Here is a 101,715-nt window from a genome sequence, read left to right as displayed (position 1 = left end):
ACAAGTGAAACAGCCACTTCAAATAAGAGTGATGACATCTGTCAAGCTGTCCTGCAGTGGCTCAAGAGCCTGGACACCAACCTCAGGACAGACTGTTAAGAGGCAACTTGGCTCTGAGTTCTATACTTAGATTTCATCAACCAAGTATCAAGTTGTACCCCTCAGTTATCATAATACCCTAACCAGGGAATCAAACAGTCGCTTGGGTACTCTGATCTTGACTCATAGACAATCTGGCCTTTGTGATAGTCCCTTTCACCAAACCAACCCACAATAATATTAAGGTTACTCCCAAAGGCCAGTCACTTACTCCAGGTCAATTGCACCTTAGATCTCACACCAAAAACAACTCTTGTAGCCAGTCCTATAACAAACTAACTAAAGATGTATTAACTAGGAAAAGGAAATGAGTTATTTACAATGTTAAATCAGGCAAACACACACACACACACAGCTTCAAAGGAGATAGATTTTGCTCATTATTACAGATGCTTCTATAAATCCTTTAGGCCAGCCCAGATAAACCCTGGGGCACTTTTGCTTATACCTAGAAAACCTTGCCCTCAGAGTCCAATCAGCTTAGAGATTCAGTTTCTCCTTGTCAGGGATTCTTATCCCCTTTCCCTCTTCTCTGAGCTGCCAACTTAGATGATGAGAGGTATTTACTTGCACATTTCTTCTTCTTAGGGGGAGAAGGGAGAGCAATCAAAATCTTTTGTCCTCTGATATTCCACAATAGTTTGTCTAGTGTCGATGGACCTTTTCTGTTGGGCAGGACCCAACACCTTTGGTTGGAAGCCAACATTTCACACTAATTTATGTCTTTCCAGTCTGATGATTTATACAGTTAGAGGCTTATAGGGCAAATGCTCAAATGTTACTGTACAATATAGGATACAGATGTTATAAGTGCAACTAACAAACATTCAATAAAGTCTAAACACTAAGCATATTTTTATAACTAATATTGTTTTAACAATACTAACACAAAGGTGAACCAGACTGGTTCCAGTTGTTATGTATCAGTGTTCATTTGAGGCATGGGGGACTTGGTATGAGCTGGCACCTATTTTGCCAGAATAACAAATATGAGAAAGATACAGGGGGAAGGAAAGATGAGCTGCTGTACAGACAAAACTGTATTTAAATTGTGTCTTATGCAAGGACCATCATATATTGTAGAAGTGTTTTATTTCTCCCACTTCCTCCATTAAGTAGTGTCTCAACATTTTCAAGCAGTCAACAAAAGTAGAGGATGTGGCAGACAATGGGTATGACTCTGATCCCACTAGTGCCAAGTGACAGTTTTACCACTGACTTCAATAGAAGCAGCATGGGTCTCATTTTTGGAAACAATGGAATGGCTCCACCACTTTGCTCAAACCGTTATCTCTTTTGAGCTCGTCCAAGATGCTGAATGAGATGTGATGCATAGAGAAGCAATGTGTGTAGAAAAGGATGCCAATTTTAGGGATTTTCATCTGCACATGCAAGTGACCCAATATGTTAAGGATGTAAAGGGTTCTAACAGCCTTTGACAAACTGGACTGGCTGTCTATCAAGTACTACACCAGTAACTGAGTATTTTTTTCCTGCATCTTGAGATACAATGCCATATATAGAACATTTAGGAGACACTTATGCATAAAAGTAATTACTGGATTATGATGTCCAGAGAATGTCAAATGGTTTAAAATCCTCCTGTTTGCTGCTTTACATTGGATCTGATGAGTCTGCGTCAGCTGTATGATGGAAACTATTTGGATAAGATGGATATTTTACAGCTACCTCTGAAATTCAGTGTTGCTCTCTGGTAAAAGGTCTTGGCTTTGCAAAGAGACAGTGAGGGAGGCAATGAAAGAGGAGGACTTGGAATTAGGACAAGAGAGTCAGAAGAATAGGTGACTACTGAATTTAGTGGTGGCAGTTTTACAAAAGGTATTTGCCAGTACTTCCCTCCTCCCTTGAGTAATCTGGCCTCCCAACCCACTTCTCTTGCTGATATGATCTACTGATGACTTCAGCTAGTCTCTCTTATAGAAACTATCAGGAACAATTGAAGAGGGTGCCTCTTTAATACAGAGATAATTAGAACAATTATCCATGGCTTGCATTTCTACCAATCCTGAAGTAGGTTGTTTTTTGGGGGGGGAGGGGGCGGGAGGGGGAGGGGAAGAAATGGAAGGGAGTTATTTGTTTGTTTGTTTAAATCCTACTCGTCCAGGAAGAAGGAAGTAACTCAAGATTCTTGGCACTACTTCAGTGGCTAAATGTGACTGGTATTGCTACAAATTGACAATGTACAGTTACCTATACTGATCACCTTTTTATAATGTCTCACTGCCTAAAGTTTGAAGAGGTCTGAACAATTCCAGAGTTAGGGGCAAGTGGTAAGATTCAGATCGAGGTTTCAGTTCCAAACTCGTGGAAAATGTGATTGGTATGCAATCAGATTTTGGTTTAGAACAAAGCCAAAAGATACACAAGTGAGGAAAATGTATGTTTAAGCTAATAGCCAGATAAGGTACTGTAAATGAAAACTTTCCAGTGAAACACCCAGTTGAATATGTTTAGGTGGCAGTGACTTCAGAGCCAGACTTCTCAAAACTGGTGACACACTCAGAATCAAGTTCTGCTTATATCATAAGCCTCGTTTAGCTATTTTTATCACTGTATTAATAGGAGGCAGTGTTGCCAAGTTTCATGATTTTGTCACGAGTCTGATGATAATTATTGTTTTTCTTAAAGCCTCATCTCCTGGAGTCAAGTGGATATGTAATGATTTTAATCTTTGTAAGTTTCTAGCCCTCATGGATGTGGAAAAACTTCAAAATGTGACCTCAGTGCATTCTAAAGGCTCAAAAAGAAGAAAGCAAATTAAAAGACCACCAAATATATTATTTTTATATAATCTCAATTTTAAAGCCAATCACATGATTTTTGTGAGCTTGACTCATGATTTTTTTAACATTTGGGGTTGGTAATACTGATTAGTTGGTTGAATAGCATCATCAGCTACAAAGTTTTGACTGTCCCATGATTTTGAAATCAAGAATATTCAGCCTGCCATTTGCAATAGTAGTTATCTGATTTGGAAATCAGACTTAGAAGATGTTCACTTAAGTCATCTGATTCCCCCAGGGAAACAGCGTTCCATAAAGTAGGAGGGAGGTGTTTGTCCTCACAGCCTGAAGCATTCAATGAACAAGCATTTACAGAAAGATACCTAGATTGCCTCCAAACCTTTGATTCATTAATATCAACAGTTCTGAATACAGCTGAATTGAAGTAAGATTTTGAAATAAGCCTAGTAGCTAAGATGAACATGAGGGCTCACCGCCCCCTCTTCCCCGACATATCTTTACTCCTCTGTAGAAATAAGATGTGCTCCAGTTCTTCCTTCCCCCTCCAGCCCCACAAGTTTCTTAGTCTGAGTTTCCTCAGATGAGTGATTGTAGTTCTATAGCGCACAGTAATAGTCACAATTCCAATAGTCCATGGGGGAAGAGGAAGTTATTGACTGTGTTTCAGCCAAGTGAAGTGTGGTTGCATTATGTTGCAGCTATAATAAAAAGACGTATAACCCTGGTAAGAAAGTGTCCGCAGAGAGGACTGCTGCAGGAAGGCCTACAAAATATACAAAGCAGCAAAGTAAGGACAGAGGGTTCTATGCTGGAGTGTCTGTGAAACCCTGCTTACCTGTTTGAAGGGGAGAGAGGAGTGGAGAGAGTTAAATAATATACTATATGGAGTTATAACTATCTCACAGAACTGGAAGGGACCCTGAGAGGTCATTGAGTCCAGCCCCCTGCCTTCACTAGCAGCAGCAAGTACTGATTTTGCCCCAGATCCCTAAGTGGTCCCCTCAATGATTGAACTCACAACCCTGGGTTTAGGAGGTCAATGCTCAAACCACTGAGCTATTCCTCCTTTCAAACAGAGGTGAAAGCTCTTTTTGGAGCACATGAGAGTGATGGATGGACTGACTAGCACTGGACTGCTCCACAAGAGTCCATGAGAACCCTTAGATTGACTATCCCGGGGGACTGTGACACTACTGCACAGTCAAGGGGAACGCCTAGATTGGTTGGCAACAGTATTGGAAGTACCATTTCTGTTAAAGCTGATAAGGCCTTTTGTTTGGTTTGTCAGATGTATGCACACCCTGATATTGCTGGTGGAAGTGGAGCGGATTTAAAACAACAAATTCTGGGTTTTGCAATTGGGTTTTGCCTGTTTCAAGGCAAAAAGGTTTAATCAAACATGAAAGCTGTTTAGTCCACTTGAATGCAATGGCTGAGTGGACTGCAGCAAGGAAGAGAGAAGCAACAGGTCATTTTTTGTCCATTTCTACATTTGTGACAATTGGGGTCCAGACACCTCAAAAGGGAGAACAGAGGATCTGAACCCTAAAGGCTATTCAATTGAATCAACTCGTGGTATACAATATTACTGTGTATAAGTACATTAAGTAAGGTCTCTTATGAAAGTGAAATCTGATGGTTATGATGAGATATGTATGCAAATTTTGATTATGAATTGATGTATTTAAAACTGTGCTCAGAAATTGGTGCTGCAACAGTCAGCTCCACCTTACTACAGGGAGGTGAAACAGGCCACCTCCCCAACCAGATGAGACTAGCTTCAAGTATCTAATATTGCACAACCTTGTTGGGGAGGATGGGGAGACAAATAGTGGGCCGTCAAAATTTAATGGGAAAACACTGAAACAAAAAAGAAAACCAGGAGTCAATATGCCAAGGAGGTAGGGGGAAAAAAAAGAGAGGGACTCTTTTAAAAGCAGGTTCTTCAACACCTATAAGAAATCCCTTATCTTGAGGGATAGAGCTCCAAAACTTGCTGTATTAGATCCAGCATACAAGAAATTTACTCATTTTAGGATTTAAAGTTTATTCATTTGCTTAGTAAGGTTACTGAATTATGAATTTGATTATAATATTGGTTTTATCATAACTTCTTTTCAGGTGTCACAATTTCTGACAGACAATTTTCAGGTGTCTCATCCCTCAAAGAGAAACAGGTGCTATTTAAAAACCTTGGCAAAAATTATCTAGTTTGCTGTCATAAATGAGTTGCCTCAGAGGAGATCAAGAGATCAAACTTCAAGGACTTAACACTCATTCTGAACAATTCATTAGGAATTTTCATCAAACTACAGAAGGTTACTCCAGGTCAAGATCCAAAACTCAAGAATGCTCTGAAAAAAGTATTTAAAAAAAATGCAAAGTTACACTTCTGCTAAATTCAGAATGAAATAATTGATGTGATGAAGATAGTTTTGAAAGTTATTGTTGAAGAGCCTCACAAAGATGGTGATGTAGTGTCACATTCAGGCAGAAGAACTTGACAAAAGATGCTATAGATGTAGAACATTTCTCCACTGTTTTATGCAACTCTGTTGATGGCAAAGCCAAGGAGAGGCTTATTGAAGTAACCCAGTTGCATGGCCTTACTTCTGAAGATATTACACAAGTTTTGAAAGACCTCCACAAACTCGGTCTTGACCCTCAAAATACGTTGTTGCTTTGATTGTGCCAAAGTTATGTCAGGGTACAAAGGAGGTATACAAGAGCTTTTGCAACAGAAATTAAGCAAATACCTTAAACACAAAACTTGAAACACCAATTACACCCGGTGGTTATTGATGTGTTTGAGAAGAACTCAATAGTGTTTGATATGTTCTTATATTGTAAGACTATGCAATTTCTATTTCCACAGGCATGAAGTGAGTGTGTTGTACGAAGGCTAGCACCTCCAAAGCTTAATAGAAACAGGACGGACTGGTCATCTGAAAATCTTCCACATTTATTGAGGATTATTTCAAAGAGATTCAGTATATTATATCAAAAACTTTGTGAATGGACCTGGCCATTGAAAGTTATGGAATCATACATTTTTTTTTCTTAGCTGCGATCATGAGAATTATTCTGAAAGTTATCCAGTGGGTAGTGAAGACATACTCCAAGTACATGAACTTTTGAAGGAAAGAACTACTGCCCCTCTTGTCATGCAGTCTTCCCCCATCCCCATCTCCCCCACATGGATGTCCTAGTTATAGGGCCAGCATTCAAATGTCTCTAAGTTACTTTGCAGTCAATTTCCCCAACTTCATATACACTTAGCCCTGGTCTATACTGTGAGTTTAGGTCAAATTTAGCAGTGTTAGATTGATTTAACCCTGGACCCGTTCACACAATGAAGCCATTTTTGTCGACATAAAGGGCTCTTAAAATCGATTTCTGTACTCCTCCCCAATGAGGGGATTAGTGTCGAAATCAACATCGCCAGGTCGCATTTGGGGTAGTGTGGATGCAATTTGATGGTATTGGCCTCTAGGAGCTATCCCAGAGTGCTTCATTGTGACCGCTCTGGACAGGACTCTCAACTCAGATGCACTGGCCAGGTAGACAAGAAAAAGCCCTGGGAACTTTTGAATTTCATTTCCTGTTTGGCCAGCATGGCGAGCTGATCAGCACGGGTGACCATGCAGTCCCAGATTTGCAAAAGAACTCCAGCATGGACCGAACGCTGTTTGGGGAGATGAATCCATGCTATCAGAACTCTGTTCTAAAAGACAAAATGCCAAAATATTTGAAAAAAAAAAAATCTAAGGGCATGAGGGACAGAGGCTACAACAGGGACCTGCAGCAGTGCTGCGTGAAAATTAAGGACCTCAGCTAAACCTGCCAAAGAGGCAAATGGCAGCTCCGGGTCAGAGCCCCAGACATGCCAGTTCTATGATGAGCTGCATGCAATTCTAGGGGAGGGGCCCCCACCACTACCCCACCCCTCTTCGTGGACACCTGCAAGGGGGGAGTCTCACACAACAGGGATGAGGAAGATGTGGAGGATAGAGGACATCACACAAGCAGAGAAACCATTCTCCCCAAACAGCCAGGAACTGTTTGTCACCCTGGAGCCAATACCCTCCCAACCCAGGCTCATAGACCATGAAGCCGGAGAAGGCACCTCTGGTGAGTGTACCTTTGTAAATTTAATGCATGGTTTAAAAGCAAGCATGTTTAATGATTAATTTGCGCTGAAGGCTTGGGATGCATTTGCGGCCAGTACAGCTCCTCCTTTAAAATGGCCAACCCAACGGGTGCATGGTATGCAACCATTCCCACATGTTATGAAGGTTGAAGAAGCCAAAAGACTGTGGCTTACCATGGCTGCCTGCAAGGCAAATTCTGTTGCCTGGCGCTGTGTGTGTGTGTGTGTGTGTGTGTGTGTGTGTGTGTGTGTGTGTGTGTGTGTGTGTGTGTGTGTGTGTGTGTGTGTGATATCTCTCACACCAAACCGGCAGGCCCTCAATATAAGAGGCAAAATGCAACCTTGTACCGAAAGCACGTTCTATGTAATGTTAAAAGCCCAGTTCACCATGAAAAAGTCTACCCATTGTTCTCTAAAATGTGTCTTTTTAAATACTACTCTCCCCCTTTTTCCCCCTCCTGCAGCTGCAAATGTTTCAATGCTCCCCGTATCATTTCCGTCCCAGAGGCTAGCGCAGATAAGAAGGCTGGGGGGGGACGGGGGGAGAAAACACACACACACACCACACTCGCAATGAAATGTTCTGAGCTCATGCAGTCCTCCCGCACTGAAAGAGCTCAGCAGAATGTGTGGAGGCAAATAATGTCAGAGCAGAAAATGAATGCGAGGACAGGAGGGATGAGTAAGATGAGAGGTGGTAGGAGCAAGAGGCGAGGTGGCGGCAGTGCGATAAGAGGAGACAGGATGCAATGCTGAAGCTACTGGGGGAATCAAACTGATATGCTCCGGTGTCTGGTGGAGCTGCAGGAAATGCAGCAGGAGCACAGACAGCCACTGCAGCCCTTGGGGAGGAGGGCAGGTGGTTACACAAGTTCCATAGCCTCCTCATCCAGACACCCAAGAACAAAGGGTGGGGGGTGGGAAAGAAGAGAGGGGGCTCCGGACACTCAAACACTCCACCCCAGAGGACTGCCCAAGCAACAGAAGGCTGGCATTCAATAATTTTTGAAGTGCAGTGTGGCCTTGTCCTTCCCTCATCCACCACCCTGCCCGATGCTTCCCTCCTCACCCACCCCTCCCAGGCTACCTTGGCAGTTATCCTGCTATTTGTGTGATGAATTAATAAATAATTCATGATTTTGAAACAATAATGACTTTATTGCCTCTGCAAGAGGTGATCAAAGGGGGGGGAGGGTAGTTGGCTTACAGGGAAGGAGAGTCAACCAAGGGGGTGGGTTTTCATCAAGGAGAAAAACAGAACTGTCACACCGTAGCCTGGACAGTCATGAAACTGGTTATCAAACCTTCTCTGATGCTCAGCACGCTCTGCTGCGCTCTTCTAATTGCCCTGGTGTCTGGCTGCGTGTAATCAGCGGCCAGGCGATTTGCCTCAACCTCCCACCCCACCATAAACATCTCCCCCTTAATCTCACAGTATAGTGGAACACACAGCAAGCAGTAATAACAATGGGAATATTGGTTTCGCTGAGGTCTAAGTCAGTAAACTGCACCAGTGACCCTTCAAATGTCCAAATGCACATTCTACCACCATTCTGCACTTGCTCAGCCTATAGCTGAACAGCTCCTTACTACTGTCCAAGGTGCCTGTGTACGGCTTCATGAGCCATGGCATTAAGGAGTAGGCTGGGTCCCCAAGGATAACTATAGGCATTTAAACATCCCCAACAGTTATTTTCTGGTCTGGGAAGTAAGTTCCTTCCTGCAGCTGTTCAAACAGACTAGAGTTCCTGAAGATGCGAGCGTCGTGTACCTTTCCCAGCCATCCCACATTGATGTCGGTGAAACATCCTTTGTAATTCACCAGTGCTTGCAGCACCATTGAAAAGTACCCCTTGCAGTTTATGTACTGTCTGCCAAGGTACTCCGGTGCCAAGATAGGGATATGGGTTCCATCTATCGCCCCACCACAGCTAGGGAATCCCATCGCAGCAAAGCCATCCACTATGAGCTGCACATTTCCCAGAATCACTACCCTTGAAAGCAGCAGCTCAGTGATTGCATTGGCTACTTGGATCACAGCAGCCCCAACAGTAGATTTACCCACTCCAAATTGATTATTGACTGACCGGTAGCTGTCTGGCATTGCAAAATTCCAGAGGGCTATCACCACTCACTTCTCAACTGTGAGGGCTGCTCTTATCTTGGTATTTCTACACTTCAGGGTAGGGAAAAGCAAGTCACAAAGTTCCATGAAAGTGCCCTTATGCATGCAAAAGTTTCACAGCTACTGGGAATCATCCCAGACCTGCAACACTATGTGGTCCCACCAGTCTGTGCTCGTTTCCTAGGCCCAGAATCAGTGTTCTGTGGCATGAACCTGCCCCTTTACCACCATGATGTCCAAATTGCCAGGGCTCAGGCTTTAAGAGACGTCTGTGTCCAAGTCCTCATCACTATTGTGATCACGTTGTCATTGCCTCCTCTCCTGCATTTGCAGGTTCTGGTTCTGCACATACTGCAGGATAATGCGCAAGGTGTTTATATGCTCACAACAGCAGCGGTGAGTTGAGCGGGCTCCATGCTTGCCATGTTATGGCTTCTGAAGAAGAGCAGGAAAGCAGAGTTGTTGCAGAATCGGTGAATGATGATGACTGCCACAAGAATAGCTATTCATACCGAATGACAAGAGGACCTGCCAGGTGGATTCATGGCACCAGGAGAGAAGAGTTGCAGTGGAAGTGGTGGAGGATGACGGTTAGCACTGTGCACACTTCCCGAGGACCCGGGAGCCCACGACAGACGACATGGAGAAATTCACTGTCGAGGCAATATCAGCAGAGCAGAGTTGCAGCAGAAGCGGTGTATGATGACGACGATGGTTTGCAGTCCTATTGCACCGTCTGCTGCCAGCAGCACCCAGGAAGCACCCAGGACACAACAGCAGCAGCATTGGTGAGCTGAGCAGGCTGCACGCTTGCCATGGTATGGCATCTGTGCAGAAAAAAGGCACAAAAATGATTGTCTGCCATGGAGGGAGGGGCAACTGACAACATGTACTCCAAAACCACCCGCAACAATGTTTTTGCCCTGTCAGGCACTAGGAGCTTAACCCAGAATTCCAATGGGCAGAGGAGACTGTGGGAACTGTGAGATAGCTACCCATAGTGCACCGCTCCATAAGTCGATTCTAGCCATGATAGTGAGGATGCACTCTGCCGACTTAATACGCTTAGTGTGGACATATGCAGTCGACTGTATAAAATCAATTTCTAAAAATTGACTTCTATAAAATTGACCTAATTTCATAGTGTAGACATACCCTTAGAATCATAGACGATCCTCCAATTTGTCTAGGTCACTCTGGACCCTATCCCTACACTCCAGCCTATCTACCTCTCGTCCCAGTTTAGTATCATCCACGAACTTGCTGAGGATGCAATCCATCCTATCATCCAGATCATTAATGAAGATGTTGAAAAAACTGGCCCCAAGAACAACCCCTGGGGCACTCTGCTTGATACTGGCTGCCAACTAGACATCGAGCCATAGACCACTATCTGTTGAGCCCGACAATCTAGCCAGCTTTCTATTCCTCTTATAGTCTATTCATCCAACCCATACTTATTTAACTTGCTGGAAAGATTAGAGTCGGAGACCGTATTAAAAGCTTTGCTAAAAAGTTTCTTTATTTTAAAGTATTTACCTCTGAGGCTCTCTGCAACAACATTCAGGGGCAAACTTGGGGGGAGAAGAGGGAGGATTGCCTGTTAAACGAAGAGAGCTATTTGATTGAGACAACTCTTACCTTGTCTTTTGAGACTCAATTCTAAAGGTTTGAAACATGAAAACATCCTCCTACCTTGTACCATGGCTACATAAAGTTAGTTAATTCAGTGACTAAGGGCTACTTACAGAAAGCAATGTATAGTGGGTGCATTTTCAAACTGGGAGAAACTTTAAATTTGTTATGGGTCTGCCTGTGGAAGTCCTCTAACCTAGTGTGTCCAGGCTCACAAGCAGTTTCTTATTTCAAAAGCCCCTTCCCTCCCACAACTGTTAAAAATGCTGAGCAACAGGGTGCCAAAATATGCACTTAAAACTCAAAGGTTTTGTACTCATTTCTTAAAATCCTGCACAGCACTTACATAAAAGTAGCTTGTTTTATTGCAATATTCTATTGTGAATTGTGGAGCATGCTTGTATCCATTTCCTCTCATCATTTGCAGGTTGTCTTTAAACTGTACATTCTTTGAGTTATGTGCCATATCTTCAGATGCTAGGTTCTGTAGGAAAACAATAGGTTCCTATTTCTGTGATATGGCAATACAAGTAATTAATATTTATAAACTATAGAGAGACAAGATGGGTGAGGTAATATCTTTTATTAGACCAACTTCTGTTGGTGAGAAATGTCCAATAAAAGATATTACCTCACCCACTTTTGTCTCTTTAATAACCTGGGATCCCTGCAGCTACAACTACACTGGATTTATAAACTTTAAACATTTATTAAATTATCAGGAGGTAGGAACTCAATTTTATAGAGTTAAGAACTGATTTTTTAAATTAAGCTTTCCAATTTCACTCATTAATCCTATTGATAATTCCCACTGTTCTTAAAGTGCTATGCTATCATTTTTATTAGGTCAAAATGTGCAGCACAATATTGTGATGGCTTAACTCAAGATCTTGAGGTCTTTTTCAAAGCTTAATTAAACCATAGAACAGGCTGGTTCTTGTGTGCTACTGTTCCAAGGTATTCAAAATGAAGTCAGAATCAAAATTGGAAGAGTTTCCATAGCAACAAGAAATAAAATTCTCTCATATCCATGTTTGAGTGTACCAAGCCTCTTCTCATCTCAAAAATTTTAGATGAGCTTCTGAAATTAACTGGCATAGAATCAGACTGCAAAGACTGAAGGGACTTATCACTGCCAAGGTAAAATTGTTCCCTATTGTACATTGCACTGGACAAAGCACAAGTAAATCTTGTATGTGCCATTTAATACAGACCTGTCAATATTTTCCTCTTGTATTAGGAAGCTGAAGAGTATCATCCAGATTTGCTAGGCACAAAAGATCAAGTGTATTAAAAGATAAATTCCACAAATATCGAAAATTTAATCCGAGTGAAGCCTGGCACATTACTATTATTGACAGAATCATAGAATATCATGGTTGGAAGGGACCTCAGGAGGTCATCTAGTCCAACCCCCTGCTCAAAGCAGGACCAATCCCCAACTAAATCATCCCAGCCAGGACTTTGTCAAGCCTGACCTTAAAAACCTCTAAGGAAGGAGATTCCACCAGCTCCCTAAGTAACCCATTCCAGTGCTTCACCATCCTCCTAGTGAAAAAGATTTTCCTAATATCCAACCTAAGCCTCCCCCACTGCAACTTGAGACCATTGCTCCTTGTTCTGTCATCTGCTATCACTGAGACCAGTCTAGATCCATCCTCTTTGGAACTCCCTTTCAGGTAGTTGAAAGCAGCTATCAAATTTCCACTCATTCTTCTCATCTGCAGACTAAACAATCCCAGTTCCCTCAGCCTCTCCTCATAAATCATGTGCTCCAGCCCCCTAATCATTTTTGTTGCTCTCCACTGGACTCTTTCCCCATCCTTCGTGTAGTGTGGGGCCCAAAACTGGACACAGTACTCCAGATGAGGCCTCACCAATGCTGAATAGAGGGAAATGATCATGTCCCTCGATCTGCTGGCAATGCCCCTACTTATACAGTCCAAAATGCCGTTCGCTTTCTTGGCAAGAAGGGCACACTGTTGACTCATATCCAGCTTCTCATCCGCTGTTACCTCTAGGTCCTTTTCTGTAGAACTGCTGTCTAGTCATTTGGTTCCTAGTCTGTAGCAATGCGTGGGATTCTTCTGTCCTAAGTGCAGGACTCTGCACTTGTCTTTGTTGAACCTCATCAGGTTTCTTTTTGCCCAATCCTCTAATTTGTCTAGGTCCCTCTGTATCCTATCCCTACACTCCAGTGTATCTACCACTCCTCCCAGTTTAGTGTCATCTGCAAACTTGAGATACTTCTCATTATGTATTGTACATGAACGCTCCAAATTAAAAAAAAATAACTACTGGAGGAATCCAGGAGTATCAGGTTTTTTCTTTTTACATTTTCCTTCTGTTTTAAGACTTCTCTCCTTTTGATTTATACTAAAGAAGTGATCAAAGAGTACCCTTGGAAAAAATCCTTAATATACCTTAAAATGAATAGACTGCTCAGCCTCACAGATCACAAGATTAGAAAATAATAAAAATCTCAACTCAGAATAATTTTGACCCAAATCCACTCCAGACTATAGTTCCATCCATCTCTTTATGATGGAAATACATGCTTATGCCTGTAACATTAGGCAATAACACCAAATTATATGTAAGGCCCATTATTATTATTATGTAATGCATGACGCTCCACTGCCCTAGCAAGAGCCAAGACTAACCACAAAATGTAAGGCTATGCAGCGCTGCTTTGGCAGCATAAAGCACTTTTAAACCCAATTTAGAGGGCCAATGAAAGATGCACCTAGAGCAGATGATGCTTCTGGTGCCATCAGGCTGACATAGTAATTCCTGCACCACCCCCACTTTCAGACACTACAAGAGAAAAATTGAACAAGGGTGAATAACATGCCCTGGCAACCCAGCCACGAGGTTTGAGGTCCAAGCCTTTGAGGTCCAGGGCAGTCTCTATAGCATAGAAGGGTATGCAGACTTTCGCTATGGCACTAGAAGAGATGCATATATCTTGTGGCTAGGGCTGGAGCCTGGGCTCTGAGGTCTATGTGGTAGGGGTGGGTTTCAGAGCCCAAGCTCCAGCCTGAGCCTGACCGTCTACACGGCTGTTTTTAGCACCATAAAGCAACCCTGAATCTGTAGGCCCAGGTTCTGAGACTTGCTGACCCAGGTTTTAAAACATCAGGGGACTACATTAGGACACAGCCAGCTTAGGGTCAGGAGACCGTAAAGGCTGCCTAAAGCCACTTTTGAACCCCAGCCTAGATTCCTGTGCATTCCTCAACACCAGCTGATGATTGGGCCACCTTCTTGGTTTTACATTCAGAAGTTTGTTAGCAAACTCATCAGATGTAGTTTTTACCACACCTGTCCACACCCATGTTTAAGAATGTCTGAGTTAAATCGGCATGCAACAGAATGATTGGTTGAAGGGGCCATCAAACACTTGCGATATCTTTGGAAAGCTATATTTAATGGGACACTGGCAGAGAGACCATAACTCCTCAGCTGCTCAAACTGTATCCAAACTCTTTGGTAATAAGAAGTGATTAGAGAGAAAGGTCCTCTTGTTTTACTGTCTCCTTTCTACTCTATTTCCTGTGGTATTTGAAGCAGCTAGTGTGACATACTCACTCATACACGGTACATCCCTCCCATTCTTTGGATGTCTCTTAGGAGACATTTCAAGGGATTTTTTTAAATGGAAATTGTAGAAGTAGTCACTAAAGAAACATGACTTACTTTTGAACTTAGCTTTATTTCTACTGAAAACAGTCACAGATGTTGCACTGCTTTTGGCTGAATGAGCGGTGTCACAAATTAAATATTTCATAGATGAACAAAGTCTGGTCTTCGATTTACAGATTAGGAAGGGTGCACTTCATTCATTGGTGAAGACTTACTGAGGGCAACAAAGAGCTTACCAAACACTAAAACCCACATTTAAAAATGAGCATATGATTTACTCCATAAAAAAAATAAGAGACAGACTTCCTTTGTTGAAGGGATCTCAATTTGCAAACATTTTTCAATATCCTTCCCTATCAGCCATTGTTTCTAATCTTCACATCACAAGTAAAACTAATGGACCTGATTCTTTTGTTATTTACACCAGAGATTTCATTAGCAATGGAGGTGCTCCTGGAAAATGCAAGCTGTAAGGGGGGGGGGGGGAGGGAATTAAGCACAATACTTATTAACATTAGTCCAGTGGAAAACTACTAGCAAGCTGCTCATAGTGCAGTGCTTTCATTATATAGGATGTGGCTAACAACCATTTTATTTTTCCTATCCTCCTGAGCAGGATGAAGTTGTATATCACTGATTCAGCTATAAGCCTGGAACAATGTGTCTGGCCAGCACACTTATGACAATTTTTTAAAAAGAAAAATAAAGGGTGTTTGCCAGGCTTAACCTAGACAAACATTAATAAAGTGTTGGGATGACTGTAGAGGCCCACAAGGGCTGGTTTGTTGGAGCCAAAAAAAAAGCTAGTGTGATTAGAGAGGCCCACAACAGCTGAACAAAGCAGCAAGAATGGTAAAGAAACTAGGCACTCTTGCAGCGTTAGCATGGACAAGCTTGAGATGAGAGTCAGGGAAACAAATAGGTCAGGAGAGATTTGGAAAGCTCACAGATTGAAGGGAAATTGAGAAGGCTGTGCATCAGGATGACAATTTTGCACATATATAGCAGATAAATGTTGGAAGCTTTACAAACTTAAGCTTAAGAATATTAAGGGGCTTTTTTGTCTCTCTCATGGCAAGGCAAACAGCTCACTGTCACTCTGTGCAGTAAGAATAAGATCACTGCAGTAATCAGTCTCCTACTGAAATCAGTACATTGCATTCACCTTTATAGGGCTTTGCATGTTCATGCTGAAACAACAGAGATTACTGCCTGAGTGCCTCACAATATTTTAAGCACATGAAGGTAAGGCGTTCCTCTGTGGTATTCAAAGTGCAGAAGATATCAGAACCAGTGCTGTTTCCTCAGTCTCCCCTCTATTTCTTATCTCTTGGCTTCTGAAGTCTCTGAACAGTTTCCTTTGACTCCTTAACAAATGCACTGGGGAGGGACCGTATTTGAGGAGCACACACTTTTCACCTGCACTCACAGCTCCTTGGGGCTTTCTAATGATAGCACACAGGGGAGTTTAGGAACAATATTGGGGCTGACTAGAAAAGGTGGTGGTGGTCATTTTTTAAAAAGAGATTTAACAAATACAAAGGAGAGAGTCTAATCTAGGTGGTAAAGTTTTGAAGATGGCAGATTTTACAGAAGGGATGTGTGTGTGGTGGGGGTGCAGGGTCGCTGTCATCCCTCCTCCCCCAATTTGCTGCTTGGCTTTACTGACCATGCTCAGTAACACTGCTGAAGCCAGCTGCCCTCAGTCCATGCCCCCACTATCAGCAGGCACTGGTCATCCCAGTCTGTTTAAACAAACAACTACAAGATCAAAATGCTGTAAGTTTTCATGTCTCTTACTAGCCCCTATTAAATGAGAATAAGTCAAAGTTACCCTAAATATTGGATTAGCAAACTTCATTTGCCCTTGAAAATAGAAAGAGAGATGAGGGAAAACCAAGTAGTATGCACTTCCAGAAAGAAAAAAAAGTAGTTCACTTCTTTAAAAAAAAAAAAAAAGCTTTGAAAAAAAGTTAGGTCTCAAAGAGACACAGAAGGCAGTTCTTGGTGACGTAGTAAATAAGCATATAATGATCTTTCTCTCGGTCTCTCTCTGTCATGCATGCATGGGCAGAGTTGAATTTTTTGTTTGTAAAATGCATGGGGGACAGCTTAAGTGTGCAAGGCTTTATGTTAACCATGTTCCACTCTCATCTGTTTCTTAAATAATAGAACATACCTTGGCTTTGCTCATAACAGAAAAATCTGCAAGCCTATGTTCTGTGTTACTGCAACTCCACCATCGCCACAGAGCAGTTGTCTAGCAGGGGACAGTCATGGTTCCAACAATATTGTCTAACATTCTTCTAAGCGTAAGACTCCCCGCACTCTCAAACCAGATGGAGAGAAAGGAAAAAACCTCTAACACATTAGAGACACTCGGAGAGAAAAGATATGAGGACTCATATGTAAGTAAGTCCCCATATCCCATGTACATTTTCCTAGTCTAGACTCTTCCTCTCTTCCCCACCCCCATCCCGGGATAGGAGCCCTTAGGAGCAAGAATCCTGGTTAATTGTAGATATTGGGGATAAAGGAGGAGCTTCCCAATCCACAGGAGCAGCTTTTGCCATGATCTTGATGAAAATATCGACCATTATCTAAGACTTTTGCTATTGTTTGATATATGTGTGCTAGATATTCTACTCTGGTATGCAAGTGCTCAATCTAGCTTCCATTAATCCAGATAATGCTTTCCAAACTGAAATGTGATGTTGCTTTAGAAACCTATCATGATTACAAAACAAAGCAATTCAAGACTAACTTGAGTAGTAGCTTGATAAAGTGTTTTCATGCCTCTGCCAGGAAGGATTATGATCCCCTATCTCCTCTTTCATGTGCACAGCATTGGTGCCAAAACCAATAGACAACCTACAAAATTTATTTGTTAAGTAAAGAAGCCATACATATTGGAAAGCGTTTAGTGAGGATTAGCATTGTTGTAGCTGGCCTCTTGTCTTTTTCCTCTACTGATTAACTCTTGTTCTTCTCAGGCTGTGACATTGCTTTAGAGTCTAATGAGGCATCAGCCTGAAGAGGGACAGACTTCTCCTTCTGAGTATCACCCTTCTTTGAACAGCTGCCTTTGTGGTGGTGATGTAAGGGGCATTAGAAGAACCAGAGACCTGAATAGTGTTTCTTTCATATATAAAAACCATGGAGTTCTGCAAGGATGGGTTTTCCAAAAGGAAGAAAAAGTTGCAGATACTGTTTGGCAAATTAACTGAGTAGATAGATTCTGTGCAGTTCTAATGGTGGAGATTAAAAGTTTAAAGATATACATTTATAGGAGAGGAGTTTCTATACAGTAATATTAATACAGTAAAAGATGAGTTAGCTTACAACTCCACAGAGAAGTTGTCACATTTTAAAGTCAAACACCACGATCTGTCATACAGAAAGTCCTTCAAAATTTAGTAGTTTAGTCACAGCCTTACTCAGAGTTTTGGTTGAATTCAGGTGAGGGAAATATGAACCCATAAAAAAAAAAATCACAAACAAGCATAAATTATAGCTAGTTACATCCCAAACTCTGATTGCCTATTGCAGCCATATTTACACACTAAAAGCTCAACCAGAAAAGCAGCCTTGACCAAACAGAGAATACATACTGAATACAACCCAAATTTACCATTTTCCCAGGTTTGGCTTGTTTCATAACAGAGCTAACCATAACAAAATATAAACCTTACCTTAAACTTGCTCCCCCATATTGTGGTGATGATTTCCCCCCCCTACTGCTTCCCTACAGCAAACCCCCTCCGATACAAGAGCCCCTCTTTTCCCTCCATTCTTCTATCCAGATTAGCACTAACAAGATCCACTTGTCAGCCTGACTCAGCAGTAATTACTCTTCACCTTTATGCAGACTTATGACACATGGGCTAAGGGTGACCTTAACAGAACAGCCTTTCATCCACCCCACCCCCAGGTTTTTAGAATCTGCAATCCTTTCACAATAGCATAGTCTGTGCCTTTCTCAACTGTGAGAACTATGGAGAAGTCATGTCACCTTTGTGTACCTCAGCTTACCTATCTGAAAAGTGAATCTAGTACTAGTTATGTATCTGGTAAGAAGATCATACAGTTTAATAATATTTGTAAATATTTTGAGTTTCTTGGATGAAAATAGTTTGCACATTAAATGGAAGGTATTATTATTGACACAGTTTAAAATATATACATTAATTTATTAGTAAATGTTTTGGATATTTTGAAAATAAGCACCTACACTGAGAAGTAAATAACATCCAGTACCTAATCTCTGTGACATATAAACTAATATACAGGGAGTTTACATGATAATTGATAATGTCAGGAAAAGCCTTCACTATTCTAGATTTAATAAGTAGAACATCCTAAATGCTACAGATGTTTTGATTCAGTTTTATTTTTACTCATTACACTTTTTTCTTTAAGGGTAAATTATATCACTCTAAATTGTATCAGTATGTTGCCTGATTATTATCTTCATTTTATTTCCCATATTTTGAATTTATATTCACAAATGAAATACCTTTTGCTTTCCCTGTTTAAGAAGCAAACACAATTCAGTGGACAAATGGTTAAACAGCAAAATCCACGTGATAATAAACACAGTGCTGATGCTGTAATAAAAATGAAGATGCTAAATGAAATCAGATTTTTTTTTATAATAAATTAGATTTAGACAGACAAACATTTCAGTGGAAAAGTTCAACAAGCACAGTGGATTTGCAGGTACTTAAGGGAGGAACTCAGGCAATAGATACTAAAAGGACTTACCTGAAAGGGAGGTTACAACACCTCTGCTCTCAGTGGCAGAGGGTACTTTGAAAAGTAGTGTTAGAGTGTTTACTCTTTGTAGTAGTCAGACCAGGGGAGAGACACAACCACCAGACACATAACTGACATTTCTGTCACCTAGCAAGATTTATATTTTAACACTGTAATCTGGATTATAGCCCCTAGGCTGTTTCTTGCATAGGTGTAAAGGGGAGGGACTGGCTACAGTTTCAGTTCTTGAGCTGTCCCAAAGGGATGTGAAATAAGCCCACACAGAGTTAATCAGCAGGCTTTCAACCTAGGATCTTCAAGCACCATAGAACAAGCCATTCTCACTCAAGCCCTTTGCTGGTTTGTCAGGCATGCACTGCTCCTTACAAGCACAAAATGGATGAGAAGGAAGTGGGGCCATGACCCCACCTCCTTCAGATGAGAGCACATTCTATAGCTTTTTGAGGCATGCAGCAACTGGCATGTTTCCCTTGTCTGTCCACTATGCCTCCCACTGGTGGTGTAGTGTGGTTGTTATGAAATCTATAGGTGACATTGTAATATGCTCTTAGCTCTTTTATTCTTCAGTTCACTTATCTGTCCAGGTATTATAACTGTCTCTACAATACACAGTAGGTTTTTTTCCTTTTCACTGTATCCAACAAACCCCTCACAATCTTTAACATATTTATCCTCACAACACCTCTGTGAGATAGGGAAGTCCTATTGTCACCTTTTTTACAGTTAGGAAACTGAGGCACAGAAAGGCTAATGGCTGTCTCCAGGTCACACAGGAAGTCTGGTAGAGCATGGAATTGAACCTAGGACCCCTAACTTAGTGCCCTAACTACTGGCTCATCTTGCTTGTCCTCTGGCTGGAGTTTACAGTGCTAGGTTTTGAATTGTAAAAAGTAGGGCTGTTAATCACAGCTAACTCAAAAATATTAACCGTGATTTATAAAATTAATCACAATTAATCGCAGTTTTAATTGCACTGTTCATAGAATCCCAATTTAAATTTATTAAATATTTTTGGATGCCTTGTGGGAGGAATTGTGCAGCCTGCATGATTAGGTGCCACACGTAAAACTCTGCAGGACTGAGCTCTGAACTTCACAAACAGTCTAACCAATACTGAGGCAAATAAGTTTTCCTTTACCAGTTAAGTGTCAGAGTTTCAGAACCAATTACGTTGTTACATGATAGATGTGCCTTCCAGGTCAGATCTTCAGCAATTAATTTAGCTTAAAGATTTATGGAAAACTCATTGCTGTTAATTACTTTAGTCTGATTCTGCTGCCACTGAAATCATTGTGCATTTTGCTATTGATTTCAGTGAGAGTAGGATCAAATCCTTTGTGAGTGATATATTTATCTGCTGCACTCTCTTGCATTATAATTTAGGACAATTTCTTGGTTTCTATAATTGTGTTTGGAGGAAATAGTCCGAGTGTTGGTTTCAGTGTTGGATAGATCTAAATTAAGTTATTGGATATAATTAAAAATAGTTCTCAGTAATCCCACACCCATACTCTTGTGTAAAAGGTACCTCAAAGAACTAGTCCCTTTGTCTTTACTTAGGCAAAGCTTGTATTGAGGCTAGTAGGAATTTGGGAGATGAAGAACTAAGTATAGACTTCAGGGTCAAGCCCATAGTGCTACAGTGCAGCATGGCATAAAAATAGATATTGGACCCAGTTCTCCTCTCATTTACTGTGGTATAAATCTAGACTGATTCCACAGATGTCAATTGATTGAAAACAGTTTCTATTTGAGGTGCTTATGGCCCCTTTATTGTAATATCTGAACACCTCACAATCTGTAATATATTTTATCCTCACAACCCCCGTGTGATGCAGGGACGTGCTATTATTGCCATTTTATGGATGGGGAATTGAGGCACAGACAGCTTAAGGGCCAGGGCCATCAATGTGTTTAGGAACCTAAGTCCCAGTTCTGGATACCACTGCAACACCCCAAATCCCCACTTGGCTGCCACCTAAACCTGTAGGTGCCTAAACTCTCTTCGTGCCTAAATTTTCAGGGTAAAAGTTCCCTTGGTTCCTACGTTTCTGTCTCTGAACATGTGTCCTGCTATGTCACTCTGTGCATCTAGATGCCCATCTCATGCCTAACCTCCCAGGTGAATGCTCTAACCACTGGGATGAAAGTTTTAAGGAAGGTAGTGGCACTGCCACTGTCACCACCACCAACACCTTCTCCTCTAGCTGTTTGGGTGGAGTGAGGAAGGTGCCTAACTTGTTCTCACAGGAAATGACTTGGACACCTCAGCCTCCTGACTTTAGGAGAAGGGCTCCCAGCTATGGATCACAAGCAGTGATAGGCGCCTCTCTGCAGCAGAGACTTAGATGGTGAACTTCATGAGAGGGGCAGGGCTTAGGATATGCCTTCATCAGCATCTCCCATTGGCTTGCTTAGGTGGCTCAAAGCCTAGCACACTGGCTTTTGTAGATAGCACTCCTAGGTGTCTAGCTCTTTTCATATCTTAGGGGCCTGACTCAGGCATTGTGAATCTCTCATTGCTGTTGCAATGATTTCCTAGGAGCCTAAAGGTTAGGCATTGCAGCACTTCAGTTCCTTTGTGGATCTGGACCTAAGTGACTTCCCCAAGGTCATGCTGGAAGTCAGTGGAGAAGCAGAGACTTGAACCCAGATCTCCTATATCCTAGATTAGTGCACTAATCACTGAACAGAGAGCACAATTTGATCCATTATATATATTGCATCCATGATTTCCTAAGTACTACATTGGGTCAATTCAGCAATTTATGCACAGCCCTGTCTAGCATTGCTTTAGCCCAGGGAGTACGTAGGAAGAGACCTTGGATTCCAGTTCCCATTTTTAAAACATATTTTTAATGATTTTTAAAAACACTCCTGTACCCCACCTGCCTTTAGCAGCATAACAACTTGCACATTTGTTTTAAAAAAATTGAAATGTCCTTTCTGTCTGCTACTTTGGCATGTTTAAAACACAAAAAACTTTTCCAGGGAGCAGAAGCTTCATTGTGTGATGTCCCGATTCCCACATTAAGACTTATCCATTTGTCCTACAAACAGAGGTGAAAATAAGCCAGTACGCCCCGGTACAGCCAGGGCCGGCTCCAGACCCCAGCGCGCCAAGCGCGCGCTTGGGGCGGCATTTTGCCGGGAGGGCAGCAGGCGGCTCCGGCGGACCTCCCACAGGCATGATTGCGGAGGGGCCGCTTCGGTGGACCGGCGACCAGCAGAGTGCCCCGCACTGCGCGCCACCCTGCTTGGGGTGGCGGAATTCCTAGAGCCACCCCTGGGTACACCGTACAGGCAAGAGCCAGTACACCATACTGGACCGGCTTCCTTAGGCAGCAATTTAAAGGGCCTGGGGCTCCCAGCAGCAGCTGCCAGAGCTCTGCTCAGAGCCCCCGGGGTAGCAGAGGTGGCTGAGACTCCCAGGGCTCCGGCGGCGATTTAAAGAGCCTGGAGCTCCACTGCAGTAGCAGTGGCTGGGAGCCCCTGGCCCTTTAAATCACCACAGGAGCCCCGCCACCGCTACTCCAGGGCTCTGGCAGCAGGGCTTAGGCGGCAATTTAAAAGGCCCAGGGTGGTAGTGGTGGCTGGAGCCCTGGACCCTTTAAATCGCCACCCGGGCCCCACTGCCAGAGCACTGGGGTAGTGGCAGCAGGGCTCTGGCAGCAATTTAAAGGGCCCTGGGCTCCAGCCGCCACTACCACCCCAGGCCCTTTAAATTGCCACCAGAGCCCAGCTGCCATAGCCGGCGGAGTTTTAAAGGGCCCAGGGCAGTAGTGGTGGCCGGAGTCCCGGGCTGTTTAAATCGCTGCCCGAGCCCCACTGCCAGAGCCCCGGGGTAGCGGCGGCAATTGGGACCCCCGGGGCTCCGTTGGCAATTTAAAGGGCCCGGGTCTCCGCTGTGGTAGTGGTGGCTGGGAGCCCCGGCCCTTTAAATCACCACTGGAGCCCCCGGCCACTGCTGCTACCCCGGGGCTCTAGCAGCAGGGCTTAGGCGGCGATTTAAAGGGCCCGGGGCTCTGCTGCAGTAGCGGCTGCCGGAACACCAGACCCTTTAAATGGTCCCCAAGCCCCAGGGCTTCCAGCCACCTCTGCAGCTGGTAGCTCTGGCAGTGATTTAAAGGGCCTGGGGATCCCAGCCACCACTATTGCAGCCGGAGCCCAGGGCCCTTTACATTTTGATTTAAAGGGCCCGGGGCTCTAAAGGCCCGCCTCATCCGGTTGAGGCCACACCCCTTCCGGTTGAGGCCCTTCCCCCTGCTCAGGACTCCGGAGTACCGGTAAGTCCTTCACCCCTGCCTACAAACCCTTTTATTCAGAGTTGATCAGCCATAAACTTTCATCCAGACTCAGCACCTGCTCACTAGAAGTTCCCGTTACTTTTAAAACTATGAGATTAGCCAAATCCTATGAGTGGTAGAGTTTTAAAATCTGGGAATTATCTATGTGCAGTGGTGAGACCATATCAAACAATGTCTCTTTATATTTTTGGGTTTTGACTTCCACTTCTGAATTTTTTTTGAGAGGTTGGCTGGCCAGTATAAGTTTTTCTGCCTGTCTCTTATATATATTGTATGTTACTATTCAGGATGGGTCAGAAAAAGTAATTGCTTTTGAATATTTTTGGTAAAAGAGCATTTTATGACAAAATTAAAACTCACACAACGTTCTAAGGAACAACTTTCACCATAACACACAAACCACTATGTGCACTCAATTTCCAAAACCTTGGTGCAGAAACCAGAAGGGACCTGAACATCAGGCAGACAGATCATTAAGACTGAAATCAAAACAGAGACAGCAAATTCACAACTAAGCAAACGTGTAATCACTCTGGCTATAAAATCATCTAGGAGACTGCCAAAACCATTGGCAGAAAAAATAGGAAAATGTAAGTAAACTAAAAGAGTCTCTGTTTAAAAAAGAAAAAGAAAAGCATGAAGGGGATAGCTCAGTGCAACATGCTTAGACTCCCTGGCACCATAGTAAGTTCAAATGTTGTTATGGCTGATTCAGCCCTTCAAACCATCATCATTTCGAGGTGGATTCACAGAGTGTCATGCAGTCTACTGTGTAAGGATTTTAAGATTCTTGTTTTCTCTTCATGGACACTAAAAATTCTGTCACTGTTTTGAGGTAGTAGCTTGTCTTTTGTCTGTGTCCAAAATTTCTACGATTGTGCAGCTTATAGCTGACTTCTGTTGTTATTCTGAGGGTTGGTTGCATTGGACTGGTGATGTAAGATGAAATTTAATGTATACATATTAAGCATTTTCATAATCATTATTCTATAACCCATCAATCAGAAAAATAATTCCTCATACAGAATGGTTTTTGCACAGAAGAAAATACAAGAAGGATTACTATGGTAGAAAAATCACACATAATACCTGAAAGTGAAAAAAGAACAGAGGCGCCCCACTCTCCAGGGAACAAGAAGATAAAAACAAGGTCACAAATTATCTTGTCACTTCAACTGATTCCTGGCAAACAATTTTTGATCTAATCCTCTCTTCTTCTTCAGGTGCAAACACCCATCTCAGGTCAACATCTTTCATGCCCTTGAAGGGGATGCACAATTAACAGCCATGTTGTTTGGAATAAAACACAATGGTTGAGTCAGAAATAAACAGAGCAAACAGTCATTAAAAAAAGTTAAAAGATGGCTCAAGAGATATCAAAATGTACAGAGAAAAAATACATGAGTGAAGGCAAGAAAAACTAAGGTAGTAAATTCAAAACCACCTAAGTGTCTTAGGAATCTACGTCCCAACACACAATTTTATCAGTCACCACTTTTCCTTTGTTCTGCACACACAAAGTAATAAGAGAATCTTCCCTCTGTAATGAAATCTAATCATTGTCAGGCAAATCAGATCCCCTTCAATATTCATTCTCCCATCACACAATCAGAAGCAAGCTATTACTTGTCCTATGGTATGTCAGCTTACTGCAAAACCATTATGCATAGCCTTCTGGAACTTGCACAGTTTATAAAGTCATATATACATTGTACTGAGTTTAGCCCCTTGACCAGTTACTGCTGTGAGTTTTATAAATATATGTCTCTCTTCATGACAGAAATGGTCATCATGGTTTGGTGTGGCATGAAGGCTTTATTGGCATAAATCTGAGATGGCCAGATGACTTTGCCAGCTGTGAGTAATATAGGTCACTCCAAATGAGTGCTAATAAAATCTTTATATTACTCACAGCTTGGAATCACTCTCTGACACATAACGTATTGAAAATATAATTTATAAATACTTTAGGGAGTTTTAGAAGATAATGGTCCACATCCCCTGGATCACCTGGGATGTGGTTTAATGAAAATCTGGGGTGAAGGGAGGTGAAATGATTTTCTTACCCTTTATTTGTGGCTACTCCATCTTAGGGCCAGTGCAAGCCTAAAGATTTATCCCAGCTGCTAACATCTGTTCCAGGAGCTGAGGATCTGTCACTTTCATTTATTTCATGTATTGGTTTTGTCACTAACATTAGGAAACATTATTTTGTTTTGTATTAAATATTGTTGTATTTAGCAATACAGTAGTTCAAAAGTGTCAGGTTCTCAGCTTCTGGAACAGATGTTACCAATGCACTGGGACTCCTACACTGATGGCTGGGAAGGGGATGTTATAGAAACTTTTATGGGGGACATACACTAAAGTAGGATCCCACAAGCACACACCAGAGGAACTCTGAGAGCTGGATCAACATAGTGAAATCCTGGCCTTTGATTTAAACAGAGGCAAGATTGCACACACTGTGTTTAAATTCACTTTTCTTCAGGGGATATCATGTCCATCCAAAAGCTGTGAAAGTTCTGGAGGGCAAGGGAGTCAGCTGAGCCTCTCCCCTGCTCCACTATTGGTGTCACCAACTGTTACAGGGAATCTCTGCCAGTTTGAAGGGCTACTCCATTCTTGGAAGCTCCTATTTATTTTCCATAGCTCATAAAACTGGGGAAAAGGGAAGGCAATGGGGGCTAGTTTTCCAGGAAAAAGTGTTTTTGTTTTGTTTTAACTTTTATAGAATACTTGCTGTTGTTTACAAAGGAGAGAAAAACAAACATATGCAGTGTTATCTGCTAAAAAAATATGGGGAAAAATGGAATTGTGTACGTTTTCTATTTAATATAGGCCAGCGGTCTGAAAGGTGGTTTGGAAGCAAATAAATATTTCTGAATAAGCCTCTTTTTGACTTACAATAATATGAGGAATTCAAATATAGCGGAGGGTTCAAAACAGAATACAAAACAGAAATGAAATCCCATGCAGAAATCCTGCATATGTGGGAAATATTTCTATTGTCCCTGATTGTGAATATGAATTAAGCAGAAACAAGACATCATGGACCAAACTCTGTTCTCACTTAAATCAGTGTAAATTAGAATAACTCCACAAAATTTAATGGCAATGATTTTGATTTATACCCATTTAACTGAGAGTAGAAAAATGACCCTCTGTTTTTCCTTCAGTTCATATTCTGCTAAGACTGTGAACATGTGAAATACTATCATTATTTTTTTCACCAGATAGTCACTTTAAGTAGGGCAAAGATATTGGAAAATGAAAACAGATAAAAATAGTGAACTTCTTATGCTGTTGGCATCAGTAAAAGGTAGCACCAGCCAAGAACAGCTATTCAGCAAGCACTATGTCTCTCTCTCTATTTTTTAAAGTCATGGTAGTTTTCTTTCTTTCTCCATCTTCAAAACCAAAATCTTTTTCATTTTTAAATAAGTGCCCACATTTAAAGTAATCTGTCTATATCCCAACAGGTTGAGTTAAGAATTATGATGAGTTATGATTAGCATAAATATTTTCATTCAACACATTGTTCATCTCCTTAACTCAACATACTGATGATTGCCCTATTTGACTATTACCATTATTAGATTTTCATGCAAACTCTACCTCTCTATAAGGTATATTCATGTGTAGCAGGCAGGGATATATCTGAGACAGCATAGTATTCATTTTAGGCCAATTCCTGTTCTGTTTATTAAAATGCATTGATCCACTGAAATAAATAAGAGTACATTTATGAATGAGGCAAATAGGGCTTTACACTAATGTTAGGATGGAGTGGAAATTCATTTAGTTTAAATATTATTAAAACAGTAGTTCACAAGTGACATTTATCTAAAGTACACTCCTGCTTATCCAAAAGGCCACAGGGATAAGCTGAAGTGCTATAACTAACACAGGGCTAAATGGGGGACAACTAGGATTTTCGTATAGAGTAAATTCAGATAATTGGAATTATACTATAATCAATGTATAGTTTCAGAAACTATACTAAGTGAACCAAATCCTCTGCTGGTGTAAATACGCAGAGCTCCACTGATGTCAATGGAACTTCTCCAATTTATGCCATAGGAGGATCTGGTCCAAAACAGGGAGGGGGATCCTATAATCCTTATTCCTGAAAATAATCCTTATTCACTTGAGTAGTCCCATTAAATTCAATGAAATTACTTTTGTGCGTAAGGATTAATCACAGAAATAATATTCATAGGATTGAGCTCTTGGTGATGAGTCTTTAAATAAAAGTTTGTAGTTGAATATAAAACTGTCCATAAGTTAAGAAACTGCAAGCTTTTCTTCTAAAAAAATCACCAAAATGACCACATAGTCCTACAAATCTGAATAAAAAAATAGTTTCACTAGTCGCTAGTCATAAGTATGAATGACAATTATAGCAGTAGACATATATCACAAGAATCCTTGGAGGAGGACTGAGAACAAGACACTCTTTGAAGTCCTGTGCACAATGAAAAGTCATGTAAATTTTAAAAGCAGGAAGCTACAAAATGTACTAGAATGAATAAAACCAAATGACTGCAACCTGTCTCATTTCATTTTGCTGCCCTGGTGGCAGATCTCTCTCACATCTATTTTCTTTAGAAGGATAATTCTTTTAGAAAGCATATGCAATAGTGAAGAATTACAACAATAAAACAACAGGATATATCCTATTTAGGAGAATGGTAAAGATGAAGAAATGAAATTGTGATTTATTTATTTTTCATCATGATGAGTAATAAGATCATGCCTCCATCAAGTCATAAAATAACTCATTTTCTCTCATGTCAATAATACAGATTTATTTAATGAATGCAATCATGTATCAGAAGTTCCAAGTGATTGTGTCAACTGGAACCTTGATTTGGTTGCTAGAATCCCCAGTAAAAATAAATGTGGAAATTTCTTGGTGACAAGTTAGTAATTTATTTATAGAATAGATATGAGGTCAGGGTTTTTTATTAGTTTTGTTTTAAGCAGGGGCGGCTCCAGGCACCAGCATGCCAAGGGCAGCAAGCCACGGGGGGCGCTCTGCCGGTCGCCGCGAGGGCGGCAGGCAGGTTGCCTTCGGTGGCATGCCTGCGGAGGGTCCGCTGGTCTCACGGCTTCAGCGGACCTCCTGCAGGCTGCTACCGAATCTGCGGGACCGGGGACCTCCTGCGGGCAAGTCGCCGAAGGCAGCCTGCATGCCGTGCTTGGGGTGGCAAAATACCTAGAGCTGCCCCTGGTTTTATAACTAAATTTATGTTCACTTTACTCAAACAAGTACTCCCATTGATATCCTGTTATATTTAGAAAATTCAGTACATAAATAACAAGGAAGTTCATATTAACTGGAGATCTTATTCCGCTGTTGGATATCCATGGACACTTTCAGATCTGGTTGCAGGATCTGAGCTTTAGAGAATGCACAATAATAATAATAATATAAAATAATAATAATAATATAAAAAAGCATCTTTGGTTTTATATACATTAGCTGGATTGCTAATAGAGATGGGAGACCCTCAAGTGGTCCAGAGTTAAGTGTAGATTCAGGTAAACTTCCAGAAGTTCAGGTACTTATCTGAACTATCAGTTTGATCTGCAAACTTACCAGGAAATCCTACTTCCATTGACTTCATTAAAGTTATTTTTACAATTTTCTCAAATCCATCAGGAAGAAAAAAACCTGTTCTTTTAGTAGGGGAAAATTATATAGTAAACATTATTTATTTTTATTATTTGTATCGGGAGTAGCACCTATAGGTTCCACCCTGGACGAGGGCCCCATTTTGCTAAGCACAGTATAAACACAGGGATAGTAAGAATGTAAGCCTTGAGGAGCTTACTGTCTAAATATCTGTAGAGGAGGTACCTGCTGCAAAGGACAAGCATAGTAAATACCTAAAATATCACGACACGAGGGTCAAAGGTAAATTTGAACAGCAAAATTTTCAAACCTAGGAGCCTAAGTTTTGGCTTTGGAATCCATATTTAGGTTCATAAAAATATGGTCTGATTTTCAGGGGTACTGATTAGATGTGGTCAAACACTGAGAAAATATTGCAAAAATTTCATCAACACTTTCTTCTAGTTTTTTGCACTGAAATTTGAAATCTTGACTATTTTTTGTTGTAATTTCAAACTTCAAAAAACTTGGAATAGCTCCAGCACTGAGCAACAGCAGCTCCCATTGATTTGAGTTCTAATAATAATATTCGCTCTGAAGGCTTTGAAACATCTCTTGTTTTACAGAGTTGGATCATCCTCTATACTAATTCTATGTACTCTTGTGATGCTGCACTGTAAGCATAGGCATTTTCCTGATAATATCCCCAAATAAAGCTGTTGTCTTCTCTCTAGTGCTCATTTGAAGAAAAAAAGCATGTCTGTTAAAATGATTTGACTGCAGTAGTGCAATTTATTTCCTATGTAAATTATGTTTTACAGAGTTTTGACACAAAAAATTAAACATTTAAGGCGGTTTCCAAGTGTTTTTGATTGGTTTAAGGTGAAATGTTAATCAGTTTTTAGTCTTTTATTCTGCAATATGTCCATTTCTGCAGAGCACATTTTTCCTCTATGTTGGATTTTTAAGTTACTAAACTGCCTCAGATATAATGAAATGTCTTAATTAGGCGTGTTAGAGTAGGCATTCAGGCACATTATTTTTCATTTGTATGAGCATTTCTACATTAGTGACAGATCTTCATTTCTGTGCTTATGTATCTGTTCTTTTATATAGGACCTCACTTGAATAAACTTAACTGGCCAGAATAATCTAATTATTTCAGGGAGTTTTTACTCTAGTCTGCTTCTCATATGTTCTGTGTCACCAGAGCATAGTTAATGGAAATATATCAGACCAAATCCTATTATCCTTACCCAGCCAAAACTTTCTATGGTAGGAGCTGTCCCATTATCTGTTCTCTATACATTATCTAGATAATGTTACATCTATTTTCCTTAAAATATTAATAAAATACTGGCTTTAAAATGTAAGTTAATTATCAGTTACCCTATTATTTTTATCAGTAACATAATACAAGGTAATGGCTAAATTAGTCTTGCAGTTAGTAAGCTTTGAAAAATTTAGATTAATGTTTTAGAGATGTACTCTTAAAGTACTAATTCCTGACTTCTGCACCCCCCCAATCATTTATATACTTTCCAGAAGAAACTGTAGCAAAGACCTAGCCCAATATTCATTCCCTTAATTTTAGGTATAATTTTAATATTGGATTTATGGTCAATATAACTATACGTTATATCAAACTAATCTCCATCGAAGAAACATAGGACAAGGTCCTGCAAGAGTTTTGTGTGTCTTCTGCAAGGTGCCCTTGACACCTATGGACTTCAGTGAGAATTGGGAACTCACCTCATCTCACAGGACAGGAAATACAGTGCAATCCATAAAGGTACCCAAGTGCCTAAGTTGCATTTTTAGGCATCAGTGAAATCCACAAAACTCACGCTTGGCTGCCGCCTAACCTTGTAGTGCCTAAACTCACTTGGTGCCTAAGTTTTTTCCTCTGGGAAGGTACACTGTTTATACAGGGGAGTCCTCAAACTGGAAATTAAAGTCAGGAGAAAAAGGGAAGTCTGTAAAATATTAATTTAATTAATGTTATTATAGAAACCAATGGTTTGACTTGCAACTGATCAAGGGAAATAAAAACCCTCTCACAAGGTTGTGTGTTTGAGGACTATGTTGGAATTGCAAGCTAGCACGTTAAGAGCACAGGAGTTTCCTGGTCCTGCTTTCAGGCCAGAGAGCGCTTTAGAGCAGTGTTTGGTCATCAGAATAAATCAATATGGAAAGAGGCTAGAAAAAGGTGGGATGAGTTGAACCTCTCTGCCTTAGGCAGTTTCCTTCTTTTTCTCTCTCAGTTTTGGGATTTTTGTGTATGAGTCTGAATTCTAAGAAATAAAGTAACGTTACATTGCAACCTTCCAGGAAAGACTATTTTGTGTTTCTATCTAGCTTCTGTGTGTGTATTCCATCAGCATAGCAGAAGTCTTCTTCCTTCATTTGTGGAACTACTTGAAATCTTGCATGTGTGAGCACTGCGACTGCAGTGGACTTGGGAGCAATGAGTACCCCCAGAATCAATTTTGAGTCTATGATTCCTACATCACTAGGTTTTTTTTTTCTTCAGGCTAAACAACAGCGGTAGCTTAATGAAGCAAATATTAAAGGTAACTGAATGTGCTACTAGATGCGTATTCTAGTTTTAATCTCTCCTTTGGGATCACACACTCAGAGTTTCTAGTTGTGTGGTAATTTCTTCTGACAGCTAGGCAGTGACTATCTCTTTCTCTTTCCACATGCAGGAACACTGCAGTAGCTCCTGACCATAAATCTGGCTACATGGTCTTTCTGTCAAATGAAAAGGAGATCTCAACATGATATGAAAACAAATATAATAAAAGACAGAGTTCTGTAGAATGGTATTTTCCAGCCAGGCAAGCCTATTCAGTACATAGGCATGCTATTGTTTGTTTGTTCAGGTTCTCCCCTTTATTTCTTAAGGAGACTGTAGGTACCAGGGTAAGATTTTGAAAAGGTGCCTAAGTCCCATTGATTGAAAAGTCAGTTAGCCACATTTAAAAATGTTACACTTCACAATGAGTAATTTGTGTATTGAATAGGATTTTGTGTGGAAACTATAGGACTGCAAAATTCAGATTTTAAGCGACAAGAGTTTTAAAGGATTTGGAAACACATCCTGTAAAATTCTTGTCTGTATCTAGGCCATTCTCAGAAAAAAACTCGCATAGGACTTCACATTGTTTTTACCTGTATAAAGACTGAAAATCATCTGCAGCACTGGGCCATTGAGGATGTTTGGAAATATTAGGAAGAAGTTTTTTACAAACATGGACTTACGACAAATTATTCTTTATGATTAAAGCTGCAACCAATAAGTCTGAGTTGAACAGGAAAATGATAAAGTAGCATTGAAAACATTCTGTGGCTCCATCTGAGTTGCACAGAACATTTGGTGCAGCTAATTAAAATCTTCCTATCTTGGGTGACATAGCAAATTAGCTCCCCATGTTCCTAAATTGTTACTCATGTTGATAAAGATCACCAGGTATCGTGCTGTCTGAGGCTCAGAGAAGTTGGGACAGATGTGGCCTATCTTTTACAATCTGGTGCCTTGTTCTTTACATCCCAGTTACTGCTGAATTTCAACCATGATTATATTGTAAGTCCTTTAATATAGCTCAGCTGGGCATCCAGCTCAAATGAATCTGGCAATGATATCAGAAATTGAATTGGGCAGGGCACATATTGTATACGAAAAATTATATTCTTAATGACACTTTAAAATATGCTTATTCCCATTCTGGGGCTGCATCCAGCCAAAGAACACTACTACTGCTCTCTTCAGATGTGTCCTTTGCTCCTGGGGGTAGGATTTGAGAATGAGGCATGTTTTTTGAGAATACCTCATATTAGGTTCAGCCACCAAAAAAAAAAAAGTTGTTATTCATATATGCTGAAACTCTATTTAAAATTTATACTCCTGAATTTAAAATATGCAGTTTTTCCCTCTAGGAGTCACTTTGAGAGGCTCCTGTTCTGATGTGTTTCTGTGTGTGTCCAGGCACAATGAGCATATGTTAAAGTGGCAAGTGCAAAGAGCTTTCTAAATGCAATCATTATCTTGAGGATTGAATTTAATACTCTACAGCTGCAATACTCTACAGCGGCTAATCTTTCTCTATAAGTCTCTCTCAATAAATTATCCTAAATCCCATAGTCTGCTCTCTAGAAAAGTAATCCCTTGAGGGAACATCAGAGTGGGAATGTGGGCTGGATGAAGAGCTACAATGCATGCTGGTATATTTTAAAGAGAAACACAAAGCAACCCTTGTTTTTTTCATGCCATCCCAGGGGGTTTATTCTCCAGAGTTCCAATCCATTTTGAACAAATCACTGCTGGTCTAATATTTAGCTTTACGTGGATGAATGCTGAAATTTCGTATAAAAGTTCATATGAGCTTTGGTTCACATTTTGATAGGACATTCATGCAAAAAAGCACCTTACTCACATTACCACTACTTAAGCCTCCTGTAAACTGTATGTTGCATCCCTAATTTACAGAGAGCACTGTGATATAAGCTCTGCAAAGGCTGTATGTTTCCCACATAAATATAAACTATTATTTGTTGCTTTTCAGTGAAATATTGATTCCTTGATTTTCACAAATTTTACTGAGAAACTTAAATTTCCCTTCCTGGGACTAAAAATATCACTGATTTGCACACACACGCACAAAAATTAAAAGCCAGATTCTCAGTTTTGTTTGGTGCCTGCCACAGTTCTGGGAGAGAAGAGGTGCCTATGTCACCACTGTGGCTCTTTGACCCTCAGGCCACCAGGTACTGGTCTAGTTCCAAAGAACAGTTGAGAGCACCCTCAGAACTAATATAAGTTGTTCTGACTGTAATAACCCCATGGGGCTATTCCTGCGGCTAGGGATCTCCAGCCACAGCAATACTAGAGCCATGCTCCCTTTCCCGTGGTTGCTCAACCTACGCAGGGCAGTCTACAGATAGATGGTTAATATGGCTTTAACACCAGTGACACAAAGCAGCCTTACTGAGGGCCACAATCTGGCCAAAATTCAACAATTAAAAGAGAGAGAGTAGAATTATTTGCATACAAAGGTCTGGAGGTGTATTTCACATATCTTAGTTTTCAATTAAATATCATTATATAAAGTACAATGTTATTTTTAATGTAATTACTTCTTTTGTTATTACATACTGTATACACAGTAGGCTTGACCCTGCTCCCAGTGAAGTTGATGGCAAACTACAATATACATCAGTGAGACCAGAATAAGGCTCAATAAGAAAAAAAAATCATTAAAGTGACCATTCATTCCAAATGTTCTTCAGATTAATTGAGCAGACAGAAAGCTACCAAATATCCTCATTTCCCTCCTTTGACTATTTGGCCTGGCTGTGAAAGAGAGCTATGAGCTGAAGACAGCTGAAGTCATTCAGAGAGGTGGGTGCTCCGCATTTTGCAAGACCAGGACCTGGGAGAATTGATGTTTGATTACTATGTTTCATTTTGTTTTATGTACTATAAAACATACAATGGCAAATGGACATAAGGCTGACACCTTGACTTAGTTGGAAAAGGGGAGTTTTCAAATAATCTTATAATGCAAAGTCATTATACCTATATTACGGGTCATTCAACCCCTTGAATCTGAAGCACTGAAACAAATTTGCTGTCACTGCTGAGATTCTTACGGACTCAGCAATTAGCTGTTGGTGTTACCTACTATTGTGGAAATAGGTCTTTTCACTTTGGAAAACAAGAGTGGAACTTCAAGACACATCTTGAAAAGCAATATTTTCAAAGATTAATTCTCAAAATATTTATCCCCTCCCCATTGGAGACAGTTTCTTTTAGAGAAAATAAAACAACTGAATTAGTTATCAGTAGGGAATTTGAATCAAACATATTCATTTTAGTTAACTGGGAAAACATCTTTTATGAGTTTTACAGCAACAGTTATAAGAAGTTCACATCAAGCTTAGAGGTACAATCCCCACTTTGTGTGGTTTGAAATAATTTCTATATCATATTTGTGGTGTGATTCTGGGCTATACTTATTAGAAAACAGGCTAAGCTGAATAGTAGACATGGGACCAAGTTTGTTCTTAAGTGGCTCTTTTTTTAAAAACCCACTGGTTTATCTAATACAAGAACTCCTCACTTAAAGTCGTCCTGGTTAACGTTGTTTTGATGTTAAGTTGCTGATCAATTAGGTAACACGCTCATTTAAAGTTGCAAAATGCTCCCCTCTAACCTCATTTGACAGCCGCCTGTTTTGTCCACTGCTTGCAGGAAGTGCAGCCCGTTTCAGCTGGCTGGTGGGTGGTTAGAACCAGGGTGGACCAGCAGCCCCCCTATCAGCTCACCCTATCAGCTCCCCACTTCCCTAAGTTCCCTGTGCAGCAGCTGTCCCTCCCCCCACTGCCATGTGCTGCTCCTGCCCTCTGCCTTGGAGCTGCTCCCAGAGACTCCTGCTTGCTGTACGGGGGGAGGATGGAACAGGGGGGCTAATGTCAGGGTGTCTCTCTCTCCCCCCTGCTCCTGCACCCCACTTACCCCATATTCCATAGAGTGGGCGGGGGACACATGATGGAGGGAGGGAGCTCCTAGGCAGTAGCTGCGGTCTCAGGGCTCAGCAAGCTGATTTAATTAACAAGGCAGTGTACTCAAGCTTGGGGTCAGCTACTTAAAGGGAAAATGCACATTTTTCTCTCACATACAGGGTGTGTGTCTGTCTGCCCTTCCTCCTTTCCTGCTGTCTTGCAGAGTATTGTGAGAGTTAACCCTTCAGGGCTTAGTCAATTGCTAGTTCTTTTAGCAGTAAAGCATTCCCTGGGAAATATCCCACCCTTTGACTCCTCCACTTCAACCAAGCTTCACAATCATCATCACAGTGTACCAGTATTAAATTGTTTGTTTAAAACTTATACTGTGTGTGTGTGTACATATATAGTCTTTTGTCTGGTGAAAAAAATTTCCCTGGAACCTAACCCCCTCATTTACATTAATTCTTATGGGGGAAATTGGATTCGCTTAACATCGTTTCGCTTAAAGTCGCATTTTTCAGGAACATAACTGCAACGTTAAGTGAGGAGTTCCTGTATACTGAAAAAGAAAGAAAGAAGTCATTAGCAAGAACCCACATTTCTGATCATAGTCTATCAACCATAGTATTTTTACTGTAAATTTTAGCTTATAAAGAAAGGGACGTTATGTAGGGACAAATCTGACACAGGGATGAGTAACTGCAATCACGGCAGATCCCCTAAAGTAGGCCCACTGATTATTACTTTCTGATCAGAGACAATTTTGCATAAAGACAACTCAACATTCACTTCATGCTTATGCATCCCCCAAGGCAGTCCATACACAGCAGTGAACTATGCCTCAAGGAAGAGAGGGTAGGTACAGGGAGGGTCTGGGCAGAGCTAGCTTTAGCATTGTTGGATGGACCTGCTGATGTGCTTTTCCTGAAAAGGGATGATTTCCTGAATTGAGGCCTAAATACTTTTTTTAGATTGGGGGTTTAGACAGCATGTCAGCAGGTGACTCTGTTCATTTTTTTCTGATAAATATACTTATTGGCATATTTCAGTAATTTCTTTGAATGATAGAAAAGCATTTTTCTAGAGATGTGACTCTGGTTGGTTATAATGTCCCTGAGTGGTGAGGTTACCCATTATATTAACAAGAATACAAGTGTAAATGGAATATATTTATATTGATGATACAGAAGGCAAGTGATAAATAGAAACAGATCTGTGAGGAAACCTAAGATATACTTTTAACTTCTTCTGCAGAGGATTTATCCATCTTTTGAGATTTCTCCAGAGGATTTATCTGTTTATAATTTAGAACTGAATATGTTTCACATATTTTCCTGTGATACTTTATGCTCTGTACCTTCTTGATTTATGTTATAGATCTGTTCATTCTTCCACTGAAACCAAATGGGAAAAGCAATTTGGCCTTTTAATTGCTTTAAGAAATAAAGTCCTTTAATTTTATTTGGAAAGGTGCAATAAAACTGAATGCAACACTTCACAATGATTCACCATACAGTCTAGTGGTTTTAACAGTAACATTGCTATAAGAGCAGAGTATCAAAGGATAATAAGTGTATTTTCTTTACACAGATATGAAATATGCTAATAGCTCACAGAAGTCTATTTTGAAATATTCCAATAAAATATTTTTTCTGTCCAGTGAAAGAGTGCTGGTGATGATTTTCAGATGATTGGAACTGAATTGGAAAAAGTTAACAAGGACTTTACTTAGAAATCCTGAAGCAACAGCTGAAAGTGCTCGGCCAATTTAGTGAACTACTGTATATACTGCTTCTGCCACTTCAAGTGAAGTGAATGTAACCCTGGTGGCTGATGGCAGCAAAAAGGGCTGGGTTCAATATATTTAAGGTCCCCCGTGACAAATAACTAAATCAGCTTGAGCTGAACACACCCTTCCTGGCTTTCCTTAATTAGCAGAACTTCTCCACTTGCAGCACTTTGTACAAACAAGGAAATCTTTATTAGAGGAAAGAGAATACAGTCATAATCTTGGGAAAACACAGTAGCAGAATACACACACACATATATATTCAAATAAAGAGTAAAATACTCCCTCTCCCAGAAACTTTGGCAGCAGTCTGTTTAACTCCTTTCCTGTCCCACAGGTCCAGTACCTGCACCAATTCAGTCATCTATTAAACCAACTCACAGTTTGGGTTAGCAAATACAGTAGTCCAAGTGTTTCTTTGCCAGTCTGTTTCCAGTCCCAAAAGAGCTGCTTTCCTGATTCAACCTAGTGATTTCACTCTATTAAGGGACTGTGTAGCTAGGACCTTAGTAGAATCCATTCAGATCTGTTGCTGTCCTCTGCACTATCCCTCACAACAAAGTCTCTGATCTGTGTTATTACCATGAAGTTCCCAGTGATAGGGAGCTAAGAGCACTTAGAACTCTTGAGACATCGTAACTGCTTGAAAATGAGCCTCTTACTACAGAATAAGAGCTCTTTCCTGATCTGTGAATCACTCAGAGCCCACTACCTCAAAACATTCACGTTCATGTATAGTTATGGTGACTTCCCAAGTGTCACTAGAGGAATTGTGAGTAGGTAGTCTATGCAAATAAAGATCCTGATGGTAGCATTTTCTCTTTTCACCAATAGAGGAGTGAGAGCTCTTTCCCCTCTGGAGGCTTCTGGCCATAGAGCTTACATGACTATATGTGAAGACACAATAAAACATAATATAATAGATGAATAAAACTGCTTTAAAAATTGATTTGTGAGCTTGACTTTAAATATTTTAAAATTCTTAGTGAGGTCACATCATCACATTTAACTGATGTACTATATACCAAGGCAGAATATGATCTAGTTATTAGATGGCATGGTGATGGGCATAACAGAAATCTGTAACACAGATCTGGAACACTTATTGTCCATGGCTGTTAATTAAACTATCAAGGTGAATAACATCCTTTCCCTAAACTTATATCTCTGAAGTGCTATAGTGAGAGCATCCACAAAAAAATGCTCATTTTGTCAGATTTGTCTCTCAAAAAAAAAAAAAAAACCAACAACAACCCAGAGGTTGATTAGAACTTTTTTATCTTTTTAACTAGCCCCCTGCCAATATAGGATTGCCCTCTATGGTATTTTCACAAGTGTTTTGTCCATATTTTTCAGTTCAGTTTTAAATTACTGTAGTAATGGCTCAGGCCTCTTTCACTATTCTTGAGAGACTAGCCCCCAATTGAATAGATGTCAATCTTGTAACGTTTTCCAGAAATTCTACATGTCTACATTTTTCTAGGCAGAGGTGCCCAGAAATGAGCACAGCATTTCCAGATTTGGAAGCTACAAAATAATAATTTCAGGAAACAGATACACTCAGTGCTTTCCATGAGGATTAGCAAACTTTACCAATAATAAAGATATTTTAATACTAAGTATACAGAGAGTATCAGTGCTTATACTGGGGAGTCAAGCAAGGAAGTTAGATGCATCATGTCAAATTCATCTGTGATTGAAAGTCATTGACTTCAGTAACAGTAATTGAAATCTGGTCCATAACCTTCACCTACAACATAAAAAGATGGGCTCAATCTTCATCATGTTAAGTTAACTGGGACAAGCATGATACTCACCTTTTCAGGGCACAAGGGATATGCATATTCATGGATTCCTAGTTTTTAAGGCCAGAAGAGTCCATTAGATCATCTAGTCTGACCTAGATAGGCCATTAAATTTCACCCAGTTGCCCTGTGTTGGGCTCAATAACTTGTGTTTGATTAAAGCAATACTTTCCACAATGGTATCCAGTCCTGATTTGAAGACATCAAGAGGTGGAGCATCCACAACATCCCTTGCTACTTCATTCCAGTAGCTAATCACCTTCACTGTCAAAAATGTGTGCCTAATTTCTAATACGAATTTGTCTGGCCTCAGCTTCCAGCCATTGGTTCTTGTTCTGCCTTTCTTCACTAGATGAAAGAGCCCATTACTATGTAGCATTTTTTCCCCTTGAAGGTAATACACTGTAATCAAGTCACCTTTGAATCATCTTTTTGATAAACTAAACAGATTGAGCTCTGTCAGTTTCTAATTTAAGGCATTTTCTGCAGGTCTCAAATAATTTTTGTGGCCCTTTTCTGCACTCTCTCCAGGTTTTCAACATTTATTTTAAAATATGGACACCAGAATTGTATGCAGTAGTCCACTATTGGTTTTACAAATACCATATACAGAAATAAAATCACCTCCCTACTCCTATACGCTATTCCCCTGTTTATACATTGAAGGACAGCATTTGGTCCTTTTGTCACAACATTGCACTTTCTCCCCTAGCATGGCCCACTCATGCACAACATTATAGGAAGCGATTAAAAAGCAAAGTGTGACATGGAACTGCTCTGAGGTAACACCTCATGGAATTTTACACTTAAATATGTCAAGAATGATTACAAAAGTAATTTTAGTTACTTACTTATGAGGTGGTTCCTCCTGGTTGAAGAACTGAAGAAATACTTCTGTTAATATTCTCCTTCATAAACATATAAGAAATAACTCCTAATTCCACCCCCACTCCCCTGACCCCACAACATACCTTTCAAGAGCCCTGGCATATAGGATATAATATATGAGATGGCAAAATTGATACAATTACTTCCATATTCATAGATTCAGAGGCCAGAAGGGACCATTATGGTCAGATGAATTATTGTAAATGTCTATTCTCATTAAGTCTTCCTAACCCCTCTCCACACCAGGAATGTTAGGTTTCTTTTATATTTTATATTAATAGCAAAACACCTTTGTTCTGAGTCAACTAGAGTTGCTACACACATAATATAACTGACACTAAACTACAATAGTAAAATTAAACCAACATCACTACATACCTACTATTCCACCCACAAACACAAACCTTAACACTGCCACACCTATTGAACACCTTAATATTTGTTAAGCTCAGTATGTTCCACTTAGTGTACTTATATACTGGTGTGTACATTTACATGCTGTTCATAAATATCATGTAAGAAAAACATCACATACACTGAGCCACATGACTTGAAATGATAATGGAAGCTCTGCTTTTTAGTTAAATAGCGTGGTTCCGCTTACTGACATGGCTTCTTATAAAATGAGGAGGAGGGAAGAACACATTCCTCACAGAGGATCTGAAGCAGCTTACGGGAAACCTCAGGAGAACACACCCCACATCCAAGAGAGCCAACAGTGGACAAAGATAGTTGTTCTGCCTCCCTTCCTAACAGATTCTGGGGCAACCTGGAGGAACCCTTCTCAAAGATGACTGGGCTGGAGGTAAATGAGGGCACTGTGAGGAAGCTGAGCAGGAAGATTACTGTGAATGTCCTCCCATTGCTTGCCTTGAGCCCTTTCCTGTGGACCTTTCATTTGCCACTGAGAGGAAACGGGGGTGTCTATCTATTCCGTCAGCCCCAGGACCTGTCTTTTGCCAGATTCTTTGCTGCCAAACACTCACATTGATCCATTCAGGCTTTTCATCCAAAAGTATCAGCCTATTGACTTCAGGCAGCCCCAGGGAATGGTGCGTCTCACCCTGGCCTATGCTGCTGATGTTCCCTGAATGAGTTGGTACTTGGAGCTATGAAAAGGAGGTGATCAGTCTGGTGCCAAAAGTGTCAATAGAAACAGAATAATAATTAATAAAGAACAATAGTAACCCTTTGCCCTACCCAACTCGCACATTTAAAAAAAGTGATGGGTAGTAAAACATGAGAGCAACTGCAAAACATCACAGTTATGAAGAACTCATTTAAGGTGAACATCAGTGTTAGGGTAAAGGGTTTTGGTGGGGGAACCTATCCTATGTGAGCCCTGAGAGAGGTACAGAAACCTATGCAATCTGACTGGAGCCACTACTTCTCACTACCTACTGATGGCTACTTAGAGCACCTTTGCAATCAATGGACATGATACCACCGAACTAAATGGGAGCAGGATTGATCCTATAGTGCCTCATAGCCCATGGTGACAATCCTTATGTAGAGTGGTGATCAAAAAGAGCTACAGTTCATGGACTTACAGGCCACACTCTTGCTTCTCTTCTCAACAGTCCTGCTGTAGACTTTAGCTGTATAGTGCACAGAATGATCCTGCATGCCAGAGATAGTTGCTGTAGAACTTGGCTGTGTCTTAAACAGAGTGATCCTGCATGCCAGGAATGTTGTTTCTATGTCTTGGGTCTTCACTAGCCACCCAGGGCCTACAGGATTTGGTCTGATAATATTATTCCATTGCAAATGAAGTATTTAGAAAAGAGTGTAATAAGATGTGAACCAATAAATAACTATACAAATTATTTACATTTTATTCCTGGAGGGGAACAGCAGTGGCTGGGTTGTTTGGGCTCTCAATTACAGTCCTGAAGCTTGTTACTTCAAATCTCAGTCGTTCTCCCATTGGAACACCACCTCCAATGTAGCTTGACATAGTGCTGGCTACATCACTCCGGTGTATACTGCTGGCCATGAAAATTGATTTGCCTTTACCCGATGAGCCCTGGGCTCAGAGGGGACTTTGGCTTTGACATTTTATTCTCTTTCTATAATTAAATGTCTTTGATGCAGGAGGATATGAAGAATATTTAAGTATTAAATAAGGGTGACAGAGGGAAATAAAACTGGAGGTAAATTCAATGGAAACATTTCTTGTGTCATATATGGAAAAACATAGAGTATGTATAATATTTTGGTGGTATTTATTGTTCTCTTCTTACAAGAACATAATATCCATTTCCCTTATTCCTGGGAGTCGTCCCACTAAAGCCTTATCTCAGTTGTGTTTAGCAAAGTGAAAACAGCTAGAATTGACATGAACTGAGCATAGCTCAGACTTATTCTATGTAGATTCCTTCTCCAACTCAGCCAGTACTCCTCATTCCTGACATGCATTTCAAATGCTCGATATCTCACTGATATTCATAAGACTATTCACCTGAGTAAGAGGTACAGGATCTGGCCCATACTGTAATTTCTATTAGCATTAACAAGGGTTGCATCAACTATGTCTTTTGTAGCAAGAGCAAATTAGACTCCCTTTCTCCTTGTGTTCTAACGTGTTTAAAGCAGTTTGACTTAAGTAATGAAGAACCTTATGGCCATAAAAGTTTCCAATGAAAATATTTAACCTCAAAAGGTACTGATTTATTTCTGCCTTTCACTCAAAGACTCACTTTAAGTGTTGGATTATCTGGGAGGAATTTTATTGCAAGAACATACACATCATCAGCCAGCTAATTAGACCTTTTCCTGCAAACCTGAAACTGAAAATTTCATAGGTTTTTATTTTCTATTTATTTATTTAAAGGAAATGCTTTGATAGTCTGCACACACAAGTTTTATAATGGACATTTTTGAACATTCTGAAACTTCAAAAGGAGTGTGTCCTATTTTAGACATTTATTATTTTTCAAATATCCATTAATGTGTGGAATACGAGTGTTGCAAAAAAAGAACAGCTTGTTTATTCTTCCAGATCTGTACAACCTGCTTTTCCCATTCCTACTGTGAACTCCTTTGAACACCATTTCCATTGGGTATGCCAACTTTTTATATTTTGTGAGCCAAAGCCTCCTAATTTCAAAGCCAGCTTGCATCACCATGCAAGTTCAATTTCTATTTTATACCTTAAGGATTACATTGATGAAATCTGATTCAGTTACCTTAGGGCTAAAAAGATTGAGGTTTTGATCAATGATCACTGTCAGCTTTAGCACACATTTACTTTAATCCTGCTAGAGTGTTGGAGACATTAGGATTGTTTTTGCTGTAGTTAATTCAGGGTTTTGGACTGGAAACAATCCCTTAATTTTAAACATAAAAGCTTATTCATGTCAGCTACATTTTTGGATCTATGAAAATTTCAATTAAATGTATAATATGTCATCTTTTCAGCTGTGCTTTGAGACATGGGCCATTCTGTGTAACTTTTATAAAGTAATTGCTTATGACTCAGTTAATTTTCAGTAAAACTACTTGCACACACACACACACACACCTGCCTTTGCATATACAAAATATAGGACACTGACCTTAGAAGTTATGCTAAATGACTACAGTGCAGGAAACAATAACAAATGTAGAAAAATGGGAAGACACCTGAAATGAGGTGACAAAGACTACAGGTTTTCTGTGCTACTCACATTCCAGCGCTCTCAAAATATTCATAGATGGTTGTGTTTTGTCCCCGCCCCACACAAACACACAAAAGCAATTGGAACTTTATAAAAGAAGAAACAAATACTGTATCTGGTAAGTTCTTGTCCTTAGGAAAGTGCAGGATAACTAAAATTATCTTGGGCTGTACATAGCTCAGATTTATTCTGTACAAAACACAGTCATTCCACCTTATCCCAGCTACCACTGAACTGCACCTCGGACCTCTCTAGAGTACAGACTTGAACATACCAAGTGGCAACAAATTGTGCAGCGGTTTGGTGATGTGAAGTAATGGCCTTTGTGGACTAGGAAAAAATCACCAATCTATTTTTTCACTTGAAATTTATGCCCCATTTGAGTCCAGCCCTCCAAAAGATAAGTGTATCTGTAAGCAGAGTCAGGATGAGATCTACCCTGACATCTGGTGGTACATTATGAGGAGTGGGCAAAGGAATTTTAGGAATGTGCATTTGCATTGGTAAACCCACTCCACTTAGCATAACACACAGCAGCATGGGATGGTTATTTTCACACTGTGGAATCCCCAATTTCTTTGTTATTGGGGCAGGAAGGAAAAAAAGGGGCTGCTACCTTAATTATGTGAATGAGGAACTATGAGACTGCTTTATGACAGAAATGACTCAACCTACATTAAATAGTACTTGCTAGACAAGGGACAGGGGTTCAAAAACCCAGTGAAGTGAGAGAGGCTGGGGACTGGTGTGTATACCTGATGGTATGGGCCCCTTTTGAGGGCCTGGAACACCAATTGCACTTCCTCCTCTCTCCACTGTTAAAGAGCAGAGCTAATTTTGAATCCTTTAGGAGTCCATCTAGAGGTTGCTGACCTGAATTCACGTTGGGCCATGTGGCAGTGGGGCTCTCCTACTACAAGTTGAAATCACTAAGAGCTGAAATCACTAAAAGAGCTAAGCTTACTAAGCTGAGATCACTGAGTGCTGTGTTAAGTAGTGGGAGAGCCTGAAGATCTATCACCAAGCAGCTGGCAGAGCGGAGCAGTCTGTAGCACGTTGGAGCAGCCCATGGAACAGTGAGCAGTGTGGAGCGGTTTGTGGGGGACGGCTGACGTGGTTCACGGGTCTGCTGGAGGAGCGGCACAGCTGGTGGAGTGGAGCCAGTCGTGGGGAAGGCTGCAGCAGAACTCCACGGAAGAGCGGGGCAGTCGGCCCTGGCCCACGTAAGGTGTCCCTAGCACGCTGTGTGTGCGACCCCCGCCCCATTTCCACCCAGGCTGGGGGGGGGGGTAAAACTCTGCAGATAAACTTTTGAACTCTGGGGTGGCACTGACCAGAGACTGAGACTTTTGGGTTGTTGGACTTTGGGGTGATTGGACTTAAGACCCTAAGGACAGTGCCAAATGTACTTGGAGGTGGGTTTTTGCTTATGGTTTGTGTATAGTCCTGTTTGTGGTGTCTCTCCAACGTGATGCCACATTGTTTCCCTCCTTTATTAAAAGGATTTTGCTACACTCAGACTTTGTGCTTGCGAGTGGGGAAGTATTGCCTCCTAGAGGCGCCCGGGGGGGTGGTAGGTAATTGTCCCAGGTCACTGGGTGGGGGCTCGAGCCGGTTTTGCATTGTGTTATTGAAATGGAACCCCTGGATACTGAACCCGGCCCTTGTTGCTGCCAACTCAGAGGGGCAGAATGGTTACATTTTTGGGGGCTCGTCCGGGATCCCTGGGTCAGTACCCCTCGCAAGCACCTGTTGAGTGTTCCACTGTATTGGGAAACAATTGTCTTTATATTTTGAGGGAATTACTGTTTGTATAATGGCTAATATGTCGGATTTGTTGGGCCCCAGTCCTGCAGCCCCTAGCTCAGGGGCGGCAGCCTCAGCCAATGATTGGGCACAAGCACTGAGGCATATATTGGAAAAGATTGTGTTGGCCTATGCTACGTCAAACTCTTGTCATAAGTTAAGGTTATTTGCTGGGGAAGAGGAGTTTGAACCCTGGTTGGAGCATACCACTGAAATGCTGCGGGAGTGGGCCGTACCTGATGTAGAAAAGCGAAGATGTCTAATAGAGAGCCTTAGTGGCCCAGCATTAGATGTACTTTGCACCCTGAAGCTCATTGACCCTAAGGTCAGTGTGACGGACTGCCTAGAGGCCCTTGATCATACCTTTGGGAGCGTAGAGAGCCCTGAAGACAGTTACTGTAAATTCCTTGATTCCCGACAGGAAAGGGGTGAGAAAATTTCAGCCTATATACAGAGGCTGGAGAGACTGCTTCAGAGAGCTGTTATGAGGGGAGCAGTGACTGCTGAGCAGATGGATCAGACCAGTCTGGCTCAAGTTGTAAGAGGGACTCGGTATCAGAACCGATCCTACTTCATCTCCAACTAAGAGAACGGCAGGATCATCCCCCAAGTTACTCCCAGCTGATAAAGGAGGTCAGGGAAGAGGAAGAAAGGCAGGCTGCCAGCGAGTGTTGGGAAGCCCAAACATTGGAACTAGCCAGCACAATGCCACTGCAAATGGCCAGTGTACTGATGGTGAGCACTACAGAGGAACTTGCCCAACAAATGCAGGTCCTGACAGAACGGATAGCTGAGCTGCAAAGCACCGTTGACCGAGCTAAGATTTCCAGGAATAAGGAGCCTCAGACTGTGACAATGGAGAAGTCAGTATCTAGAGCCACTGTCCCACCCCGGCGAAGGGGGAAAGGGCAATTCTTTTGCTATCGGTGTGGTCAGGATGGGCACAGTGCTACTAACTGCCATAAGGAAGAGAACCCCTCCTTAGTGTATGAAAAGCTGAGGAGCAGTTGGGAGAGACCCAGTAGCGGCCAGAAGGTCTGGGGACAGAGACCACCTAGACCTACAGGTTTTGAAGATTCCCCCAAAAGAGACCGTCCAGCTGTGATCCCTGAAGGACTGATAGGGCCGCGAGCAGAGGTCATGGTGAGGATTGAAGGGGTGGAGTGTAAAGCCGTGCTTGACACTGGATCTCAAGTGACTATTATATTTCAGTCATTCTACCAACAGATGCTTAGGCACCTGCCTATACAGCCACTGACTGGCATTGGTCTGTGTGGCCTCAGCATGGATGAATACCCCTACCAAGGGTATGTCATAGTGCACCTGGAATTCCCAGAGGAGGTTGCTGGGGTAACGGAAGAGGTAGACACAGCTGCCTTAATATGCCCTGACCCTAAAGGGACCTCTGATGTGTCTGTGCTGATAGGGACCAACTCCAGTCTCTTCAAGGTGCTCGCGAATTACTGCAGACGACGGGCTGGGGACCAGTACCTGAGTACCCTGATGATCTATACGCTTTGTGCTGAAGCCTATAGGAAGATTGAGAGTGTTAAAAAGGAGACATCTGAGCTACCAATTGGGGCACTGAAGTACATGGGCACAACCCCCTTAGTAGTGCCCGCAAGGACAGAGCAAGAGGTGCTTGTCATGAGTACCAGGCTGAAAGGCAGTAAAGGGGCATTAGCAATGATAGAGCAGCCAGTTGAAGGAGAGCTCCCGGAAGGAGTGCTGGTCCCCAGTGGAGTCATAACCCTACCTGCTGAAGCCCAGGAAAGGGTGACTATACTGATTGCTAATGAAACAAGTCGAGATGTTGTTGTGAAGCAAGGACAAAAGATAGCAGACCTCTTCGAGCCTGAATCAATTGTGAAACCCCAGTGCGAGACTCAAGTTCCGACAATAGACCCAGCAAAGTTTGACTTTGGAGATTCACCATTGTCAGAGGAGTGGAAAGATCGCCTGAGGAGGAAACTTTGTGAAAGACCCAAGGTGTTCTCACTGCATGAGTGGGATGTGGGATGTGCAAAAGGAGTAGAGCACAACATCAGACTACATGACTTCCGACCTTTCCGAGAGAGATCTAGGAGGCTTGCTCTCTCCGAGATGGAAGATGTGCGACAACATCTTCAAGAGCTGGCTGCAAATGGCATCATTACAGAGTCCCGCAGCTCCTACGCCTCACCCATTGTGGTGGTCCGTAAAAAGAATGGGAAAATCCGGATGTGTATTGACTACCGCACCCTGAACCGCCGTACAGTGGTTGATCGTACACAATGCCTCGAGTCCAAGATGCTTTAGACTGTTTACTGGGAAGCCAGTGGTTCTCTGTGTTGGATCTTCGGAGTGGATACTACCAGATCCCTCTGGGTGAAGAAGATAAGGAGAAGACAGCCTTCATCTGCCCATTAGGGTTTTATCAGTTCGAACGCATGCCCCAAGGGATTTCTGGAGCACCTGCCACATTTCAACGTCTTATGGAGAAAGTTGTGGGAGACATGAATTTACTGCAAGTGTTAGTTTATTTGGATGACCTGATTGTGTTTGGAAGAACTTTGGAAGAGCATGAAGAAAGACTTCTTAAAGTGCTTGATAGGTTGGAGGATTATGGTTTTAAGCTTTCAATTGACAAATGCCAGTTCTGCAGGACCTCGGTGAAGTATGTGGGCCACATCGTGTCCCAAGAGGGTGTGAGTACTGATCCTGATAAAATAGAAGCACTCACTACATGGCCACGTCCAAGCAACTACAGAGAACTCAAGACTTTCCTTGGGTTTAGTGGCTACTACCGCAGATTTGTAAAAAACTATGCTACAATTGTAAAACCCCTCAATGATCTTACCAGAGGATATCAGTCCAGCAAGAACAAATCTAAGACCAGGAATAAAAGGCCTTCCGTGCAGAGACACTATGGCCCCTTCGAACCCTTTGGGCCACGGTGGAATGAGAGATGTGAAAAGGCTTTTCGAGAAATCATTACTTGCCTAACTCATGCCCCTGTCCTAGTCTTTGCTGACCCAAGCAAGCCATTTATCCTGCATACAGATGCCAGTTTGGAGGGTCTGGGAGCAGTACTGTACCAGGAGGTGGAAGGCACGCGTAAACCTGTAGCCTTTGCCAGCCGAGGACTGTCTGATAGTGAAACACGCTATCCCACCCACAAGCTGGAGTTCTTGGCCTTGAAATGGGCCATCACTGAGAAATTTCGAGACTACTTGTATGGTGCTCAGTTCCAGGTGTGGACAGACAACAACCCACTGGCTTATGTGTTAACAAGTGCTAAACTGGATGCTACAGGGCAAAGATGGGTGGCCGCTTTGGCAAGCTATGACTTCAGCATTCAATACCAATCAGGGAGAAGCAATGTAGATGCAGATGCATTGTCCAGGCGTCCACAAGCACCAGGAGTTGCTGTGATACCCACGGATGGAGTGAGAGCTATTTGCAGTGTGAGTCGCCGAGAGCCAGAGGCCCATGAGAGCCTTCATGGATGCGTTGCTGAAGCTTTGGGACTGCCCCCTGAATGCGTGCCTTCTGCTTCAGTGAACTATATTGCTTTGGACCAATCTCCCTTGCCCGTGCTCAATGCGGCTGACTGGCAGGAAGCCCAGCTGCAAGATATTGACATTCGTGATACGCTACTTGCCAAAAGGGAGGGGCGAGGCCCAGCTGCGGTTGTCCCACCTACCCCAGAGGGCAAACTACTATTGAGAGACTGGACCAAGCTAAAACTGATTCAGGGAGTGCTACACCGTGTGACCACAGACCCTCTACAAAGGCAACGGAACCAACTAGTGCTGCCAAAAGAGTACAGAGGCCTGGCCATGAGGGCCCTGCATGATGACTTTGGACATTTAGGGATGGAGAGGACCCTGGAACTTATCCGAAGTAGGTTCTATTGGCCCCGGATGGCTGAAGATGTTCGCAGGAAACGTGAGACCTGCGCTCGATGTGTTCAAAGGAAAACTCTGCCCATGAGGGCTGCATATCTGCAGAACATTACCAGCAACAAACCTCTGGAGCTGGTTTGCATTGATTTCTTGTCTTTAGAAGTGGACAAGAGGAATATTGGGAACATTCTGGTCGTGACCGACCATTATACGTAATATGTGCAGGCATATCCCACACGTGATCAGAGGGCCACCACTGTCGCTCGGGTACTTTGGGAAAAATATTTCTCAGTTTATGGATTCCCAGCCCGGATACACTCGGATCAGGGACGAGACTTTGAGAGTCACCTTCTGAAGGAGGTGCTGAGGATAGCAGGAATTAAAAAGTCGAGGACAATGCCTTATCACCCGCAGGGTGACCCTCAGCCAGAGAGGTTCAACCGAACCCTGTTAGATATGTTAGGGACTTTGCGGCCAGAGCAGAAGGCAACCTGGAGCCAACATGTTGCATTTCTGGTGCACGCCTACAACGCCACCAAGAATGATGCTACGGGAGTCACCCCGTATCTCTTGATGTTTGGGCGAGAACCAAGATTACCCATAGACCTGTGCTTTGGTGTATCAGAGGATGGCGATAGCTATGAAACCCATCAGCAATATGTATCCCGACTACGAGAAAAGCTGCGGGATGCTTACCACTTAGCTACATCTGCAGCTCAGAAGAATGCAGATCGTAACAAACATTGATATGATGCTAGAGTACGTCTGCAAGAGCTCCAGCCAGGGGACAGAGTCCTGCTGCGAAATTTGGGTATTGCTGGCAAACACATGGCTGGCTGACAGATGGACATGGCTGGCTGACATGGCTGACATGGCTGGCTGACACATGGCTGGCTGACAGATGGAAGGCAATACCTTACTTGGTGATGGAAAAGCTAGGAGACCTGCCGGTCTACAAGATCAAACCTGAAGAGGGTCCAGGGCAGACAAAGACCGTGCATAGAAACCTTTTGCTCCCAGTGGGGGAATTGGTAGGCAGCCCTTATGAGATGGGCCACAACAGGGCAATTGGGCAGAACGAAGGTGCTGTACCAAAGCCACCTCCCAACGTGGACAGCCCGGGGGGGTGCTTGCGAGTGGGGAAGTATTGCCTCCTAGAGGCGCCCGGGGGGGTGGTAGGTAATTGTCCCAGGTCACTGGGTGGGGGCTCGAGCTGGTTTTGCATTGTGTTATTGAAACGGAACCCCTGGATACTGAACCCGGCTCTTGTTGCTGCCAACTCAGAGGGGCAGAAGGGTTACATATCTATTCACACATCTGTATGGTCACAGGCAAACCTCTTTATTACTACATTATTCATTGTAGAGGACAATATGTGAAGGTGAAAATTAAAAATACATGCAATAATATTCCAAATGCCTGATATTTATTGTTTCCAAATTGTACATAAATATTTACTAGAATTCTGTATTTGCTTATCACTGAATCAAGAATATGAATACAATATTATGTTTCTCTTTCTGCAGTAATATTTGTATTTGTATGACATACACTGTAAGACATCACTTATTGTGACACAGGTCTTTATTCTCTTAAAGGAACACTACAGATTTTCCTCCTACATTAACTTACCAAGCACAGTAAGTAATTATTTTGGAATGAAATTTACCCAGATGCAGCGGCCTATGCAAAGCACTCTATACTGTAAGGCTGCACATGGCTGGCTGTTGGCAGAGCAGATACACAAAGCTCCTCAAGCAGCTTGTATCTATTGTGAAGAGGGTCTGCATGATAACTTCATAGAAACCGTAGTGGAGGGAGGTGTGGGGAAGGTGCCATAATAGCTGTTATTATGCTGATTCCATGATCCTATCACCCTGTACAAGTAGCGTGGAGGGTATGTGGCTGCTTCAAAAGTTGCAGCCACAATGCGGGGAGACTAAAGTGCAGTTCTACGCCATGGGCTTGGGTTCAGGTTGGTAGATATCCCCTCTCCAGTCCCTTCCACAAACAAACTTCACATATTTAAAGCTCATTTATTTGGGTTTTACGAAGATGAACTGATCTTTATTATACAAGCAGAGTATTTTTGCCCATAACTTAATGTTTCAGTGTTGTTGTTTTTCTAAAAACAATCCCAGCTCATAAATTACACTACAATCCTGCAAACACACATGTTAGTAACTAACTTTTTGATCTCATGATCATTGATCTCATGTACACAAAGTTACTTGCATGTGTAAGTATTTGCAGGATTTGGTATTATGGGCCAGATTTGCAAAGGTATTTAGATGCCTAAAGATGCTGATATGTGCCTACTGTGCACCTAAGCATGCTCATCAATCAGCACTCAGCTGGCATAACTTCTCAATGTGCAGCCAGATGCACAGATTTCTATTGTGTATAGAAAAGATTTGAATGCATAATATTTACATAATACTTGCACAAACCAAAATCCTTGTTTAAGGGCCCCAAGTTAACCTGAGAGATTTATGGAACATGAAATCACACCTTCCCACATGTCTATCTTTGGAAATCTGCAGGTAGCTGTGATATCGAATAGATGCCACTGTCTACATGGAAATGAGTAATCTGAAGGTCCTTACCCTAGGGCTGAACAGGCACACACAAATAACTAATAGAGTTCTTACTTCACCATTTCCATCTAAGCAGGAAATACTACAGGTCATTTCAGCCAATGAGGAACAGGCATCTAGTTTGTTCAGGATCCTCAATTAAAATGTCAGTAGCCTAGAGGTGAAGGAAATTGGATTAAAAAAAAAATTACCACCACTCACAGAGGATAGAGGACATTGGTTATAAAAAAAATTCTATTCTCCATTCGATAACCAGGCGCACACTTCCATATTAAAATTGTGTTACGTGACCACATCAAGTTTTGCTGTCACACAAGGGAAGTAATAGGTTTAAAAATGGAGAAGTTCTTCTGCACTGGGGAAAACTCTAAAATATTATCACAGCTAAGAAGAACTTCATTCAGCTTATCAGTTATTCATACATTTCTTCTGTTGTTTTACTTATAACCAAATTGTTTAAACATGCTCCCACACAACATCTCTTCCCTTCTTTTCAGGCTTAGCCTGCAGCCATGATGACAGTGGGTGAGGAGCAATCCAGTAAGGAAAAATGGTGGAAGGGGGAGAAAGGGAATGGCTGAGGGGAAAGGGGGAGTTAATAAGGTAATGAGAAGAGATACAAGGGAAATGACAATAAAAGGGAAGAGAATAAGAAAGAAAGAAAGAAAGAAAGAAAGAAAGAAAGAAAGAAAAAGAAGCAGAACACTAAGAAGAGAAATCTACCTAAAAAAAGTTAGACTATTTTACCTTTTTTCTTTGTTTGAAAGAAGGACTGGGATAATGACTGAATATTACAATCCAGTTTAATCTACCTAAATGTCATAGGAATTAACAATAAAAATCCAGCAAAGCAAATTACCCTATGGAAGAATTGGCTACCCGGTTGCCATAGGTTAATTGATATCTCTTTTAAAGGTGAGACCCTGGATATAAATAGAGGATGTAGAGCACAAGAGTTAAGATTCAGTTCCAGTTTCATGTCAAGTGTATCACAGCTATGTTGTGAGTTTCTGAAATACAGGACCAGAATTTGATTTACCATTTCAAAGAACAAAGGCAGAAATAAAAAAATATTGTTTTGCAAATATAATAGCAAAGATATTGAAAATTAAATTAATGTATCTTTAAGAAACTAATTTTAACCAGCCGGATTCTTATATTCTTCCCAGTGGGTTGGAACTGTGTCCTTAAAATTACATACACAGGGTTTTCATTTTCAATAGCAGTTGCTAGGATCCACGTCTGTTTCCTAGCAACCTAATTTTAACCTACTTTCTAAATACATCTCTTAAATATGCAGGAATTAATTTTAGATTTTTCTAGGGAAATTATTTAGCCCTTTCATCAGTACAAGAATACACATATACTAGTATATTAAGTATCTTTTCTATAGGAGCTTATTTAAAATTTGCTATTTTTTCCTGAACTTAAGTGTAGTGAATGGGAACAGGGTTATCAAAAAACCGTGTAGCACAGTAGCTACTCCCTGTTTGCTGTCTTTTTGGTGCTAGCCTAATTATTCACTCCTTTTGTACATAAAATTATGTTTGCTGGTCAAAGAAAAAAAATCGTTTCAGTGGGAAAGATTTTTGGATAATGGAGAAAGATACATGAGAACACTATGGCTTTTTAAGGGCTCAGTCATCAGGGATATATATATATATATATAATTGCAATGCTCAAAGGTATCTTCAGGGTGTCATATACTGAATATTAAAGCCCCTGGCATGCACTTAGGCATACTTTGAACTCCTAAGAAAACACATCTTATTTCTTTCCCCTATGAAGCCAAAAACTTTTTTATTTAAATTCATGACAAATGGATGATGTATCAAGGGAACAAACTACTCCCCATAGCAGTACATTCTCACAAGCGCTGTTTAGATATCATCTTGGTAAAATTGGAATCCTTTGTTCTTTTCAGAACCAGAGCATTGGCTTCCCTCTAAAGATTAAGAATGAGTCATACTGTTTTAATCCCTCCCCACCCCACACACATAAAACAAATGAAATGAAGTAACATAGACTTGTTCGGCTCCCATAGTAAGCCTCCTGGGGGCAGGCAGTCTCCATGAGGATCCCCGCATGGAATTCCTCTGCTATCAGAAGAGCTGAGTGGGGTTTGTCTTCCTGGGGCAAACCTGACTTATCCCAGGGAATCTGAAGGAGTGCCACCACATGGATAGTCCAGGCATATTTCTTTGTCCCAATGATCACCCCCAATCCTTGGCAGTAGGGCACAGAATCTAAATCCAGAATGACTTCAGTAGAATTACAGTGCTATTATTGAGATCAAAATCTGGTTCTGAATACTTGTCTGAACTGTGCAAACCTACAGAGGTCCCCGCCAAGTCTTACAGCCTTCTGTTCTCACACAGTTCACCCTCCAATAGGAATTAGAGACAGATCCTTCCTACCAACAACCATGTATCTCTCTTCCTGGTGTAATTTACCTGGGGGGAAATGTTCTTTGATGTAACCCAAGCCATATTCCCCCTTGGTATATTGTGGGATTGTTTCTCCTCCCACATACCAGGTCTAAGATATAAGAGAAAATGCCTTTCCCTGACTGTCACTTGTGCATGTGGTAGGCTCAGTCAATCAGGGATCCAAAAGAAATACCATGTGGCTTCAATCATATAATAAAAATCAACTAGTCAAACTTGCAGCTCAAAAATGCACTGTGGAAAACTGACTCTGACCAGACAATTGCCAGAGAAAAACAATGGGGATATGCTCAATTTCAATGACACTTTTGCTGACATTTTTTTTAAATGCTACATTTTTGTGAAAGTTCCATGAAATCAATATTGGCAAATCCTCCCTTATGGGGTCCCAGAACTCAGGCTCCAGCCCAGCCCTGAACATCCACACAGTAATTTTACAGCCTTGCAGCCTGAGCCCCGCAAGCCTGAGTCAACTGGGCCAGCTGTGAGTGTTTAATTGCTGTGTAGATGTGCACTCTGAGTACCTTTTCCAGACCTGAAGAAGAGCTCTGTGGAAGCTTGAAAGTTTGTCTTTCTCACCCATAGAAGTTGGTCAAATAAAAGGTATTAAGTCACCCACCTTGTTGGACTCACTAGAGAGGGACAAATTAACATATGTGAAAAACCGCTGACTTCCTATTACCGAGCTTTAAATAGACTTGATGAACATGGGACAGGAACAAACAGATGTAAGAGTAGAGAAACACAGCAAACATTCACAGATATCTTTGGCTACACTGCTAGAAAGCTGCTACTCAAAGTGAATAGTTCTGTGTAGTTTAGTAGGGACCTGATCTAAATCTCACTGAAGTCAATGGAAAGACTCTTATGGACATCATTGTACTTTGGACCAGTCCTTAAATACACAAATAATATACTTACTGTACCATAGGCCAACAATAGAGAATAGTAAAACAACAGTACCTAGCTTCTATATAGCACTTTTGATCAGTAAATCTCAAAACACTTTACAAAAGATGCCAGTATCATTATCCCCTTTTTTACAGATGGGAAAACTGAGGTTCAGAGAGGTTGAGTCAGAAAATAGCTTTATGAAAACAACCCAGAATAACACTGTTTTTATTGGCTTAACAGAAAACTGGTACCTTTAATTTTTTCTTTCTATTTGTGATAAGGAGGACATAGACACAGTCTCTATTTTTGAAAGCTTGACCAAACTCTGAAGAAAATACATTTAAATTAATTAAGCATGCCAAGAGCATTCATATATTCATATTTTACTCTGCAAACTATGACTCATAATACAGAGCAATATATATATATGAGGCCATGTGATTCCTTCAACTATGAACTCAACTCCCTGGAAAGAAGGAAAAAGAAGATGAAATTCGGAGTGATTTTGTAGTTGCAGATACATCCAAAATTCCCTATTTGCCAGAATGAGTAAATTTGTCTCTCTCAGATTAAATATTATAAGATTTCCATATGTACAAAATATGTATTATGTTAACAGCTAGTATCCTGGGATTCAATATTTTGGCCCATATCCTCCTTTCACTTACGGTGGTTTCAGACCTATATAACTCACTTGGCTGTAGTGAATTACTCCTGCTTTAAACTGGGATAAATTAGAAGAACCTATGTCTTGGTTCAGACTATTAGTGAGATATTTATTCTCTGTTCAGGTGCAATCTGAGAACCCATGCTCATTCCCTTGCTGGTCTGAATATGCCTACTTAAGTCAACGGGACTACTGGCATGGGAGTAAAAAGATTATTTTACTATCAAATATAACTATAGTATGACCATATATCCATTTAACATTTCTAGCAGGATGTATGGAAATACATTGAGCAGCAGATAGTCTTTTTGATGATGAAACTGCATGAGTAATAACCTTATCATAGGATTTAACACGAGCCTGATACTCTGACATTCTTATTTCCATGGCAACACTTGCAACATTTTATTGCTGTAAGGTCTTTCACTGAAGAAATAAGACTACACAAAGATAATTTGAAGAAAAATACACATACACACACGAACAGACAAAATCAGCCTGTACAAAGATCCTTTGGGCTTTAATTCAATCAAGCATGCTCAGACTCGTAGTCATGAAAACATCTCTCTACAGACCTCCTAGAGAGATTTTGCATGTGCATTGTCATTCATCTATTATGCTCAGGATGAAAGCTTGAAAAAGACACATGAAAGCTGTCTATGTTTCTAAATTTCAAAACCCACAAAACCAAGTGCACAAGTTACTCACATGTGTGGGTGTTTGCAGGATCATGGCCTCAGACAGCATTGCTAGGGTAAGGTGCAGAACTGAATGGAGTACTTCTGCGCCTCTGTGTTTCCCAGCTGGCAGAGTGTATCCTTGGGGCTGGTACCAGTCACCACAATTTAGAGTTATCCTGAAGCTGCTCTGAGAAAATTGGCTTCCAGCTGGCCCCAAGATCAGGGGAATACCCAGAATGGTAGCATACAGCCAAATGCACATGCTATATATATATTTGTATCCAGTGTTGACAACTCTCATGATTATATCATAAGTCTTGTGTATTTGTAATTTTTCTTAAAGCCCCAGTTCCTGAAGCCCTGGGGTTACATGAGTCTCTTAGGGTTTTTACAATAAATAAATAATCAAGTTTCTATCACTCATGGTTGTGTAGAAAAGCTTGATCACACAAGCCCTAAAGGCTCAAAATTCAAAGGGCAAATCAAAAGAAACCAGATTTTTTTTTAATATTATGCTATTTTTGGGCCTGACTCATGATTTTTGAATGTTCAATGTTGGCAGTTCAGTGCCTGTTCTCCCCTCTCCTCCACAGTTTATCATTTGTCTTCTTGGACCCTGATCCTGCAAACACTCATGCATGTGAGTAATTTTATACACAAGTAGTCCCAAGGACACGACTCACATGTGTAAAAGCCAGATTCTTTGATGATTAAACCTGAGACTGTAAAGTCCTCAGAGCAGGAGTGTTTGCAAAGATCCTAGCACAATATGGCCCCAATCCTTTTTAGGGCTCCTGGACAGTGATACAATAAAAATGATAAAAATAATAGTAATATGAACCAAAGGCTAAAACATATGGACATAAAATGTGAAATAATGTATCATGAAAAATTGTTACTAGATATGTATTCAGCTCCATATCAAAGTTCATGGTTATTCTGTAGCAACTCTCTCTGTCTAGGATTGGAGCCTAAAATGCTGTAAATTTCTTTTGCCTACTGAGCTTCAAAAATTATTTTTCCGTTCATTACAGGCAGCGTGGCTGGTTACGCAGTGACAATTTTTGCCTAGTGAGAGACATTTTGTACCTCCTGGCAGCTGAAATACTGTGTTCACCTGATGATTTGTGGAATGTTATTAATGTGCTGAAGAATTCTGCAATAGAAAACTAATCCACATTTCCAGCTGAGGTTATAGACGCTGGGCAAACGACAGAAACACTGTATGCATTGAGACATCCCTTCAGTTTTCTTGCATTTATGATCTGGAGGTTTTTCTGGTGTAAAAATTGTCTAGTTATATGTCCTGCGAATGAATAACAAACTATAAATCAATTTTACAAGATCTATTCATATTTCTTGGTCTTAATAATGCTGTATATGCACCAGATATTAGTAATATTAGCCTCCCTGTTATAGGGTATATGTATGTATGTTGTATATGTTGCTTAAACTGAGTCTAACACATATACATCAGAAACAGAAAGCCTGCCAAACAGTCAGTGGGGCCATTTGATGACTGAGGTGCTAAAAGAGCACTCAAAGAAGACAAGACCATTGTGGAGAAGCTAAATGAATTTTTTGCATTAGTCTTCACTGCAGAGGATGTAAGGGAGATTCCCACACCTGGGACATTCTTTTTAGGTGACAATTCTGAGAAACTGTCCCAAACTGAGGTGTCAGTAGAGGAGATTTTGGAACAAGTTGATAAATTAAATAGTAATAAGTCACCAGGAACAGAAATACTAACTGGGGAATGTAACCTATTACTTAAATCAACCTCTGTACCAGATGTCTGGTGGATAGATAATGTAATGCTTTTTTTAAACATTTTTAAAACAAAAGACTGTAGTGGTGATCCTAGCAATTACAGGCCAGCAAGCCTAACTTTAGTACCATGCAAACTGGTTGAAACTATAGTAAAGAACAGAATTAGCAGACATGCTATATGTTGGAGAAGAGTCAACATAACTTTTGTAAAGGCAAATCATGTCTCACAGATATATTAGAATTATTTGAGGAGGTCAACAAGCATGTGGACAAGGGTGATCCAGTGTATCTAGGTATTTGGACTTTCAGAAAGTCTTTGATAATGTCCCTCACCAAAGGCTCTTAAGCAAAATAAAGCATCATGTGATAAGAGTGAAGGTCCTCTCATGGATCAGTAGCTGGTTATAAAATAGGAAATAAAGAGCAGGAATAAATGGCCAGTATTTGCATTGCAGAGTGGTAAATGGCAGCTTTTCCCAAAACTTTATACTGGCACCTGTGCTGTTCAACTTATTGATAAATGATCTGGAAAATAGGATGAATAGTCAGGTGGCAAAATTTGCATACAAAATTCCTCAAGATAGTTAAGTCCAAAGCTCACTGCAAAGAGTTACAAAGAGATCTCACAAAACTGGATGACTGGGCAACAAAATGGCAGATGAAAGTCTATGTTGAGAAGTGAAAAGTAATACATCTTGGAAAACACAAACCCAACTATAAATACCAAATGATGGAGTCTAAATTAGCTATCACCACTCAAGAAAGAGAACTTGGAGTCATCAATGACAGTTGTCTGAAAACATCTGTTCAATGTTCAGCAGCTGTCAAAGAAGCAAACAGAATGTTAGGAGCCATCAGAAAATGGGTAGATAATAAGACAAAAACTATCAAAATGCCACTATTCAAAATCTGTTATGCCCACACCTTGAATACTGAATGTAGTTCCAGTCACCTCATCTCAAAAAAGATACATTAGAATTTAAAAAAGTAGAAAGAAGCGCAAAGAAAATTATTAGGGGGATGGATCATCTTCCATATGACACATAACACAAGAACTAGGGGTCACCAATGAAATTCTTAGGCAGCAAGTTTAAAACAAACAAAAGGAAATACTTCTTCACACAACACATTGCATTGGAGATTGCATTGTCAACCTGTTGAAACTTGTTGCCATGAGATGTTGTGAAAACCAAAAGTATAAGTGGGTTCAAAACAGAACTAGATAAATTCATGGTGAATAGGCTTATCAATAGCTATTTGCCAAAATGGTCAGGGGGTGTACCATTCCCGAGTGTGATGGAGCAGGGAGCAGGGCGGATTTGATCTGGGAATGTTTTTTTTTTTAAATGATTCCCCGTTACCCGTGGTCACCATGGTAGACACAGGTCATACCATCGAAAGTTGATAGGGCAGAAATTTGAAAGTTTCGTCGCCGCCACGCGGGCGTGCGATCGGCCCGAGGTTATCTAGAGTCACCAAAGCGGCCGGGCGAGCCCGGGTTGGTTTTGGTCTGATAAATGCACGCATCCCCGGAGGTCAGCGCTCGTCGGCATGTATTAGCTCTAGAATTACCACAGTTAGCCAAGTACGGGTGGAGATGTTGCAGGGAGATTGCATTGGGGATGAGAAGAAATCTACCCGTGCTGTAACCTGAGCCAGAACGGGGGTTGGGAGAATTCACACCTTCTGCCTAGGGAGACTGAACAAAGGGAGGAGGAGCAGAGGGGAGGGGGAAGAGAGCTGCTGGAGGGATTTTTAGTTTCAGTTTAGGCTGGGTGGTACAACGCAGGGAACCCCAAGGCTGGGGTCTAAGCTCCCTGAATCCCCAGAAGGACTTGATTGAGGGGTCCTGGTTGTGCCTACAAGCTCTGCTGTAGAATGAGTTTCTATTGTCCAATAAACCTTCTGTCTTACTGGCTGGCTGTAAGAGGGGTTCAGGGCCTTACTCCCTGACACTCCGTGACACCGAGGTGTCCGGAACTCTGAGATTCTACTGTAATATAATCTGGTGATTACTAATAGAACCTTTTATTATGTATCAACTTTTGATGTTTAATACAGAGTTAATGCCTGTGCTTATCAAAATTCTCTCATCAGTCTCATTTTAAAGTACTGGGTGCTGTTATCTTGGATGCTCATTCTTGGAAATAAGCCCCACACCTCAAAAATAATATTACAGTTGACCTCACTGGCTGTTAATCCAATACGATCCCCAGAATTACTGAATTTCATAAGAGAAACTTCTAATTATGAATCCAACAGAAACCATGATGCCCTTTCCAATGTGAAGTACCTACAGGAGAGAATATATGATGAGTAGCCACAATCAGTCCAATTCCTAATGAAATTGACCTGTTAATGTATACATACTGGATATTTCAAACAGTCTTGACTTTTGAATCTTTGCCAAAAGTATACTTCAGTGATAGATTGGAGGATCTTAAGCTGGGACTTTTGGGTTCTTTTCCTAGTTCTACCATTGACCTACAGTATGACTTTGTGCAAATCACTTAACTTCTCAGTGTTTGATGTATGGATGTAATAAAACTTACTTACATCACAGGGAAGTTATGAGGATTCATAAATTAAGGTAACATTCAAGCTTCATATATCCATGTACAACATCCACTAGAGTGATTGGGAACCCCACATAATTTTCTCTGAAATCGCTTAATATTTGTATGGAATTTTCAGGTAAACAGACTCCACTCCAAACGGGCTTTTCCATCGGTTTATTTTTCAAAGGAAATAACAACAACAATAATAAAAATACATAGAACTTTTCTCTCATAACTTTCAACTGGTTTTACATAGGATTATCTCAGTGTTAATGGTGGGAGTAATTATTACATTATTATTACTCATAATTTTAGGAATATCTTTGATTTGTTAATATTCAGTAACTAAAAATATCTCCCTTTTATCTCTTAGCCAAATAGAGCCCAATATACTGCATATTTCCAATCAAGCTCCTCTGCTGGAGAAAAAGGATTCCCCATCAGAACTGTCTCCCATCGTGGGCCTGAATCATGCACCAATCAATTGGACTTCATTCCTATCCCCAGACAAAATGTCACTTCCCATCATTGTCTATGATCTGTTAATCAATCAGTGGGTCCAACAGTACCAAAGGCTTAGAAAAAGCCCCTTTATAACCAGACTGTGTTCCTGTCCTTCCTTCTCTCCACTGGGGCTGGAGAACTATGTGTGTGTGTGTTTTTCAAAGGCTTTTCTTTTGCCTTTAAGCAGAGAAATGAAAACCACTTCTGGATTGACTCATTTTTTATTTTATTTAAATCACCTGTCATAGCCAATCCGTTGTTTTGAAATTGCCAGCAATTACTATCTCACTGTTTAATTCCAACCCTTGCTTATTTACGACTTCCATATTGATTGCCTCTCCAGGAGTCATGGTCTAGCACACTTTTTTATTGTCTTTGCTGTGTTGATGGGTGATCTCTGTTGGTAGCCAGCTTAACACAAAAGTTTATGCTCTGTCTTACATTCACTAACAACACAATATTTTCTAAAAATGTTTTCAGAGCTGGCACTGGCACTGAATACAACAGATATGACAGAAGAACTGACTGCAGCAATATTTCTTTACCTCTCCAAACCACAACTCTGGAGGGAAGCTGTATCAGTAAGCCCTTTCTAGCCATTTGGGGGATCTTTATCTAATTCAGAACAGAGAGCATGCCCTGTCCAATCTGAAGATGCTGCCTGTCATACATATAAAGGAGGCAAAGCCTTATGCTAACAGTGAATAAACTGCAAATATAAACATTTACATCAGAAAAGTCGAAAACTTGCATTCTGATTTTCAGACTTTCCATAGCAATCACCAGTGTCACACTCCTGGAAAGCAAAGGAGGACACTGGTTTTCTATTATAGGTGGTGCAGGTAGCTGGATATATCCCATAAGGTTGTTTATAACTTTGCTAAACTTGAACTGTTTAAGTTGAAATTTTCCATGCTGGGTGTCTGCCACAGTCTGAAATTTACTAGAAAATTTCAACCAAATTTGTTAAGCCATTTCTGGGGCTAGAGAAAAAGACATCTTTTTTATCATGTTAAATTTTTTTAGGAGCCTTCTCTTTGAGAATCTCTAACACCTGCATGCTTTGGAACAGGGACTTGAATTTTGGGAGAGAGGTGGCTTTTGAATCAGGGATGGGCCTTTTGCTGTTATGTGAAAATTCTCTTAAAATTTGGCCAAATTATAAGTCTTTAAACTTATAACTATAGGTCAGTTCACACCTACTCAGAGACTTGTTAGAGATTCACAGCACCCACACTGAACATGGTCTTTAGCCCAAAGGCTGCAGAGCCATAAGCAAGACAACCTGCAGTTGCAGCTCTGAGCTGCTGCAAGACAGAGTCAGAGATGGGGTCAAGGCCAGAACTTGGAACCAAGAGCTGGAAGCTTTCCTTTCCTGTGTTCTCAATGACCTCCCTACTGGGACTAGGCAGTGTATTAGAGGAAGCTGCTAATTTGAATACAGAGAGGACAACAGCAAGACCCACAGGGTAGGAAGGGGAGTAGATTGAGACAAGGAATCTGGCGTGGGGTGGGAGAGTGGGACTGAAGACCTTCCAGAAGAGAGAGGGGAAACTGAGACTGGGAGTTGGACAGAGGTGGGGAAGCAGGCAGATCTGAGACTAATTGGGCAAGGAGACTGGTAGATAGGGGACAGAGGAGACTTGGATTTGGGGAGGGAAATGATGAGACAGAGATGAAGTGCATGGGAGACCAAGATCACACAAGGATACTTGAACTGTGAATCAGTGGGGCAGGAGGAGTGGGAACGATAGATACAATGAGGATCAGGATGCAGATGGAGAAGTGTGAGTGGCTGGTTAAAAGGACCTTGGGCAAGGAGCCAGTGAGGGGATGGGATACTGATATTGGGCAAGAAGCCCAAGGAGGAAGACTGGGATTAGAACCAGTGGAGAGTGACTTGACGGAGGGGAGGGACAAAGACACATCAGATACAGAGTTGGGAGGCAGGGAGCTGGGACTGGATGAGCAAGAAAACTGAGAACAAGGAGCAAGAGGGATTAAGGCCTGGTCCATACTAGGACTTTAATTCGAATTTAGCAGCGTTAATTCAAATTAACCGTGCACCCGTCCACACCAGGAAGCCATTTAATTCGACATAGAGGGCTCTTTAGTTCGAATTCTGTACTCCTCCCCGATGAGGGGAGTAGCGCTAAATTCGACATGGCCATGTCGAATTAGGCTAGGTGTGGACGGAAATCGACCTTAGTAGCTCCGGGAGCTATCCCACACTGCACCACTCTGTTGACGCTCTGGACAGCAGTCCGAGCTTGGATGTTCTGATCAGCCACATCAGCCAGCAGAGCCAGTGGAGGGAGACCCTCTCTCTGTACCAGCGCTCACACAGCGAACGGGAGGAGAGGTGGCGTGAGGAAGACAAGCAGGCGACTCAAACGCTGCTTGGACTAATGAGGGAGCAAACGGACACGCTCCAGCACCTTGTGCATGTTCTGCAGACCGCAGGCAGGAGGACAGAGCCCCCCTGCAGTGTATCTGCAACCGCCCTCCCCCGCCACAAAGTCCCATACCCCCCTCACCCAAAATAACCAGAAGGAGGGGCGCCAGGGGCCGTGAAAACTGTCACTGCACCCCAGCAGAGTGCTCAAGTACCCAAAAGCTCTCATACCCTAAATTTTGAGAAGTCCTTTCCTTCCCGCTTCACCCAAGCCCCCGTCCCAGTTTCATCCCCTAACTGGCTAGCTGATAATAAAAAAATACTTTTCTGTTAATTACTGTTTCCGTCATGTTCTTTTAGAGGAGACTGTGTTTGAAGGGGGGGAAGGGGGTTGGTAATTTGACAGGACAATCACCTTTACCAGGGTACAGACACGGGGGCAGGATCAGCAGCAGGTCACACACACAGTGCAGTCAGTAGGCACCCTGGTCGGTATGGGAGGTGGTTTCCAGGTTCTGTGTGGGTGGGGGGGATGTGACTTTGTAGCGGGGGAGGGTGGTTACAGATCTTATGCAGCGGTCCTTGTCCTGGACCACTGAGTCACGCAGCAGAGGAATCTGTATCCGTCCTCCTCCGCCACAAAGTCACATAGCCCCCGCACACAGAATCCCAAAAAGGAGGGATGGCAGGCTCCGTTGAAACAACCAGTCCGGCACTGCGGACCGCTCTAGGAGCAGGAGCCTGTCATTCCTCGAGTTCAGAAGCGGTCTTTACATCACCGCACACCCTACCCAGCACAGTCTGCGTCCCAGTTTCAACCCTTTAACGCAAAGTCATTAATAAAGAAACCTTTCTTAAGTAACAATGGAACATGTATTTTATTTTTACACGTGTGTTGGAAGTGGGGGAAACGGGGTGAATGGGGTATGTAACTGCAGAGGATAGTCAACAGTAACTGGGTAAAGAAACAGGGGCAGGTTCAGCTTCTCTGTAAAGAAACTGAACAGTCACAGGTCACGCTGCTCGCTGGTACTTGAAGAGTTCCTTGTCGCTGTCCAAGGCGCCTGTATAGGGCTTCATGAGCCAGGGCATTAGTGGGTAGGCTGGGTCCCCAAGGATCACTATAGGCATCTGCACATCCCCAACAGTTATTTTGTGGTCCGGGAAGAAACTGCCTTCCTGCAGGTGTCTAAACAGACCACAGTTCCTGAAAACACGCGTGTCATGAACCTTGCCTGGCCACCCGATGTTGATGTTGGTAAAACGTCCCCTATGGTCCACCAGTGCTTGCAGCACCATTGAAAAGTAGCCCGATTTCTCAGCAGCTGACTGTGGAAGAGGTGGACGATAAGGTGCGAGGAGGTGAAAACGGCCATAACTGCAGTGGGCTTGCAGTGCTGTGGCGTCCGCGCTGTCACTGACCAGAAAAGTGCATGAACAGATTGCCCACAGGCGCTTTCAGGGAGGGAGGGAGTGCGTGATTGACGGTTCAATTATGACAGTTACCCAAAACCACCCTTGACACATTTTTCCCCCCAGCAGGCATTGGGAGCTCTACCCAGCATTCCAATGGGCAGCGGGGACTGCGGGAACTGTGAGATAGCTTCCCACAGTGCACTGCTTCCAAAGTCGACGCTGGCCCCGTTAGTGTGGAATCACAAAGTCGAATTACTGTCCTTAGTGTGGATACACAAATTCGACTTCGTAAGGTCGATTCCACAAATTCGAATTAAGTTGAATCGAACTACTCTTGTAGTGTAGACATACCCTAAGAGGGACCTGGAGTGGCTGGGCACTGGGAATGGTGGCAGTGGGTGGGGAAGACTGGGACTGGGATGTAGAGTCCAGACAAGGACACTAGAACTAGCTAGGCAAGGGAAATGGAACATAAGAATGGCCATACTAGTTCAAACCAATGGTCCATCTAGCCTATCCTCTCTTCCAACAGTGTCCAGTGCCAGATGTTTCAGAGGAAATGAACAGTACAGGGCAATTTATCGAGTGATCCATGCCTGTCTTCCAGTCCCAGGTTCTGGCAGTCAGAGGTTTAGGGATGCCCAGAGCATGGGGTTGTGATAAGATAAAAAGCCTGAGAAGCAGAGACTGAGACTGGGTAGGTGAGGACAGTGGGTCCGGTAAGAGACAGGACTGGGCCAGGGATAGGGTGGAGGGGATGGGGCAGCAGGGGACAAGCTTGGGGGGAAAACAGGCAGAAGAGTCTGTGCCCACTTAAGCACACTCCCCTCCAGAGCTTTGACTGGATGCCACATTCCTGAGTCTCACTATTCCTCTGCTGTCAGCAATTTGTGAAACCCATTGGCAAAGTGTCTCATCCTCCTCTGGTGCTAGTCCACACAAAGGATGACAACCTACTACTGCTCTTAGTTACTCCTTTAACTCAAGTAGCAGAGTCTGTGCGGTGGAGCTAAAGGTTCTCACCTGCTAATGATCTGTGTCAGTGTCAATATGGTTTTACATGATGAAATTTTGTTGTTCAGTTTGCTTTTTTAAATACCTAGGAAATTACACTAAAAAAACTACGTTAAAAATGTTAAAGTTGCAAAGTGAAGTTTTCATACATTAGGAAATGTCAGAATTAAGTTGTTGGTGTTACCATAATTTGTCCCCCTTGTGCATATGCATTATGGTGCAAGGGTCCCGGGGTGTGTGTGTGAAAAGGTATATGTTCATTTTAAATTAAAAACTGTGTCATAATGCACAGGCAACTTTGAAACTTCCTATCTTTGGAGTATTTAACTTTTCAACCTTAAAATTAATATAGTTAGAGATATGTATGTGTGTGTGTGTGTGAGACAGAGAGAGAGAGAGACAGAATATATTTAAAAAGAACAGGAGTACTTGTGGCACCTTAGAGACTAACAAATTTATTTCAGCATAAGCTTTCGTGGGCTACAGCTCACTTCTTCAGATGCATATATTTAGTTTCAGTTTGTTCATCATCAGTTGCGAAACCCTTGTCTTCAACACAATATCATGTGTTGTGCTTCAGTATTTGGGGCATGATCCAAAGCCCAAGTGAAGTTAATGGGGATCTTCCATTTACATCAATGGGCTTTGGGTTAGGCAAACAGATAGACAGTCTGAAAGGCAGAGTAGCACATTACTTGGTGGCTGTCTTCTTGCTGCTGTACAGTTTCCCCCTTTATATTATGTGTATTTCATTCTATTCACCATTCTAAGATTATAGAATATTTATTACTGCAGGAGCAAAAACAAGATACCATCTTTTAAAACAAATAAATCAAGGGAATATGTAGTTTGTAGGAATAAAACGTCAAGTAGGAATTATAATTTATTATGATTTATTTGCACATTGTTGATATTGCGTTGATTTTCCATAAGATATTGGGGGGGAAAAACCATGTCCTCTAAGGCAAAGGGCATGCAACTTTTCATTAATAAGCAAAAACTATCCTCACTTGTAAGAGGAAAACAAAAGGTAACCTGTTGAAACCTGTGGAGGATAAGTATCAGTTTGACTATGTATGTGTATAAAGCAGCTTCCATCTATATCTTATGCTTACAGTATGCCAAATAGTGTGTGTCTATCCTTATAGTATGCCAAAAACAGTGTCTAATGTGCTTGCTGTTTTAGGGCAATAAAAATATTCTTTCAAAGATCATTAACTCTTAAACTCTGATCACTGAAATCCTGTAATTACAAGCTGAAATTAAGTTTTATACATTGCTTCTGCATTGCCTCTTACTACTTGATGCAAAACGCTCTGAGAGACTCATCAACCGTAGTCACAGTGGACTTTGAATCAGACCCTAGGTATGTTGGTTTTAGCCAGGAAATTAACAGCACAAGTCAATGACAAATGGATGGGAAACCAGATACCTAGTTTACTAATACCTGTGTATACATTCAATCTGCTCAGCCCTACAATCTTTATTTTTTAAATAAAGTTGACATTGTATTGATGACAGAGAGCATCCAAATACATTGTGGCTTCAGTTCATGAGTAACATGTATGTTATAAAAAGGGGAAAATTAAATTGCTTGGTCTGATCTTACTTAGAATTCGCTCTTCTGCAGGGCATTGTTCACTGTTACTATGCAACTGTGTAATTCTGCCCACACATTATGATGATTGTTGCAGCATTATGACTTATGTTGAATGTTTAGGTTGTCACAGCTACATAGTTCAAAATAGTAATTAATTGGAGCCACTCAGCATTTTTTAATCAAATCTTTTTTAAAGCCAAATATTGCAGAAAAAAAGTAAAAGAAAAAGAGAATTTGTTTATGAAACATTTCAGGCTTTATAAAATTCTGTTTTTCAAAAATGTTAGCGGGGGGGGAAAAACAAAAACAAACAAAGCATAGCCTTATGTTTGTTATGCTGTTCTTTGGGCTTCGGGTTTTATTTGTTTTTTACATTTATTTAATTTTGATTGGTCAGCTTAGTCATGTGGCAGGACTTTTTCAAATTTTTCCCATAACCCACATATTCTTCAGAAACTGGAGTTGTCCCCAGCCTGTCTTTGAGTCATTTTCAGCTCTGCACGTAAACATACATTAGAGATCGGCCTGCTTCTTGTCTCCAGCCAAATACATATTACACTGCATCTTGTTTTACATAACCTCTACAAGAGCAGCTCTCTGCATCTGTCTTTGTTTCCAGCTGCTTTTACAGATGTCCAGGCTCTTCCCAGAGAGGCTGGATGCCTATGACAACAGGAGGCGATGACCTAGATCAATCCACTAAGAGTTGCTAACACTAAAAAAAAAGGATAAGGGGGAGAGGGAATAGGAGCCACACTCAGGGACTGAGTTGCCAACCACCAGTGGGAGAAGGACGTACAGGGGAGTAGGGAATGAATGAGCGATGCAGTTTGTTCAATGGAGCCAGGAGAGAGGAAGGACAGGTGACATGTCTGGGGAGGCGCCAAGTGACAGGGAAGTATATGCAGGGGAAGAGGAGGATGAGTGGTGCAGGTGGCAGAGAAGGATGTACGAGGGTGAGGGGATCAGTGAGGAAAGGAAGGTAGAGGAAGGGGAAGATGAAATGTAATGCACCAGCTGTCTGCCTTTAATTGGTGCTTTAATTGTAATCTACTTCAAAAGAATACCACAGTAGCTTCTCTGTAATGCTCTCCCTGCTCCCTGCCTAAGACCTGGGTTTGACTCCGTGACTTGAGGCATGTGTTAGGTAATAGCTGACAACTTTGGAGAGGTAGTTTACTCTGACTGACATAGGTATAAAATGGGGAGAAAGAGGCAGTATCTTGATATTACTTAACAGGGACCTTATATGCCAACTAAGGGGTAGGATAGATAAGCTCCAAAGGCTAATTCAGACTAGTTCTCAGACACATACATAGCTGATATAAGTGCTCAAGGAAGAATAATTTTAAAAGATTTTAGGAAGTGGGAGGTGTAAATAATGGAGCAACTCTGGAATGTTTAAATCCACACCAGATTTCTTTAGCAATTAGGGTCAAATTCACATATTATTCTGAGAGTCTAAATCAGAGGAATTACACTCTTGAGGAAAATGGATGAAGGTGCAAAATTATATTATCTTAGAATCACCTCTGAATTTAGCCTTGTGGGTAGACTGTGTTAGCAACCAAGAAATGGACACAATGTGCACTGTCTGTGAACTGATAACAGCTCTCTGTATATGTTAGTTATACATTAAGGTTCAGAATTGCATGATTCCTACTAACACTAGAACATTATAGGTGGACGTATGAAGGATGTACGTACCTGTGGAGAAATCTGCATAAGCAAGCACATATAGTTCCCTGTGTTTAGAAGGATTTATATAAACAGCAGCATGATGCTTTAGGGCCACCTCAAAAAGAGAGCAATTGCTGACATGTTCAGAGCTGTTCTGCCAAGAGCTGCATTTTTACTGAACTTCATCATGACCTTGAATGCAAATGAAAGTGGGATGGATCTAGCCCAAAGATTTATTGCTGTGGTTTGCTTCAGTCTTTTCTTAATAAACTGAGTTAAAATAAGTTAGACAGCTTGTTAGTTATACTACAATCCATTCCCCCTGTAATTTTGGGGATGGCAAATGCCCTTGTTATTCTTAAAGCAACATTAGTCTGCTGTGCAATACCCACCATACCATGAAATCAGGCTAGTCCTCTCTGCATTGACTGCTTAAAGAGCACTAATCACCCCATGGCTTATTTCTCTCTCTCCTTCCAAACTGCATCAACTACTCTCTGTTCAGTGTCACCCTCCCTTTTAATGAGGATTGCCTACTTCTTCAATTTGTCTTACTTCTTCTCCTCCAATTATTCTTTCAGAGCTCTTAATCGAATCTAAATAACCTTCCTTCTCCGTATTTGGATAGATTGCAATATAATAGAAAGGAAATATTTTTGAAAGCTACCTCATTGGAAACATCACAGAAAAAAAAATTCTTGTGACATTTCCGTTATATGTGCTATGTGATGGAATTGTTTTTCCTTCAAGGAATTTTTCACTAAATTGCTATGAGAATACTATTTCTCTTGACACTTCCATTTTACAGTAGCATATTTTTATTCAGCTTTTCTAAAGAACATTATAAAGAACAAAAAAGACTATTTCCCCTCTCTTTTACTTCTCGGTTTTCTCAGTAGCCAACCACAAACATCACTAACTGGTTATTTTTTATATTTTATCTACAGCTATGCATTTTAAAAGCAAAATTATCTCTCTGTGGAGGACTGTAATTATTTCCTTTATCACTAGGCTCTTCATTTGCTTTGGTCACTACAACTGTGCACTCATCAGTGCTTACTCACCACTTGCCTCCCATCCTCAATTGAATGGTCTTGGAAACCACACAAAAGCAGGGAGGAGAACATTTCAAATATGGCCATTTCACACTAATATAATGAACTCTGCACCCAAAATGAAAAGGGAATATAAACGGGTTGTATCCAGAGATGCCAAATTTTTCAAATCTGGGAGCCTACAGTTAAGCACCTCAATCCATACTTAGGTACCTAAATAGTAGCCTGATATTCAAAGATGCAGAACACCCTCAACTCTCAGACTCCAGTGGGATTTAGGAGTGCTCAGTACTTCTGAAAATCAGGCCTGTTATATTAGACGCCTAATTTTAGCCCTCCAGGTTTGAACATTTTGGCCATAGTTACAGGAGCAAATACATAAGAAATGTTTTGCAGGTGTCTGAGAACACAAAGTGACAAATTTAGCCCGAAGACAGTGGAGTTGCAACTTGCAGCCACTTACACTACTGCTGAAGTTGGTGCGATATTTGTTTTTTAGCTGAATTTTGTAAGGCCTCCAGAAATGTTTAAGAATGGGGCACCATATAAATAAAAACACATTAATCGTCCTCACTATAGTATCTTAAGAAGCTAAGTATCCCCCAGGGATGTTAACTTTCAAAAAGAGAGTCCCTGCACTTTCTCAAGTGTCTGGAGAATTTAAATAATTACTAATTCTCTGAACTGGGAAACACATAAGCCAATGAATTCATCAGTCTTCAGAATTCTAGTTCCAGCTGAACCAATGATTTGCTGTGTAACCTTAGAAATGCCATTTCCCCTCTTATAAAATGGTGATGATGATGCTGAGTGAGATTTGAAAATTGCTCAACAGGACTTGTGCTTCTAAGTCACTTAGGTACTTTTCAAAATCCCACTCACTGACCTTACAACACAGGATATTTGTGGGGATTTATTACATACACATTATAAGACACCATGGGAACCCAAAGTGCTAAGTATTGTTACTATTTAAATTAAAAATATTACAAGTGAAATCTCACTCAGAAATGTAGACTTTCTAGACCAGTCACTTTCAGAAACATAAGTTTGTCTGAGCAGAAGAGAGGATTAAAATATGTCATGAAATTAAGTCCTTTTTTGAAAGATTGAACATGGCATAAAAACTTGATTGATTAGTAAAGAATATTCCTCAATGTTTTAAAAAGGAAATGTCTAATTATTAAAATGGCTCTTTTACAATTATGAACAGGCCTATGCCAGCTCTAATTGTGGTCAATAAAGAAACAGAACCAAGAAAGGATTTTTTTAAAAAAATTGTGTTTTGAAAGATAGCATGGCTAGCATCAGAATTTGCAAAACAATCATGAAAACTCTTAATAAAGAAATGCTCCTTTAGATTATTCTTATATCTAGTCAGTTTAATTGCTTACGTTTATTTTGACTTAAAGAAATAGAAGGATCCAATGAATAATACAGATGGTAAAAATGCAACGTTTGCACAGCTCTGAGACTGCTCTCCTCCAGGGTCTGCCAAGACCACATTTTGATAAAATGCAAGGTATGCATCCTTTCTTGGCAAAGTAGAAGCATATTGTTAGAGTTGGAGACAATCCAAAAATGTATGATCCACTCACTGTACCAGATACTTCCCTAGCATATGAAATAGAGAAGTACTGAACCAACTGATAATTCAGTGGGAAGCATGCAGTGTTGGCAGGCATGCAGTTGTGTATCCTATTCTCCCTACTACAGTTCTTATTACTTTCCTCTAAGCACTGGGCTTTGCAATGAAAAATGGTTAACATAGTGTACTGTATCATGACACAGTGATACTTAAGAAGTGTTGATGTATTATGTCATGTCATCATATTACGCAGTGTGACATGTAACCTGCTGTGATTATGCGACACATCAAAACATAAAATCACACATTCTTCACATAACCTTGACTAACAACCCAGATAAAGACTCTTCTTTATTGTTTAGTCTTCTACATAAAGAAAAGTCAGAATGTAAAGGTGGCTAGATATGCTGCTTCAATTTCTGAACTGCTTTGTTTTAATTAACTCCTGCACAGTAATGGATGTGTGGAAACAGAGCATCTTATGTCAAAATGAAATTATATATTCTTCCTTAAATCAGTTATTTGACTTTGATGACAATCATTAATTTTAAACAGTCATCTGGTTAATATTTTAATTAATATCCCCAGTTTCATATTCCCAGGCAGAATTTTTTCTATATAATTGCTACGTACTTTAATGTATTGCTCTTACAGTACATTGAAATTTATTATTCAATTTTACTTTAATTATTCCTGCCTTACTTTCTGTCTTTCAACCTTCTAATATTTATTTCCATTAAAAATAAGAATGATATTTAGGATGATTTCAAACCCACCCACACAATATTGGCACTAATCCATCCTGGTGGAGTTAAAGTGGCATTTAACACTATCCCTTAATAAATGATTAGAGAAGAACTGCAAAAGAATTAGAGAATAGGTGATACATGTATAAAATCATCTATTCTCTAGTCAATCAGTAGCCATTGAACAATATTCCATAATCTATCCCCTTCCAATCCTATACTGACTTCAGCAATGCAGATCTTAGTTCCTTCAGCCCTCTTTTTCCCCTCTCAGGTTACAAATTATTTTCATTATCTTCAGTGGAATTACTCATGTCCTACCTCTGCAGAAAGTACATTGTCTGTTTGGAGCCCTTAGCAGAAATCATAAAGTGATGTTGGAAGATGAGAACATAAGAAGTAGGAAATAACCATGTCAGGCAATTTATTTAGAGGTAACATAGCTGAGTGATGCTAGTCAACAGATAAGATAGTGTTCAGAGTAGAAGTTGTGGAGAGAAGGCCTATTTAAGGTGCTCACATCCTCCATAGAGGAAAGGAGAGAGAAAGAGAGATTGTAATGTAGATTTCTGTGTGTAATGCAGATTTAACCAAATTGTTTTGGTTAAAAGAAAACAAAATCCCCAAAAGTCAAAACCTTTTCTTTCAACATATTCTTTTTAAAAAAAAAGATTCTTTTTCATTCAAAATCTTTTAAAATAAAAATACTTCAATTTTATCAAAAAATAATTATAAAAAGTAGAAAAGGAAACAAAATATTTCAGGTAGAATGAAACCTGTTGATCAACCAACTCTAAATGATTCTTCCCCCCCCCCTCCAGTTTGCTGAAAAAATTAATTTCTGAAGGACCCAAACAATTTTTTGAATTATATTTATTACCCAGTTCTTTTTCAATTATAGATATTTCATTAGCAATAAGTGATGTGGAAAGCAAATAGAATTGTAACAAACAGAGCTTTATTAAACATTCTAGGAAGTCAGTATTACTGGGTGAGGGTCTGCTGTTTGTCTCACAGTTCCCACTGAATTTCCCATTCCAAAAATAGAAGTAAAATCTCTGTGTTGTAAAATGCCAAATGCTGACTTTTAATGGAGACCACTCTACCATATGTTCAGATACTGACCAGAGGTTCTGACTTTGTGATTTCCCTGAAGGTTCTGGACCCGCTCTGCACCAGGCCTTGTCCCCACTCTGCCTCTTTCCTCAAGTCCACACCCCCGCCCCATCTCTTCCCACCCTAGCTCCCCCCTGCTCCTCCTCCTTTTCCCACCCTGTTCTGCCCCCTCCCCCTACCTCTTCCTGCCCCCGCTCCTCCCCCACCCCAGTGCCTTCTGCACACTGTTGAACAGCTGATCAGGAGGTGCTGCGGGTAAGGGGGAGGAGCTGATTAGTGGGGCCTGCCGGCAGGTGGGAGGCACTGTGGGGAGTGGGAGGAGCTGATCAGCGGGGCCTGCCAGTGGGTGCTGAGCACCAACTATTTTTCTTCCATGGATGCTCTAACCCCGGAGCACCCAGGGAGTCGGTGCCTATGATACTGACAATGGATTGAATTCTATCGTGAGATTGTCATGTACAAACCCACTGACTTCCATTTAGTCAACACATTTATAATTTGCCTTCAGGAAAAATGCATATTAAATATTTGCAAAGATGGCTTGCACGTTATTGGAAAACATTTAAATGTTTTTTTCTCTCTCTCCATTTTCTGCAAGTTCTCACAGCGCTCTGCTGAAACGCAATATAATGAATGAGTGTGTTAATCTGTCAGAAGTGAAAAGCTTTTAGATGTAATGTTTAGCAGATAACCTTGTGCACTAATGAAGGTTTCAAAGAAACACAATAAGGGACTGAACAAATTATTTATTATTGTTCTTATTAAATCTGAGCACCTTTATTGGAATATATCTGTTTCAAACATTCCAATTTGTTTAAATGTTTGAACTTGCCAGAACCAACATAGAATCATGAAATAATTTTTGCCATTCTCTAAGAAGAAAGTTTAACTGAAAGACCATTTTCTTGTTGACATTTCATCCCAGGCTCATATTATCCTCATTTTAGATAAATACTGCTGTGCACAAAGGAATCTGAACAATTTGTTCATATACAGAATGACTATGTTGACTTTAACTAGGAGCCTGTCACCACCCTGTAACAGAATTGCATGAGTGTTTTTGAAAGCTGACAAAGACCATTCCTTTTCACATACATATTCCAGGCACTCCCTTCAGAAGTACCTGAAAACCACATTTTTGGCAAGAGAAAACATTTAATTTGGCTCATCCTTCTTCTAACCTTATCAAAATTTATATTAGAACAATAAACAGATGACATGTCTATGTTTTGCCAGGTATTTTAATGATTTGCAGGGAGTCCAGGCCCCCCAAAAAGCCCAACTGTGATTAATGCGCTAGCAAGGTCCTAACATTCTGGCAAAATATGTACCCTGCTAAGAGGGCATAAGGTACAGTTTTCCAACTGTGAACTGCAATCTTGCCAAAGGAAATTCAGTTGTTTAAAATACTAACTCTGTGCCAAATAATGCCCTCACTTTCACGTGTGTACCTCCACAATCCCATACAAGGTTGAAGAGTTGTAAATCTGGGCAGAATATGGCTTTCTGAAAACAATCCCATCTCTTTGTCTCTCATGTTATCAAGTCTAAATTAGTTACATAATAATAGCACCAAATGAATGGGTTGGTGGCTGAATCCAAACAATAGGCCTGATATTATAAGGTGCTGAGTGCCCTTAAATCCTTGTAACCTCCTTAATTGAAATATAATTGACTGCAAAGAGAGAAGGGCACTGAGTCCCTCTCGGACTTGGTTCTTAATCCTTGGACCGTTGTTTTTTGTTCCTTTAGCGGGGCCAGTTTCTCTGCATCATTTGCCCCAAACAATCCCCCTTCCCCCTTTGAGAAAGTGTTGAGAAATGGTTGGCAGGCCTGATAACTTTCTCAGAACAAAAAACCTGCAGCAATTAGAAGTTCTAAAATATGTTATTTAAATTTACTAAGTGTGCAGTAGGCAGCCCTGAGCAGAAGGCCAACTTTTAAGGCATACATGGGACTTAAATGATAAACAAGACTTATGTGGGGCCCCTGAATAAGGATAAAACTTACCCCAAATGGATAAACTGGATAGGCAGTACAATATCATAGTGATGGCATCAGAACTCAAATTGAATAGAAGTTTGGATTTGTATCTGGCAGCTTTCTAAATTCTAGGCCTCGCTCTGTCACTGGCTCATTATGTGGCCTTTGGCAAGTCACTTGCAAGTCTCAGGTTATGTCTTCACTGCATAGTTAACTTGAGTTATCCTAGCTCAAGTGAGAGCAGCCATATTGTGAATTAACTATTGAAGCTAAAGGAATGAAGAGCAGCTCTGTGGGTACTCTAAATCATGTTGGGGTTTGAATTGGTCTCCTCAGCATGGAGTTCTCTATTTAAAGTTGTGCACATCTCTAATAAAGAAATAATTGCTCCTCTTGCACTTTCCACAAAGCTAAGAACAGCTTTTAAAAACTGAAATCAAAATTGAAAAGGAACAAGTGTTTCACCCCACTCACCCATGGATAAGCAAAAATGTGTAGTGTCAACCACTATACACATTCTGACCTTCATATCTACCCATCCTATTAGAGGCATAATTTCCACTTGGCACAATAAAAACAGTTATTTTTGTAGACTTGTTCTTGTCTAAAGGAGATCAGAAATGAAATTGGTTTTTATTGCAATTAAGTCTTTTTCATGCACGCCTCTTCACCGCTTAGTGTGTGACCTTTCAGTATAAGATTTTCTTTTTCTAACCTTGTTATTATTGTTGAGTCAATCTCACCTAACTGTAGAAAATCTTAATATTTCCCTTTTAAAAATCACTACTTTAAGAACTTTAGAATTCAGCTACAATCATTCCAGCTATACATAGTCCTTTGCTCAAAAACATAATTTAGATTAGAACATTTTGGAAAAAGAAGACACACATTCTTTTTCACTGCTTACACATGGGATGGTGAAATGCTGCCCAAGAAGTTCTGCAATCAGTCTGACAGCTGTCTTCATCTTTTACGTGGAGCTACTGCTTGCAGTGAATATAGTTCCTAGCATGCTATCCTCAATCTTGCTTCAAATATTTATGCTTAACTCCTCAGAACAAGATGGAATTTTGTATGCTAGGATAAGCAATCTCCAAAGGTGAGAGCTGTATATTAACGAGGACAGATACAACCTAATTTATACAAATGGCTGTTAGCATCCAAGTGTGTTGCTGATCTTGGGCCTGGTTCAGCGAGTTATTTAAATATTAAGTATTTAAGCATGTGCATAATCAATACATGAGTAGTCTCATTGATTTGAAATGGACTACTGACATGCAAAGTAAAGACCATAGTTAAGTATATTGATTCGGAGCCAGACAGTTTGAGCATTCCTGATTTAGACTTTATCAAATTAGCCAGCTCCCAAAAAGTGAATAACTTCTGAAGATTGTATGATTTTATCTAAATACTTTGATTTCAGATTTGTAATTTATGGAGATATATGCCTGTTATAGAGTGATTGTCATTAAAAACATTACACTCTTTCCTTTTAGTCTGATGACATCACCACAGTATTCATGACAGCCTCTAACCTTACATACTGTGGTTACTTTTAGAATACAATTGCAAAGACTTTCGTGGGGATCACTGTATAGTCTGCTGGCTGCTTTTAGTATTTTGAGAACTAGAACAAATCTGACTACTCTGCACTGTATAGTTGCCTTTTCAGTAATGTTTAAGAAAAAATGTGTAACAATGAAAGTCAGTATCACAAATATGATGACATATTGGGCTAAATATTCAAAACATCACAATATGTTTTCAACACATGCTTTCAATTTGCGTGTCTTCTAATAGCTCCAAAGTAGCACACAGGAATACAAATATTTAAAACAATTTATGTTGGATAATTATGTGAAAAATGCTCACATCCCCAAAGCGTGGCATTTCCAATCATATCTTTCATGTCATTTTTAAAGGTGAAAAATTGATTGCTCTATCCTGACATTTTTGTCATTTTGAGATTGAGGCAGTTATCTACTGAGTATGCTTCATTCTATAGCTCCCAGAAGATTATTTTCATGTCCTTTGAATAACATTCCTGGCACAGTCTTGCAGCTGTATGTCAAAAGGAAACAATATAAAGATTTGTTCTCTTGGGATTATTATTTGAGTTGATGGTGTGTTCAATGCTTAAGAAGGTTATAAATTGTGTGATTTCTGCCATTACAGACACTCTTTAGCGTCTGTGTGTTCAGCTTGTCAAATTTTCCAAGAGATCAAATGTGTTATGTTTGTCATACTTTTTTTGAAAACTTAATAATTTGTGCAGTGTCCAAATTGGAATGGATGCTGTTTCTATGTATCATTTTGTCCCCCTAGGATAGTGCCTCCTGAGTCTTCCTTCCTCTAATCCAATCTCCTAAAAACATTTTTTTTTTGCAGCTAACATAGACGGCTACTGGAATTTTTGCTGTAATTTAGAGAACAATTTTAAAGAAAATTCTTACTCAGATTTCATGCAGTCTTCTGAAACTGCCCACTCAGAATGGGAATCACATTGTTAGGAAGATACCTGTAATGCACCTAAATTCAGATTGCCTAATTTCCATCTGATTTTAAGTTGCTGATTTGTGGGACATTATGTACATAGTGAATTGTGTGACAATGCACTGAAAATACCTATAAACTTAAAAACACCAAATGTACCAATGGCAGTTGTTAGGCATATAGCTGGGGAGAGCATTAGGGTATGTCTACACTACAATGTAAAACCGTGTTTGAGCTCAGGCTCAAGCCTAACCCCTTGCAGCTACACTGGGTCCCAAGACCCTGCAAGGTTGGATCCAAGTTCTAGTTAAGCCGGGACCCAAGGTCCAAGCCCTGGAGAGTCAGCTGGAAGTATCCCACAATTCCTGGGATAACTTCCTTAGTCCTAGCCCAACAATCTGCATTCCAATCTATTGAAAACAGAAGCCAATGCCCCCTCCCACTTTGCTTACAATGACCATGGATGAATAGTCACTCCAGCCTCATTTCTCTCTTTGGACTTAACTAGAATCCTTGTTTAAGGCTCAATATTTGTTCACTTCAGAAGAAATTCATAATTATTTTCTTACTTCTCTATAACTAACCAACTCTATCCCTTCACCTCGCTGGCCAGCAAGAACCCCAACTCTCCTCACATCATTGGCCCAGATGAGTTTCTTCTGTAGATTCATTCTCATTCATTTCTCATGAACTCTTGTGCTTCATATGCCTCTGACTGTAATGTGTGCCACTATTTGTACATCGTTCAGGGCCCAGCAAAAATTGTTATTTGTGTCATAGTAGCACAAAAGAGCTATTGAGAACATTTCATTGTGATAGGCACTGTACAAAAATAGACAGATAGATCTGTTGGAAGCCCAGAGGCAGGAAATGATTCAATAAGACTTGAACTGAAACTGATCAAAGAAACTGAACAAAACCTTTTGGTGAGTTCAAAAAGTTCACTTACCATTTTCTGCTCTTACTTGCATATGCTCCTGCACCTCTTGGTCTCAGCAAAGAACAGGAGCAAGGGTACCAAAATGCAATGAGAAAAAAGCTGTTCTTATAAAGGCATTTATTTCCAGTTGATGGTTAGCCTCCCTCCCCACCACTGCCACACATACACACTTTTTAAATTAATAATTATTCATTGGGGCTAATATTTTGGGGGTCTTCTTTAGTTAAAAAAACATCTTGATGTTAAAATTTGAACTTCATATTCAGTTAAGTATCAAGGGCACAATTAAAAAGAAAAGTCACTGCTTAATAGAAATTTGTGCAAGATGAAGAGAAAAATTGCAGTTCAATATTAAACTCCATAAAGCAGTGTGAGACATAGAAGGTATGAGGAAGCTGTGATGCTCCACAGCTCTGCAGGGCAGGGAGAACCAGGGACTTGATGAAGTTACAGTTTCTAAGGTGATGTTTATCAATTAATTTGTACCAGTAACATAGAGGAGACAAGCTCCATATCCCAAAAATCAGTCCTCAGCCATCCAATCTTCCTTACCTACATTTTAAGATATAACTCCTTATAACCATCTACATGACTGACAGATGCAGCACACACAAGAGCTTAACCAGCTGACACTACAAGCGATACATATGTTTGCTTTTAAAATGATGATTTATCTAAGAGGCTGATATTCAGATTTCACAAACATGTAAGATGCATTCCAGAACTATACCTAATGATCTTTTTACTCCAGAGAGGAGAAAGTTTAGTCTCTCTGGTAAATAATACTTTAATAGGTTGCCCAAATTACTATATGAATTTAACAGAGAAGTTGGAACCACTCCAAAGCCACAATTCTAGTCTTTGGTCTAAATAATACACTATACATGTTCCAGCTGTCCTTGATGGGTTTTGGGGAAAGAAATCACACACAAAAAAAAGTTAAAAATCACTGAATGTCTGAGTTAAACAACTAAAATCAAGAGCTAACATTTAGAATGCTGTATTTTCCAGATTGCCTGCCAAATAAATGGTAAACTGCGACATATATATGTCCATGCACACACACCGAGTATGCATAGCCTCCTAAGTGCTAAGGTTGATACTATAAACTAACGATATGACACTCATGCCTGTTGTCCTTTAGCACCGCTGTACATGCAAGATGTAAAATTATGTAGTATTACAAAACGCCAAGAACTGAGGACAGTGTGTCCCAAATAAGAAATCAGGCTGAAACAAAAATTTTATTCCTATTAGCATCTTAGAGACAATTCCACAATTGAGCCCCACAAGCTTTGGGAAGAGGATTTACAATAGCCTTAGGAAGTTCACTGTCAACAATTGCCTTGTCTTAATTATACAGCCCAAACTCCATCACCATACTTCTCCTGGTGACGAGGTATTCTGCGGGTTATTATAGCCTGCAATATTAAGGTAGGAGGTAAAGATTAATAGTCCGCCTGGATTATCTATCATAACTCTGACTTGTCTCACTGTATCTCTTAGTCTGACCATCATTATTCATTTGTATGTAATTGCTAAGAATAGCTAGAAATATACACATTTTATATCATGTATTATAAAGAACCTGTTTTCAGAAACCAATATGTTCAGCTGGCATCCTCTTGGAGGACAAGCAAGGACCTGAAAGCCTTAAGAAACTAGCTCCAGCATCACAAAACCCCAAATTCAGAAGTCCTTACTGAGTTTTCCTTTAATCCTTACTCAAGCAAACTTCTGGTGAAGACAATCAGACCTCATGAGAATGTGGAATGAGGACTTGTCCTTGACTGCATTATCAGGAGTTATGCCACCTTTGTGACACCATTGTCCCAGTTCTGGACCCTCTGTTGGGAATTCCATGAGTCCAATTACCTTGCGTTTGGATCAGGCAGAATAGGAGGATGACTGTGAAAGGTAACATGAATACCCTGGGTCAAAACTTTTAAATCAGTGGAAGTTAATTGCAGAAACTTTTGCCCAGAGATCCTCACTGCTGAAGAATCTTTCCTGAAGAAGATTCAGAAATAGGAGTGCTAGGGAGCCTGTGGGTTGAAAGGCAGGGTTGGAGAAAGCACAAAGGAATAAGGCCTCTTTACATGTAGGCCCATGATACCACTAGATTCTCTAAGATCCAGGAGTCTTGGGAATCTATGGGGTTTAAGGTAAAACCTAGTACATTTAGTAGGGGAAACCTCCTCTTTCCCCTTTGAGGTTATAATTTATAGAAAATTCCCAAACAGAAACTTCACCAAGTTTCCCTACCGTTCTGAAGCCCCCATCCATGAATTTTTCTACAGGAAAGGTGGGGAAAGGCTGTCTCTGCCTAATGACTTCAAAACATAGCTTAAAGTATTTTGTAAATGGGAAACAAATAAGTGAATAGAAGGTGGAGAGGATTAGTTTATAATTAATAACCACAAGGTGTATTTGAGTTACTCTTTGTAACAACATATCAGAGGGTGAGACTTAATACAGTAGGTAATATAAATTATACTTGTACCTCTTTATAGATCACTCTCTGTACATATCTGTTGGCATTAATTTGTGATAAATATTTTAGGCTCTTAATCTTCCTGAAATAGTAGAGACTGAATTCTGTATGCCAATGTAATAAAAATGAATTAGCCAAAAGAAAGTTGTATGTTACCATAATGGTGTCTTTATTGTACAGTTTGATGCTAAGGGGCAGATTCTCAGCTGGTACATTGGAGCTTCAGTGGAACTATGTCAATTATATAGCTGAGGATTTTCCCCATAGGTCTCGTCTTGCCAGGTGTTGCATGCCCTTTATCCCCACTGAAGTAAACAGGAACGGAGTGCCTGCAAATGCTCAGAACCATGCAGGATTGGAGCTTAGATTTGAACAATACAAAGGATTCTCTTCTCCAGCTGAGGCCGACCTTTGCTTCATAAGACTTGTAACATTTACACGTAAACCCTAATACAAAGTCCATTAAAGTCAATAGTGTCTTTCCATTGAGTTCAATGGGCTTTGGAGCAGAGGCTTACTGTGGATAAGATGCTCACAGTTAAAGTCTCAAATGGTTGACTAACTTCCTGTGTCATTCTTTTGGGTTAAAATTCCTAGGTATTTTGATTGTACTATCAAGTGTCTGGACTCAATATTTCAGTCAAAAATCTGATGGACCTCTTACAGATTTTTTTAATTATAAAGGATCTGATTTTGTTTCATTATGTCCTATTGTAAGATAATTACCAGCAAACACTGTTAAATGCACTAATGATTTGAAATTTTGTTACTGACTTTATTTGCCCATTTCAAATCATTATGTGGGGAATATACTCAGTGAATGGGTGAAATGAAAAGATAATTTGCACAAGGTATAAGTGACATTGGCTATAGCTTGACAAGATCTGCAGCACTCTGATCAGTATGCTGATGTACAACATTTTGAAGTCAATGTGATAAGCGGGAGTTTCTTGTAACCTTTGACACCAGGATTTGAGTCAATACCCTGCATATAAAAAGGGTGGGAAAATATTTGAAGAAAAGTTGTCACCAATGGAAATGAAGAAAACAAAATACAAAGAGTTTCTCTTATTCCCAGGATTGTTCCCAGGCCACCACAAGTTATTCATTTCTGCTGGCAGCCACTAAGCACTATGAAAAGTTTCAATCTGCATAAAACATTAAAATTCTAATGAGCTTTGCACCATTTACAAAATCCCAGAAAATTAAGCGCAGTGGGGATATGAGTTGTCATTAACTCCATGAACAGGATACTACACAGTAGCAAGAATGTCAGTTGCTTTCAAGTTACCATATTGTTATGGCAAAGTACCATGTGGTATTTTCCCATTCCTCCATAAATGACACATTCTATGTCAGATCTACTCTAATAACTTATTCTCAAAAGGTGAATACACTAAACAGATGTTGGGACTGAATGAAATCTTTACTATATAAACAAATCAGATAGGAAATCAAGTTTTTAGAATGCTCTCCTTTTGATTACAGTGTAATACAAAATAAAAGGGAAGTAGAACTGGCTATAGCTGCAAAAATTCAGATCCAGATTTGAAATTAAAAATGTTTTAAACCATCTCTATTCAGTTTGAGAGTGTTTGTGAGAATTTGCTGTTTCATCTGTGTTGTTTAACAGTGTCAAGCCAGATAAGCCACAGGTATTGATTCTGTTCCATGACTAGATGAACACATAAGCCGTCCACCACAAAATATTTGAGCCTGCCTATATAGAATTTGATATCAGTGAATACCCCGAATTTCTTTGAAATGTTTTTATGCAAACACGTGTGCTTGTAGAAGTCAATTACAGTAGAAAAATGATACAAAATAGGAATGATCACGACTTAAGAGAAATTTAAAAAAATCATACAAATATCTACAAGATTTTTTGTTTGTTTCGTTGGTTGGTTGTTAAAAGGTATTTGCCAACTCTAATTACAACATTAGAGATGGGCCCCAACCAGCAAAGTTTGCATCCTGGGCCAAACTTTGGGGATTTCTTAGACACCAGGCATTGGTAGGGGGTCTAAAGTACAGCTATATATATATCATGTATAAAAATGTGCAATGTACTTTTCAGATACCTAAAAATAAGTATGGTCTATCTTTAAAATGTACTGGACAGTCCTGGAGACTCTAAAACACCACCTGTTAAATAGGGATGGATTCTACTGAACAACCCTAGGTTCCTCTGGGGAGAGGGGAATTTTCCCTTCCTGCAAGACAGCTGAAATTTTAAAACTCCACATCTAGATGGCCATTTTATAATGCTAAATAACTAATGTACATCCTTAAATGTGTATACACTATGTATCTATCTAGTATTGCATGCCTTTCTAGTCTGGTTTTGCAAGTTCTGTTTAATTTTGCCGCAATTTTAGGACCAGATTGGTCAAATTTCTTGTTTAAAAAGAGCCTGCATCTACAGCATTTACACTGAATAATACTCATATAAAGTAGTCCCATTGAGCTCATTGAGAAGCAGATAGATCTAGTGGATGGGGCACTTGACTGGGAATTAGCAGACTTGGGTCCTTAGCTATACTACTGGCGATAGGACTTGGGCTCAGTGTCCTAGGAAGTGCCTTCCAATCCTATGTCCTTAAGTACTACTTAACATAAGTGTTGAAAAATTGGATCCTTTTAAAAAGAAATTTGCAGAATCTGGCCCCCCAAAATGAAATGAACAAACAGAACTTGCAATGCCATACAACTAAGGCATAGAAAAACGCCTGCGTACATGACATGCTTATAGTTCAGTGATGTACATTAAAGTTCTTTTGTGCTGACTGAATTAACAATGTGTGAGTATGACAGAGTCCTTTAATGACAGCTGGATAAGAAAAGTGATTTTTGCTGCCTCAATTAAGATGTCCATTGTTGTGGATAATGTGAACAATTAAATAAAGTTTACATCTAAGCAATAATTTCATCCAAAAATTACTGCATTGTTACAAAAACACAAGAGAACCAATGTCTAGCCACTGAAGTGCAACCCATCCCTCTGGGATGGAAAAGCAACTATTTGTCACTGACACAAATTCAAACAGCTTCCATTTACTTTGCTATTGGCAATTTTAAATGAATTGAAAGTAACACCCCAACTAGGTGATGCCTATGAAAATTGAGATGATTCCACAAACAATTACATTGCTGTAAAAAAGTACATTTTTGTGATTTCTGTATTCATTTTTACAAATGGATCATTATAGATAATTATTTCATATACTTCAATCTAATTTACATGAAAAGTATGCATAAATTTAAGGAAGGTCAAGTCCCGTGATCACTACTCAGTTTTAAAGCCAATGGTGTTTGCCTGAGAAAGGACGGAGTCACGTTTAAGAACAAACTTCAGGGTTTATCAATCAGGCTTCTTCCTGTAATCAGCATAAAACTAGTCTAAGGTATTGTTGTACACAACAAAAGCATTTGAGGGTTATGTTTGTACTTATAAGTAAATCAAAACCTTTTAATTGCCTTGTATTTCCCTTTGAATGTTATTCATAGTAGTTGAGTAATGTATGTGTGAAGCTGTCACTCTCTTGATCATCAACCATAGTTCACCCAGGCTAATATATTAATCTCTTAATCCTTCCTTCATGCTCTATCCCTGCAGTGTTAGTCAATGTGGTTGCTTTTCCCTGAACTTCATGCAATTTGTCGACCTTCTTGTGGTAGAGAGATACAGACTTATAGGTGCATTTCTAGTTAGTTTCACCAATTCCATATAGCAGGGGACTTTTATTCCAATGGTGCATGCATATAGAGCCAAAAATTGCATTTGCTCCCTCCCCATCATATGGAAAACTCATATATAATTTACTGTCTTCTATATCTCTTAAGTCTTTTTCATTATTACTGATTTTCACTTTGAGATGTTTGGACAGTTAATTTCTAATTTCTTTCTCTCCTGAATATCAGGATTTCTGGTCACTTTTCCCTAAACAGTTACTCACAAACTGATTCCTATTGAAGTCAGGGGAACTCCACATGTGAATAACAATTTGCAGAGTCTTATTAATTTATCTCTTTTTTTAATGCTCTGCCCACACTTCTAACTAATCCACTTCCTGTTTTATTATTTGACTGTGATTTGCATCGCCTCCTAATTTAGTTAGCATTTCAGAATTAAGGTCCTGCTTCAGCAAGATATAAGCCAATGCTTAACTTTCAGCATGGTAGTAGTCTCTCTCACCTTACTGAATTGGGATTTTTATTTATTTTTACCCCCAGATCATTAATAAAGAGGTGAAATAAGATTGCTGTTTGGCCTAATGCCACCCCACAAGACACCTCTCCCAAGCTCAATAAATCATAAGTCATTATCACCTTTTATTTGTGATCAGGTTTCAGTTTATGTGAAATATCTAAAGGTAACCTGAGTAAATTTTCCAAGTAATAATTTTTCTGGCATTTCTAAGACGCAAATATCTACTGCAAAACATATTCTCTTCCTCCAATAATTGTACAATTAGCTTTAAGAGAGTGATCACATTTGTCGGGCATGATTTGATTTTTCAAACCTATGTTCTTTATTACTTACTGTTCATTTTCTCTAGGTGCTTATGTAACTGGGATAGCAGAGCAAATTAGGCATACTCCTTTTCCTTCCACTTAGAACTCTGGCCTGTACTTCAGCAGAGTGTTATCTCTCCAGGATTTCACACAGAATCAAGCTCAGGACCATTGTATTAGTCCTTAGAGTTAGGGTTCATTAGTAGCTCTCAAGCACCTTCAAAGAAAGAATGCCACATCATTGCTTAGTAAATTACAATTTGAGATTTAATGCAAGCAAACAAATGAACCAAGATTTTGAAAGAGCCCGTAAATCACTTTTATATTTTTTTAAAACATGTATTAGGAAACAATTAGTGTATCTTTCTAGTACAGATGTCCCTTTCAGTGACATACTTCTTGGTAATTGGACCCACTGGTTAAAGGGTAATATGAGAAGGGGACTTCACTACCATGGTTGTTACTTGGACCAAGGCTCCTTTTGGTGGCTTGCCTGCGTTTCCCCTGCCCACCTCCCCACACCCTAATGGAGCTGCTTCTACTACATCATCCTGGGATACCCTGCATCTCCACACACACCTAGGGTACCTTAACTCCAGGGAAAGTGAATGGAATGTTTATGGCATGTGCCCAGGATGGTGAGGTAAATGGGTATTTGGGGCAGGTGGATGCTGGGTAGCTCAGGGAATGCTGGAGTTGTTTGTGTGTGCATAGGAGTTGCTGGGGTCCCTGGTAGATGGGCTGCATGGTGGGAGTGATAGAGCTGGGAGGTGCTCAGAGCAGACTCTCTTCCCACCTTCTGTCCTGTACCACTGACCTGGTCTGCCTCCTGGTTAATTCTCCATGGTGGCTGAGATTCATCAGGGACCAATGAGAGAGAGAGATGCTTCCTGAAGAGTAGGTTCCAGATCACTGCAGTATCTGCTCCCAGCCCACCCATTTTCTGGGCCTGCCTGCAGAGTGGAGTGGCTTTCCAGTCAGCCCCAGTAAGAGGGGACAAAGGGGAAATGTTACCTTTTCACTTAGCAAAGGAAAGGAAGTTCCACTTCCCCTTCCTTTTTTCATGCATAATGTACACTTGTGAGGATGGATAGGAACATTTGATTTGGCCATATTGTTTAAGAACGTCAATCTATTCCCAAAGAGTAAAAGAAAAAGCTTTCAACATCCTCTGGGAGTCCTTACCTCAACTCCTATTCTACTTGAAATCTGGCCTGCCATTAAAGCTATCAACCAACTCCCACTTTAAGGAATTTATCTTCAAAGCAGATAGACTCCCTCACTTTGCTGACCAATGTTACCCATGACTAAATGTCATCAGTTATTCATCCTATTTTTTCAATCCACAAAAAAATTTAATGAACAACTTGAAATCTCCCAGGAGGGCACCACTTGGGTGAAGATGAAGATGGATTGTACCAGATCCATTTCTAAACCAAGTCTAATCCTAATAGAATCTCTTCATTTTATTTTGATGTCAGTATATTGTAATCTATTGGAGATACAGCCATTTGCATGCCTTCTTTGATCCAACCACATGGTCATCCATATGGGGGCAAGAATCTGCTCCTTCATCTCAGAAGTATTAGCCCTTCTGAGAAATTCCGCCTCCTCACCCCTGATAAGGATATCTCCATGATATATACACAGCTCTTACCTGTACCAAATTTTGTACCGAAACACTGGAAGTAGCTGTATCCTCCTCCAATGTCAGAATGAAAGTCCAACAGCAGTTTCTCCCTTAGGGCATGATTCCAAGCCCATTGAAACCAACAGATGTCTTTCTGTTAAATTCAATTGACTTTATATCCAATAGTTAATGGGGAAAACAATAATAATAATAACAATAAAGACCCTCTCAGATGAAACGGTATCTTGCTTTTCCAGTGAGGGGAGAAACTTCAAGCCATTTTAACACCATAAAGATATGGTCACATTTTATTATAGGGCCCTCATTGCACAGGATAGTAGGGTTGTGACTTGGAAACTTCCATTTTTCTGTTTTGAGCCTTGCTTCATGTCTCTCTGATCCTTCTTCCTTCTCACTTTTAGTTTCAGTTGGATTGGGAATGCTTTTCTGCAGGAGTTGATTGATTACCTATATCTGGATGCCTCTTAGTAATTAGACTGGCAAAAAATGAGCTATTTAGTGGACTTTATGAAATATTTTGCTCTGCTGTGGAGGTAGTATTTCTTGTTTCATTGGTTTGGAGGGGGTTGTAAATCTCATTCTGTATCCCACCAAATAAGGTTCACATCATCCCAGCTTCATTTTCTGCATCCTAAAATCTCAAGTATTGTGCTTGTAATTGGTTTACAAGCTCTCAGAAATCTCGTGAGGCATGCAATATTTGTATTATATGATACATGTATAAATTAATAGTCTTACTCATGTTTGTATTAATCTGATCTCCCATAATGCTCAATAACTAAGCACAATTATTGCAGCCTACATATTAATGGCTAGGTTTTTGTTTGTTTGTTTTTAAAGGGACCTCAGTTTGACCTGCAATTTTGCATCTACTATTAAAGGTGAAAATACTAGTAGTTTGACATCTAACTACCTAATTTGAGAGTGCAATCAGTAATTAAATACCTAATGGCAGTATTTGTCCCCACAGATAATTGCACTGAAGGCTTTTTTGGGGAGCAGGGGGATGAACAAGGGGGCAGTGTTTTTTTTGTTTGTTTGTTTGTTTGTTTTTTTAAAGCAGGCTGCTTTGAGGACATCCCCATTATCTATTATGGACAGACAAGTTCCCAATTTTTTTTAAATTTTTTTTGTCACATGCTCTGTATGTTTTACATCCTTTGTTTGCTTGAGCTGGTAATTCCCCTAAATAAATTACAGAGAGTGGTTGGCACCTATAAATCCCTTCATTAAAAACTCTCAATTAAAATTTGGCAAGATTTTGAGTAACTCCTTATCCCTATTTATTATATTAAAAAACCCTATTAATTGTTTTTCATGAATATGCCAGATAATTACCATAAGTGACCAAGGAACACTTACTTGATCATAAGGTTTTTCCTAAGTTCTTCCCAAGCTATTTTATTTAAGCTGTAACTTTAACATTTTTTTGTGAAATGTGCTGGATGACACTGGAACATTACTTGGATTGAGTCAGTCAAACCATGTATCACCACTTCATATATTGTGCACATAGTGTCCTGGCATTGCTTGACATGACACGTCACATCTCTGATAGCTTAAACAAATTTCTTGGCTGTCAGTTAAAAAGAACAGATCAAATGGGCACACAACACATACACACAGGGACAAAGAAAGCCCTGCAAAGAGATTCTGATCATTTTTTCTATATCAGATTTCCTTTTCCCACTCCCACTGCATGAATAGTAAAGGATTGGTTTAGGAAAATATTCATCCAGGCCAAGGGATGCAATTTTCCTGGCTACCTTAACTAATGGGGGCGGGGCGGGGAAGCTATTCTAAGATAAATACAATAAATAACTAACAGTGATTAATGGAGAATATCTCAAAACCCTGACATGTTTGGGCAAGATGCAGAGGAATTAGGAGTATAAAATGTATAAAATATGGAAAAGAATTTTATGAGAACTCACCTCTAAATGTAAAGCTCACTGCTTGCAAAAACTGACTTACAATCACTACAATTTTGAGATTAATTTTTTGGTCTTCATTTTTGCCCACCTATGAGACATAGCTCAATGTTCCTGCTATTGGGCTTCTCAGCTTTTAATATCCCCCCGCCCTTGTAGTCAGAGCTAGTAACAGCAGCCTGGCCTCAAGTTCCCTTTGTATCAGTTTAGAAATAGGGCCTGCAGTGTTCAACCTCTGTTACAACTATAACCCTGTGGCTGGGTCATTTGAGTCCCTCCTCTCTTGGAGTAGTAGGAGTCTTAGTCTCCAGAGGCCTAAGTGTTCTGTGATGTGCCTTCAATCTCTAGCCCTGGTCCTGATATCTCCCACTCTCCTTTGTGTGAGAGGAACAAAGAAGGTTGAACGAGGGACAAAAATAAAGTCCAAAAAGTTGTGTGGGGACTGTCACAAGTCTGAAGCCTCAGCAGTTTCTGACACCCTTCCTTGTGGAGGATTGTAGGGGGACCCAAGCCCACGTCCTCCTCTGAATCCCAGCCCAGGGACCCTCTGTTAGGCAGTCAAGGACTGTTTGCTTCGGTCACCTGCTACTTCCCTGCGTTGTTTTCCACCTAGGGCCTTTTCAGGCATCTTCTCATGAGCCTTCTGCTAGAGCATTGGTCTGTTTGGGTGGCTTTCCTTCATCTGATGGAGTGGAGGTTTTCCGCAGTGACTCGCAGCCCCTCCAGCAGTTGCCCTGCTCTGTCTGGGTTGCAACTTTTTATCCCAGTAGCCACTAAACAGCCATTTAACTCCAGTTTGGAGAGTGCTCTCTTCACTAACTCTTTATTCTTCATTGCCATGTGGGGTCTATACACCCAGTCACGTCCCAATGCCTACCTCCAATGTAAAACCAAAGGGGACAGAAATCCAGAGTGAAGGAAACAAAAAAAATTAGTCATCCAGGAAACTCAATCATGGGAATCATTCCTCTAATGCAAATAGCTCTATAACAACACTGGCATGGGTCTTTATTCTGGTCTGAATAGTTTTCAATAATAAGTAAAGGAACACCAAATTTGTAGGAATGTAGGTTACTTTGGGACAAAAGTAAGTGACATAGCTTGACAGGAGGTATTGCTAAGAGACACAATGAAAACATAAGTTTATGATTGTTTTTCAGCAATAATAAATTGTTGAACAAGATGTCACCTTTTTGCCTCACTATTGGAGTTTATGGCTGCTCCTAGCCTCTATACGGAGAAGTGGCCATATCTAATATTTTGAGTTTAAGCTTTGTTGGGAAAGGACTGTGTCTTTGCTAACTTCTGTGCAGCGGCTAGCTTATATTTGGGCACTATTCAATAATAATTAAAATATTACTGTTGATAATGGATATTAATTTGATATCCTACATCAGAAGGTCTCTAAGAATAGCTCCTTCAGGAGGTGCCAATTCCATAAATGAGGACATTCAAGTTGACAGAACCAATAGTTTGAATGTAAGTAGGAGAGGAAAAACATTAGCACTGAACAGGACTTGAATTTTGCTTTCAGAAATTGTTATACAAAAACAAATGTCAATGAACAACAAAGTCTAGTGAAATTATCCCCACTTTTACAATACAAGAACATATCTTAGTAAAACTAAACAATTTTCGGAATCTAATAAACTATGTTTTTTTATTATCAATCACTATGCACACTACCCAACATGCTATGTCATACACAGACTTGAACAGTGATCTGTGTCTGCTTCTCCAGTAAAAAATAAGTGGTTATCAGGTATGTGCTTTTCTCTCAGTAAAGCAGGGGAACGTAGGGAATAGGAGACAAAAAACAAAATTAAGTGAAAAACTGAAAACTAGAAGTAAGGGAATGAAATAAAATAAACCATATATAAACAAACTGACAGAGGATGAGAGAATTAAAAATACAGGATTTAAAAAGAGGGAACAAATAACTAAATAAAACAAAAAGTGCATGGAATTTTAAAAAAGAGAAGTGTAGGTTAAGCTTGGAAAGACAATTGCAAAAGCACAAACAGGAAAATTAACTAAATGGACAGTAAAATGCTCCTCAACATGCCTACGAGTTGCACCACCAACCCCTAAACAATGGAGCGTAATGAAAGATACAGCCAGAAATTTAATATAATATCATTTTTTTTTAGTTTTGGTTTTGTTTCATAGGAAATAGTTGCACACCGTTTTGCATGCCATCATTACTTTCTTCTGTTATGGTAATTTTGATTCATTTGGAACTAATCATAACTTTAGTCTCAGTCTGGGTCCTGCAACTGAGGAACCTACTAGTTTCTCGTTATACTAGTGATGGTACCAGACCTACTTTCCCACAAATCTTCAACAAATTTCCAAGATTCCGCCATACACAAAAAATGTTCTTAGGAACATTTAAGTTGTTAAAAAAAAAAAAGCTCCACAGCAATTATTTCCAAGAAGTGTCCCAGCAACCTTTTTCCAGAGATGATTTGTATATTTGTTTATAAAGCCATTTATTCCAAGCACCAGCATCTATTGGAAAGCTTTTCATACTATTACCAACATTAAAACCATTTGGATTTTCATTTTAGCACTAATCATGAAGCTCACATTCTTTCCCAGGTCCGTATTATGTGTACTACCCTTTGCCACTGCTAGACACAGAATGCAAAGAAAACATTCTCCATTATAATCTGCCTAAAGTAATAAAAATCCAGAAGCATTTACATTCAAATGTTACTATATTGCTTAGTATATGCAGTTTGGGGTCAGGGTCTTTCAGGAAGGGCATAGGAAAAATAAATTTCTAAGACATTAAAAATCTATAGCTATGACACTAAATAATTCTTTGTCTTTTTTAAAAGAAAATTATTGGTGGGCTAGGTTATTGCAATGCAATGAATTAATGTGCTAGCCTTACATAGATACACTTAGACTAGGAGTTCAAAATTTGTTTTACTTCTATAGGTTACATCTGCAATAAGTTTAAGAAGCAAATTCCACTACACTAGCTGGAACTCTTGAAGTCAGTGGGTTTGCAATAGTGCAAATGAAAAGAGAATTAGGCCCTAAATATCAACCTTGGATTAAATCCCAAGCCCATTGACGTCAATGGGAATTTTGTGATTAATTTCAGTGAGGCCAGAATTTTTGATTATCCCCACTACCCGTGTTAAGGTTCCCCAAATCAGTATTGGTGCTAGTAATAAAAAAGTGTGTTGAAAATTGCTCCTCCCCTTTTTTAAAAGTTATCTTTAAATCATCCATGTTTTCAAAGTTTTCAATATTTTTTCCCTTCCTCCTGCCTTTGTTTGCCACTGGGAAAAAAAGGAAAGACGGGAAAGGCAAATACAGAAAAAAGGGAGAGAAAAGGGAAGAAAGAAGAGGAAAATACTCAAACACTCAATTTTTCCACAATTTACATTTTCAATAAAAAACAAAAAATTCAAATAAATGAAAAAAAATCATTCCTTTTCAAAACATGTTGAATAAAAATGAATTAGAAATGTGTGAAGTTTTTCATAAAAAATCGTGACCTGTTTTGATCAGCTGTAGTCAAGAAATAAGCCAGCTGTGTCTGGGTAGAACAAAGAGATCATACAACTTTCACAGCTGTAACCAATATATTGTGTTAACAATTAGCACAACCTTTTCAGACATCAGGTTTAAAAATTGCTTCCTATGAGGAAATCTCAGAAGTTTTGGAATATTAGTTTTGATAAACAACCAGACATTTGGATTTAACACTGAGAACCTCCATCAGGCCCTGATACTGTCCCTTCACAGGCAACTGTTTTCCCTCCCAATGATAAAGTCATATATCTTGTGAGAATGCAAAAAGGGAGATTCTCATATACCCTGGGGGTTTTCATGAATATAATGTTTAGAGACATTTGGGGCAAGATCTGCAGTTGGAGTAAATTTGTAAAACTCCATTGATTCCAATTGAGTTACAGATTTACAATAGTTGAGGGTCTGGCCCTTTAAATCCATTAGATACCTTTTTCTGGGTCCTGAGGTAGGTGAGCATAAAAAAGCCATCTTTTCTAACACTCCAACAAAAGAGCCAGAACCTGCACATGGGAAAACACAAGAACTGCTCTCATCATGAACCCCAAGGGCAAAAGTCACACCAAAAGACCAGGGGTATTTAACCATTATCTCTGCATATAGGGTCCTAGAAGGAATAATTCCTTCTTCAGCTCTGCACTGCCCCAAATACGGAGACATAGATAATTTGTTCAATCTGGCCATAAATGCAACAGTAGCAGAGGATTTATGAAGCCCTGGTGTCTTACATTGTAGGAACAACTACTTTTAAGTGCTCAGAAGATGAGACTTACCAGATTGGATCACTGATCCATACAGGAAATTTTCAGTGTGGTATTCTTTTAAAATGTACTATATAAATAAAAAGCTGGAAAATGCAGAGATAGGAGAAGGTTAAGTTGTGCATGGTCATAGATTCCTTTACTGTATTCTGTTACCATGGCATCCACAGTGGTGCCCAAAACAGACAAAGCCATTTAATCTTCTCTTCAGATAATCAACATTTTATTTTGTGTGCAACAATCAGAACATGGAACATTAAACCCTTAGATAAAGTGTACTGTTCAATTCAGTAAGAAATGCTAAACTGTTATACAAATTGTGGCACAGAAAATGTATTTAAATGTATTTTAAAAAAGCATACTAAACTATAGTATTTGAGACTTGAGTCTTTTGATTGAAATAAGCCTGTAAAATTTGTTTCAAAAAGAGAATGTTAAACACATTTCAACATGCTTTGTCATTAGGGACATTATTTACTTATTATGTATAACCAAAAAATGGTGTTTATTTCCATAATTACTAATAGGAAAATGGTAAGTTTGCAACTCATTTAAAACTTTAGCTTTAGCAAAACAGAGTATGAAGTTAATATATGACTAATAAAAATACCACTAATGACTAATAAAATACTACTAGTACCAATAATAGTATGGTCCTAAAATCCATGGGATCTGCTGTTTTCAGTGGGATTCCATGACAGCATAAGGCTCTGTTATAGAAGATCCAATTAATGCTAATGCAATAATACTTTGCACTTCTAATAAGAAGTGGTGAATGTTTTTACAGTTCAAGCTTGCAAGTAGCCTTGGGCGAAATTCTGGCCCCATTTAGTTTAGTGACATAACAATCATTGAATTCAACAGGACTGGGATGTCACCCCTCTTATACTTTCTAAGTTTGAATCCATCTATTTAAAGTCTTTCCAAAATAACTGTTTGTGTGAGACTTTGGCCATTTCGAAACTGGAACTGAAAAACAGGCCTTTTCTGTTTTTGGAGCCAACACAGAACGAAACCATAAGAAAGGATTATGGACATGATTCAATTCTGACCCCCTTCCACGAAATCTGATGGAGTTTAGCTTCAGTGTCCTTCCACACTGATCTAGCTATAACACATATAATAAACATGCAACCACTTTTTAAAGTTTATTTACCAGGTACCATACCAACCTATTAGAAAGCACTTAAAAGTTTGGAATACATACAATTAAAAGTGTGTTATATGCAGCAATTTTCATGCATTAATTATTACTTACTAACAAAAGGCCAAATCCTGAAATCCTTTCTCAGTTTTTAATAAGGCCTTCAGGATTTGGTGCATTGTAATTATGGATGTTACCTTAATATAAAGTATTGCCACCTGATCTTTCAGCAAGTGTTCTAGTTGTAATCATTGTATTACCTCTCTAATTCTTGCCAATATAATCCATTATGCAGGTAAAGAAAGGTAAAGAATATACTGAGGACTCTTGTGGAAGGCAGCAAGTATGGAATTGCTTAGTCACCAAGCAAGCAATCTACAGTGTATGTATTATGTTTAAAGATAATTATGTGTACAATCACTTTAATGCACATTAAGCCAAACCAGTACAAGCTGAAGAAACTCCCACTCAATGACAAAATATTAAGTGCTACAACATAGCTTAAATTCCTATAACATTTTCATTTTTAGAAAAGTAATAAGAGCCAATTAAAGAGTTTCATTTGTATTTTCCATTTTGCTGCAGCCCTAAAGCCAGCACTTACTGTGTGTGGATGCAGCATCACAACATTTTGGTATCTATTGGTCATTTTTATCATGCTCAAATTGGTCATGGAACAACATTCTAGCAATGAAACAGTCTTCATTAAGAGCACTTATCTCGGCAGAGTGGGAATTTCTCAAGAGCTCAACATTTGACTAGATCTGCTTCCAGTGATGTCAATAGTAAAAAATCCCATTTACTTCAACAGGAGTAGCATAAGGCCAATGTTGAGCAGTTTTGCAAATCCCATCCTAGTGTATCTAATAAACAAAAATTAGAGAACAAATGCTTGCATTTCATTTGTGGTCCCTAATAGAGAATTTTTACTCAAGTGATTTATAAACATGCAGGGATTTAGCCTTAACTCCCTCTGAGGCACTACGTGTATTATTCCCAATTTACAGATGATGAAAGTAAATCAAGGAGAAGATGGTTTTCCCAAAGTTGTACAGGCAATCTGGTGAAGAACTGGGAAGAGAAGATGAGTCTCCAAATTCACAGTCTTATGTGTAGCTTTCTGAGCATAAATAATAATAATAATAATAATCCTACCAATCGCTGAAGACTTGTTCAGCGTAATAAATTAAAACTGTAATTTATCTAACTGCCTAAGACAGATAATTCTTCCAACCATGTTGGTACCAGCCTGGTCATAGAAAAACAATACAAAGTACCCATCCGGATCCTACTGAGCTCATGATCTCAGGTCTCCAGTCACCAGACCATATTCATCTCAGATCCCAAAGCCTGGCATCTTGTAACATATAAATGTATTTAGAACACTCTCCAGTCTTTATGCCAAAAAGACTGAGCCCTCCAGAGTAATCCAGTTAGTCAAAGGAGTAGAGTGGAAGAGGACTTCATTTGGCCCTGCTATCCCTTTTGAACCCACCAGAATTATCTTCCTGACTAGCCCAGGGCCTTCTAGAGACCAAGTGCCCCAGCCAACAGCCAGTACAGATATGAAAAGGGGTTATGTCATTGGTAATTGACGACAATAAAATTGAATCTATGTGGACCCACCACGTGTGCCCCAGCTTCAGGTTGAAGCAAAACACTGAACAAAAAGTAAAAATTGCACTATTTTAATTAGCTTTTGTTATTTTTTAAGAAATGGAAAAAATTAGACACTGTGGGAACTAAGGTGTGGAGCCATTTGTCATCATCATTTTGCATTGAGAGAGAGTTTCTTCAACTTACATTGTTTTGATTTACTATATACATGGCTCAGGACAAAGGAAAATAAAGAAGTGGCCTAGAAATGCCAATTATATGTTGCCATATGAGATAAATTAAAGAACTGGAATAAAACAGATTTAAGGAAGACCAGACCCAAAGTGGGAGAACAGAGCTTAATGGATTAAAAATGCCAGAAAAGAGGCTTGATGTAGTCTGAAGAACTGACAAAAAATAAGGCCAAATGTGGAAGCTGGAGGATGCTGAATGAAAAGGTAAAATGTTGGAATATTTAACATGTATTTATACTTATGAAATGTGTGATTTGTGAACACATAACAGCAAAAAAACATTAAAAAACCCATAGTTTATGTAGCCATTAAATCATTATCTGATTGCTGTAGTCCCTCAGCCTTTACCTTGTAACCCGACAATATATCTGAGGTATGTATTAATGGTCCACTAAAGCATGTCCTCATGTGTCTTCTTGATTAAGTAATTTGTAAGTGAACAGTTGAAAAACATTAGATAAAGCAATAACCATGACTATTACAGATGATTAGCTACAGGAAAATTAAAATGTTTGTTTTGATCAATTTTTCAAGAGGATTAGAAAAAGAAGATCTTTACTGAGCTGTCAAATTCCAGTTGCCATAGCAATCTAAAAAACTAGATTTTTAGTTGCCATAACAACATCTTGGTTTTCAATAATACTGTTACCTCTCCCTCCTCCCCACTAGAATTCAATACATTCCTGTGGCCAAGGAAGAACTAAGTATTTTGCACGTAAAGAGGAAATAGTGAATCTATATCTTGTGTCAGTTTCACATAATGGCAGACTGTAGGTTTGGCCTTGTTATATGAGGAGACTGGAAAGCAAGAGAAAAATATGTATGAGACTTACAATCTTCATCCATTTATATTCTTTCTTTCTAACTGAATGAGTCTGACATTCCATAATCAACATCATCATGATCAGAACCCTATAGCCTTCTGATCTTGTCTGGATTTTTCTAATACCTGGATTGCTATTGTTTGATTCATCTGGAGCATTCCACAAACCTTTCCTCCCTGCAATACTCCTTGCTTCCCACACCCCACCACCAGTTTTGTCCTTTTGGCTAATGTGGCCTTTAATCCCATGAAAACATGAGCTACCAATTGGCCTCTACTTAGGGTTACAATTTATTGACTCTCAAGCAAAATACATACATCAACATATCTGCACACTATGTTTATTTTCTGGACATTTCAGAATATAATATAATATAACAGGAATATAATTTCACTATAGCATCAAATGGTAATAAAAGCTTCACTCTGTAATTGTGTCTCTGAGTACACTCTCTGCATCCCATTCTTTCAAGTTACTAATTGGAAGCCAGCATCAGGAACCAAAATAAATCCCAAATTAAAACATGATGAATAAAATAAGGAAAAAAAAATCACCAACGCTAGGTACTGATTAACCAAAATTTAATGGTATGAAATATGATGGTGCTGTTACTTCCTTAGCTGCTATTTCTCTCTCTATAACTGGAAAACATTCCATTAAAAAAAATCTAAAACATGGCATGCTGCCAAAGTTGAATGCAGAGAAAGAAAATGACAGGACAGAATAGTACCGGGGCAGGCACTCCCTCCTTCTATTTCAATGGGCTCTTAAGAAAATTTGCTATAGTAGACATAACAAGAACTAAAAGTGTTGTGTGGATGTACTATATATCAGAGCCTGTCTAGTTCCCACCAGAATAATTTCTTATCCTGTTGCACAGAAGTGTAGGCAATTTTCTTGTGGCTTTGAGCCAGGGAGTGGGAATAGGCAGTGTTTGTGACTCAAGTCCTGTGCATATTGCAAAGGAAGATCAGTGCCAGTCCATTTTTCATTTTCCATGTTCTATCTGCACCTATTCAAAATGGAATGTTTCAAGCACAAGTTTGCATTGATAGCTTGTGATTCAATAAAACAAAAAGTATCCACTGGGCCTAGAAATAGAGAGTTGTGGGATTTGATATCAGTTTATTTAAGGTAACAGGAGATGTGACATTCAGTTCTTTCTCCAAAGAATGAGTTAATAAATATATTGGTCACCTCACCTCCATCCATGGCCAGTCTAATGTTTTTTGAGCTGTGTAGGATAATACTATGTCAGGGTTAGTCAATAAGCAGACTGCAGGACAAATCCAGACCACCAGACGCTTTTGAACGGACTCCGAAATCTTTACTTATTATCATTATTTTTTTATTATTATTATTATTATTTTCTCTGGAGTTTGGACCTTGATTATACAAGAAATTTGGACTTTAACAAAAACTAATTGTCCTAGGCAAATGTGCATAATGCTTTATCACTCTCTTCTTGGACGCTACATCTCTATACAGAAGATTGTACTATATTTCTCATCCTTACAGCTGAGACACAAAGCCTTTTGGAAATAAACATGGGGAGGGAATTAGAAGGCTAATTGTACCCCAAATAAAAACAAGCAAACAATGTAAATAATTTAAATAAATGTAATTGAGATTTATGTGGAAAATGAATACTCTATAAAACATTTGTTTACTGGTTACAGTTACCATGACTTGAAGAAGAGCTCTGGGTAGCTTGAATGCTTGTCTCTCTCACCAACAGAAGTTGGCCCAGTAAAAAAAAAAATATTACCTCACCCACCTTGTCTCTCTAATCAGGTAAGAGGATATTCATAAGAGAATAAACTGTATGAACGAGGCCTAGAAGTGCTGGGAGAAAATTCTGTGATCCTGAGCTCTTTCCCAAACTCACATTTATCAGCACAGTATGAAGTCAAACAGGTTGTTTTGTCTTGTATGTTCTGACATTTGCTTCCATTGAATTTTGGTTACGATTTTATTTCTTCCCTCAGTTGTCATGGAAACATGCACACAGCAAATCATAACAGATAAAGCACTGCTGACAAAAAATAAACTGACCCTATTCAGACTGTGCTGTCTAACACCTGCAGTGGCCATCTCTCACTGTTTCCAATAGATCTGAAGCAGGCTGCCCTCAGGGAAGACCATGGCCCTTTGGTCACCTTATGTGGGCCACAGATGGGCCAGAAGATGAGAGTATGGAGACAAAAAAAAATGCAGTGGGGGCAAGGAAATCCTAGATGCAGCAGAGAGAGAGAGAGAAAATATGGACAAAGGAACATTGGGTGAGGCAGGGAAATTGAATGTGGGGAGAATGCAAAAAAGAACGTGATGAGATAAAGAGACTGGAGGGCAAAAAGGGTGACGGGACAGAGGAATATTGTGGGCCAGGCAGGGAGATTGTGTAGTGCAGGAAAACAATTCTTGTTTACACAGGAAGTTTTTAACCTTATTTTTGGGCATAGTTTGTCCTTTTCTATGCTTTCAAAGAAGTTGCAGTGTGCACCAGTTTGGCTGCATCCATTCTCAGCAATTGGCAGTTTGACAGCACAGAGAACACTTGAGAAAAAGGAAGGGAAAATGTGCAGGGCTGGACAGGAGAGAAGCAGACAGGAGACTCAGGGGGACATGCTAGGTGAATGGAGAAAGTGGCAGGAGAGGGATGCGATACAGAATGGGATGGAGAGGGATGGAATACTAGTTTCCTTAGCTCAGAAGTTGAGAGAGGACATGGAGGGAGTCCCACTCCAAGCAGTTAGGGAGGAGGCTTGTATTTGTGTATGCACTGAAGAGTGAATTTTATATCATTAACAGTCACATACAGATTGGAGGTGGGTGCTTCTCCCTAAATATTAAAGTCAGGCATTAGACCAAAATTAACTACTTGTTATGTTTTAAAAACTCATGATGGTTAAGCCAAATCTAACAATTTTTTAAACTCAAAGTTGGCAATACTGAGTATGTAATCATGTAATTAAAAACTATCTACACAAGGTTGAATTGGCAACCTTATTTTTCTTTTCTGATTTCGAGTGCCCCACTTTACAGTCTGAACATTCCCTTTACACAGATCTTGTTATGAAATTAATATACTTTTTATTAATTTTAGATGGTCTGAGAAAATTTACATTTCTCTGTAATCAGCAATCCCCAATGTATAAGTATCAAAAAGTGAGATTGTAGCTCAAAAGAGCACTTGAACAGTTAGAATACCCATTATTCTTTGATTTCATCTTAGGTCACCAGTCTAAATTCAATATGGAAATATTTTTCAATATACTCAGTGTCTATAATGAATGTACCAAATGCCAGGATTTCTAGCTCAGTAGGCATAATTAATTTCCATGTTACTATCAGATTATTATAAACCTTTGTATTGCACCAGAATAGATA

At 40.1% G+C, this 101,715-nt stretch overlaps 4 long non-coding RNA genes across 4 annotated transcripts; 1 reads left to right on the top strand and 3 right to left on the bottom strand.

Moving 5' to 3' along the window:
- Window positions 1–9,080: 9,080 nt before the first annotated feature.
- LOC120405796 lies at window positions 9,081–79,704 on the bottom strand. The gene is made up of 4 exons (XR_005598887.1): window positions 79,616–79,704; window positions 11,989–12,041; window positions 11,121–11,258; window positions 9,081–9,966 (listed from the first exon to the last, which is right to left on the bottom strand). It is a non-coding gene; the product is annotated as an uncharacterized LOC120405796 (long non-coding RNA).
- A 1,127-nt stretch (window positions 79,705–80,831) lies between these two features.
- On the bottom strand, window positions 80,832–81,392 carry LOC120405795. The gene is made up of 2 exons (XR_005598886.1): window positions 81,310–81,392; window positions 80,832–81,027 (listed from the first exon to the last, which is right to left on the bottom strand). It is a non-coding gene; the product is annotated as an uncharacterized LOC120405795 (long non-coding RNA).
- A 79-nt stretch (window positions 81,393–81,471) lies between these two features.
- On the top strand, window positions 81,472–96,832 carry LOC120407123. Its single transcript, XR_005599803.1, has 3 exons — window positions 81,472–81,523; window positions 95,947–96,033; window positions 96,659–96,832. It is a non-coding gene; the product is annotated as an uncharacterized LOC120407123 (long non-coding RNA).
- On the bottom strand, window positions 85,409–87,560 carry LOC120407124. The gene is made up of 3 exons (XR_005599804.1): window positions 87,433–87,560; window positions 86,644–86,832; window positions 85,409–85,477 (listed from the first exon to the last, which is right to left on the bottom strand). It is a non-coding gene; the product is annotated as an uncharacterized LOC120407124 (long non-coding RNA).
- Window positions 96,833–101,715: the final 4,883 nt, after the last annotated feature.

The sequence above is a fragment of the Mauremys reevesii genome, linkage group 5 (genome assembly GCF_016161935.1).
Source record: "Mauremys reevesii isolate NIE-2019 linkage group 5, ASM1616193v1, whole genome shotgun sequence".
NCBI lineage: Eukaryota > Metazoa > Chordata > Testudines > Geoemydidae > Mauremys > Mauremys reevesii.
This window is presented reverse-complemented; position numbering and strand designations above follow the sequence as displayed.